The sequence below is a fragment of the Ptychodera flava genome, chromosome 10, assembly GCF_041260155.1.
Source record: "Ptychodera flava strain L36383 chromosome 10, AS_Pfla_20210202, whole genome shotgun sequence".
Taxonomy (NCBI): Eukaryota; Metazoa; Hemichordata; class Enteropneusta; family Ptychoderidae; genus Ptychodera; species Ptychodera flava.
In genome coordinates, this window is record NC_091937.1 from 21,346,970 (window position 1) to 21,491,148 (window position 144,179).

The following is a 144,179-nucleotide window of genomic DNA, read 5'->3' on the forward strand; positions in this document are numbered from 1 at the left end:
TACGTTGCTACGTGTGTAGCTGTGATTGTGGTGGCAGCTGTCGAGTATTATGTAAGGCTTAAGTAATAATAAAACCTAAATTAATGATTTTTGTATGACATTATTGTCTAATAACAACTATGGAAGTGCATTAAAATTTGACACCTGACTGGATCATAAAGATTGAATCGGAAAGACACATGTAAAGTGAGAAAGCAAAACAGGTGGTGCGGTATATCAGGTACTATTCACATATATCTTATATGGTGTGCAAATTTGCTTCCATATACTATCGTTGCTTAAACGACTATCACCGTCAAATTCCTTACATTGAAATCTGATTCACAAATGTGTGTTGAATATTGTTCAATATCTGATGCACGTTGAACCAACACCCTGAAAGATAGACATTCTGATACAGTATCAACTCTCATGAATTTGGTAGTCTTCAGTTGAAGAACAAATAGGCATAAATAGAAACATCATATGAAAACGTAACATAAATATTTATTTCTGCTCTGAAAGACATACAATGTAAACGCCATTTAAGACATGAAATCGGCCAGAAAAATAAAATCTCTTACCTGAGAATACATGAAATCATATAATTTTTTTATCAATACAGTTAGTGTATTTGGGGTTTTGAACATTTTAGGTATTGTGAATTTACTAATAGTGTAACTACACGATTGAGGTAAAAATCACTTCTACTTTTCAAAATTATTTGGATAATACCTTAATATAGCCAACACAATTCTGACTATCAAGACAACGGAAACTTAAATGTACTGCTGTCAATATTATCAAACTATTTTTCTGGTGATTTGAACAATGATTTACAACTTTTCTTTCAATGTACTCTGGACTAGGAAATAGCCACTGAGAATTTTATTGGCATTGTTTATTATAATAAATTATTTACAGACCATCTTTGGTTTACTTGGTAGTTATATCTACTTTTGCGGGTATCAGCTACAGAAAAATTCAACTATGATGACAAATTGACAAAGGTCATAAAGATTTCAACACTATTGTAACCAAATATCACAGGAAGGCTGAACTAGTCATTTTCACTATGATATGATGACTCTATTTACTTATTTTATAAAGGTCTACAGACACACAACCAGTCTTCTGTGTTATTTGCAAAAGATATATACTTTATGATAACCAGAACGCATGCTACTTTTATTAATTCAGAAACGTGTATTTTTCATGACAAAAATTGATAATAAATCTTTGTTTGCTTTGTGTCTTTTGGTAATCTTTCCGCTTGACGCTCAAGTGAAAATTCACTAAAAAGGCTGTATGCCCTCATAAATTTTAACCGTATGCTTGAACTGTAGAATTTGTAGCAGACCTAAGAAAAAGAAAATTTTAACATTCATGTAATTTAAGGTTTTATTTTTAATTTTAATTTTTAACATTTCAAAAAAGTGTAAAAAAGTGTACCTTTTTAAAAAGATGTATGCATATTGGACTTCAGAACAAAAAGATAGTTCATTTTATGAGTATATATAGCATCAGCTGTACCCTAAGAGTGTTTTTTTGGCCCCACTCCCTTTCGTACTTTATATCGATGACATGTCTAAATGTCTGAGCCACGCAAATTTAACTTTGTACTTCTACAATTCTTGGTTATTTGTGTCCATTAATGATATTTCTGATTGCATCAGACAGCAACGAGATATCAGTCAGGTTGTTAAGTGCACAAAAAATAGAAGTTGTCATTAAATGTTGAAAAGTGGTCCTGTATTTCTTTCACTATGAAAACAAATATCAATATATTTCCTTTCAGTTATGGTAAACAAACATTCTTGAATTGTATACACTTTTTGAAAGATCTAGATGTATGTATAACTCGTTAACTTAACTGGAGTATATACAATAATCATGTTGTTTCAAAGGCTTTTAAAATTCTTAGATTTATCCGGCTTACTTGTGAATATTTTTAAAGGTATCAAAGTTTTAAAAACATGTCTTCTTTGTCAGAAGCCACGTTGAATATTGTTCGCCAATCTGGTCCCCTTATCAATCAGATTTAATAACGAAACTATAACTAGTCCAAATGAAAATGTATCAAACATTTTTGCATCAGTTCATCTAAGGCTCATTCAAACGATCTGTATCGTAATCTTTTATAAATTTCGCCTCTCTACACTCGAGAACAGGCGAAATTTTTTAGACAAAATGTTTTTTAACCATGCACTCGTACTAATTTATAGTGTATCAGATGTTATTGTACAAATTAATTATACCGTTCGTCTTTTTACACTGCGTCGTGCACTCAGCAGGTATGGAAATCTTGAAAAACTATTTTAATCGAGATCTCAGACGTTTTAAACACCACCTGTCAAAAGCAAAATTTTGGTATATAATATTTAAAAACTGCAATGATTCAACACATGCATTCAACTATGCAAGATCTTTTTACTGATTCAGAATAATAATGGGTGTTTATGTCGGTTTGTCGTCGTTCTGCTTGTTTTTATTCCTTACGTAAAATTTGGTGTTTGCTTTTATTTCATTGTTTTATTTTGTATTAAATTTTATTTCAAACGAACCTTAACCTTGGTAAGTGATTAAATAAATAAAAATAAATAAATCATTAAAAGTGTCTCATAGATTGGCTGTACAAAGAAGAAAAACTTTCATGTGAGATGAGAAGGATGAAATATGTTCAATTAACTTGCATACCACAAACGCTGTCTATGAGGTTACAAATCTTTCATTCACATCTTCTTAACATATTTCACCTTTGCTGTGTTTATATGAGGCCGCACAAAACTGTCGTCGAAAAGGCATTGCTGAGCTTTATCATTTGTAGAGTGAATATTAAAACACTCATTACAGAAGTAGATGACACAACTATTAAACTTTAGACAATGTATTTTGACTCTTTACAAGAAAATGCCTTCCTCTATGATTCACCCGTAAGCTTGTCCATAAACGCATTTCAATGGACACTCAGAGAATGAGAAAAATACGCTCACACACTTGCAAACTAGTCTTTCGGATGTATCATTATATTAATACATAACAGACATAATAGTCTTCAAAAGTTTTAATATGCCCCTCAGCTTAAAAAACATGGAACCGTTTTCTCAGAAGAAGTCACTTCATTCATTAGTTTTCAGAAACAATGTTCCATATACGGTATTTTATCAACATCTTACTTAGTCAATTTATGTCCTCGTAACAACTGCTTCCATTGCAATAAAAAATGAATGGTGTGTTTATGTAAGGAGATGAAAAGACACACCAAGCACTAATGCAAGTAATTTCTCTAAGGAGCTATCACACTTCGATGCATTACACTATGTCAACAAAATATTGTAAATTGTGCGTCGTATGCTGCCTGGCGAGAACTGCGCCCTCTTGCAATGAAATAAGGACACAAAACACACAAGACTCGCCCTTTTTAATGGTTTTCGTGCCAATGTGCTCCAAATATAGGAAAATTATGCTAAAAGAATCTGTACAATAGGAAATCTTTATAGAAGGACAGGAAAAACACGAACTTTTACACAAAAAATAAATAAGAATATGTTATCACTCATTCATTCTTTCATTAATTCATTAAGAAATCAAAATATGAGGAACATTATTTACATATTCTGACATTAATCTTTGACAGTCCTTTATTCTTACTATGAAAACGTACTTGTTCTCATCTCCTGTCAGTAAGGCATATGTGATGAAAGAATGTCAGGCCAATGTCATTATATATATATATATATATATAATATATATATATATATATATATATATATATATATATATATATATATATATATATATATATATGAATTTTCAATATTCATTCTTCTGGACATTGATCTACAAGCAAAACAAACGCTATACACAACCAGGAGGAGCTGAGTTCAAAACTACAGCACTTGGGAAATGAGCCATAGAATTGAGGCAAGTTACATTTGCCACATTTGTAATATGTGAAAAATAAAACTACAGATTAAGTAGAGTGACCACATCTGTAACATGACTGTAAATATGTCCCCAGTTTTAATACTGCGCAGGCGACCCCCTATAATAGTGTCACATGGTATGCAAAGATTATCACACATTAAGCCAAAAAAAATAAAATGTGTGTTTCTCATCCTCGCGCACGTCAATTCAGACCCGCCGCGTCAACCTTTTTCAGCTCATGAGGAAATATTGAAAAAGAAAAATAACCTCTAAAATACGCGACGATAGTGCATAACACAGAGCTGTGTAAAACAGAACTGTAAACACAATAACTGGCACTAACATTCCATTCAGAACTTAACACATATGTCACTGTAAAAATTGTGCATTGCTGCAAAACTACTTGTCTGATAACTTTAAACATGTTTTGTAAACAGTTTTGTTGACTGAAACTACTTGCTGATTTTTGTTCTTGATTCTTTACTCAAACTTGATTCATAATGTTTGTGGACTTGAGACAATTACTGTCTTCAATTTGTTCCTACCATGCAGATTATAATGTTTTTGCATGTTTCTTGTGTACAAGTTTCTTTAAAAATGTTTGTCACCAATATAATTTTACAAGTAGGGGCTGTACCTTTTGATATTGAATATTTTGTATTTTTTCATACCATTGACATCTCAAAAGAGCAAGAACCTGTAACTGCTGCTGCTATTTATCGTTGTGTTGTTCTCTCCAACCTGAGTTTCATGTAGAATGACACTGGCCTGGTCGTTAGTAAACAAGCAGTTGGTACCAACAACAGACAACAAATAGCGTATCAACTTATATTGCATTAATTACATGTCAACATAAAATCGTTAGCTGTTATGACTTTGATATGACTTTGTTATAATTTCTGAAGACAAATAAAACTGTTTACTTTCTTAAAAATAACACACTGAACATATTCCTTCTTAGTTCAAAGTGAAAAGCGTCCTCGGAAATGGCTTGTGTGATAGCTTTGAGTTATGTTAACTGTGCATGTACACAGATGCTATTAGAGTGTAACCCATACTTCGGTTTGTTTGAGCCTCACCTGTACATTAATCACTACTTTGCTATTTCCATAATTAGGTTATTTCTCAAATGTACTCAAGCCGATATGATTATTTGATGCATATACTTTGATCTTCCTGTAAAATTTGACTACGTTGAGCGTTCGGTTGATTTGATTTTCTTTGCCACTGCACTGTCTCCCTTATACATACCGATTGGCCACGGTATTCACTCAAGTCTCACTTTGATCTTAGGTGTAAAAAGCGAGTGATGTGAATGATTTATCAGAATTAAAGCAGCAGGAAAACAAACTCAGTCAGCATTCATAATTCATCGGTTTATTGTGAAATCTCAAGTCGCTTCAACATAATCTTACTAACTTGGCCTGCTTACATCAAGGTTGCTCTTCCAAAACCTTGGGGTAAAGAAACTGTGCTTTAATAGTTTAAATTACACAGAAAGCTGATTCCCTTTGGCGGGACATTAAAAAAAAAGTAAAACTGTAACTCCATATATTTATCGATATCATTCATTTGACTTTGAAATTTCTTGTGCTAGTGAAGCAATATAAGATGTTGTATGTTATTGTATCTTCCCAGTTTGAAGATAGGTTTTTTGATCATTTGAATAAAAGTGACGACAGTGACGAGGAAGGTGAGCCATCCATTTTTTCTCTTCTTAGCATTTTACTCTACAATGCCATTTAAATAGTAAAAAAATCTACTTCTGCTGTTAGCATTCTTCGGTCAGTGAGCTTGAAAATGTCCATACATCACTACAACAAAAAATCATCAGCCTAAAAATTTCAGTAAGATTTCATTCGATTTTGTGACAATCTTACAAAGATTTAATTGAGATAAACTTGATGAAAACGTCTAACAGAGAAAACGTCCGAATTCATGGGAGAAAACGTGGCTTAGAAATACCTAGCATTTGTTCACATTATTACAAGAAGAAATTCATTGCACTATAAGCAATAAACTTGCCACGTTTTGAAACACACTGCACTTTTGCCATGTTTTGAAAACATCTTTGGAGAATCTGGACATCAATAACTAAAGATATGTACATAAAATTTTGAGCAAAACATCGTTGGTTCATGCATTAATTAGTTCCAGAGACCAGCTCTGGAACTGTTAGTTTTGCTCACTTTCCTTCTTTCTTTCTTTCTTTCTTTCTTTCTTTCTTTCTATCTTTCTTTCTTTCTTTCTTTCTCTATTTCCGGTTTTACTACCATAGAACATGCTATACACAAATTTTACCTCAATTACCCAGAATGCATTGCGACACGCTTATGACGTCATCGCTCAGTTCGGACGGGTTTTACGGGCTTTCTTGTTTGTTTATTTATTTATTTTTTATTTGGCATTGCTCAACTATCATATTGCGTTCAGTTATTAATAATTCTAGCTTTCTTTCGCTTTGTTTTTTGTTGCCTTTTGATTTTATTTTTCTCTAAATACTCGCCGTACGTGGCTATACTGTTTCGCCCGAATGCTCATGGGTTGAATGACATTAACAATGGCCGCGTATCTATCGCTTCGCTCGCACTGAGAGAGAAAATTAGCCTTTCCCTAAGTTTACAAGCGCGGCTGAGCACATCGTGTACCTAGGCGAGGTGGGTGTGCTCGAAAACGATGATCAATGCAAAATTTGGACTCAAAATCGGCTGTTTTGGCGGAGAAACTGCCCGACAGCCCTGCCATGCATAGCTAGGCATTCATAGTGAACGTACTGTCTGTCACGCACCGGCATGCGTTGGCTGCACGTAAAAGCCACTCAACTTTCCAAGATCAAACGGTCAGTATCTTGTGAAAACAGCGACATAACAATGAAAATTGTTTTAGTCTGTGCTTTTAATCAAATGCATGTGGCTCAATTTCAACGGCCTAGGTCCGATGTTTCCTCTCGTCTGATCATCGTCGTAAATCACACGCCTCTTTACGGCAACAACTCAGCGCTACCCGGCCCGTCAAGCGATTGATTTTTGCGTACGCGTAGGTCAGCTGAGCGAAAATTATTGCTCTGGCTCGCGAGAATGTCGTCTGATAAACATTTCCCTGCGTTGTCGCCCCCGTATATATCTGTTGCGTTTTTACCGTACATGTAGGCATTTGTAATCTGTGTACTGTAATTCCCCGGACTGCCTTGCTTTTAGTTGTATTATGGTGTTTACTTAGCCCTGCGCTGTGTGTTCCGCTACAGCTAATCACCCCGCTCTGTGGTGAGCGGGGCGATTAGCTGTAGCGGAACACTCAGCATCGTATGCAGGGCTAGGTGTTTACTGCTATTAGCCCTGAATATTAAAATCTAAGCACTCTTTCATTCTGCAGCTATCTTTGTCACACATTGTCTTGTTTCTTCCGCTGCTCTGGTCTCTGGAACTTCGCTTTTGCTTGCAAATGCTTTCTAGTTGTTACTTGTATCTTGACATTGATGAACTGTATGATAAATTCAATTTTTAGGCTCACCGAGTTTGCATTGTCTTATTTGTTCTATGTTTCGAAATATTGTAGACCTGGCCAGGGATTTTGATGAAAAGGCGAAACTTGGTCGATCCAAAAAACAGCGAAAGCCAGGAAAACTCACCCTGCAAGCTGAAACCACCCGCAGGAAGAAGAGGACGAAGGCAAGTGTCGAACCATTGTGAGACGGAACCAATGCGATTTTAATTCATCAAATTATGTGAGGGTTCACTTGTGCCGAATTCAGTAAATCTTGTCAGATAATCGAATACGGATAAAGCTATTGTTTAGACTACAGTTTAGTTGTGCATTAGTTGTGCTTAAACTTGGAGATCTCATTGTGATGAAGTCTTCAATCTATTTTAAATGTTTGTTCTTGACTTACAGGAGAGGACGGTAACCAGATTAAATGCGAATACTTCCAAGAATGTGCAGAGTTTGTTGAACTGTTGGAGCTAGGAGGTACGTGACGTGACTAAATTGACTTAGCAGATGTAGTCTTTAAAGTATTAAGAAAGATACGACGGGAACTAATTTGAGATAATTGGATCTTCACATTTTTCAAATTTCTTAAAGTGTTAGTACCCTATACCAGAATGTTGCAATATTGCAAATTACACATAAAAACAAGTGTATAACTTTTAAAAAAAGCAGATGAGCTTACATTTACAGATTAAACCGACATGACTTCACCATCCAATTATCCCAAATTAATTCCGATCGTGTTATTATAATCGCAAAGGCTATGAACAATTACGAGCTAGTAGGGTTTTGCGATACAGGTATCCTTATACAAAGTAAATTCGTTTTATGTACCACGCTGTATCATTCCGCTGCCGCGAGCATTGCCAACTTCTGTTACATAATACATGAATGCAGTATGTAAAATGCTTCATTTCACGTTGTTGGATGCTCATTCGCACTATTGAACTTTTTGAGAGAATTTGCTAGGTGACTCAGAGACATGGGTGTTATTTTGTTTTAAAACAAGATACTTTGCGCGACTTGTATAATACGTATTTGATATTGTTATTACATAGGTTTATACACGTTTTTCTGGAGCACAAAATCATGGCGACAACTATAGTAATTTTCATGATTTTGTACCATACTAATGACGTGTGAATTTTATTACGTGTTTTCTAAAGCAACGTCGGTATCATCGTCAAAGGCGACAGTAGCCAGGCTCTATGATTAAGCAAGCATTGTGCTCAGTTTAGGAATTTCGCCATCATTCTACAATCGCAGGGATATACATTTGCAAGAGGAAACAAATTGAAGACAATTACAAAGTTTTTTTGAGGTAGTATGATTTAGAACCTATCACAGATTCATTATCTGATATGTGCACTTTTGCCACTTTTTCAAATAGAGTGGCCGATTTCAGCCAAATATTATATAAGTGCGAATGTACTTGACAATGTAAAACTAGCTGATCGAGTTCTTGGTTACACTCGGCAGAACGCTTGCACATTTTGTCAGTAGCCCGAATAAATCCAAGCCGCTTGAAATCATATATGCTATGTTCCATTTCAGATTCGTGTTTCAGTGACAGAGGAGAGTTCGATCGGTGTTACTGCACGGATTGTCATTCCGAACGAGGCGACGATGATTTCTACACGCGCGGAAACCCGCCTTCTAAATACGCTATACCAATCGGATGGGCGCGTTTTGGATTAGAGTAAGTTGCAAACGAAACAATTTACCAGATATCAAATTATGTGAAGTAAATTATGATAATGGTTGTAACGTTTGATAATATTTTCAGTATTTTGCTCTATAGGGCAATACATTTTCTCATTTTTGTCCTAAAATATGTTGAAATATAGAATATTAGCCTCACCAACACTGCATTATTTAAGCAACAATGTACCCCTCGCCTGGCCCATAATGGACGAAATTGAACTTTGCACGCCATAATGTACAAGTGGCGAAACCGTGTACATTATTGAGTGTAACTTTTGCTTGAGTCCATTATAGGCCAGGAGGGGGTACATTATTTCTATTTTTTTAGTTTTGGCAATGCTGGTGAATTTGTAGATGTAGAAAACATCTGGGGGCGAAATACTGGATATTTTAGGATACATTATTAGTAATAATCAGGGATTGACGTCACAAATGACACTGGTATTGACAAAGCTGTAATATAATTTGCAATTTTTAATGTCGCTTTTAGAAATTCTAGTCTGGGCAAATATTCAGTTCATTAAAGTAATATCGCACATTACAAACAAACATACATTGTTAATATGTCCACAGTCCGATGAAGGAACTGTGATAGGTCAAACACTGTAAATTCAATTTTGAGTTGATCAAGATACTTTATTTCACAGCTAGAACAAAAATACCAGTTAAAACTTACGGCAGGGCTTTGCATTAAAGTTTTGAATATCACTCCTCTTCTAAGGACCAAGAAACATCACAAAATATTATTTCTCTTCTAAGAACCAAAAACGATCACTTCACTGCACTTCACTTCACATCACATCAAATTGATGAGCTGATCGGCAGTTATGCCTAATAGTGGTAATTTTCTTTTATAATTTTCAGTGACCATTTCAGTCGAATTTGTCATTGTATTAATCAGAGAGCAGCGCTGATCTGGCATAATGTTTGTTTGGCAAGTGGTAGCGCTATTGAGTTCTGTAAAACACTCACGCTTACTCATATAAGAAATCTGGCGAACTTGAACTATTGCCGTTCGTTTTAGCCACCTCATCCTATAAGAAAAGTAGAAATGACCTGTCATATTGTATGCAGGATATAGTGCGCCCTCAACCTTTGAAACCTGTCTTGTTATACAAAGGCACAAATACCGTTTATTTTCGTGTCTCTGTGTCTAATATCTCTTCTACAGCGTGCAGAAACACAAACTGAAGGGTTTGAAAATAGATGAGAACTGGCATGTAGCATTTCATGGAACTCGCATCGAGAGTATTGCAGATATCCTTGATAATGGTCATCTAGCTATACCAGGTAAGTGACAAAATTCGTAAACTCCATAGACGTTTTATATTATCACCAAATTTCCAAGTTTAAATGTTTAAAAATTAGCTGAAATGATTTTTGTTCCACCGTCCTCTGTTAGAATAACCTTCCACGTTATTCGAGAATGTATCTATATTATGCGTTTATAGGAAGTCAACATTTAAAAAAATGAATTATTACCAAAGTCGGTGAATGCCAAGCTTACAACATTCCATATTTACCACTATCATACGGTAATGATTTCACAATTTTAATTTCTCTGTTTGCTTTTGTTCAGATTTGTAAATTGCGAAAAGACATGCACACGTACAATACATGTTGACCGAGACTGCTTAGGAAAGTTATGTTTTTTCATCTTGTTAAGGTGACGTTGCACTCGGAGGAACGAAATTGTCAGAAAGAATAGGACACTTTACCGATGATTGGAAACCAAATGGCTTTGATACAAAACAGATTTTTGTATCACCGACAATTAGATATGCTGGTACCGATGCATACGCATGCCCTGTGAGGTAATGTTGAAACGTCACAGTTTGAGAATCATTGCTGTCTCCCGCGTTAACTTTGTCAAAGATGTTACCTGTTATTTTAAATTTTACACAATTTTAATCACGCAAGTTTAAATTCTCTGTACGGTAAAAGTTGTCATCGTTCATGTGTTGCATCGTCTTCTTTACCTGTAACGATGATGACAATTGTGATGATGATGATGACGATGATGATGATGATGATGATGATGATGATGATGATGATGATGATGATGATGGAGATGATGATGCAGATGATGATGGTGGTGATGGTGGTGGTGGTGGAGATGATGAAGATGGAGATGGGTGGAGAGGGAAAATGACCTCCGATGACTTAGGTCAATCGATCTGACAAGTTATCAAGATTTTGCATTCTTGTGACCAAGTCGCTGTTAGGGTAACTGACAAACTCAATGGTTGTCACAAAAAGCTCATTCACTCCCACTTTCCGACGTGAGTAATTGTTTATCCCTGATCTGTATTAGTAATGTTACTCTAAATGTTTATGATTGAATAAACAAGGTATTTTACTCAATAACATCATTTATCAGTTCAAATTGCCTTTCTTTTGTTTCAGAGTGACGAACTTGAAGAATGATGAAGTCTTGTACAACGCTCGGGTTGCTTTCCAGGTTTGGATAAGACCAAAATCTTACAAAGTACACAAGCAGACGATTGGAGCAAAGAATCGTATCGACCCAGTGTTCTCAAATGACGTTCTCGAATGGTCAACCAAGGAGCGAGCCGCTGTTGTTCCTTATGGGCTGCTGGTGAAGGTGAATGACCCGGATGATGATGATGTCACTCTGAACGTACAAAGACGCTGAAAGCAGAACTGAGACGCGTCCATTTTTAGCTCACGTGTGTAAACACGTGGGCTATTGTCATAGCGATGTCTGTCTGTCTGTCCGTGTGTGTGTGTGTGTGTGTGTGTGTGTTAGTGTGTGTGTGTGTCTGTCTGTCTGTCTGTCTGTTTACACAATAACTCAAAAACGCCTGAACGGATTCAAGTCAGATTTGGTACACAGGTACTATATGCTACTTGCAAGAACTGATTAGGTTTTGGTTAGTGTGGCTTGCATATTAATGAAGTTATGCAATATCGTTTTTTTCCGTACAATGGTTTCCCTATGGAGACGGTAATGACAGAGTAGACATATATCAAGAAATACTGCACAAAATTTCATGAAACATTTCACAGATGACAATCTCAGAACATTATGATGGTACTATGAGTGTCATGTCAATTACCTTCTCATTTGCATATTTAATGAACTTTTGTTATTAGTGAGATAACTCTGAAATTCCTGTACCAAACTTGATGGTACTTGCAACAAATATTGATCTGATATATATCTAATTATACTTTGAAGCATTTGGCAGTGTCAAGTTAATAAATAGGTCATTTGCATATTTTATGAAGTTTTGTAATTAGTTATATAACTCAAATATAACTTGACCAAATGTGATGAAATCTGCTGCAGATACTGATCCGACTGATATCTAACTGTAGTGTAAAGCATTAAGAAGTGTGAAATTAATTAAGGGTTCATTTGCATATTTAATGAAATTTGTAATTAAATATATAACTCTGAAATTACGGCACCCAAGTCTTTGAAATTGGGTACAGATATTGTTTTGATAAACATCTAATTGTACTGAGAAGCATTTGGCAGTGTCAAGTTAACATAAAGGTCATTTGCATATTTTATGAAGTTTTGTAATTAGTGATATAACTCCAAAATAATTGCACCAAATGTGATGAAATCTGCTGCAGATACTGATCCGACAGATATCTAATTGTGGTGTAGAGCATTTACTTGTGTAAAGTTAATTAAGGGTTTATTTGCATATTTAATGAACTTTGTAATTAGTGATATTACTCCAAAATTACAGCGTTAAATTTGATGAAACTTGCTACAGATGTTGATCTGATAAATATCCAATTGTACTGTGAAGCATTGAACAGTGTCAAGGTAATAAGTAGCTCATTTGCATATTTCATGAAGTTTTATAATTAGTCATATAACTCCGAAATAACTGCATCAAATGTGATGAAAACTGCTGCATATACTGATCTGACAGATATCTGTGTTGTAAAGCATTTAGTAGTGTAAAGTTAATTAAGGGTTCATTTGCATATTTAATAAACTTTGTAATTAGGTATATAACTCTGAAATTACGGCACCAAATTTTGTGAAACGTAATACAGATATTGATTTGATAAATATTCAATTGTGCTATGAATCATTGAATAGTGTCAAGTTAATTTAGGGATTATTTGCATATTTAATGAAGTTTGTAATTAGTGACATTACTCTAAAATTACAGCATTAAATTAAATGAAACGTGCTACAAATGTTGATCTGATGGATATCTAATTGTCCCATGAAGCATTGAGCAGTGTCAAGTTAATTAACAGCTCATTTGCATATTAAATCAAGTTTTGTAATTAGTGATTAGAATCTGAGAGTACTGTGCAATGTTGAAAAAAACCTGCTTCTTATAGTGATAACATATATTTTATTGTTCTGTGAAGCGAACTACTATTAATGAACCTGTTGTAAAACACGTGAGCATATTCAGTTCATATCTGGTATTCATACGATATACTAGGTAATCATACATATCATACAGGTCCTCCCCTGTCAGGCAATGGCAGAAGCGTATAGTTCTTGTTTTTAATATTCAAATAAAGCCATAGGCCCTACATAAATGAATCAATGCCTTTGTAGGGATGGTGTTAAACCCTTGAAGCTTTCTCTAGCCATATGTGATATTCAAATTTGAACCAGAGGGTAAAAGTTTTGAGAGCGATATCAATCTACTGAGAAAGATAAAATCGATAAAGTTGATGTAAAGTGATAACTACCGCTCGTCCTTGATCAAGGCTATAAAATCATCATGTGGTGATAATTAATTTGACAGCTATATACAGCCTTCAGGTATTCCTTAGACTCATGCTTGATAGTGTGCTTGTACTTTACTTGTCGTTAAACTAGTTAAACAAGGTGATTTGTTCTTGTTCTTATAAGCAAATTACGTGTACCACTTTATTGTATCTCCTTCTGTAAGATTATACTAAATCACTTCCTTTATTAAAATATCTCCGTTTCATGACAAAGCAAGCGCTGCTGCCTTCTAGTTCTTTCACAAACCATCCAATTTTTTCCAAAACATATATGCAGCAATAAATACTACTTAAGGTTCCAAGACAAGAAATTGACCCTTTTAATCTAACAATTCTCTGCTGGTTAATAAGCTCAGAACCTCCTTAAGTTGTACATTTATTAAAAACCTAGATAAAGGGAAACATTTTGGTAACAACAGTGTCACCATTGTTTACATAACTATCACGTGACAGGTAATTTGCGTAATCTATCAAAAATCGATTTTCCCTATATTTTGTCTCAATTCTTCAAAATATCTGACTCAAACTTTCTGGAACGCAAACTGTTACAACGCTCCTACAAACAGTGTCTCAGATGTTTTATATTTTGCTTAGTTTTTTTTGGAGCACAATTTTAAAGAAGTCAACTAGGGTTTAATTCACCGCTCTGGAAGTTTTTCTGGTATAAAAATTGTTTTAGAAGGTTTAAAAAAATTCTGAGGCCCACTTTGGAAGATCCTTAGGACAGCTTGCACTCTCACAAATTTCAGCCACATATCTCAAAGCATTGAAAGAAAACACAGGGAAAGCCGATTTTTGAAAGGTTATGCAAATTACCTGTCAAGTATGAGGCCGTGTCGAAATTAAAAAACACACTGATCCCCCTATTAGGCATTTCAGAAACATGGTGACCCCACCACCAAAGTATAGGATGACCCAAATTAATCCACCGCCCTACAGGCCAATTACGGATACCCTTTTGAATATTGAAGAAAATCTTAAATCCTACCAGAGTTATGAGATAAGTAGTTAATGACAATTCATTCTATAAAGGGTGCCTTTGTAATTTTCAGAGAGTTAATGTCACCTGAAAAGTTCCACCGACCGCTAGCATGGAAAAACTTATTTCATCATCAGTCTATGATGTGTAATTTTGTTATTGATTATGTACAAACGTTAATCGTACTTTGTAAGGCCAAGTATTCACATTAAGGCATTTAAACCTGAACACTGTAATGTGCATTTGTATGAACATGGTGAGTGTTTTCTCAATCGTCTTCTTGTAGGGATACAGGTAATGTAAATAAGCGACCCAGAAGAAATTACTGGTAGGCTGAGTTGCGCCCTCAATCAGTGAGTGTCCAACGTGTTTTCCTTTTTCTTCACTTCACAGTGGGCTATCATATCACCGCAGGCGTAGGTAACTGACCGTCGCCCCGTAGCAGTGCGATCACAACTCAATGCAACTCAGTATGACTAACAACCTGGACCGTGACGACCTTCAAGCAGCGGTCGTAATTTTAGCAAACCTCACAAACAGACTAGTACACTTCGAACATTTCCCCGCTCTTCGGTAATGTTTTAATTTACATTGAAATATTACTTCCAATAATGCCGGTATATTTTCCATTTATGAAACCAATAACACATTTAAAGCAAATACTAGACGACAACGGATGGTTCGATCGAAGGTCACCCTCGTCACCTTCAACTACAGCATGTGTGTGAGGGAAATCGAGGTAGTCGGCTATTGTACCTAATGCTGATTACACTGATGAAATGAAGACATATTCTTTAGCCCTGGTACTTCAGCTGATGGGTGAGTTTAATAAATGCATAGCACGGATATAAACCGGATGATTTTTATTTCTTTGAAACAGAAACTGTTTATGTTATCAAGAATGTCACCGGAAATTCCAAACAAAACTGCCATTTATTGTGAAAATCGAATTGTCTATGTTTTCGGCGTGCATATTGACGGAATTGTATCTTCCTATTTTTATAAAACACGAACATCGCAGTACATCCTTTGTTAATACCGCTTCAGAGCAGTGGGCGGGTGACCTGTTCAGGTCACAGGTCATGACACCCATGATGTTTACAAGATAAACAATTGCTATCTAAATATGAAAAAATTGCAGCCTGTTAGTGTACTATACGAAAATGGGATCTCCCCTCCAGGTATATAATCGCAACGTTGAGAATTCCTAAGACTTACTATACATGAAGTGGTGTACTGTGGACTTCATGTAGACATCACGGGAACAGCTTTTTTGCTCGATGTATGTAGCAAATGAGATTCCAGAATTGTGTTTTAAAAACAGTCCCTATCCACCCTTTGGTTTCGCCAGAGTTTGGCGAAATACGATCGATGATGAGGTATTTTACAATATCTGCCGATTTACTTTCCTTCCAAATCTGATGACTTGTCCAGCCTGAGAAAATCTAGCCTGGCAATTTATCGATAGTTTTTTAAGTATGATCTTATTTTTTTTAAACATCGGAGTATAGCATGAAGGAAGTAGACACAAATATTCTATGACTGAAAACTATTACAATGGTGTTTACTTTGTCAGCGACCCCGTTCCAGTTCAGCAGATAACTTAGTTGTCTGACAAACACGCTGTCAAGCACGTAAATGCGACTAGTTTTGGTCTAGTTGACAACAAAACTATTTCTTTGTAGTCAAAAAGAACCCTCGGCTGACCTCGGTAACATAGACATTTACAACACTGCGGATTACGTTGATCATTGACAGTTGTCTTCAATGAAATACGGATAGTTTTCAATCGGATTCGAACCCACAACATACGGCATCAGTCGCCTAGCTGAGAGGCCTGAGACAGAACCAGTCGGCTAAATCTCCACTCCCAAAAAAGAGTGGTTCAATAGCCGGCTAAGTTGTTACATTTTTCTAACGTTATTTTACTTTGTACATGGCGATATTCTATGTGGCGGTTCTAAATCACGGTACGGTGCTAGCAGTCTTGTCCTTAAAATATGAAGACCAAAATGTCAGCAGTTTTATAATGATTTGTTTGCTTCTTTGAATTTTAGCGTTGTATCCTCGTCCTTCGACTTGAACACACAATATATTATCACAGGTTGAGTGGCATATGTGTATAAACACTCAAAGTGGCTGAGTTAACAGTAGGAAATTAAAGAGCTCCATAAGTCGAGTGACGGACGGTCTAAGAATAGTTAGAAATTTCACCTCTAATTCGGCGAAATAACGACCAGAAGTGTGTAATTTGCTTTAAAAGAGACTCAACGCAAAGACTAACCAGTCCCGGACGCGTTAGACGATATCAGACCAACTATAATATCAGTTCCCCTTCCTCCAATTTTTTCAAGCTTTTTTCAGGTCTTGTTCCGTGTTTAGTGTACCACAACACGCCCATGCATCATGGGTTCCAGGACAAAGCTTTTGTTCTCCGTCCGAACGATACAGTCGGAACGACTCCCCCACCAAATCTACCTATAATCGTCGCATGATGCTCAGTCGAGTCTCTTTGGAAGTGAAAATAAAGTCCAAAGACACAGTTAATGAATAAATTCAAGGTTTTGATATATGTATATGGAAAGTCACTTCTCAGCTCACAAGAATAACCACTGTTGTGATGGCTTTCTATCCAAAGGCAGTCTAAAAGTTTGCATCACCAATATATATTCAGAGCTGTGGTCGAGAATGTGTTTATTATTTGTCAGACTCACACTCCTCAGATCTAACAGTACACCCCCTAAAGAGAAATACACGCCAGCCTTTGAAAATCATCATTTCGACGTTGACAGTTTCGTGATACCGAAGACAACAGCTGTCATGACGGGTCATACTGACAACTGGTCTCTTCACAGTGTCGTGTCTTTTTAGTAATAATGGAGGTCTATGGAAAACTTAACGTGTTTCAGAGAGTCTGGAACAAACTAGATTCCAGACCAACACACACCGGTAAAGCTGTCAGAAGATTCCTACTTACTAAATAAAATCAAGCAAAAGATGGAATCCGTACCGAATATCCTGTGTTTGTTTTATCTCAACACACTTCCTTTTCGTCCTTCTAATGATTCACATAGGTTTTAACCACCAACGTTGAAATTTTTATCGATACTTGTTCATAAAGATATATTTTCCTTATGAAAACACCAACCAATAAATAGTGCCTTTGTTGGGACAGCCAATCAAACAGAGGAGCAAAGTTCTCGTCGTTACAATAGTTTATTGGGTCTTGCCGGCAATGTCAGGTTGCCCCTGTTTGCCTTCAACACCGCCGACTTCCTCCAGACGTCCGCTGTCCCTGACAGGTAAGTCTTGCTGAATGGGAACCTCACTCATTTTAACACATTTCTAGGAAGACGAAGAGGTTAACAAAGATTTATTTTATCGCTGGTGTTGAAGGCGTACCAGCTTCTAAGGCCCGTTGTAAACATTCATACTCCATATTTCTAAAACAGTTTATATCCGCCAAGCCTATTAGTGGTATAGTGGTATTGTCTTCGGAATGCTAACGCATAAAGAGCACATCTAAAACACCGACAATATCGAAAACTGACAAACATTTCAAGCAATACCTGGAACATTCATTGCATAGGAAAGAATTAATATTAGACCACATGACAATGTATAGCACTTAATTGTGTCCTGTTTTTCGTTTTCTCAACTGTTTGTTTTAATAAGTTACAGCCTAACGTTGGTTATTATTGAGTAGGTACAAGCATGTGTTATCTCATGCCTATAGGAAAATTTCAGCTAGGAATGCAATGTGTACAGCCCGTATTAACTGAGAGCCTTAATGATAGCTGTTAAAATCGCTCAATGTAGTTGGTTAAGATATCGTGGTGTACATTTACTTCTCAAGAATTTGGGCGATGAGATTGTAAAAATCACGAGCTACAATATCCCTGCCAATGCGCGCCACAAGAGTGTACTATAAATCTGGACTCTCGCAGTTCGATCTTGGTTCGCCACAAAGATTCTAATCTTTTACCGACGCTGATTTGCCCATAACTGTTAAGCCAGGTCAGTCCAGAGGCATTTGCGTTGCTAACCAAGCTGGGTATGAGCTGTATGACACGGGCTACCTAGGGCTCAAAATCAGAAGGAGGGGGATAACGCTGCGTAGCCAACGAAGGTCTGTGAGCTATGAGGGGATCTAGTAATTAATAATGCCACACGACAGCCGTAATACACTTTGGAATGGTTTCATCTATATTTAATATTTTATTTTTCTTTCCATAAGTGTATGAAGCCCGACGTAGCGTATCGTGATTAGCAGCCATGGCAACCGAACAATCGGTAAGTGTAAAGAATCCCAATACTCCGTAGTCTTGACTTTGTTTCGGTCATAGGTGGCGCGCTTAGATATCTCCCTGAACAATTTTTGGTACAAATTGCTCTGCTATTATTTCTCCTGTGATGTCCTTAGAAAGTGGGTTATCAATGATTTAACATAAGTACAGCAGGAAACAATATCAGAAAATATACTCGGTCATCTCTCGTCATAATTCATCGATATATTACAAAATCTCAAGTCGCCTGACGACTCGACAAAATATAGTTATTAATTTGGCATTGCTTTAATCACGGTTACTCTACTCAGAACTTGGAGTGGAGTAACCACGCTTTAATAGTTTGAATTGCACAGACAGCTGATTCCCTCTGGTGGGACATAAAAAACTAAATATTTATCATTTATTTGACCTTGACATTTATTAAGCAATGTGAGTAGTTGTATTTCATTGTATCTTTTCAGTTTGAAGACAGGTTTTTTGATCATTTGAATAAAAGTGATGATAGTGACGAGGAAGGTAAGATAGCCGTTGTTTGTCTTCTTAGAATGTTACTGTACAATGTCACTGAAATAGTAGAAAAGACGTTTCTAATGTCGGCATTCTTCGGCTAGCAAAAATATGCCCATACACCACAACAACAACAGAATTATCAGCCTGCAAAATTTCATTAAAACTTCCTTCGATTTTGTGGCAATCTTATACAGAAGATTAAAGAGGAACTCTATCAAAAAGACTGAATTCAGAGAAAAACAGAGGGTTAGAAATACTTAGGATTTTACATTATTTAACTAGAGGAAACTCATTGCATAATAAGCAATATATAATAAACTTACGATATTTTAAACACACTTTTGCCATGTTTTGAAAACACCTTAGGAGAATAAGAACATCCGAAAAAATGTACACAAAATTTTCAGCAAGACATCAGTTCTTGCATAAATTGTTACTAGTATCTTAACTTTTATCAACTGTCTGATAAATAAAATTTGTCTGAATTATTCCATGTTCTGAAATATTGTAGACCTGGCCAGGGATTTTGATGAAAAGGTGAAACTTGGTCGGTCCAAAAACAGCGAAAGCCAGGAAAACTCACCGTGCAAGCTGGAACGACCCTGGAGGAACAAGAAGATGAAGGTAAGTGTCGAATCATTGTGAGACGCAACCAATGCGATTTAAATTCTTGAAATTGTTCGAGGGATCACTTGTCGTGCCGAATTCAGCAAAATTCTGTAAGATAATCAAATAAGGATAAAATTATTGTTTAGACAACAGTTTAAGTGGAAGTGCATAAGTTGTGATTGAACTTGGAATGCTCAGTCTAATGAAATCTTTGTTGGACCGCTTTAATTGTATTTCTTCTTGATTTCCAGAAGAGGACGGTTACAAGATTAACTGTGAATACTTCCAACGATGTAAGGAATTTGTTGACCTGTTGGAGCTAGGGGGTACGTGACGTCACTAACTGCAAGCAAGCATTGTACTCGGTCAAAGGATTCAAACATCATTCTAAAATCTCAGAGACAAAACATTTGTAAAAGGAAGCAAACTGAACGAAATTCCAAAGTATGATCTCCTTGTCTTTGGTCGAATGAGTTAGTGTGATTTAGAATCTATCACAGATTCACAGGCAGTTTGAATATATATTTAGAGTGACCATTTCAGCCAAAAATTATATGAGACTCAGGGCGAATGTACTCGTACAACTATAGCTAATCCACTTCTTTGCTACACTTTAGAAGTACGCTTGCACATGTGTCACTGGCCGGCCTGAGCAAATTGCGGAATGATCGGAATCATGTAATGCAACGCTGTGTTTCAGATTCGTATTTCACTGACAGAGGAAAGTTCAGCCAGTGTTACTGCACGGATTGTCATTCCAAACGAGGCGACAATGATTTCTACACGCGTGGAAATCCATCTTCGGAATATGCCATTCCGATTGGATGGGCGCGTTTTGGATTAGAGTAAGTTGTAAACGAAAAGTTTTACCAGCTTTCAAAAATATGAAGGAAATTTTGATGATGGCTGTAATGTTCGATTGTATTTTAGTATTTTGAGACAAGTACATTTTCCTTTTTATTGAAATGAACTTTAAGCTTCACCAACACTATGCATCATTTAAGTAATAATGACTCACTCCTTATAACTTGAGTCCATTATGATCAACGAGGGGGTACATTGATATTATATTAGTGAATTTGATGCAGAAAACATCTAGGGCAACAATGCTGGATAGTCGGATACATTTTATCGTAAAGGGATGACGTAACAAAATTCACATGTATTGACAAACGTGATATAATTTACAATATTATGTTGTTTTTAGAAATGCATTCTACTCTGAACAAATATTCAGTGTCAGAAGTAATATCGCGTATATATAATTAATTAAATACACAGACTGTGTTAATGTATCACAGTTCCATAAAGAACTGTGATAAGTCAAACACTTTGCAGTTAGACATGAATTTTGACAAGATCAGTATACTTCATTTCACACTTACAACAAAATGACTGTACAATGGAAAGGTTCTGAAGCTGTTGCACTAAAGTCCTCTTCTGAGAACCAAGAAACATAACTTCACATCATAGTATCGGTGATCTGATTGGTAATTTTCTCTTCTTACGGGGAATTTCACTGGTTTCGGTGATCGTTTCAGTCGAATTTCTAAAAGAAGAGCGCTGATTGGGCGAAATATTTGTGTGTCAAGTGGTAGCACTATTGAGTTCAGCAAAATATGTAAGCTTACTCATCAAAGAAGTCTGGCAAACGTGAACTATCACCATTCTCTATAAAGAAAATCATGGGAATGACCTGCCTATATTATACGTAGGATATAGGTCGCCCTCAATTTGGCACGAAGATTGATCCTGGATATGTCATGCAAATACACCCTTACACCTATTTTATGCAACTTTGGCTAATATCTCTTCTACAGCGTGCAGAAAAACAAACTGGAGGGTCGTCTGAAAATAGATGAGAACTGGCACGTAGCATTTCATGGAACTCGCATCGAGAGTATTGCTGATATCCTTGATAATGGTCATCTGTCTATTCCTGGTAAGAGACAGAATTCGTAAATTTCGACCAAATTTTAATATTCTCGACAATTTCGAATTTTATAAAATTAGTCTCATTTGAAAATTTTTCATGTCGATAGAGTAAAATATGATTTGGCTTGATCTGACCTTACAAGTAATTCGTAAAGGCATCGACGAGCCTTATACAGGAAGTCAATATTTACAACAAATGAATTATCACCAAGCTGGTGGATGCCATGCCCACAAAACTTCTTCTCTAAATTTATCATACGGTAGTGACGCCAGAATTACAATTTCTCTGTTTACCTGTGCTCAGATTTGTAAACTACGAAACACCCGTACAATCAACGTTGACAATTTTCATGAAAATGAAACTGTATTTTTGTCTTAATGAGGTGATGTTGCACTGGGAGGAACGAAATTGTCAGAAAGAATAGGACACTTTACCGATAATTGGAAACCAAATGGCTTTGATACAAAACAGATTTTTGTATCACCGACGATCAGATATGCTGGTACCGATGCATACGCATGCCCTGTGAGGTAATGTTGAAACATCAGCGTGTGGAAATCAAAGCTGACTGTCACCAACGTTGATCTGACTTTGTCACTTTTTTCAAAGATGTTATCTATTATTGTTTTGTTATTTTTGACACAATATTCACCATGCAAGTTTAAATTCTCTGTACAATTATGACACGAAATTCTGACAGTGAACGATGTCACCGTTCTGGTGATACATTGTCCTTTCACCTGAGACGACGACGACGACAATCATGCTTGTGGTGGTGGTGGTGGTGGTGGTGATGATGATGGTGATTTGGAGGAGAGGAGAGGAGAGAGAAATGACCTTCGATGACTTAAGATAGCCAATCTGATAAATTTTCAAGACATTCTTGTGACCAAGTCGTTGTAAGGGTAACCGGCAAATTCAATGGTTGTCACAACAATTTCAGTGACTCCCTCTGTCCGACTTGAGGAATTGTTCATACATACCTGATCTGTATGTATAATTGAATAAAAGAGGTATTTGACTCAATAACATCATTAATCATATAAACTCGCCCGTCTCTGTTTCAGAGTGACAGCCTCCGAGAGTGATGAAGTCTTGTACAAGGCACGCGTTGCTTTCCAGGTTTGGATAAGACCAAAATCTTACGAAATACACGAGCAAACGATTGGGGCCAAGAAACGTATCGACCCAGTGTTCAAAAATGACGTTCTTGAATGGTCAACCAAGGAACGAGCCGCTGTTGTTCCGTATGGATTACTGGTGAAAGTAAATGACCCCGATGATGACGACGCCACTCTGAACGTACAAAGACGCGGAAAGCGGAACTGAGTCTGACGCATCCATTTTATTCATACGATATATTACGTAATCGACTGTTATTGAAAAATGATGCGAAGAAAATGTATAAATTTACATATGTAGCCAAAACCTCCATGAATCAATGCAATATTATACAAGTCCTCCATATTAGGTTATGGTAGAAGCGTATAGTTATGGTTTTTTGAATATTCCAAAAAGCAATAGGCCCTACATGTATGAACAATGCAGTGCTTTTGTAGCGGTCGTGTTAGACAGTCTCGTGAAACTGTCTCTAGTAGTTTGTGATATCCAAATTTGAACCCGAGCATAAACTTTTGGAGAGCGACATGAATCTACTGAGAAAGATAAGATAGAATTCGACTCTCGGTGTAAACTGATACAGCTCGTCCTTGATCAATGCTATAAATCATTTCATAGTGATAATTAATCTGACAGCTCTATGTAGTCTTCAGGTATTAATGAGACGTGTACTTGATCATGTGCATGCACTTTATTCATAAGTTAACCTCAGACGTCGTACAATTAGTTAAACAAACGTGTACTGCTTTATCGCCCTCTGTAAAATTATACGAAATTACTTCGTTTTCTACAGCATCTCCGTTTCAGCAAGCGCTGCTGCCTTCCAATTCTTTCACAACCTATTCAAATGTCGCCAAAACTTGAGGGCAGCAATAATGATTACTAAAACCAGCTTACTTCACTCAGGCGTTTTCATTTCTTCTAACCTTAAGGATACGCGCATTTTATTTTTAAGGATAATTTGAACGGACGCACCGCCGAGGGACTCTTTTCCCAATGTTCGATATGGTAATCTAACGAAATCAAGCTTGCAAATGTTCATCTTACTGAACTATAGCTTTTGAAAAAAATAAAATATACAAATGTAAACTTACTGCACCCGTACCGCTCAAACTCCTATGATGTAACATACATATATTCTTTAATTTGTCCGGTACAACGCGCCTCGGGAACAGATAGTCGGACTCTCATATTTTTACAATTCTTTTCTGATCTACCACTTGTGGGGGCTCATTTTAAAGCTCTTGAAGGTCCCCGATTTTTATTGTTGATTTGGTAAGAGAATGGTTGAAAGTTTCGCTGAGGAAAGTTTGAGCAAAAGTTCAAGTCTTTCACTTCCGAGGCGCATACTACCTTAAGGAGGATGTTGAATGCAATTTGTTATCACATTTAATTTCGATCGTCATGAGTATCTTCATACAAACGCTGTTTGAAATTAGTCTAAAATAATCATTCCTGCTTCGGTTCGCCCTGTCTAAAGTTGGAAACAGACTAAGCCAAAAGTAAGAATATTATTTTGTTTCGCGCCCACTTACGTGTAGATTTTCTGAGTTTTTCGTAAAAAAAGAAGGGAAGAAAACCTTGTGATGTCGATATTGTCGCAAAAAAAAACATGACTTCAAAATTGCGACAAAATATTTCCTAACGCCAGCCATTCCATACCCATGGAAACGTGTGGTGGCGTAGAATTGAACCCTCTACAAGCATATAGTTATACACTCATAATGTTCATGCTTTATGAGACAACTTCAGAATAAAGGTAACTTAATTTTGCGTTGAAGTGTGTCTGTGTGTGCTCTGTCTCTCTGTATACTATGTGTGTAGGTGTGCGTGTACACGTGCTTGTGTGTGTCTGCGTGTTTGTCTCTCTGTCTGCCTTTCAGAATTTTGAGTTTGCACCAAAGAGAGAATTTACTTTCCGTGACTCATTACAACTTCGCCGATGCTAATTCGCCATGTGTGCAACCCTGAAATTTCGGAGTTAGCTAAACCAGTCGGAAGGTATGAATCACGTAAGCTTACACATCGATAATACCAAAATCAAACGACTCGAACAGCATTTGCATGCAAGGCAGTGTGTGGAAACGACGACTATTTCTCCTGTGAAGTTTGATTAAATATTATTTTCGTCACAGTCCCTTCACGAGGGATTATTGTTTCGTGGTACTTTCGAATTCTGACGCCACTAGGCAATTGCGATGACATCGGTACAATAGAACTAAAAGATGCTTCGTTGTACCAACACCTGGCACAAAAGCTGAAAATGGTCGAACGACGTAAGCACGGTCACTCTACAAACACGAGTGGAATGACCGTGGCGTACAGACTTCGCTCGACTTCTATAGCTTCTAGTATTGACTGCTACTAAAATTCATATTTTACCGCAAGTATAACAGTTACTCCTACTTTCTTTCGGCCAATACTTGCTGTATACCATACCTCACCCCACCTCACAAGAAAACAAAGACATTGTCTATGTATTCTACTCTAATGCATTGCATCCTGATGTAGCCTCGCCAGTCACCGTGACAACCGTATTGTCAAAAGTTTTTAATCAGATAAGGACTTCCGTCAGAAGAAAATCGTAATGAAAATTTGTACCATTCTTGAGGTTGCTAATTCAGCAAACAACACAGGCGATAATTGTGATTGTCTTCAAACGCTCCTAGCATAACATTAATATCAAGCAGTGGAGAACGAATTCAATTTTTAAATACCCAAAATTTTGGTAAAGCTACATCCGAATCAAAAAATATAAAAATACAAAATTGAAAGTCCCTTGATGACGCCGATTTTTTTATGCCGGTGATAATGAGGGGGCCGCGGGCATCGAACGGAATGATATTCAGTTTCAGTCGTAGATAAAGGTTTTTGATTCGGACTTTGATTTACTTGAATTTGTGGTGATTCGGACTCAGTATTTGCTGCACCAAAGGGTGTAAAGTGTAAGACGAACGCTCATGACTGCGGTATTTACTAACTGGGTCATTAAACCACGGTGACTTCACCATAATTTTGAATCCTATCTGCGGACGGCAGTGGATCACGTGGTCCATGCTGCTTATCTCTCGCCAAATGCCCTTGGCGAAAGGTGAGATCATGTTTTGTCTATATAATGCATCAAAACATTGCAAAATTTTTTTGAAACAACATTTGATGGACATTCATGATGGATTCATGGAGCATGAAAAGGTGTGGAAATTATTCCTCTGGTAGTGATTCGCATGCTTTTTACAGAACTCTCTTTTACCTTTTTAGCCTTGTCAAGTTGTACCTAGCGGACTGTACCATTATTTTTAGGGGCGGTCGATGGTCGTGAGGGACTGAATACGCATACTTATGTAAGTGGACCAGCAGTTGTTTTAATGGGTTTTAATGGTACATCACTTTTTGGAGGATTGAAATATAAGTCATAGGACAGTTTGTTTCTTTCCAATTACTGCAAGAATACCACTATAGTACTGAAGGCCAAGAGACCAGTGACCATCTTTTGAGAAATTGTGTTGAGAAACGTTAAAAATTATAGCTACGAATTCCTTGACAGTCAAGACAAATTGTCATCTCTTCAGTTCCTTCCAATATCCTGTGTTTACACATAGTTTTAATTCTTTCTGACGTGTGAGTCACCTCTAACCAATCAAAGTCAAAGACATTTCTTACTTTTCCGCCAAAATCGGCTATATCACAGCCTGAATCAGCCACTTTAATTTAGTATATGTATATGTACAGTAAAGTATATGTGTATGCGTATACTGAGAGCGCATCGCTCACCACTGGATATAGTCGTCACTTAATCCATACACTGATACATTATATTATTGTAGCAGTAGTTTAACGTAGCTGTAGTGATAAAGTTTGAAGAAATACAGCCGACGCCTCTGTCTCCATCACTTGAACTCAAAAGATCCTGCTTCATAAACAATCCCACACAAATTGTGCCATTTCTGAAGATGTGAAAGACATATTCACTCCATGCAAATTTTATTGTCCTGTTATGTCTTTTGCTGTTTGGCACCCCACTTCACACATTCTACAACAACTTTTGCAGTCTAGCAGAATTACTTTTTGCCGTTGATTATACCATGGATGTAAAAAATAGACATTTTTTACATCCATGATTATACCTATTCATTTTGGCACCTTTCTTCACGTCACACTTTCTATTACAGCACCTGTACAATATGCATGGACACAAAGTTTTAACGACTATAAATAACCCGTTCCCATCGTATCGTGTTGAGGGATTGAGGCTGAGCGTATTATGGTCCGCATTGCCATAATGCTGGCCAGAAAATTCATCGTCAATAATCCCCTCATTACCTCATACTGTGAGCAAACTAACTTCATTTACACTTGGCCGCGAAATGCATACAGGTGGCGCTTTTCACATCTGATTAACAGGCGTTGTTTGGCGAAGTTGTAATGTGAACAGATTTTTCAGACAATCTTACAGTACACTTTGTCACTGAAGAGTGTAGAAACCTATGGGCGACACACAGGTTTGTCAACTGTGGAGGTACTATGTCCACACGTGTCCACTTGACATAACATGCAGCAACCACAAAGCAAACGAGTACATGTATCTTTGGTGTTAAAGGGGCGAGCGGGATATATGTAGACACAAAATTTGGGGTATAAATGAGGTACACTGAAAGTATCCGTAGTGTATGTTCTTGCGTATACCTCACCGTGCGTCGTCACTTTTAATTACAATAAGTTCTTTCCTTGAACCCTTTGACAACCATGGTTTGACCCAAATCTATTGTTATCAATTGCGGTTGTGGACCTGTTAACGGGTACTAAGGGATGAACAGGTTACAAGTGTGTGCCTACCAGCTGAGTGTCTACAGAGTGTGAATTGTAACTTTAATACAATGGGGAATCACAGGACTACATATTTGCTCGCAGGTTTTCTTCATGCCTGTTCGGTGTTTAATTTGACGTAACGTAGTATAAACCATGCTTCAGTTGAGGCGCTAATTTTAAGGTAGAACGCACCTCGGGACAGACATTCGGACTCTCAAACTTTTACAGTTCTCTTCTGATATACCACATGTGGGGGTTCATTTTAAAGCTCTTGGTGAAAGAAAACTTTTCATCGGCTTAGTTTTTTGAAATTCGAAAATTTTTATTTTTCGCCATAGAGTTAACACAGGGATGGCGGCCATTTTGAATTTCTAATATCAGTAAATCTTGGGTTATTTGTTTCTCTAGTACCAAAATTTGCACGGTGACCCCCTATTTTTATTCTTGATTTTGAAAGAGAATAATTGAAAGATTCCTTGAGGAAAGTTAGAGCAAAAGTTTAAGTCTTTCACTTTCGAGGTGCATATTACCTTAATGACTCCACAAGGAATAATGATCGGAAATGTCGCGAGGAAATGATTTCTGACTTCAGAATAAATACTGTGATGACGATCGGCGATGCCCTTTGTGTCGTCTGCGTTACACTGGACCCATATGGACAGCGCCGCCAAGCGACAACTGTATAATCACATGCCTTTTGTCTTCCTGCGTGTGGATAAGCGAACAGCGTGACCTCTCGTAGTCCCTTTGTTCACAGCCATTATCGATTTCAGGTTCACGGACTGTAGGTGTGTACATACATGTGAGGTGTACACGTGACTTGGGACGCTCAGCTGGAGAAGTGAAAGCCAAGGATCACCGACCCTCATTTCACGAAACGTCGGCGCCACCTCAGCTCTCTGCAAAATGCCGCACGGCCACGAAGACCCGTACGTGTGCACACTCAGCGAGAAACTGCAGGAGAAGGCCGCCCGTGAGCTGAACGAAACGGCCGAATCTAGAGAGAGATGTTTCCGAGAGATAATCGAACGGACAAAATCTCGGCCGGACATTCGCTTTCGATGCGACGAAGCCTTTCTCCTCAGGTTCCTGCGCGCAAGGAAGTTTGATGTCGACAGGGCATTCAAGAACCTCGTCCGTTACTACGAGGTGCGCAAAGAATATCCGGCAGTTTTCGACGATTTGACGGTGTCGTCCGTAAGACATGTACTCGACATGAAAATGAACATTACGTTGCCGCCAGAATGCAGAGACAGGGACGGTAACCGTGTAGGCATACTACGATTCGGTAAGGTCCTCTCCTATATGAAGATATTTTCCATACATTGTAGTACTAGACAACATGCCGTGGAGGTAGCATACTTCCATGATATTACTAAGGCAAATCATAGATCGTACGGAAGGTTTTCCTCATGGAGCTAAAAAAAGGCGCCATGGTTTTCTGTAGGGTCTATGGACAAGTATATCTATTACAAACTGCATACCGCATACGCCCGCATTTGACAACACCAGCTGGCAGACGGCCATTGTGTTCGCGTTTGCATTGTCATTCGTAATACCCCAGCAAAGTCTCACTTTCGAATAGCGGTTCCTATCAGAAACGCGGTATGCAAGTCCACAGTTCCTCCACCCAGAGAAGACTGTAAAGCGAATATTTTCGTAGTGTTAATTACATGATAAAAGAGCAGGTTTCATGTTCGATGAATGCACAACCCTGTTCACAGAAACGTGTCTTTTCCACGTCGGAATCCAGCACCATATGTGCCGCCTTCCATTCGGATGCAATGAAAAGCCATTATGCACACACTGATCACTTCAACCGCGATCATCATCAGCCCATCGATTTTACCCATTTTTAGCCAGCGCTGAAATTGACGGTCGTCCGTCGTTGTCTACTACATGTCTACACTCTTAGCATGCCATGCTCATTTTTTCTGCTTGTCTGTGTGTCAAACAAGGTGGTTACGTCATATCTGATGTAAAGAAACGTGAGCGTTAATGTGTGGAGGGACTGTGGGCTGTATGGCTGTATCAACACTCTCGCACCGGCGTTATAGTATACGGCCTCCCACCACGTAACGGCGGTAACACACAGCCCTGCAACGCAAAGCTATATCAACACCGAACGTATGTGTCCTTTCCACATTTTTCCTTTTCTGTCCATCTTCTCCCAACTTCGTGATTGGAATATCCTTTTTCGAAAGAGTCGGGTAGGTGATTTACTGTTTGCCTAGACCCGTCGCTTACGCCCTCCGACCCCACTCGGAGGCACGGAGGCCGTAAACGACGTATAGGGTCTAGGCAAATTTACTGTGTACCCGTATTGCCTTCGTAATGAAGAATTTTGAGGTCTCTCCCCCCCCCTCTCTCTCTCTCTCTCTCTCTCCTCTCTCTCTCTCTCTCTCTCTCTCTCTCTCTCTCTCTCTCTCTCTCTCTCTCTCTCTCTCTCTCTCTCTCAAATTTCAATTTTGCGACTTCAAACACGAATAAACCAAACATGAATGTCAGTATGTATATTTATGGGCGACAAGTTGTTATCGAACGAAACCGGCAACATTTCTAAGGCTTTGAGAAACTATTGAATGTATTAATATATACACGGTGACAGTCCCCAATTCCCGCTTCTCTCATTATTACTTGCTTTACGTGGACTGTTAATTATATTGTAATCCCATGAAAGGAAAGGTAGAAAGTTGTTTTCAGTTATTCGATTTGTTCGGAGATAAAGCCTATAAAACCCCGCCCGCTTATTGATCATGTCGAGATGTACAATATAAGCAGAAAGGAATGACCTTCCTTAGATCTAAAATGTTGTGCTGAATTTTACGGCTCTCAATCCGTCGATAAATTGCGCTGTAGTTGTAATAGAAGAGTTCCTTATTGTTGTTGTCATGATGATATATACAAAAGGACAACATCGATCTAGACTCTGATGTTCAAGTGTGCACACGTATTGTAACCCATTGCCAAACATTGAACACGTACATAGGAGCCGTCAACCATTCAAACTAGCGCCGATGAAACTTCATTCTATTTCTTTGTTTCAGAGATCTCCCCTCTTCAAATTTGACTCCTTAATTTGACAACTTGTCACGAATATGATTCCTCTTGCTTCGGTGCAAAACAACTTCAATTTAATACTCTGATTTGATTTGACATAATATAATAATATTGCATATTGTGACCATTGTATTCAAGCATAGACGGGTACTGTCAATGATTCAAGCAGTCTTTTTGTGGGTTTCAACTAAGTGCAGTCTGATTATCCTGACCACGATTTTTATTCACGAAATTAGGTCTGACCGCATAAACAAAGGGATTGCAATCGACACGTGTTTGACTGTTTCTGTTGGTGTGCTTGTATGATTCTCCCTTACTAGTAATGAATGTTCTCCCAGTTTCCCACATTTCTCGCAAAATTGGCATCCTTGGACGTGAGAAATCCCGCGCAATTTAACTCTTATTAGTTGCACACAAAATACCAGCAGGGGATCAACAACATCGCGTGCCGTGGGTCTGCAACAATATAATTGTAGCATACCGCATAGGCACAAATGTAAAGTAACGCGGCATGTTTAAAGTCCTGCCATCGTAACCCTCGCCTTTGCGGCTACCCGTATCCACATAGCTACGTATAATATAAATAGCTGGATATTTTCAATATTTGACAATATTACTTTAATTATTACAACCACAACTGTTACCAGTAAGTTGCACGTCACGGCCGCCAGGCTGGAGAGTGCACAAACTAAGTCTGATCATGGAGCTAGAGGGGGACACTTCTTGCCCCTGGTCTGATGCACTAAAGTCACATTCCACTCTCTAAAACACAGAGATGGTCCAACGTGTTCATCATTGGTACCACACCACATCCAAACAGTTTCAAATCTATCTTTTATAACATTTGACGATGTTATCGTCAATGTTAATGCGACGGACCTGTTGGTTCGGTCAGTAATGTCAAAGCATAGATCATCATCATCGTCATCATCAGCATCGTCATCATCATCATCATCATCATCACCACTATTACAATTTACTCAGTATCTTCTGTTTACAGGAAGCTGGGAACCACGTGTTTGTAGCTATGGAGACACGGTGAAGCTTTCGGTGATTTCCTCAGAGAAGTTGCTCGAAGACGAGGAGATACAGATAAACGGGATCACGGCAATTTTAGATTTCGGAAACTTGGGCATGAGACACAGTGCATACATCCTGCCTTCCAATGCAAAAATGATGATGTCGATATTACAGGTGGGTGAATATCAATATCTGTGTTGGCCTCTTCATACAAATGTTCACGTAAATGTAAAGTGGTAATATGTTTCGGGATTGTTTTAACTCTAACAGTAGATCATCTAGACTTAGTTCAAGTCGGTGAATCATTTGTAAATAGTTTCTCGTCTGTCACTCGTTTTTCATGCAAACCTATTTGGAATTTGGCAGCCCAGAACAGGTTTTCTTAGCGCTTGAGCGCCTTACCTTTGAGTCTGCGCAGTAGTGAGTTGGTTTCTGCCGGATTGACCTTGGTTTCGGGAGAAACTCCCCTGTATACAGTGTATAGCGTGCACTCCACTCATCGCGTTCACTCCACTCCCCCATCCACCCACTCACGCGTTTCACATGGAAAAGAGAACACAAATCATCGCGTTCACCCAACTCAAACATTCACAAATCACAGACTTGAACCAACTCTAAGTATAGACTCTGCAATGCTGTGTTTCCCCCGGGTGTTCTGGTTATTACAAAAACAAATGAAAAAATAAAAAAACACACTGATAACATAAATAGTATGGTATGCAATTTTTACTGCAGAAACTGCTTGTTTACCAGCCCGAAATTAAAATAAATCGCTTGACAATACAATGCAAGCATGAACAACGCTTCAGAATGTAACTGAAAACTTGAGATAGGTGTGCGCTTGGTCACCAGTTTCCAACAAGCTTGAAAATTCTGCTTTCTATTCTATTACGCAATCAGTCTGGATAGTTTACTCATAGTCTTACACGACATACTTAACCTTTGTGTAATCCTTTCTTTGATTTATCCACAGAGCGTGTTGCCCACACGATACAACACGATGCACTATGTCAACTTACCGCCAGTGTTCGAACAAGGAATGGTTATCTATCGCCAATTTATGTCAGAGAAGATGAAGCAGCGGGTAAGAATATCACTTGCCGTTTCTCCTTCGGTCCAATCATGTCTTGGTAGCCCCTCAGGTTCAAAAGACCAATTGCCGTTCTGACAAGGCAACTGGATCATACAGAGGGATAACTAAACCTACAGACTGAACCTTCAACACACACAGTTAAGAAATCGTTCGGTTCAGTTTAATTGAATGATTTCACGTAAATTCATCATGAACCACGCTCTCTCTCTCTCTCTCTCTCTCCTCCTCTCTCTCTCTCTCTCTCTCTCTCTCTCTCCTCTTCTCTCTCTCTCTCATAGCATACATCACAATATAAATTTATATGTAGTGTGGCTACACAAACATATATATACATATTTGATATTATATATTTGAAATATTTCTATAATAACACAAATTGCTTCGAGTACAAAGTAATAATATTTGCTTCACACATCCTACACTTCAGATAGACAGATAGAGGTATGTCTGTCTGTCTGAAGATCTGAAGATTGCAGGGGCATAAAACTTAAGTAACAAATATTATTACTTTGTACTTGAAGTATTGTATATGGATGTCCTCGTGGGAAATTACAGTGCTCGATGCTGAACGCAGATCGTTATAAATAATAACAAAATATGCCCATGGCGCAGACTGCCCCCAGTCGCCTGACATTTCTCGTTACTGGCTGGCCAAGGCGTTCACCAGACGATCTGCGCAATAGCTTGGCAGTCAGTGCGACAGTCTGCTGAAGTTTAGTCCTTCAATTTATTCTGTTTTGGTATTTGACATACCCACAGACTTCAAGTAGCAAGTCTACCCATGGAGGTCTTGTTAACAGAATCCGAAGACAACGAATTTCCCTTATTGATGACAATAGTAACGTTGATGATAGTGATCGGCTGTTGTGAAGTCATCATTGCCAAAAATATAAATGAATCGTTTTTAACGTCTGTTTCCATCGACTGATAGTGCTTTTCAACGACATGGTGATTTCATAAAAGTTTTTATTTTTTACCTCCATGGTCTCTGATAATGATAAGAAAATCAATTGATTCGATCGAAGAGACAGATAATTTATCATTCGCAGATGTCCTCGAAAGAAAACAATACCAGTGGGTCTCGTAACGTTTGATGATCAGGTGGCGTTATAGCTTCAAAGCCTCCTTTCTTTTGTCGTCAGACCTTGCCCATTCGACTCCAAGCCAATTTGGCCAAAGTGCAAAACTTTAGCCTTTTCATATTAGGCTTCGGAGAATCAGCGCGTTGGGCTAAAGACATGCAAACTGTTTGACGTAATGGATGAGGCATAACCAAAATAGGCAGGTGGATAGTGTATCGAACTCTACATTTAACTGTAATCCATATTTTAAAAGAACAAATTCAACAATCAGTCCGTCAGAATGCCACCTCATTCTCTCGGAAAGTAGGGAACAGTATTGGCCCGGGAAAATTAGCTTGTCGCGCAAATTGATTCGAACTTTTAGTCAATAATTAAGAACCGAGATGGTTCACGGCGGGTCGAATTGATTTCGTGTAGCTTGAAATTGAGTGCCCCGGTCGTATGTTACGTTGTCGTGATATTGCCTCAGTTTCTAGAACATAACAAGACTTAGTTCAATAAATCAATATCTAGACATCTAACTCAACGCTCGATTGAAATCGAAAACTCCGATTATGGCTCGCTCGAGTACAAGCAAATGTGGGCAAAAATGCCATGAGTGTTGTTTTTGGAACCAGACCTGTTCAAGCACGAGTTCAACAGTACTGTTGATTTGCAAATGTCGTGATTTGCGAGAAGCTGCCTTTCAGTGGTGTAGCTTGATCGTATCGAATGATTGTTCTCATTTCCAAGAAAACCCCTCAAAACCATCATTACATTATTGTGAAAACAGCAGCTACGTAATACCGGTCTTCGCCATCCGTCACTGACAGCTGTTAACGCGAGGAGCTGGGCAGACACACGGTTTACCTTTGCTTTTGCCGAAACGTCTGATGTTAAATATTTATTTATCATGCTCCAGTGCGTTGCGACCGACAAATCACAGCGAGCAAGTGTTGCTCGAATCTCTGTCGCCCGAGCAATCCCAGCCCGCTTGTTTAGCTTCACCGCTGGTGGCGCACTTTGCTGGGAACGCATGTTCACCGCCGTCCCTCTTTTCACATAATAGCTTAGACTTGGTTCAAGTCTATAATTGTGATAATATACACAAATCTAACACTAGCTTTGTTCATGCATTATTTATTCGAAACGGGTGATGGGTGACGTCATTTAACCGCTTTAACCTGTTAAACTTGTACTTTTAATTTTATTCCCAGACAAAGCTTCACACTGGAAAAGCATGGAAAGACTCTATCAAGGACTTCTTCCCAGCATCCTGCTTGCCGAGCGATTATGGCGGTTCATGTCCATCCTTCGATGAAATGTGCAGCAGCTTTAACAATCAGCTGCTCGACTGGGAAGACGATTTCTTGCGTCAGCAGAAGAATTTCGGATTAGTGAAAAAGAAAGACATTCTTGGTTCCAAGAAATGTAGTGAGAATGATGGTGGACTTGCAGGAACATTCAAAAAATTGGAAATGTAGGCCGTCTCGTGCGATGGTAGTTACAGAAACAGGGTATTCATAGAGAAGACAACGGATTGTTGTATGAGTCACTTTAATCATCGAGAATCTTAAAAATATTTTCCATTATAGAGCATCGAATTTTAAAACGTTTCAGACTATCACAGCAGTTATCCAGGATTGTCCTTGCAAGTAAATCTTCATGCGAAGGAATTTACTCCTGAGACAGAGTCAACTTCAAATCACACTGGCTGCCAATAACTACCCGAGCGACTGATGTTCATGTACTGGATTACTACAAGCGATGTCTTGACCAGCTTTTGACTTCGATTCCTGATCGACTGCCCGTCGGATTCCGTAAAGTCGCTCTTTGCAGACAACTTGGAGACGCTGCTGTGTCGTTTCCATTACGTTGGATATTTCTGCGACCGAGAAAGCTTCGAATAAGACATATTTGCGATGATTAGAGGATGTCCATGATGTGAAATGCATTTGTGAAATCTTGTCCCGGTAAAAGGAACAAATTCTTTTAATTTACATCCAATAAGGCTGTGTCGCAACCACAAGAACTAAATGAACATATTAATTTGCTGGTGGTGATAAGCCTATACTTTTTACGACCAATTTTGATTTTATATACTAGTATAATGTAATGCTATTTTATCCTTGTCTAATGAACTCCTTTTACTCAATGTATAATGTTTTTATCAGCGATATTTAATGTCTAATAGACAATAGACTATTTCGCGGGCTGTTTTCATTTAATTTATGTTGACAAAATTTCAAATGACAATTTTATGTGAATGGTAATTGGTAGAGTGGGAAGTTGTCGTGTGGGATTGTGACCGCTGGTCTAACCATGGCGGCCTGATTGAAAATTGTCTAGAATTCAGTGAATGTTCTGTCGAATGGGGAGCAGTCCACAATTTTATAATTAGTGTTGACTGAAATATTGTCACATTTTAACTTAAAGGTTTATAAGCAAACTTGTTAGGACTACTTTTTAACATTTTGTGTCTTGTAAATTTCATTTGTCGGTATCGCGGTATGGCACTTTCTCGAAATTATTGTCACCTCTCCCTCGTAGATATTTTGCATGCCTTAGAGTCTTGCGTGGATTACTGAAAGTGCGCAGCTCGTTGCGCGTCACACACCTCTTTTGAACGAAGTCAAGCCGCCCTACTAATGGTACAAACAACTGTCAACATTTTACCTGAAAAAGGGAATCTTGTATGATTGTCACTTTATTTCAAAACTATTTCACCAGTACAGAATAGATGACGATAACAATCCCGCTGGCGATAGCAATTTTTTTGAGCGCCCATTGTTCAAATGACAGCAAAATAGTGCCCTCTTGTCATTCATTTTTGTCCGGCTAATTATTATGCATGTGTTCAAATGGCGGATGGTCTTGACAACTCAGTGAGTTTCCGAGGATCAATAACAAAATAACCAAACACGGAATGTGTCATTCTTCGCTTTACACCACTGATTGTATCATTAAATTGACAGAAAATGGACTCGAATACCTAAGTTGGACATGTGAAATAAATATTAAAGTATGATTTTAATATCACAAATTGTCTCCGTTTTATTGTCTCACGCATGTTGTTGATTGACTTTACTGCTTAAAGTGATTAAAGATGCTAGTTATAATGTAGTACCACTTTTGTAATGGTTTCATAATGGTATAGGAGGAAAAATTACAGTATCAATCCTCTCTGTGAAATGTGTCAGAAGCAGCGATTTTTTGCTAATATAATGACGCTCTGTGTGTTGCAGATCGATGTCAGTGCTAACTTTAAAAAAATGAGAAACATAACACAACATTCACAGTACAGGATGGAGGAGCTGATGTATGTCAGTGAACATGATTTTGGTCGTAGACCAAACTTTATTTGGCAAAGAAAAGAAAGTGCTATCGGAATTTTCCATAAAGTTGCAATGATGGAGAAACCAGCAGAAAAATTCAATCGCTTTGTGTGGTATTTTAGATTTTTCCTGTTACAGTTTACTTTTCAGCTAAGGGAATTCTTGTTCTGTTGCTTTTCACTGTTCTTCTCTGACACGGGTTTCATAGGTCAAGAAACCGCAACGTCTTGCCTCACACTCTACAGAAGTCAACATGAGCCTTATCTGATAAAGTAATGAACTCTGTTCAGTGACTTTCGCGTCATCCTGCAAGGTTATACGATCGTAAGGATCAGCATGGTCTATGTTGTTGGTCTGTGTTTGAGAAAGCTGTTAACAACTCAGGCGGACGGATCGACTACTGAATTCTTAGATTTGACACACGACGTCATCTGGTATTCGGCATTCGGTCACGTGACATGACAGTTGGGTTTGCATTGTATAGTACTGTACCGAATTGTTCATTACTGATTATGATGCTTGATAGAGTTTTGTTCTGTATTAGTGAAGTTTGATCGTGTGATTCTCTTTACAGATTCGTGCAGAATCCTGGCTCTTTGTAATTTTACATGCAACATTAAGTACAATCCGCCTCGAGGACAGATATTCGGGCTTTACAATTTTATCAATTCTTTTCTGATCTACCACTCGCAGTCAATCTTAGTTTTTCGAGAATCAAAATGTTTTTCTCCCATATGTAACATTGGAATGGCAACCATTTTGAATTTAGGTAATTTGTCCCTCTAGTACCAAATTTTGCACGGTGACTCCTAATTTTTATTGTAGATTTGGTAAGAGAATGGTTGAAAGTTTCGTTGAGGAAAAGTAGACCAAAAGTTTAAGTCTTTCACTTTCGAGACGCATACTAAGTTAAGGGAAGAAACCTCTGCAAAATAGTGTAGTAAGACTGTACGAGTGTCTCGTAACCAGATACGGTAGAATGTACATCTCTATTAGAAGTTTTAAGGTAGTGTGCACCTCCAAAAGAGCCTAATTTTAATCTTTGCTCATGTTTTGGCGACTTAAACTTTTATCTCATCTTTTCACAAACCAGGTAAAGTTCCAGGGTCAAGGTTCAAATGGATGCAGAGCTGAAACAAAGGGAAAAAGAGATTTTGTATTTTCACGAAAACAAGACCCTTGGTCACTCCACAGGCTTTGAAATGAGTCTGACCAAGGAACAGAACATAACTTGGAGCCAATTAACTATATCAATATGGTTCATCCTACCTAAACTACACTTTGCCTGAAACATGTTAGTTTGACTTTATCGCCAGACACATAATTGGAACGATTTTGGGGCTATAGTTGCATGGTGGCAAAACATGCGTGCAGTCACCCAGTAACTGCTGCAAGGAAAGCCAAGGATAATCGCTACACTTGGACTTACAAAGGTGCTGAACAGAATAATGACGTCACCACTACCAACCTGAATAGCTCCTTAGTCTTCCCAATGACTTGACAGAGTTGAAGATCTCATCATAATAATATAGGGACACATGTTCTCGAGATTTTCACAGCCAATGGAGTGATTTTTTATTAAAGCTAACATGTAAATGTAGTTGTGTTCCATGGAAAGCACAACAGATAAAGCAAGAGTTTCTATTTTATTCATTTTCTTCAGAGTTACTGACTGTGTTCACTTGTTAATAAGTGACGTCTGAGACGACATCTCCAATGCCGGAAACCAAACCATAATGTATCGTTCATTTAATCATAGGTTAAAATTTCAATGGCGGATAAACTGTGCCAACAGTTCCCATCAATGAGGGGAGATAAGTGGACCGAGATCCAATTTGAAGCAAGTTACTTCAAGGTGGTAATTATATTTTGCTAATTCTAGCTTTAACAGTGCGATGACAAAACGTGCCTGTTGATCGCATCTAGCTATAATCAAGAATAAGAATTCGAATCGTACGTCCTATTGTGCTATTGTCTCCATGTGCTAGTAACAGTCCCCCGAAACAACGGATATACTCTTTGTTTATTCTGTTTGGTTTCCATGACATTGCAAATGACAAACCTATTCATATGTCTAATTTCTTGAAGGTGCCAACGAGACCTCCACTCGGATCAGCGGCTACTTTCCCACCGCCGAGCGTGTCCTTCTTTTTAGGTATGCCATATTTGCTGTTCTCTGCCTTGAAACCGTCTTCCCAGGCAGCCAGTTCCTTCATCCATTGTTTTGTACATTCTGTAGCTTCAGGTTGAGTTCCGCCGTAGTCGCTTGGTAGATTAGCCGAGGATATGTGTTGATGTAAGGTAGTGAAGTCGTCCCCATGAATATTCATCTAAAATGTACAAATAGATTCCAGTAAAACTACTTTGAACAACCGCTCATGTATTTTGGGTTTCGCTCATTTAGGTTTTGCTGACCCGTTAAAGTTGATATAAAAATATGTTAAACAACATTTAAACGGTATACTTGCTTAACTTACTGGTAGGTGTACCCCGTGTTGCAATATATTTTTATTCTTTTCCTCTGATGGTCGAATTTTGACTACGATGACTCAGCAAAAACTAAATGCGCATAACCTAAAATACATGAGCGGTTGTTTTTGACCTATAAAAATACATGTGTTCCTGGTAACCGAACCTACTCTATTTTAACCCTTCAACTTAAACTTTTTTCCCTCATTTTCAAAAAATCACAAATACTTTTGCCGAATTTTCTTTTTTTTTCGTAATTTACAAAGAAATAAAAGTAAAAAAATAAACAAAAAAGTTCCCGACCGACCGACCTACCCTAAGTTCCCGAGGGTTTGTTAACGGCCCCAGTCAACATAATCACAAAGTTAATGGATGCTTTACGGAAGTTTTGTAATCTTCACGCCTTACTGAGTTTTTATCAAGATCAATCAAGGTAACTCTCAATTCCTAGGGCAGTCTGCTATAGAAACTAAAAGTTCCGTCGTTCGAGGGCGCTCGAAGGGGGGGGACGCAGAAAACGCCCTCGAACGACGGGTCTTTCAGTCAATCTGCTCACGGTCCCGCCAAAAAACTGCCATTGCACCCGGTAAATCGCTATATTAGAAAACCATCAAAGTATTAAGTTTATGAATCTTCTTATTGATAGACCCATCGTAGTTTCTTACCGATTGCTTGATTGATCATCAATCAATCAATCGGTGATTAATTGATTGATTACTGAGCAACTTTTCTCATACCAATATAATTTTAACGTTATCATAAGCTGACCTATAAGTCTAGCGGTTGATCCACTTTTTGGCAAAGCTATAGGTGGATTATTTTTCTCTTGATGAAGAACATAAATATTTATTCAGTAAACCTTCACTAATCTGTATACTTACTCTGCTCTTCATCTTTTCAGTCATAAAAGGGCGCCACACTGACATGAGTGTATCGAATATTGTAGGAGTGTTGACAAAATGTACTCCCTTGCTCCTGAGAGGCATTGCATTCTGGGAGAAAATATAATAACAAAGTTAATGGGTGTTTTACGGTGGTTTCTCACCACGGAGGTTATAAAATGATTTTACCTCCATGGTTTAATCATTTTAGACCGACTTGAAGGCCGTTCCAAGTCTCAGCCAGATTCAGCCTTCCCCCCGGACAAAGATAAGGTTCGGTGCAAAAGTCATGTCTCTCAAGCATGGCATGTAAGCTTATGGGTGGTTCAATCTGACAGACGATAATCAACCAAGAATAGCGTGACCTCTTGAGTCAACGCAAGAGTATTGACAGAACAAATAAAAACAAACAAATGGACAGAATTTTGCCTCACAACGAGAGCGTAAAAAGTGCGTTTTTGCCGAGAAAACTGGCAATTTTATTTAAAATGCATTTTGTGATTTGGGAATTTCTGTAAATGAATCGCACCTGTAGAAGTGACATGTTTAATTTGGCCATAGAGGGCCCTGAATGCACAGCCTGCTTCATGGAGTAATCGGCGAAGTCGCCAATAAACACCAGCCCGTTAATCTGCGTCTCCTCGTCTTCTAACATCTTCTCAATGGTAAGTATGCTCGCCTTGAACATGTCCTTCGAGCTGCAGATGTCAGGATCCCATTTACCTACAGACACAGAGAAGGATTTGCGTCAATGGAGAAAGACGAAATGCTAGTTTGAACTCACCACACGGTGGCGTGTTTGTTGAGGCCAAATAAATAAATGTATATATTTCCGGTAACCTTACCTACCCTAGGACCCTCCGATTCCGACTATTTTCTCATTTCAGAAAATCACACATGATTTTGCCGAATATTCCTGTTTTCTGATGGGGTCGCACTACGATAAAAATAAGAAATAAAAAAGAGTTCCCGACCGACCTATCCTTAGTCTTACGCTTTATCGTGATAAAATATGGTGTCAAACAGACAACCTTGCTCAAATCTTGTTCATATCAGTGTCTTGTATCTCACAAGATATTGTTGTCTTATATCATATTTACACCCATAAGGCGATACCTGCGTGAGTTACGTGCATTTTGGCATAATAACCTTCCACAGAAACCTACTCGCGTGATTTGTTGTGCAGACCTGGACGCTTAGAAAGATATGATATCTTCAGGGCACTGTTATGCATGAAATTGCATCCTCAAGGACAACATGCGTTCGTTTTGAGACTTCGACCATCGACAGGGAAAAATGCCTCATTTGCAAGTACGACGGTTGCATTTCAACATTAAACATTTAGAAAAATGACTGTAAGTCAGTAACATGACTTTTAATTTAGTATTTTCAGTATTTTAACATTGATAATGTCGAAATGACAACTATCGACGTCTTAATCCAATGTGAGTCGTCAGATGCCACGCATGCACTCGCCAACGTTTACTCACCTGGTCGAAATACCCCAACACGTCTTCCAAGCTTGTCTTTTCCCGGGAACATTCCCTCGAGTCCCGCCTCCCAAACATGCTTCAATTTTTCGACACTCAGGTCGTCGAATATGTCGGGATATTCCTGTCGAATATCGTAGTATCGGACCAGATTCTTGAACGCCCTGTCTACGTCAAACTTGCGAGCCCGCAGAAAACGCAGCAGAAATGCATCGTCTGTTCGGAATTTGATGTCTGGTCTGGTCTTGGTCTTTTCACGCAATGCATTGATGTGCTGTTGGCGGGTGTCAGATCTCTCGTTCAACTCGTCCTCCGCTTTCTTTTGAAGTTCATTGCTGAGAGTACAGACGTAGGGTTGGTGGGTGGTAGCCATGTTGAGTTGTTGTGAAACAGGGTCCAAAGGTCGCTCGTTTGCAACGTCGATACGCATGAGAAAACATGCCGCCAGGAATTGTCCGGTTTCGCAGGCTCGTTATGTATTCAAATATATGGCATAAAATCAGCATAATGAGGCGTTAGCTGATGACGTAGGACTATCAAGTACGGTTTCCCTGGATTAGTGGGAGGAGAACTTCGTTAATTGGGATTAGCTGATGAACAAAAGCGGGCTCCAGATCCATGACGCTCTTTTGTACTCTTTGTATAAACACCAACTGCTACTTCAGTCGACCAAACGACGGTAAAATTGTAGTTCTTATTCCATTATTCTCTGTGACAGCGAATTCTCGAGTTCAACGTTTATGCTGTATAAGAATTAACAAAAATCGTAAACACAACAAAAAAGAAATACAACATAAAAAAACAAAAAAAAACAAATGATAAACACCGTAACAGACAAAATGGCCGTGGAATAAATCAGCCATCTTCCAAAGAAAAGCCGACAACAACATGAAATTCATCAAGAACCTTCCATCGCTCAAACTAACAAACACCGAAATAATAGCACTAGGCAAAGGCCTAAAATTCATTCCGACACCAACAAAACCAAGCAGAATAAAACTGCTTCAGGATTTCAACAAATATGGTCGCAAAGTGAGACTGCGCTACATCATGAGACATAAACAATCGCAACAGCACCCATTCAAGAAAAAATCAAGCTGGACTCCCCGAACAACAAAAAACACAGAACTTGAAAGCTATCTGAAGCTGTTGAACTTGCACTTCTAGAGATATCCTTTCAAACAAGGAAACAAGAAATGTCGCGTGCCCAAAGAATCGCGATAAACAAGCTTGCTAACAATATACAAATTACAATAAAAAACCCTTCGACAAGGGTCGGGGTATCGTCATTGTCAGCACAAAAGATTACGTACACGAATGCGAAAAGCAATTACTCAACACTCAGTATTATACTCAACTAGACAGTGACGACACAGAACAAACAGTAAACAAAATACACGAACTGTTTAACAAAATGTACGACAAGAAACACATCGACTATGATACTTATAAGTATCTTGATCCAAAAAACATAAAAATCCGTACCCCGCAGTGGTACTTATTGCCTAAAAGTTCACAACCGCCCAAAAAATCTAAAAGACACACTAGTCTAAACAAAATTTACAAAAGTAAAGAAACATAGAACAAACAAACCGAACCATCGAACGGACTCACAACGAGACCCAAACCACAGGGCGTTGTCTACATGTCCGTCCCCAGAGGTGGGTAGGTGTTTCGTTGTATCGCTAATAAAGATATATTCTACCAACCTTTGGTATTTCGGTCATAACTTAGCACTGCCCTCGACAATCTTGCGTATACGTTTTATCAACATTCTGCGTCTATTATCTGATGAGTTTGAGTGCCTAATTAGCCAAAGTAATCAAGGTAAATTACTAATCTGTGGACGCTCTCACCAGATTATCACCGGATTAAATTTAACAAAGTCAACAACGAACGCACCAGCAAGGTATAACTGAAGATATACCTTGCTGGTGCGTTCGTTGTTGACTTTGTCATGCATGTCAATTAATCGGGTTACCCGTGATTTTCACGGGTTGAGGCGGTTTGAAACCGGACACTTCCTGGCGGCAGTACTTGGCATGGTAGACCAGAATATTGGGTATTAGAGTATGGAATGGAGAACAGCATTCATTCGACGCAAACTTGAGAAAGGAACTGGTGGCGAAATTAACAGAACATTTTGGTTCCTGGCTGAAGTCTAAGGTGTGCATTTACAGACTCAAACAGAAGAGAATATCATATTTCAAGTTAATAATTAACATTTAATGTTAATAATTAACATGCTTTGCTGCACAATGCAAGACTCAGGTGACACATAACGACAGCTAATTGGCTGTTATGATTAATATATCAATCTGACCCATTTCCGACCAATCCTATTCGACCCCTTGTGCGTCAATTTTCGTCACCTTTATACAATATAGCCTAGTCAATCTTTTCAGATATTTTGCCAAATTTTGATAAAAACCTGAAACAAATGAAATGTGATGTCCATGTGGTCCAAAATTATCAAAAAAAATTAAAGAAAAATTCATAAAAATTGGTTACATGTTGCGCTAAAATTTTGGCGGGCAAAATTACAGCAGTCAAAGGGTTAAGCAATCCTGTACTGCGCTTAACCTTATCAACTTTTCTGTCAAGTAGTTGGAAATGTTACAAGTTTCTCGTTCGAACTTCGTCTTTTTGCATGACATACTTTATCTTTCAGTCCATCGATGAAAGTTGAGTTCAACGGAACGGCCGCTGAGTGTGTACTTGAAATGTCCTGTCAGTCATCGGTTCTCGCGTTATTCAGGTCATTGGACATGTGAAGTGCTAGTAAACATTTTGCCTATCTTTTGACCTTTCTTTCAACAAAATATTTTTCTTTCGGGTAATCTGAAATACGATTGGGTCGTAACAGCATTTTCTCTTAATGTTCTTGCTTTTTCCTTTGTCGGGTTTCTACATGGTCGCACATAACTGCTTTCGTCCATGTTATGATTTTCGAATTCCATTTTCAATGATCTCTTCATTAACAAGTTTTATTGCTTCCATTTGTTTTTTTTTGCCATTAATTCTCTTCTAACCTATTTTTTGTTGATTGATTTTGTTGTTGATAATTAAGATTGGTACAAGACTGTACTAGTTATTTCCGATTTTCATCGTGTCAAAGGAGTTATTTATTTATTTATTTATTTATTTATTGAAAAAGATAAAAATATTCTGACACAATAGTAAGTAAATCAACAGGGATAAAGGATTTATAAGTGAAACTGCCCAGAGATTGCGCCCTCTATCTTATTATCTAGCAAAATAAATTAAAACACAACAGAAAGTCGTGTTGCTAATGAATGTGATTTGCGATTATGGGAAGTATTAAATTTATCATTTGAAAAGTCCCCCGAACCTTGAAATCTAAATTTCTTATTCTTTGCATATTCAAACGTTATTGCGCAAAAAAGACTGTCCTCTCACCCGTTGCTTGAGGTGCCTTACGTTCTCCACGTCGTGTGGGAAATGAATGGTGTCTTAATGAATGGTTTTACAATTCTTCAAAGAAAAGATGCCGGATTTTACAATATCAAACCATAATGTGCAGAATACCCTGCCTTCGTGCCGACATTTGATATCAAAATCTTATGGCAATCCGATTAAGAGATAGGTACGGTCCTTGTTGGTCCACTTATCATCTTTGAATTCAAATTTGTTAACATAATGAGTCATGTCGCCCTCTACGACATAAATCCTTAAACGTTTCTTGCAATGTTGGAGATTATGATAAGTTATAGGGGCAAGGACATCGTAATTTGATTGAAGCTCTCCACAAAAAGTTGTGTTTGTTTCCTTGGTATGACAGAGTACAACGTTTGGTTTGTAACCCTTCATCGTTATGAATTCTCACTCACTTCCGGCGAAAATCAAGAAAGTGCCCGTTTCTCGCTAATTTCTCGCAAATGTCTGTGCTAGTGATTGATAAAATGAAATCGCATTTTCTTCGTCCAGCATGAGTAACTATGTCATTGAGCGCTCGGTTTCACGACTAGTCTATTTTATAGATTTGTGACGATGCAAATCTTTTCATCACTAGGTACAGTTTAAAGCCATCTAAAGACAGGGAGATGTCTTGAACAACTCAGCGTACATTTAGTTATAAAACAGTTGTCTTGAATTTGTTGAGACATCATATAACTGATCGTATTTTAAGATATCGTTTATAGATATCGTTTAAGATATCGTTTCTCGCGGCTTACAAATTCCCACGTTTATGGGAATGTACTCGGAATAAACCATCAAAAGGTCTGTGAGCGAATCAATGTTATTTTTTATTTATTAGTACATTGATTTATTCACATAGAAGATCAATATATACATTATTCAATTTGTGTAAATATGGTATTTTCCTGAAGGGTGTTATTTTCAATTGGGATATTATTGAAAAGCATGTAATTCCAACCCTAAAAGCGAACAAACTTAACAAAAAATCCTCAAAATGTAAATAGTCTTTTTCGTCCAAAGATAATAAAGTGTCCGAGGTACTGAACTCCCAAAAATTCATCTCCAGCTTTTCACAAGTGGTATCACTGTTTATGGCATGGTTAGGGTATTTCACCTTGGATATCGGCAGCTTTAAGTTCATGAAGAGACCTAACGGATCTATATTTGGTCTTGTTTCATCGATTTCTACCCCTTTTTTCCACAAAGCTCTAACAATTAAAATAGCTTACAATTCAAACCTGAAAACTAATTTCACATGACAAATTGTTCAATGCCACAACATCAAGTTTTCACGTCCAATTTAATTCTGGATACGTTGCTTTGATTAACTTCTACGTGGTCTCTTACGTTCTGAAAGCTCAACTTAGTCTAATTATTATTATCATTGCGGTATCATTTCACCTGTATAAAATCGTCAGATCATGAGAAACGAATAAATACAGTCGTCTAGACGATCGTATCAGATTAACTTGGTTAAATAATTATTCTTTGATAGATAAACTGTAGATGTAATTGGTGGTCCAATGTAATAGCTGAGTTCGACTTAATTCGCGATTCGACTGCCTTGTGTAGGCTGGTGAAAGATTTAACATCATTTTCGATCCAGTTTTACTAATAATCCATACAACACAACTGCTGGCCTTTCCTTGGTGAACCACTCAAGCTTGTCGTTGTCGAACTCTGGATCTATCGGGTAAGACGCCCCCAGTGTCTGTGGTCCCACCTGGTATGACCCCGGACGAATCCATACTTGAAAAGCAACCCTTGCGTCGTAGAGGGTACCTGCATCCCTCCACCTTGAATAAATAATATGAATGCAGTGAATCTTTGATCATCTGTATGCAATGCGCATGCTCAGTAAATCTGACAAGAAACAAATTAATCTGAAGCATCTCATACTTTAAGGACAACACAATGAAACTTTGTAAGCCAAAGATGATAATGACAATTAGTTATGAATGCAAATCAGACGGCCTTGGTTTGCCATCAGGATATTATTCATAACAACATGCATTTTATTGAAAAAATTCGAATTGGTATGGTCATTAGCAACGACGACCAAGGAAGATAATTCCACTCTCGTGAGATACACGACTTTGTTGTCGTTACCTAAACTTTTCCTCAAACTTTCCTCGATGAACCTTTCAACGATACTCTTAAAAATCAGGGGTAACGTGCAAATTTTGGTACTAGAGAAACAAATTACCCAAGATTTACCGATATTTGAAATTCAAAATAGCGGCTAACCCCGTGTCGTCTCTTCGGAGAAAAATAAAATATTCAATTTTCAACAACAAAAAATAAGACGGCGAAAAATTTCCTTACACCAAGAGCTTTATAATGACCCCACAAGTGGTATATCAGAAAAGAATTGTAAAAGTTTGAGAGTCCGAATGTCTGTCCCGAGGTGCGTTCTACGGTATGACTCTACTCTACCAAAATACGGTCTGATGATCTCTTTAAATGCTTGAATGGGACTATGAGTAGTTGAAGTAATTTGTGTTTACATTGAGTCTCCTTTGTAATGTTTTACAGAGCGATTTACTCCACTGAAATAAACCAGCAAGTATGCATGTAAACAAACCTTGGCATGGTAGTTGTCAATCAGCGTGTAAACAAAAAAAGTGTGTTAGCTCAAAGTACATCTTACCGAATCGGTGAAGCATAAGCACGGCTTTCAACATATTTGATGCTGGGAGATACAAAGATCTGTAGAGTGTCGAAGTTGTCTGGCTTTCTGTGCTCGTCGAAATGTCCTTCTCTCTGTGATAATTCTTCTCCACCGAGAATGACATCTTCTATAACATGAAACAACACAATGGGGATGAGTCGTTCTATTTTATAACAACAGTTGCCATATATAGAACGCAATTAATTTTTATGTAATCCACAGCTAACTGAACCCCCACCCCCCAAAAATGTATAAAGTCAATTTCCTCCTATTATGTTGACATTATTACTACACGTGAAGGAATTTACGAAAAAAGAAAAAAAAAAAATTCTTTAACGGCACTCGATGAAATTGCAGCAAAATGTTATTCTGTGTACAAAAGAATAGCAATTAAAAAATTAAAAGCAAAAGCAATTGAAAACATGCATATACTTGAAGGACTGTTCTTCGACGGATAAGTGTGAACACGTAAACTAGTTATCTTAGTGGATCGCTCGACAAAGGCTTAACAGGCTATTTTGATGTATTCCAAAATAATTTGTCACTATTAACATAGTTCGCGCATCGAAATCGAAAGACTTAAGCTCTTATTCAAAATTTCGTCATGCAAATTTCAACTATGATTCTCTGTCAAAATCAAGAGGAAAATTCATGGGTCATCGTGCAAAATTTGGAAGTAGAAGCAAGTTACTCAATATTTACCGATATTTTAAATTCAAATGGCCGTCATCCCTGATTTATCTCTATTCGAGCGAGGGAGGATAAAATTTCCTATTTTCACAAACTAAATTAGGCGAAAACGTATTTTGCTCTATAAGCCTCTAAATGAGCCCCCAAAGAGCGGTGGCAGGCCAAAAGATATTCTAAAAGTTTGAGAGTCCGAATATCGGCCCCAGAGGAGCGTCCTACTTGAACAAATTATTTGATCAGACCGAATGAAGATACACTCGCCTGGGCAGAGAAGCATTCCAGCATCCAGTATAGGCATTACATTTTCTACCAGCGTTCCGTGGAAGGCAACGTGCCAATTTTTGGCAAGGCTGTCAAGTTTGTGTTTTAATATTCTGGAATGAAAGAAAAAGTGTAAACTTTTATTCTGGTCTGACCACAAGTATATGTTTCAAGCTTAAACATGTGTTTCGTACGATGTATCAATGCCTGCGACTTTCTCATGTGAACTCTAAGAGAAAAGATGCATATAAGATGGAGTAATAAAGTTCTATGCACAAGTTTACTGCAATAAAGCTGATTACGTCTTACAAAACTCTATTCTAGTATGTAAGGTTTAGAAAGAGTGTGTTCGAAAAAATAAAAATACTGCCGAAAGTTCGTGATGCAACATTTCTGATTATTACAGCTCGTCAGATTATAGATCAAAAAGCTTTATTTTTCACAATGACATAAGCAACTTTTGTGATTGAAATCTCGCTAAACTGTAGTTTTAAAATGTAAAGTCTGATAAAAATCCAAAACCTATCCAAGACGAATATTGTGTGGCTCTATTTTCATGCCCAAGCCGAGAGGGATGGCGAATGTTTAAAAGCCCATGTCCAAAATAAATATCACTTTTAATTACCGAAGACTAAATCTTGCCCAGCCCAGCGGTAGAACATACTTGGTAGGAGGTATACCACGCGGGTAAACTTCTTTGTCACCACGATGTTCATGACATTGTTTACAGTAGCACCAGTCATATATAAAGTCGTCACGAAGAGCAGCATCTTATACAATATAGAATGATGAAAATTACCAGTTGAAGTCAATGTACTGTCGACGTATTCTCGCTAAAAATCAAACGGTCACGTTATTGTACAGATGTAATGATGTGCCTTTTCAATTGACATTTGAGAGAGATAGCAACAAATATATTTATCTTACAGAAACAACATTTCGACCAAATAGTTTATGTGATGATGGCGATGATGATGGTAGGGATAATAATAATTAAATAAGGAACTATATTAAAAAAACAATAGAGGAACATTTCTCTACTGTCTATGATTAAAATCACAATCCGATAAAATAGCTTCGATTTTCACAAATGTGAGTTGAAACGGACAAAATGTGATATTCGATTTGATGCCTCAAGTTTCTATGGCAACCATTTAAGGGTCAAAAGTACACTTTCCCCAAATCTCATTGGATTGTTACGAAAATTTCCCGAGGTGGGCTTTTCTGGGGATCCAAAAACAATTAGAGCCCATTTTCGAGCCACATGTTTCAATGGCAACTATTTAGAGCTAATGATATCAGGTTTTCTCAATTACTCCCTAAAGGGGTTTACATTTCTATGAAAATTTCAAGATTTGGTATCTTAGGGGAAAGGACGAAAAAGCTACGTGACCGTAGTTCAATACGCTTGTTCCATTTAACTACCGTGACGTGCAATCACTAAAAATTGTCCAAGGTCATCTGAATTTGGCCTTTTTACTGATGTTTAAAGTGTTGTAAGTCCCGAGTCTTACATGTAAATTAAAGAGTCGAGCGAGATATTATCTTACCTGGAACACAAGGTCCTTCTTTTGACTTTAAAAATCGTCGGCATATCTTGTGGTAGGGACAATTAGCATTTGTCTGAGCCATCTACACAATAGAAAATGAAAGGCAACGTATCATGAGATACAGAATACTTCACTTAGGAAACATTGTCATGTTAATACCTGCAGAACGTACCGATCAAACCCGATGTATCATGGCAAATAATACTCTTCGTAATTAATTTTAAAACATGTCTGATTATTTACAGATCAATACGGATTTGAAAAAGCAGACGTAACTAAAACGAAAACAGGTAGGGCAATAAGTCTCGATATCGTAGGAATAAGCTATTCACATTTGCCTAGATGAACGTCCTAATCAACTTCAAAGTATGGAAGTCTACTTATATTGATAAAACAGATAGAAATATTGTCTAAGGTATGAACATTGTGGAAAAATGTAATATTGCAAGACTTGTGTCTAAAATAGTAGACCAGATGGTGGTGTTTGATCGCGTGTACATAGAATGTCCTGCAGACGCTCAATTGCGCGTATGAAAAAATGCGTACTCTGATAGTCATGTCAGTTTCATTATCACGTTCAGGAACTTTTGGAGAATCTCCAAAACTTTTCTCCATAGAATAACATACTAGAAATTCGTGAGAGACGCCCAGATCATTTACGTTAAAACCAAAAACAGGGGCTGAGCGGATCAATTATAGCTCCTTGGAGAACTCCTGTTGATATTTTACGAATTTCAAAAATAAATTCCATTAGCAACCTGGGTTCTGTTATTCAAGTATGATCGAAACCAGCAGCAAACGCTGTCATCAAGACCATTGATGCAGTTTATTCAGGAGGATGACATGGTTCACGGTATCAAATGCTTTGCGTAAATCAAGAGTGACCATGCCGACCATCTTACCCAAGTCTAGAATATGAAAGCTATCTTAATCTTGAATGTTTGAATTGATACACTGATTTATTGCATATTTCTATTTTCACATGTCCCCAGTTAACTTGTGTCCGCGCTTGATTGCTAGCGCCACGAGCGGCAAAGCCGCGAACTGCGAGCAAACCGCAGGTTGGGCGGCGGGTATATTGTGGCGCACTTCAAGCATAGACGTAGGGTGAAGGTCTGGTATGCCAGACTAGTTAGGAGAGAATCATTTGCTTTACGGGAGTGGATGATTTTTCGGAAAAATTGTGGGCAGGTGAAGGAGAAAAAAAACAATTCGATCCTGTAATGGCTTGAGAAGAAAATTTTCCGACATAACAGAAATAAAATGTAATTTGTCTCCGGTATGCTGAAATTATCAAGCTGGGAAAACTGATTCAGTACATGTTAGCAAGCCATACATTTTACCAGCAATTGCTCACTGCATGTCTTCAGTACTAGTGCACATGTTGAGTCGCATAGCTAGCGAATCTCCACGTCCAGTACGAAAATGTCAACGTAGGATTATTCTGCAATCATTTTTAAATCGCAATGGCCACAACAAATGTTCGACTTACTCTTTTCCGTTGAAAACTGAAAGTTTAATAGCTCATTCAGGCACTAAATTCAAATCCTCTACGGGCCCGGGGGATACTACCGCTATATTGGTGAACCTCGTCTTCGATGACGTCACACTCGTTCGAAATATTGAGAGATTACTGTTGCATAAATTTGAGACTGCAGAATGCGAAATATTTTCTTTCCAGTCCCTGTAAAATTATGTCAGCCTGAAGTAAAGATACTCAGAGGGGATCAAGAATACCGTGAGCACTTTCCAGATCTGTTAGCTCAGAATGGACTTTTTACCGGTTGTCTCTTGTACACATCAGAAGTATGTATAATAAAATGCTGTTTATTGCTATTATACTACGAGCTACTTTTACATGTAGGTACAAGATAACCAGTGATACAGGTAGAATTACGGACTGTATTTCTAAAAATGGTCACAAGGTGAAAAAATTGCATTTCCTCTGCATACGGAAAAAACAATTTGATACAGGACCGACGATAGAAAAAAACTAATTTCACAGTGAAGGGGGGGGATGCTCACGTACTCACTTCTACACTCCCCACACATGGTTCTCTGTGCACTTTGTTGGCTTCTCAACCATCGCGAATACAATGCACGCAGCTATTTACTTGGCAAACAAGCGATAGCGAATGTTGTCTTAAAGAATAAAATTATGGGTTCACATCTAGGCCCAGGGCCGGCCAGAACTAATCCGGCAGAATGTGAGAAGATAAGCTAATCTTTTGTCCGCGTTCACATTACGTTCAACGCTGTCCTAGCCTAGATCATTTGGTAGCGTCTGCTATCCACTTTCTCGCAATCCTTCGGTCAAAATGAACTACTTGCTGGATTTGTGTGGCGTACCAGTGGCTTGTATGGTATGGCGTTGATACCTCATCAATGGCTGATTTACAGATAGTCAGATCAGGGTCGTTCAAAGGTTATAGTTGTTATATTTTCTGTTTATCTTGAAGGCTATTTCATTCACAAAAAGTCGGCGTATTGATATACTGGCATTTTTTCAGCTCGTATAATGACGGGTTGCGAGTATTACGAGCGATGTCGCCACTTTTGTCAAGCAAGATTAAATCTCCTAGGTGGGTATTCTATTATTTATGATTACATCGGTAGTCTGCAATGTTTGCAGTTCATATTTGTCAGGAAATTTCTAACTGTAAACATCCAACGCCATAAAATAAATTTTATAAAATAAATTTTGCTAATGTGATGATCGAATCGAGTGGGTGAATCGAAGAAGTCACATATAGCTACATGGTCAGAACACAAATGCCATATCTGGATTCTTGAAGAAACTGATCTATCTGCGATGTTTTAATTAGTTGTGAGAAACAAGCTGTATCAGATAACTGACGCTCAAACAAGTTGTATTTCGTTAAAAGCTATGTGAATTTAAACAGTTATTATAATTTAGATGAAACAAACTTATATGCCTGGGAGATTGGGTGATTCTCCTGATATTTTAATGCAGGGTTGTGCGGTCAAGCTGAAAACAGCCCATGCTTCAAAGATTGGCCCATTGCATGGGATTTCTAGTGAAAATCAAACTCAGGACTACAACTGCGCCAATTCTGTTGGGTCGCCCAGGGTCATTAGAGGTGTACGACGTCGTGCAAATCACGACCGACCGAGGGTCTTTGCAAATTTGGCGTTACAGGTCATCTACAGTTATTTTATCACATGAAAAGGTTCTCCTAAAGCATGAGGACATGCCCTATGTTATCAGCATATGTTTAGGGTGACGTCGGGTGAAAATTCGATCCATGTGTATGTTGTTGTATTTTTCGTGAAAAATGAATTATTTTTGTGGCAAATACCCGAATTTCGAAAACAGTTAACTCTTCCCCTTATATATAAGTATACATTGCCTGAGAAAAATAAGGATTGTTAAAAGAAAAACAATCTTGACGATGTCGAAGAAATCCAAATTATGTGGATCATATTTTCGAATAAACTACAATACTGATATTAAGAGACCGTTAATTGTTTCTATCCCTGGTTTTTTTTACTATGGAAATCACATATTATTGTTACATATTGTCACTTTCAATTTCAGGGAAATCACCCCACAGTACATATTACATAGTCACAGTAGCGATTGTTTTTGAGCTATGAATATGAAGTTGTGCTGTGTTCACAACAATACGTCATTTAGTGACAAATCGGCAAATAAAATTAATTGCGTTCCGACAACGGTTGTGTCGATGACAAAATATTTTGCTTGCATATATTTTCAAAGTCTTTTCTGTAGTCAACGCCATGTCCAATTTCTGTCAATTAAAATGACAAAGTTTCCTTGAACATCAAGTATGTGCAAGTATACTATTTCCATACAATCACAATACTTTTCCATTCTTTGTCTTTCAGATACTGTATTCTCTGACGGGGAAAGATATGATGAGTGTTTTTGTAAAGACTGTCATGAACGAAGTGGTCGTCCCAATGATTTTAGTACAGGCATACCCAGAAACTTGCCGTCCATCCGATCGGATGGGCTCGATTTGGTCTGGAGTATGTAATTAACGCATTACGAGTTCACAATGCAAAATGTCACGTGCACGGTTGCATGTATAAAAATACCTTAACCCACCAATCCTCTTATATGATATTTGGTTCCCAAACTGCACTCAAAACAGCAATGCAGCGGGCAGATCCCAATGTTATGCTGTTATAATACGACGTCGTCCGAGTAACATTTTTATTACGCAAATAGTAAAATTTCATGGTTTTATCTATACCATATAGATAAAAGTGAAAGCAGTGAAATATTTACACAGACCATACCATTCGGCAATATCTCAGCAAAAGTAAACGCTAAAAAAGCTAAATTGATCAATATGTCATTGTGATCAGGCCAAAAGAAACGTATGGGTATTTCCAGAAACTCGACCTGCCCTATTGGAAACCCTCTGACCCTACACTTTTTTATCATTTTCAAAATCGCTCAGGGTCTAGACGAAATTTGCTAGTGTTTTTTATGGATCACACTGAAATAAGAATAACAAAATTTTCCCGACCAACTACCTTTTTGCCACTGTTTATTAACGAAAATATGCATAGTTTTTTCTTTACGCCTAAGTTGCAGACGGTATAAAGAACATTGTTGTGTCATGATCAGGGTCTGACGTTAAAAGATATAGTACCTAATCAAAGTTAAAAAAAGGTTCAAGAAAACGAAAGGCATAGAGAAAAAAACTGTGGCAAGGAACTTAACTTCTGACTTGACTACAAACTTCAAAATATAAAAAATTGGACAACTTCTTGCAGACACCAATCAGTTTGACCGCTTTCATAATCGCTTAATATTTTGTTTCAGTGTTCACCATCATAAAATCGTGGACATGAAGATACACCAAAAGTGGCACGTCGCTTACCACGGTACAGAAGCTGACACAGTCAAACCAATACTTGATGCAAACATGTTTCTTCTTCCGGGTGAGTATAGTTTGAGAGAATATTGACTGAGGTTTATTAAGCAGTCGCCATAACTTGGTGATAAAATATTTTACTTTTCTGGCCTGTTTTCCTTTCTCTATGCTTCTCCGTTTACTTGTAAAGTACATTGTCTTCGTGAACAATTTAATCTATGCCAGGGCGCGAATTCAATAAAAAAAAATGATATTATATGCCTCATGAATCGAATGACGCGCGCCAACAGGACTCTATTTGTTGATAAAGTAGTGCGCCAAATAGTCATCATTTAAATGAAATCTGCCTGGAACTTTTTTTGAAACTCCGGGATTTAACAATTATCAAATTACATTTTTTAATAATCTGACGACGCATTGATGTATTGAAACCGCTGTTATGCGGAAATATAGTTATTGCCACTCTGAATAAAAATTCGATCAACCCATAACAGTTATTTTGACATGTCAATGCACCATTCGGTAATTGAAATTATTCTTCTTTTAACTTATTTTTTTTTGCATCCTAGAAAGAAAGCATTAGATTGTCTTTTGCGAGACAGCCTAAAATATGGCGTATAAACAGTGTAAGAAAGGAATGATAACCCAAAGAAGGGACCATGTACCCTCGAGCTCGAGGGAGGAGTCTCTTTGCCCTCCTGACGTCGAGCAAATGATCAATTGTCCTCTCGCTCGCAGAGCCTCGCTCGGGCCATATTAAATGCTGACTACACTTCGAGGCTGTCTACATTCAGTCGAATATTTATAATTTCAAAACATACTTTTTAAATTCAATTTGAATAGAGAAACAATTTCAAGAAACTGTGTGACTGACACATAGAACAAGAATAAAGTAGAGAAATTTGATCCATCAGAGTAACCGATCCATGTTTAGCTCGATATTATTTTCATGCGTCTATTTTGAAATTCATATTTATTTGGAATATTATGTAACTTTCAATAAGGTTACCTTGTATATGAATACGCTCACTGAACGGTCGATTGCAAAACGCGCTGATATGAATAAAATGACAGTTGATAGCAATGATAGATAGAATATGTCAAAATAATTTCAACATCAAAGCATGGTTCTGACTAGAAAGTACGTTTCTGTCTAGAATATCAAAAGTGTGAATTATGTTCGCTCTTTAGGTCCAACAAAGTTAATAGTGAGCTATAACCCACGACTAAGAATTACATCAGAGTGTTAACGGCTCCTGCACTCAGTAACTTGAGTGTTGATTTTCCCTCAGGTGACGTTATACTTGGAGGAAAGAAATTGGAACAAAGGGAAGAACACACGGGAGAACACGACGACGAGTTTGACACTAAAAAAATATTTGTATCACCAAGCATCAAGTATGTTGAACAAAAGTCGTACGCTAAAAGTGTTAGGTAAGCATTTCAACAAAGGCTGTGAGAGTATTTAATGTCGGGATTACTCAGATCGTTAGAGAAAATTGTCATTCATTTCAATCATTGCATTTAACTGCAGGGAATAAATGGTGTAGTCAACTGGTGCAAAGAGAAGGTAAATATCAAGTGGCGTGATTAATGATATGACTTGTAGACCTTTAAATTTCGATGATATGACTTGAAAGGGTAAATATTTAAAAAGTTTGACATCAACGCCGTGTCACCTTGCTATGCGGCTAAGCCCTTGGTGTCGCTCAAGTGGTTACAAACTAGAAACTCTATTTCCGTCCGATATGCACAGTCGACGCTTATGTCAATAACAGTATTGAACAGATTCATGATAATACAGACTAAAATAGAAGTTATTGTTATTTGTTATATACATTTGTAGTACCACTACGCGTTGCGTAAGCAATAAATTCAAACACCCTCAGAACTTGTTTACCCAGTAAAGCGTACAGTGTGACATACGCTTTGTCAGACCCAGGCAGGTATTATATTCTGTTTAATTTGTCAAACAATTGGACATAAACGGCAATTTAGATACATAACATTTGCATTTACCATGATAACAATCCACTGTATTCTATAGGGGACGTATCATGCCGTCATTAGCGTTGCCATAACAACTGTGTTGCCCAACGTCCAGTATTGCACGCTGAAACTTTTCTATCTGCATTTGCAGTTAGTTATTGACATAAAGGGCGCTTTTCTAAATGTGAGTTCAATCCCAGCATTTTTGGTGTGAGTCCTCGTTTATGCACGACAGTTTTCTTTCTTTTTTTCTATTTTAAGGCGTGATAGTAACGATATCTTTTATCAATTACGAGATAGAGAATAATATTTACTGGCTAATGGCAGCTAGACATTTAATAAATGGGGGTTTAAAAATTAACGCTCTCTTATTAGTTTCTTTACAAGCACTCAGAAAACATGCCGGCGTCCATTAATTTAGAATTTAGTCGGGTACACTGCCAGTGACTCGCATAATATATTGAACCGACGCATGCGTAGTCAGTTAGTCGCTGGCGCGACTAATATTTATTCAGAATATCAGATAATGACGTGTCTTCTCTTGAAAAAAAAAAAAAAAATCATGCCTTTCAAAAAAGTGGCATGTCGTCGTCAACTATGTATTAGTTTATCTAATGATTGTCCTTTTTGTCCAGCTGGAAAGACGACCGCACATCCAAGAATTACGATGCAAAAGTGGCTTTTCAATTGTGGATACGACCAGGCTCCTACGAGGTTCACGGCCAAACTCTCGTAGAAGGCTCCAAAAGAATTGACAAATACTTCCGCAACGATTCTCTGGAATGGTTCACCAAAGAAAGGCCAGCCACGGTACTTTATGGCCTCCTGATAAAACTGGATAGAAAATAGCAACACCAGTCTTAGAGGATAACGTATGAAATATTTAACAGACCTTTAACTGCCATGAATATGTTACACAAGCAAAATATGTTATTGAATTACATTTATATGGCATTTCCGCAGAATAACCGATTCAAATTTTTTTGACATTTCACATAACTTCTCAGAGGGGAGAGAGAGAGAGAGAGAGAGAGAGAGAGAGAGAGAGAGAGAGAGAGAGAGAGAGAGAGAGAGAGAGAGAGAGATGTAAATAATTAGTAGCCTATAATTTTCTATAGAAAGTTTTACAACTGTGCGCCTGCTAAAGTCATTTTATATCCGAATGAAGGCAGCCATGTAGTACACAGGGGACCTAGTAATTAGATTCTTGTTGTTTGTATTGTTGTTGTTTTTATATCAGTCGTGTTTTGTTGTTGTTGTTGACCAATAAATTCAACGAACATCACTATTGTGTTTTTGTTGTTTCAAACGTAATGTAGATGTCATAAGAAACTGTATTAGGACGCTAATAATGACAATGGATGCGTCTTGCTGGGGTATGCGTATAGGTGTTAACGAGTAAGAAATGAAAGATGTGGTTAATGGATTTAAAGGTCATCTGAATAATGTGCAATACCTGGAAACCGTGTCACTGACCTACCCCATAGTATCCTATCTCATACTATCCTGACTTGGCAAATGTGAAAGCTGTTGTTTTAATCCAGTATGAATCAGCGTCATATAAGAAATGTCTTGAAATATTCTGTTGCATCGCTGACCGGAGATTGTCATTGGTACGCTTGCTATTGCTGATAGTCGTTGCTACCGCATGAACAAACATGCAGGTCAATGTACGGTTGAATAGAAATGACTGATTCTTTTGAACTCAGCATGACTTAATCTTGATGGTTCTACATGATCGTGATCTAAGTGGACTAGGCTTTTAACGGAAGTCAATGGCTTATCAACTAGTACACATCAGCGATTATGTATTAATAAACAAATACTGTACACTGACACAAAGATGGCGGTGAGCGCGTTTCGGTCGGTATGACTGTAAACAAGTACAAAGTGAAAGTAAAAGTGTTTCGGGTAGTAAGCAGTGAAGGATAAAGAGGACGTACTTTGCAGTACCGGGAAGTCTTACAATGTTCCAGATGCTTGTGTCACTAGCATTTTACTTCTTTGAACACCTATTCAGGGGCCCGGATACAAATCAGTCGAACTTGCAACCAGACGTGCTCGTAGTAACCAAAGTTATTTTGTATGTAAAGTTTGGACGGAAAAGTGAGATCGCACTGCTACTCCTCGAATGTCTCTTTCTTTAAGTTTTCTGATTATCTCTCCTAAACTGTACATCAAGCAAACTCTCTGTGGACCTTTCATTTCTCACAAAAAATTCAAAAGCATGACTTTAGTAAGACACTTAAAATAATATCAATATTGAAAGTCATTTCGCATTTTCATGTAAGTTAATTTATAATTTGCGTATCTAATGAGCTTTCACAGTTTCGCAATATAGCTTGAAGGAGTTGACTAAAGGCAGTTACACTTGCTATATAAACAGGTGATTCAATGACAGCAGTCAAAAAATTAATTATTTTTATTTCAACTAATTGCATATTTGAATACTTAATGACCCTTAGAGTTAAAGGCCCAATAGCTGCATCTTTTAGCATTATTTTTGTGATTTTACTTCCAAACTAAATCAAGTTCGTCAAAATGTACTCATTGAGGGGTGTTTATACAAGTATAATAAACTGTCCACTATGACAGCATGTGCAATTTTGAGCAAGATAAATTATAATCGTTTGCCCAAACGTAAAATGGCGCCCTCATGCAAATAAAGCTAAAAACACTGTACGTCATGCATATGTGCACTGGAATCTCAACAGAAACAACGAAGTAGTCCAATATAATGCATAGTGCTGAATGTTTCCCACTGGGACATCATATGCTTTGTTTTCTTTGTAATATTACCAGTTTTGAAAAATGGCGGGAAATCAAAATAACAGTTAAAATTAAAATTTACTTGTCCAATTTTTCAGCAGCAAATGACTACATCCTTTAAATTTGTAGAATTTAAAGAAAACCAGAGAAAATAAAAAGCCTTTTTCAGGTCAACAAATTTCAAGAGCTACAGCTACAGGGCTTTAATCTTGTTCTTTACGTTGATCATAACACTATTAATGAAGTTGTAAACATGTGGCAAAGGTTCAAATTTAAAAAAAAAACTGCAATACATAATGAAACACCTGAGCATTTTCAGTTCATATCTGGTTGAGTTTATGAATATGATCTCCAAGAAGCTACAGAAGAGTTGAATGTAAATGAACGGAAGATGAAAACCATTGATAATGAACAATTCAAACCACAAAAGCTCATAAACGTAAAGTAAACACCAGTATTGTAAACATTACAAAAGCTACAAGGTTTTACACACTACAGTCGTTAGTCTTGTTGCCCTTCACGCTACAACGCTTAATACAACTAGCTCAAAGTTTAAATTCTGTCATCACAAGATGAGCAATTTCACCTAGTAAGAGTAAATGGTTTGTTCAATATGCAAGGGTAGCCTATAAAGAATGTTTTTCGTGACCATGATTCACGAGCATGATCCTCGACATTGTCAGCTAGCCGCTCTATGTCAGGATTGTTCCCCTGCATTTTAACAATGGCAACGTGGAACCAACCAATTGCTTGCATCAGATTGTTTGGTATGTAAATTTATGGAGAGAAAGATCCATTAACCTTTCGGGTTAATGTTGAACATTGATGGTTCCTAAGGTGATTGTCTTATTTCTGTGGACTGTCGATATAACTGTGATGCGAAAGACACAAGACATCTATGCTCGGAAAAGAAGCATCCGAAAGACGAGAGCGGACAGGTTGGCAAATTTTTAATTGCTCATCTTTTCCGTAATATCCAAAATTTAAAGAATGTGACCTACTAATTAACAGTCCATTCGCGTATTTTTCATCTTTAAGGAGAGTTTTGGCTCATTTGAAAATTTAACTGAAGGAAAAATGCAGGAGCACACCATAGATATTGGCCGTAAAGAGTAATATATTATGAAAATCGAATATGCCTATGTTCATTAATTTACATTAAATATAGGGATTGCTGGTTCGAGTAATGATATGAAATGAAAGGATAGTCAGACTTTTTAATTTCTGAATCTATTAATGTTTACAATGACTCATCTATGTTTCTCAAAGCGAAAGTGAAACTATCATTTTGCAATGAAGTAATCAATAGATCCATTCATCACGCACTGTTGTTCTCGAAGCAGGGTTATAACTCATAATGTTGATAATCCTCTTTAATTCAATGATTTTCAAAGTAAAGCGACATTTGTACTCTTCCTTACTGCTCAAAAGTGACCATTGCTATAACGTGTTTTGTTGTGATGACGTCAAACGTTTATTGTTAACTGGGTTACTACTCACAATGGCTAATCAACACTTTACATAAAATAGCCAAACATAATATACACCTACAATATACACAATATCAATACGCAAACAACTAAGATATGAACGTTGTGTGGAGTTGCCTTCCCTTTAGTACATTCGCCATGGCTAATTGACATTTTACATAAAACAGCCAAACATAATAAACACTCACAATATACACAATATCATACACAAAACACAAACAACTAAGATATCAACGATGTGAGGAGGGAGTCCTTTATTACATACCAATAAATAAGATAAAATGAAATATGGTGCCTTTCATCAACGTTTGCCACATAACTGAATTGAAACGTTCGATGTTACACAACAGCCAAACATAAAATACACTTACGATATACACAGTGTCATACACAAAATGTAAACAGCTAATAGGCGAGCGGCAGGCTCACCTATTTTTCACACTTAATGTACCCACCTTACATACAGCCATATCATACATCATTTGAAAGCTTATTATCTCTACTTCAAGAAAATTGACGATGTGGAGCTGCCAAGTAGGGCCATAACCCCCTAATTTGCATAATTCACATGGGTACCCAATTTGCATAAATGTGATATAAAATTAGGAAATTCATTGTTAACTACTCTAAACATACTTTTAAACTATTGAGTGATATATCAAATGAAAGGTATTTGCATGTAGAATACAAAATTGATATCCAAAAAGATATTTAAAATGGTTTTACTGAAATTTTCATATTAATACTGAAAAAATATTCTACCCTTTTGAAAAACAATATCTTAAAAATTTGAACACATACAGCCCATCATACAGCCACATTATACATCATTTGAAAGCTTACTATCTCTACTTGAAGAAAATAGACAACATTTAGCTGTCAAGTACGGCCGTAGCCCTAATTTGCACAAGTCCCACGGGTACCCAATTTGCATAAATGCGATTAATATTAGATATTTATTATTCACTACTCGAAAAATACTTTTAAACTATCGAGTGATATATCAAATGAAAGGTATTTGCATGTAGAATACTGAAAAGACATCCACGAATATATTTAAATTCATTTTACTGAAATATTGTCATATTGATATTGAAAAAATATTTTCCCCTTTCAATAACAATATTTAAAAAAATTTAATGCAAAAAGCAAATCTTACAGCATCATCATACGTTATTTGAAAGCTTACTATCTCTACTTCAAGAAATTGACAATGTGGAGCTGTCAAGTACGGACGTGGCCCTTAATTTGCATAATTTACGTGGGCACCCTATTTGCATAAATGCGATATAAAATTAGAATTTATTAGCTACTATAAACATACTTTAAACTATCGAGTGATATATCAAATGAAAGGTATTTGCACGGAAAATACAAAAAGGATATCCAAAGAGATATTAAAATGATTTTACTAAAATGTTTCTTACTAATGTAGAACAATATACTTTCCCCTTTTTAATAACGATATTATAATAATTTTAACACATTGAACCGCATCACACAACCACATCAAACATTATTTGAAAGCCTATTATCTCTGCCTCATGAAAAATGACGATATGCAGCTGACAAATAGGGCTGTAATGATTTAATTTGCATAATGCAAACGGGTACCTAATTTTCATGAAGACAATATAGATTACAAAAATCAATTGTAAAGTACTCTAAACTTACTTTTCAACTATCAAGTGATATATCAAATGATAGGTATTTGCATGTAGAATAGAATCATGAACTCCAAACGTGTATTCAAAATATTCTTCTTGAATATTTCCAATTAAATCGTAAACGTTTTGACTAGTTTTTAATATTCAAAATATTGTGTAATAATAACGAATAATGCTAAAGTTTTGGGGATAAATATCTGAATTTGTTTTGCAATTGATTTTTGTTTATTAAGGGTACGAAAACTGGAACATTTTCCTGTCTAATTCCCATATAGCTGAACAACAAGAATACATAAAACCAATCGGAACTAATTTGGGATAATTGGGTCTTCATATTTTGCAAATTTTCTAAAGCGTGTTTTGTGCTCTATAGTTGAGTGTTGAAATATAATAAGTTACTCTTAAAAACAAGTAAAAGGAAAAGCAGATGAGCTTAAATTTGCAAATTAAACCGACATTAATTCACCATCCAATTATCCCAAATTAGTTCCAATCTTGGTATAAATAGCTGTGTGTTGAATGACCCTTTTGTATGATGTCATTTTTGTTTCAATTCTCTAGAAATCTTGTTTGATGGAGACATCATTGGTTACTACATCTGTGTTACATCTGTATTTTCAGTTCAGTTATGTGGAATATGTAGACGGAAGGCACCATATTTCATTTATCGTCTTTATTGTCATATAATGAAGGAAAAGCAACTCAACACAACACCTTCATATCTTCGTTGTTTGCATTTTGTGTATGATATTGTGTATATTGTCAGTGTATATTATGTTTGGCTGTTTTATATAAAGTGTTAATTAGCCATGGCGATTATTCTAGTTAAGAGTAAAACACTAGCACCACTTACAAGTTGGTACCTTACACTAAAAATACAAGTGAACAAAATGACGCCCACGAGGAAAGTTCGTGGGCCGCCCAATTATAAGTGGATGATGCAGTCCAACCTTTCAAAGATCAGAATTCATTGACTGTTTTCTCAAACAAATCGTGAAGAAATAAACAACATACATCAAAGATACGACTGATTTTACACGGAAAATTGAGACAATAAAAGTTCCGGCCAATGCGACATTGGTAACACTAGACATTGTTTCAATGTACACTAATACAACGCACAATGAAGCAATGTAATCAGTCGACAGAGCAATAAATCAGGAAAGATCATCAAATGATTGCATAATCAAACAACCAACAACAAAATACATGATAGCTATGCTGAAAATAATCTTGAAAAACAACACTTTCAAATCAACAGTGAATTTTACCGTCATGTATTTTGGTGCGGTACGAGATTTCCAGTTTTACCAGAAATTCCCGACATTACATTTCACAAGACAAAATGAGATAATTCAGCAACACACTGAACAAATATCGCTCTGACTGAGATTCAGAAACGATGTATGATTCTCATTGGAACTCAACACGAGCTTAATGAATTCATATCAAACATGAACAAATGCATCATACTTTCAAATTTTCGAAAGCTCTTCTCAAGAAATCATATCGTTAGACCTCATTATCTATAAAGGTCATCGGTGGAACAAAGAGAACATTCTCGACTGCAAAACACACACAAAACCAACAGATACATTGCGGTTCACGAAACCAAACGGCAACATTCAAGGGCCTTGTTAAACGCGAAACATTACGATACATTAGAACAATCATGCAACAACAAGGCAATAGAGAATACAAGATATTTTCGAGATAAAAGTAATGAAATGCGACCAAACGATTCTAAATCTTGTTTAATTATTATTATTATTATTATTATTATTATCCTTATTTCAGGTCGATGACCCATACAATAAAATATAACACTAAAAAAAACTACATTAAAAAATTTAAGAAGATATACACTCAAAAAACTACATTAAAATATTTAAAAAGATCAAAAAATTGTGAATAAAAATCCCTAATAGAGAATACTCCGACTGTGTTTCCAAAAGGTGGAATGAAAATAAGAGTCGGAGTGTACACAACTGTAAATAACAGTATTTCTGCTGGCCAACAGACGTTGACAAAATGCAAATAACATCCTACGATGCAATGATGTAAAATTCAGAATATTCTAATAGCAAAATTATGACTCATACTAACATCACGTTTAAGATCAAACCTAACCGCATTATTGTAGGCCACCTTCAATTTTGACATTTGTTTAACACTATATTTACACCAAACATTTAAACAGTAAACACTGTATAAAAAACTTTTAAAAAGAGTGCACTTCACTTTCTGAGAACATCTGCCAAATTACGAACAATGAAGTTGGCTCTGACGTACAAACATCGGAGCTGCCTTTGCATATCCACATCATCGTCAACGGAGGAAGACATAACATATCCTAAATATTTTTTGCTGTTTACAAAATTTAAAGGTTTCCCATACAAATATACACAAGGGATTCTAGCTGGTTTCCAAGACTTTGGAAAACTTGCCATACACTCTGTTTTTTCAGTGTGGAAAAGAATATCATGTTCATCTCCATAATGCTCACAGATGTTTATCAATTTCTGTAATGCTTTAGTTGAAGGACATATCAGAACTAAATCATCTGCATAAATAAATGATTAATAATACAGTTAGCCAAGCAGCATCCAACACCAGCCAGCTGAAGCTTCCGACTTAAGTCGTCAACATAAACAGCAAATAAATTGGGTGAAAGGACGCTACCTTTCATAATGTTATTACTAACATTACATTTAACTTCACAAAACCTACAACAGTCCGATCTCCGATTCAAATGAGAGTACACAAATACAGCCTGAACGAACAATAGACATTCTAGCTTCCGTACTTGAACAAACTGAACTTCAGTGGAACAACTCGATTGGTAACACCTACAATCATTCAATCAGTGCACGTTTCACCAAAAAAATGAAGGACTGATGAAGACAACTCTATTCTCGAAAGGTAGCATCAAAGGATATCTCAGTGTCACATTAGTCTTGCTACCCCATAGGGCTAGGGCAGAACACGTAGATTAGGGTTACGTCTCGCCATGGCAAATCAACACTATACATAAAACGGCCAAACATAACATAATATACACTTACAATATACACATGTACCATACACAAAATTCAAACAACTAAGATATGAACGATTTGCGGAGCTGCTTTCTCTTATTACATGTCACCAATTGTGTCTGCTGTCGAATTAATCTTCCCTGCACAGACCTTTGTTCCTGCCAAGGCAGCGATAACTGTGGCAACCCTTTTACTCATGACAATGCTGAATGATGATGAATTCCTACAATTTCTAGATTTCTGGAATGACATGAATGATTTGGATCATGAATCATGCCATTACTTTGACAGCAGCTTACTCTGACACATTGTTTCAGCTACAGAGCTACATTTCAACAACTACAATAGTGTCGTTCGTGTGGACCTTTTTGTTGAATTGATACTTAAATATTTTTTTAAAATACCATTATTAAAAGAGGAAATATTTATTTCGACAGAAATATGAAAATATTTCCGTTAATTAATTTAAATATCACTTTTGATATCAATTTTGTGTTTTACATGCAAATACCATCACCACAGACCGTATATCACTCGATAGTGTAAAAGTGTGTTTAGAATAGTTAACAATGAATTTTCTAATTTCATATCTCATTTCTGCAAATTGCTTACCAGTGTAATTTATGGACATAAAGGGGTACGGCCTTCCTTGATAGCTCCACGCTTTCAAATGACGTATGATGTGGCTGTATGATAGGACTCTATGTGTTAACATTTTTAAAATATTGTTATTCTATTAAAAGGGGAAAATATTTTTTCCATATAATATGAAAATATTTCAGTGAAATCCATTTCAATATCTCTTTGAATATTCATTTTGTATTCTACATGTAACTACCTTTCATTTGATATATCACTCGATAGTTTAAACGTATGTTTAGAAAAGTTAACTATAAATTTATAATGATATCGCATTTATACAAATTGGGTATGCGTGTTTATTATGCAAATTAGGGGTTATGGCCCAATTTGGTAGCTCCAAATTGTCAATTTTCGTAAAGTAGAGATAATAAGCTTTCAAATGACGTATGGTGTGGCTGTGTGTTGTGGCTGTATGTGTTAAAATTTTTAAAATATCGTTATTCAAAAGGGGAAAATATTGTTTTCCATATAAACATGAAATATTTCAGTATAATCAATTTCAATGTCTCTTTGAATATCCATTTTGTATTCTACATGGAAAGACCTTTCATTTGATATATCACCCGATAGTTTAAACGTATCGTTAGAGAAGTTAACAATAAATTTCAAATATTATATCGCATTTATGCAAATTGGGTACCCTTGTTAATTATGCAAATTAGGAGGTTATGGCCCTACTTGGCAGCTCCACTTCGTCAATTTTCTTAAAGTAGAAATAATAAGCTTTCAAATGACGTATGATGTGGCCGTATGTAAGGTGAGTACATTAAATTCCTAAAATAAGGCCCTTTTTGTGGATTCGCCGCTCGCCTATAAGATATAAACGGTGTGTGGAGTTGCAATCCCTAATTTCATACCAATAAATAGTTGAAATATGGTGCCTTCCATCTACATTTTCCGCATATCTGAACTGAAAAGTTCGATGTAACACAAATGTGGTAACAAGTGATTATCCATCAAATCAAAGATTTCTCCATAAATTCAAACTAAAATGACATCAATAATGCATAAAGAGCCAGGTTATCCAACACACAGCTAATTATATGTCTGTTTATTCTGTTTTATGAAAGACGCGGAAAGGCCCCAGTGTGCGTATCCTCAACAAACAAAAAATCAATTGCAAAACTAAGTTCTGATATTTATTTTTCATAATGTGGGTAACACAACATTCAGTGTCTGGTGAATGAAATGAAAATTAATTCAGGTCAGAATAATACCACGCACTGTCTCTCAACCCTACCAGAGTAGGAAATGTTTCAGAATCATTCATCGGTATTTAACGGTTTTGGCATCAAATTGACGAATGATTACAAGGTTTTCGCTCGACTATAATTGATTCTAAAATACTCAAGAATGCCTATAAACAACATTTCACAGCTGGTTCCAGCAGATGTACAACCTAGCGCTTGTTACAACTCTTGACCATAATTTTGTCCACTATAAAATCTAATCTCGTACGCTATTGTGAGACGGTTTATGAAACAAGTGGGATTAATCGGCTGTGGATATTGGAAAATTCTACGAATTATTGCATGCTTTAGAAACCAACGACAGCAATGCCACGTGCAAATAAACTGACGCGATAGTCTGTAAGAAAAGGTACAAAATTAAAAACAAAGTGACAGCACTCTTTTCAGGAGGAATTGTACTTGTTTTATTGATTTCAAATCAGTTTGACAATCAGAAGTCTTTGTTTTCAAAAGCTCAAAGAGAGAACAAGGCCCAGAGAAAATGTTAGTGCTTCTGAACCAATATCCCATCGCTTGAAATCAAGAAAAAACATAATGGGCGCTGTGATCACTTTTCCATGTGAGTTAGTTTTTTTTTTTTTTTATTTAATTTTTTTATTGGCTTTCAGAAAAAGAAAGATAAAACAAAAAATAACAACAACAGAAAGGAAAAACCAAACAAAGAAAAAAAAAACAAACAAAAAAACAAAAAAGCAGGACAGTGCTTCGGTTTAAAATCTCAAAATTCTACTGGCAAAATAGACTTAAATTTGACCATTTTGAATCCGTGTCATCTTTATCAAAGAAACTTAATTTATGTTTATGTTTTTCTACTGTTATTCTTTCTTGTACCCATATTGTAAATTCTTGAATCTTTGGTATTCTGTGCAATCTGCTGCAATCATATATGTATTTCTTACCTAAAATTACTAAAACATTAACAGTGAAAGTATCATCTTTCGTTATAATTCCCATATAACGTTCTCTGGAATCAGTGTTATTGGAATATTACAATTTTTCAGCAAAAGCGATTCTACATCACTCCAAAATTGAAGAATATGTTTGCACTCAAAAAAAAGATGGACTATGTCTTCCACCCATTTGTCATTTGTGATTACATTTTTATTTTTAAAAATTTATTGGTAGCTATTGTACGTGTAAGAATCTTGTACTGAAAGCTTTGCAGGGCAGTATCGTCTGTAATTTTGAAGGTCAATGGAAAGAATTTTTTTAGGTCACCGACATGAAATCTTTCTATCCACTTGGTCGTACTGACTTGTGTTTTAACTTTGTTCATAACTGTACTTTGAAAAAGACTTAAATATACTTTCCTACATATTTTTTCTGAAAAACGCTGGTTTATTAATCGATTATGTGTTTTATTTCTTATTTTTGCTTTCAATTGCTTAGGAATAGCATCAATAATACTTATGAACTTCAACCTTTCTGATTGTGGTATATTGTATTTATGACTAAATTGATTAAATGTCATGACACAGTGATTTTCATCTAGTAAATCTTCCAAATTGCAGATACCATGTCTGTGCCACTTAACATAATGCACTGATTTATTATCGATTTGAATGTTTGGATTGGACCAAATGCACTGTGTGACTGGATCACTATCCTCGTCATCTTGATTCAATTGTTTCAGTTGGTCAGACCATGTCATCAAAGTATCTTTCCAGAACTTATTTTGACTAAAATATGTTGATGCTACATTCCTTGCAATTGGTGGAGTAAAATAGTGGAGACACTGACCACTAAATCCACTAACAGCCTTAAACCATTCCTTCCATTGACTTTCTTTATCACACATTAATCTATGAATCCAAGTAATATGTAAAGAACTAGCTAATGTTGACAAGTCTAACATGTTCAGACCGCCATTTTGCACATCACAGCATAATCTTAGTCTGTTTATTTTTGGCTGTCTGTTGTTCCATATAAAGTTAAAGAGAACGTCATTCACTTTTTTTACGAGAGTTGTGGACATAATTGGTAGGACTGACATAATATGTATGAGCTTCGGTATTGCCAATGTTTTAAACCACACATATTTTCCCACATAGAGTCAGAGATCTTGTCGCCCATATACTTAACAAGCGTTCAATTGAACTGACAACAACGGCAAGTAGTTTAGTTCTTCAATTATTTCAAGCTTTACATCAAAGGTGATTCCAAGTAGAGTGAAAGGTTCGTCAGACCATCGAATATTTTGTTTTGTTTCCAGCCGTTGCCCACAGCAGGCTTTTGAACCAAACCAAATCGCTTTAGTTTTATCAAAGTTTGGACAGAGACCAGATTAAAGAAAACTTTTCCAATATATTAAGGGCCTCCTGCAATGACCTTTGTGAACCATCTAAGAGTAAAAACGAATCATCAGCATACTGACCTAGTAGGAATTCTTTCTGACTTATGTAAAAACCTTTAACGTGGGGAGACCTTCTTATTGAGGCTGCCAAAAGCTCGACTGCTGTAATGAACAAGTAAGGCGACAATGGGTCACCCTGTCGAACTCCTCTATGAAGATCGAAAAATTGTGAAAAGTTCCCATTATTTATTACACAACTGTTTATATTTCTATAACAAATTTCTACCCATTTACAGAAACTTTCACCAAACTTGAAATATTTCAGTACTTTTAACATATAGTCCCATTCTATTGAGTCGAAAGCTTTTTCGAAGTCGATCAACAACATTAAACCTGGCAAATTCTTTTCTTTGGCGGTGGATAAAACATCGTAGACGAGTCTGGTATTTTCCCCAATAAATCGCCCTTTCAAAAAACCCCTTTTGATTTTCATGGATAATATCGGGTAACACACCTTTCATTCTATTGGCTAACACTGTTGATGCAATCTTATAATCTGTGTTCAATAGAGTTATTGGTCGCCAGTTCTTAAAAGTTGCCTGTCTTTATTTTGTTTTGGCAAACATGTAATTATACCTTGTTTTTGTGTTATTGAGAATTCACCAGAATGGAGAGCTTGATTTAATGACCTCGTGACGAATTTTCCAATTGTCACCCAGAACATCTTATAAAACTCTGGTGGAAAGCCGTCTGAACCTGGACTTTTATTATTTGACATACCTTTCAATGCTTTTGTACATTCTTCAATTGTCAATGCACCCTCTAATTTTTGACTCTGCTCTACATTAAGTTTAGGGATATCTTCATGGTCTGTCAGAAACACACTGTCAGTTATGTTCTCACGACCTCGTTTACTAGTATACAGTGCTTCATAATATGATTTTTGTGTATTTAAAATTTGTTGTTGTTCTGTTACAACTTTATCTTTTTCGATCAGTTTATATATGGTTTTATTAACATACTGTCTTTTTTCAAGCGAACAAAAATATTTTGATGGTTTTTCGCCTTCAGCTGACCACCGTGCTTTTGAGCGCAAAATTGCTCCTTCTACTTTAATTTGCCTTAATTTCTCGACTGATAGCTTTTTTGATTCTATTTGTCTAGATTTTGTGCAGTGGGGGAATCTGTAAACTCTCGCTCAAGATCTTCTATTTCTCTTTCTAATTCTCTTTCTTTTGCTTCTCTTTCTCGTTTTTTTCTACTGGCATATGATATGGAGGCACCTCTAATTTTCAACTTTATCATTTCCCATAACAACTGGTCAGGTATTGTGTATTTTTCATCTTCCTGGGTCGATGAATTGTGATCACGGTAATCGTTGAGAACTTCCCTAATAGTTTCATTGACTAAATTGATGTAATTTTTATCATTTAAAAGGGAGGTGTTCAGCTTCCAGAAACCATCCCTCTGCTATGATTGATAATAGAAACACTAAGCAGTATAGCTGCATGATCTGTTCTATACCCTGGGGAAATTTGACATTTCTCTGTCATTGAGGCAAAATCTGGAGAGGTTAAGAAATTATTATTATTATTTTATTATTATTTTATTTCGGACAACATTCGTCCATATAAATTACACAAAGAAAATACAGATACTATGATACAAAAAAAAATGGTGTTGGATATACTATCCATATATAAATTCATTCACTAACCATGAAAGATCGACTTTCTCCACAGGTTACGCAAGTCAGAACTGTAAAACAGTACATCATTAACCATTCTTACAATTGTATTTTCACTGCAAGATATTCTTTTCATCAGACTATACATTGCTTTCGTAAAAGAGCATCAAAACTATCAATCCTATTAGAAACAAACATAGAGCTTGCACTACTGCGTCTCTCATAGCCAAGAAAAATGCGAGCTGCATTATTGTAACCAACTTTCACTTGTTTCAAGACACCAGCAGTATAATTAACCCACAGATTACCACCATATAATTGGTAGCAATATGCTTTGAAAAGATTACACTTTACATTCAAAGAACATAATGAAAATTTTCTCAAGAGCATATTTGCAGATACATATAATGCTCTCTTTTGACGCTCAATGTCTTCATTATCACTAAACTGGTCCGTCACCAAATACCCAAGATGCTTTTTCTTTGCTACAAATGTAATTTCCATACCATTAAGATAAACAGATGGAGTGTGTACAATCTGAGTGCGTTTTGAAATGACACACATGCATTGTGTTTTCTTCGTATTAAAAGTAATGTCATGCAGGTCGCCATAGTGGCTACATATGTCAACCAGTTTTTGAGTTCCCTTGACAGAAGGGCTGATCAAACAGATATCATCAGCGTACATTAAGTGATTTATGAAAACACCACCTATGTTACATCCCACTTTTGAATTAACTAGTCTTGTACTCAGATGATCAACATAGACATTAAAAAGCTTCGGAGATAAAACTCCTCCCTGCTTGACACCATTGACTACTGTAAAACTGTCAGATAGGCAATTGGCCCAACGAATGAAAATATTCTGAGTTCTGTACCAGATAAGGAGAAACCTTACGAAAAGAATTGGTACATTTCTAGAGATCAGCTTTTTAAAGAGTGTCCAGTGATTAACTCGATCGAATGCCTTAGAAGCATCCATAAACGTAATAATAACATTGCTACCTCGTTTCCTATAATAGCTAATGATTTCTAATGAGAGGGCTTAAAACCAAATTGGTAGTGTGATGAATCAAGATAGCAATCAATCTTGCCCAGAATAACAAATTCCATGACTTTCGAAGCAATTGTTGACAGTGCGATTGGCCGATAATTTTTGCTGGCAAAAATAAAATGCTCAGGCGAGAGGAAATCAGGCCCTGCCGATTTCCCTAATTGTAAATTACTAATAGCATTTTTAACATCAGTGGGAGATATATGAATAGTATCATCCATTTTGCAACCATCAATACTATCAAGAACAGATGCCTTTTCTCTTGTTGAATGGACCACATTAAACAGATCACTGAAGTGTTTACTCCACATTTCAGCAATATTGGCATCGCCACTACAACCATGAATAGTATTAGGCCTGAGTGGAGATTTTGCATTTATTTTCTGAACGGAATGCCAAAATTTATTATAATTCCCTGTATTCAGATTTTTCGCAGTTGCATCAGCTTTGACTTGCTCAACATTACGCCTACAGATTCTCAAGGCATATTTAAAACGCGCATGCGTCAAGCGTTTGAAGTCAAATAACGGACCATGCCTGGGTTTGCCACTTTCACGCCATAATTTAAAAGCGTCTCTTGCAATAGAATGAATTTCTTTGAGATGGTCATTCCATCCAGGAACCGTATACTTGGTACTGTTACAGTGACTAGAAGATATCTCCATACCAGCAGAATAAAGACAATCTATAATATTGTCGTAAAAATTGGATATGCTCTGAGCATGATCAGTATTACTACAGTGCACATTAGCACAGCAAAGAGCATCAGTTGGAATAAATACATCAGATAAAAGTTTATCAGAAATGTCAAAATATCTATTACGTTGATTACAGTTCACCTTTGACCAGTTTATGTCTCTTCTATCATTATATCCATTGGTAGGTTCACATGAAGGTAGTATACTAGTTACACAAACTATACTCAGAGGAAAATGGTCAGAAAGTATATAGTCATATAAAACAGACATGGATTTAATACATTGATGAGCGCTATAAGTTGTGATACAGTGATCCAACCAAGACGTAGTGCCATGAACGTCGCTAACATAGGTAAATGAGCTTTTATTGAGAAGGATCTCATCCGAAATACGATAACTATATTCATTGCAAAAATTGTGTAAAGATGAACCAAAAATGGAATTTGCATCTGCATTCCAATCTCCGATTACCATATAGCTAAAACAATCACTAGATTGGACAATGGAATGTATTTTACCTAAATAGGCCATAAAATCATCATGATTTTCACTGCTACAGGTTGGCATATAAACACACAGAATTAACATCTTACGATTAGTAATATCAACCTCAATGCCTAATATCCTGTCGTCTTGAAATGAGCGAACTTTGACAGCATGACTGATGGATTTACGCCACAAAAATGCCAGACCACCATATGGTCTACCAATTAATAATTTTTCACTTGTATCAATTGGTGACTCACCATAGTAATCAAAGTCTGAATGAATCTCTGAGAGCAGAGAAATGTTGTCGTTGGTCAACCAGTGCTCTTGAAGCAAACAAATAATCTAACCGACTTTGTATTAGAATTGGATTTTTCCTTCGCCATGTGTATTTTCGCTTGTTTTCATTCCGTGCACGCCAAACATCTATTAAATTAAAATCTGAACACATCAAATCTACTGCTCCCTTGCACCAGGATTTACGTAAGTTCTGTAGCCAAATGTATCTAGTTCATGATTTCTAACAACATTCCAGTCACCTACTGCGATGATGGAATTATTTTCAAACATTTCTATATCTGCATGTAATGTTGAAAAGAAAACTGGTTCGTCGCTGTTTGGGCCATAAAGACATGATAACGTGAAACGTTTCTCCATGATTGTGATATCCAATAGAATATATCTCCCCCCGGGGTCACATTTAATTTTGTTCATTTTAAACTCAACATTTCTTGCAAACAAGATAGCAACTCCTCTACTTGTACTCGACCCTGAACTGAAATAACATGGTGCACCCCATTCATTACGCCATCTATTTACGTCATCATCCACAGAATGTGTTTCTTGTAAACAACAAATAGAAAACCGTTTTTGTTTCAGCCAAAGAAAGAGGTCTTTACGCTTCTTATATTTTTTAAACCAGGACATTCATAGAAATGATCTCTAACTTATCAGACATGAGAGTCAGGAAAACAGACGAAACAAAGCACTAGCCCTCGGGAAGAGCGGGAGAACAAAGGAAAACAAGGAGAAAAAATGCGAAAAAAGAGGGAAAAAAACAAAAAAACAAAAAGGAAAACAAAAAAGCGAAAAGCATCGCAACAAAGACGCTAACGACAGAGCCGTACTCATTTTGTCAAAGAACCCACAAAAATTGACATAAAAGAGGCTCCGTCCTGAAACTTGGTTTTGCTTGTCTACCAAAAATTTAACGCACTTCAAAGTTTTGTTGCCAAGTATTTCTGCCAAAAATAGACGCACTTCAAAATTATGTAACCACTCCATGTTGAAAATTACCATTTCAATATTACTGCTCATTAACATATTCTGAACAAAGAAGAAACCATTAGCACATTCACATTTTTGAATTTACAAATGTTTTGAGAGGCACAAAAACCATGGCGGACAAAGACTTCAAGAAAAGTTTTGGGATTGGACAATATAAAGATATAAACATGGAGGGGGAAAAATGAAAAGACCGCTTACATGGCTTAAATAATGATGTTTTGACGGGGCCGGTACTGGCACCCGTCAATATAAAGCTTGCCATTTCTAAAAGAAATCTTCTTTTTCTCTTTTCTGGCAGCATCCATGACAGGCTTCAGTTGTTTTCTTCTTTCTAAGTCTTCTCTAGGAAGGTCATTGGTTATAAAAATGCCTGTCCCTTCCAAAACGGTTCTTGCTCTTCTGAGAATGTGAGTTAGTATGTTGGAGCTGGATTGTAATGTTACTTGCACTAAAAAATTGTTGCAGCTCAACGGCCATACAAAATACACAACGAAGTAACTGCTTTCCATAGTGCATCACTTTTAACTGGAAAGGGTACATTAAAATACGAACATGTTTTTTTCTGATGATCTTTTCCTAACAAGTACACTTACTTCGATACAGCTGTTGCAACTTCTGTATATGATGTGACAGATTATCTGTACAATAGTTGTGATCATCTCTGTGTCTGTTTTTCTGTGTCAGAGATATATAGTCCTCTTGTAAAAAGCAAAAGTGAAATTCAACGGTCTTGAAATTTTATAGCAAAGACGTGGACAATTGTTTTTTTGCACATACTAATATCCATACATACAAGTCTGTTTTGCAAAGTGAATTGATCATTATGATATCTACAATTCATATGAAAAGCATGACAAGTTCCTGATACTTTTCTGTTTCCTCTATGAGAATTCAGTGTTAGAAAGCAACATGCACTAATATTTCACAATCACATTTTTCTTACAACAGTTCTGGACATCTTCTTTATGCATAAAAAGAGTGGAGTACATTCACAGCTCATTCAAAATACTGTATTCAAACTTTAGAATTGACAACAATTTCATTAAAACAGAGAATGACTGAATGATTAAATATATATATATATATATATATATATATATATATATATATATATATATATATATATATATATATACACTGAATTATTCAATTTATATTCCACCTTTTGTTTTACCTTTGTCGCAGGGGGTCAGCCTGTTTTCGGAAGCTGGAATAGCGTGGTCAGCCTGTTTTCGAAAGTTGGAATAGGGGGTTCCAGCCACTTTTTGACGTCAGCAAAAAATAATCCACCGGCCGAAGAAACTGACCAGTCCCTAAGATACCTAAAGACAGGTGTCCCCACTTTTCTTTATTTATTTGACACATTGATCGTTGCGATGTCTTTTGAATATGAGCCCTATTTTCTATTGAGGAGTCTAGCCGAGCCTGGGTTTGAAATAGTTGAGATAACATATCACGTGGATATATTTATTGCATCTGATGATCATACTTTTCGTCGGAAAAGTTCAGAATGAGGCTTCATTGTTCGGATACTCGGACGCTGATACGTTTCTCGTTTACACCATATGTATGTCTGGGAGGGTGCACTTATCCATTTATCTAAAGTTATTTATGGTAATTTCCCAAATCATTTTAATGACACAGGAAATGACAGGCATTTATGATCCACCTAGTGGCTAACGAAATATTGGAACTGTGTGAATGTGTTAGTTGTTGTGATAATGTATGCGAAAACATAGAGTAAATAAATTGTAGCCCCGAGCACCTTAAGTTATAAGATAATCATGTGCATGAACAGGTGACTTCATGACATCAGAAACTACAAGTTACACGACCACAATAATTGACAGAGGTGGAGCAAAGCCAACGGCAAGTAATCTGATCGATACATCTATGCGCTTTATTATTCCCGAAGTTAAATGTTATATATAGACAATGGCAAACGCATTTGTGGACCTTTCCCAGAATGATTCAAATACTATAATTTACTCTCATAGAATGTCTAAATGGACATTCATCGCTCGGTTAGAGGCCCCATTTAAAGTTATGTCGAACAAAACGAAGACGCTTTCGAGTTTGGGGTTAGAGTCTTGCTATGGGTCAATTTAGCGGTTGTGTTATAAATCATGGGTCAGTTTCAGTAGTGCTGTTGTATGCCGAGAGGATTATTCAAAGCTGATTTTAAAACATCAGTTTTGAAACAAGTGAGCTCTCTTTGAAGTAGACGGTAGAGAGTTTTCGATGATCCATTACTGTATCAAAGCCGTAGAAATTCAAAATTCCCATGGACATGGAAGAAGTGCATGCACATTCTGATTATACGATCTGCCAAGCATGCACATTGAGCAATTGTTCGAGAAAAATAGAGGGACACTCGCTATGACCTATTATTTGCACTGGATTCTTGTTAAACGTTATGACTGAGGCAAACAAATATATACATCGCTCCGAAACTACATGTTTATTAAGCTGCCTATCGGCAAGTTTCTACTTATATGTGCTATTGCCCCATTAACGCAAAGAAACGACACGGAGGCAAGTGTTTGGCCGAAATCCGGGGTTATGTATGTACCGTCACGGCGGGGGCGTCAAATCATCATGGCGGCCTGGACGGCGGTACCAGACTCCTGGCACCGTGCGTCAGGCAACGTGCTACCGGGCGCCCGCTACAGGCCCATGACAGTACCCCCCTGGAACTTTATTGTGAAAAAGCCATCAAAATAGTGAGATACAATATTCTTTTATTGTGAGCTGCTACCCTGCAGCGAGGCGAGGCAAGGTCTAAACCCTTCCCCCCGTGTCCCTCCAGACGTTAACAATGATTATAGCAAGCCATTAAATCACCCATAATAAATGGCATATTCATATGTTCCGTGCGATTGCGGGAATGTCTTGAACCTGCAGCTATTATATAGTAGAGTAAGTAGGGAGCATAATGTAGCAACGAATTAATGTTGACTTCACCGCTGCATTTCTGAGTCGGCGTACTAATATATACTGTTGGCATTTATTTTGTTTTTTAAGCTCATATAATGACCTCGGGATGTGGCCCTACTAGAACAGCCCCCTGCTCAAAGAATAGACATATTGAAGAAGACTTCTAGTGAAAATCAAATGCGTAGTTAATTTTCAACTGAGGCCATTAAGCGGGGTCACCCTGGGCCATAAGGGTCACACATAAGCTAGAGGTGATTGACGTTATGCTTATCACGACTGTTTGGGTTCTTAACAACTCTCTGGAATATTTACAGCCATCTGTTATTATTATTTTACATTGGAAGGACATTTTCTATGTTATCAACACATTTTTAGGTTGAAAATAAGGGTGAGAATGCGATCCATGTTTATTTTTATGGTGAAAATGTACTTATTTTTGTAGAGGCAGGTAGCCGAATGTCTAAGAGAGTAAACTCTTTCTCGGTGTTGATATGTAAGTATACAGTGTATGAGAAATATAAGGACTGTTAAAAGAAAAAATAACGTTGACGAAATAAAAAATGTACGTTTTTCCTTTTACATTAATTTTGTATTCGTCCCACTTGAGAGTGTGCTACTCCTTCATTGAATATGTCCTTCCTCGAATTCGACAGAAAAATTTTGCTCAATTTGAGAACATATTATCTGGTCATCGACAACTTTAGTACGTCAGGTGTTCGTTCCCATTGCTATCCTGATGTCAGGTAACGATTAACTTTTTTTGTTTGAATACTAGGTCATTGACGTAAATGAGTCGTTGTTAATCATACCCAATAGATTACTGTAAACAGCATACTGTATGGTTGGAGAGAAGTTTGCCTAACCACTGTAAACTGAAGCGGAATTTACAAGGTAGCACATAAAACCTTATCATAATCATTTTTCATAGATCGCGAACCCATACCTTTACTGACATATGGAAGGTCAGAGTATACCGAAAGTGATAGATACCCGTACCCATTGCTGTCCTAATGTGGCAAGTATTATTACGTTTCAGTCACCTAAATTGCAGTATCCTGACACTGCAGGTTAGATTTTACCTCTCGGTAAACACGGCATTTCATAAGAGTAAAGTTTTCCACCTTAAGAGGTCAATTTAAAATAACCGCCATGATCGAATGCTTCGTTTCACGACAGAACAGTGTGACCTCATTACTTTGATAACATATTTAGACGTCAACACTATGCAATGAACTGAGTTTCTCAGGGTTTCCGTGTGACGATCCTGATGTTAGGCTGCTGTTGGGGTTTAACTAACATTTTATTACGCAAATAATTGTTACATTGTAGTAAATTTTCATGATTTTATCTACGGAGGATTGAAGAAAAAACGATGATATATTTACAACCAGAAAAATTAAACGCGGTAGAGAATATCAATACACAGGCAACCCAAACACTATTTATAAGCCTATTGTTGAGTTTTTCTCACTTTTCAATATCAGTTCCTCTCCTTTTCTTCATGGTCTTACTGCTCGTAGTAAATAAAATAAATGACTATACAGCCTAACCTAGCCTCTTGACTCTTTACTCATTTTACACCCCATTACATGGACAATTGTCTCTCATATACACACATCCTTCAATTAATTAGTCAACACAACTAATTATGCTAATCCGTGGACTTATCAGTTTTATGGGTTGGTCAACATGGCGAAAGATAGGTTACTAAAATTTACATATCAATCTTTCCAATGTTGACTAACCCTTGAACTAGTTGTGTTGACTAATTAATTACAATATGTGTATATGAGAGATAAACGTCCTTTTAATGGGGTGTAAAATGAATGAAGAGTCAAGAGGCTACGTTTGGTTATATATCAATTTATTTTATTTACTCAGAACAGTCAGAGCATGAAGACACAGTCCCTTTATCCATAGAGGGACTGTGATCAAGAAAAAGGTGAGGAACTGATAGAGAAAACAGTGAGAAAAACTCAATAATAAGCTTATTTATAGTGTCTGGGCCGCCGGTGATCAATATAGCATTTTTGATAAAGCGAAAAACATCTGTGTTTCCGGAAACCCGAATTGCACTATTGAAAACCCTCTTACCCTATACACTATTTTCACATTCTACAAAATCACTCATGACGTAGTTAAATTTGCTGTCTTTTGATAGGTCATACTGAAATGAAAATAGAAAGTAAGGGAAGTTACCGACCCACTCTATCTCAATGTCAAGGTCTTGCGAATATCGATAATTTTGTTCTCGCTTAAAGTAGCTAGAATATTTTCTTTCAATGTTCATCATCATAAAATCGTTGATAGGAAGATATACAGAAATTAGCACGTTGCTTACCATGGAACTGACGCAGACACAGTCAAACAAATATTTGATGCAAACATGTTTGTTCTTCTGGGTGAGTATTCGGTTGATCATGAGAGAGCGCTAACTGTGGCTTTTGGAGCTTTGGTATTATTAACAACAATGACTCCTATGCGTCCATGACCTAATATTCAAACCGAAAAAAAGATGTTCTAAAAGTGAGCACTTTTTTTCTGTCATATTCTTCGAAGGACATATTAAATCAAAGAGTTGCAGACTCTCATTTGGGGAAATGCAAAATTAATATAAAGGGCAATCATGTGAAAGCGACAGGGTAGTTTTTGTGTGTTATGCGGAAATTCGGCTTTTATAATTGTGTATAAAAATTTGACAAACCGAATAACAGTCATTCTACCGATTTTCGTCCATCATGGCAAGAAACCGCACGATTGTCCTTTACAAGTGAATCCAAAATTTGGAGTGAAAACTATGTAAGAGAGGCATGTGATAAAATCATTTTAGAAAACGAACATATACCCTAAGAGGCAGGATACTATTTGCCCTCCTAACTCTGAGCAAATTGTCATTGACAACTGCTCTCAGGCACATATTCCGTTGTTTGGAGAATATATATTGCTGTTTACACATTCAGGTAATCTACATCCAGTCGAATATTTAGTATTTCACATTGTACTCTTTGGCGTACATAATGAAAACATGTGGCTGACACATGACAAGCATAAAACACAGAATTTTGATCCGTGACAGTAACTGAGACCATTTTACTTTGATTGTATTTTGACATATATTTGAAATATTTTGCAACTTTCTATTGGGTTACTTGTAGATAAATATGCTCACTTAACAGGTATGAAGAAAACGACACTTTACAACAATGATTGAATAAGGTCAAAATTATTTAAATATAAAGGCGTGGTTCTTTCTACAATGAACAGAGTTTCCGTCTGTATTGGATTTCGCTGTTTGGCATTCCACGAGACAGTTATTAAACGTGTGAATTATGGTCCTTACTGGGGTACAACAAAGTTAATAACGAACTATAACTGCCAACGAGGAAGACATATATATATCTTATGGGTAACTAACTCTTTTCTTTTACGAATCTATGCAAATCTTTTAGGAGTATATTTTATATATAATCCCATTGTATTTTTATGTTTGACGTCATCGTATACTGGTACATATACATCGTATACAACTTCGAGCCGAAGACAAGACGTTGTGCGGCTCCGCGAAAAATACGAGTATAGGATGACATTAAACAGAGTAAAAAATACCACGGGATTATATAATATTATTTATCACATGAACAGTCTTCTTTTTTTTCTTTTGACGTAGATGGACTAAAATTATTGTAACATATTGCATGAATTTCGTCGCGATTTGTGATTTACTTACGCGCATTACTTCCATTTAATGGGTAAAGCGGCCAGTCACCCAGGAGATACTTTCATTAATAAATCATATTAAGCTGAAATTTTGATACATCGAATGGTATCTCTACCAACCAGGCGTACGGATTCGGTCACGTGAACGTGTCAATCATTGTCTCGCGCTGTACCGATGCCAAGGCAAGTTGGCAATTGGCCGATATAGCTTTCACCGTGCTAGCGAGGGATAGCCATAGTATTCAGAGTTATTCAGAATATTTACAAATAGATTTAGAAGTAAACACGCGACTCGATTTTTGGCAGTGCTCTCACGCAAAATATTCAAATTACAATTTCGTACACCTTAAATAGTTTCATCACAAATTTAACCGTCTTCTCGAAAATCGCGGTCAGTCGCATTGTCTTGAAGATATCGACCGTGTTTTGAGGCAAAATGTGCAAGCATACTACCATTCAGCGCACGAGGGCAAAGCAATGAGTACGCGATCGATAGATCCAACAGACGATCTATCTATCAAGCACGTGTACATCCTTTGCAGCATATTCGGCAATAACTTCATATGGTCCGTCCTGTAGTTGCCACGGTGTGGGATAAATATCAATGACCTATTTAATTGATGACGAGTTCAACTATTCTGTAGAGGCTGACCCGTATTGACTTGGACTAGTGTAGACTGGTGAAAATACGAATTGAAAGATTTTGTGGTTGGTAGATTTAAAGTCATCTGATCAATTTACTGTGCCATACCTGGAAACTACAATACCACAGATGATTATACCACAAAGATCGGATTCCCAAGATATACCCAATTCACGGGAATTACTAAGAAGCCAAATTGAGAGCAGAGTTGTTTGCATAGACTAATTAAAGTTATTTTGGACAAAAGTGGAACGTGATGATAAAAGAAACTTGCTCCGCACTGCTCTCCCGCCTCAATATAAAAGCTTTTGATATCCGTTTTCAAGTGTTTTTTTTTTGCTTTTCCGTCATGCCTTCCAGCGATCTCCATATGCCACTACCTCTTCCCTTGATGCAACACCCTCAAACTACCCTGTCTCTGTCACACGATTGCCTTTATATAATTTTGTTTTCATCCGAATTGGTCGTCTGCTACCCCTTGTTTTGAATTTGCCCTTTGTCGAATAAGAGAGAAAAATAGTGTTCACGTCCTCTTTGAGAACATGTTTTGGTCATCAACAACTTTGTCCGTTGTTCGTGCATATTTCTCTCCTACGGTTGTATGGTAGGCTAGAATTAATTAAACTTTCGGTTTGAATACAAGGTCATCGACGCCAAAGACTAGTTGTTGTTCGTCACACTCAACAGGTTAATTGTTAACCAGTGTGATATGAGAACAGTTTGTCGAAGTTACCTTGCTGTACCTGGAACCTTATCTGTTTCATCGACGTCGTAAATATTAGAGGTCACAGTTTGTTAAAAGTGATTAATACCCGTGCCTGCTTCTGTCCTAATATTGCATGATTTATCTTTCAGTAAACTAAATTTCAGTGTCTTGATGTGGCAGGTCACGATGTACTTTCTGATAAGGATAATTTACCTCTGGGAAAATATTCGTCGCCAATGCGACGCTCGCACACACCAATTAAAGCTGTGGCTTTGGTGAGATAGTATTTGGCAGATATCTGGAGGAAAACTGACCAATTACCGTTCTCTTTACTTTTCTCGCATTGATGGCAGGCTAAGATGATTGGCTTGTGGCCTATGACGTCCGATAAAATAATATATCAGAGGAACTTCTCGTCATTACAAGAATAGCTCCATCTTAGAAAAAGAAGTATGATGAAAGAAGAGAACAGTCAGGTTGGTATTTTACTCTGTATTTATCTTCTCAATACAATTATCGTCGGGATTTTTTTGTTAAATGATGTCAGCCTCCAATTCAAAGTAAAATTGACTTTAAAATAATAATAGTTACTGAGCGATCTGAGTTAAGAGACCCCCAATCTGAAGTAGTTTCGATTCATTCCCATTTGCTCATGTAACTGTACTTGATTGACAATACTAAAGTATGTTACAGTCAGACAAGGTCTGGCTTCCATTTCTGAATTTAAAAGACCTTGTGCCATGGTTTAAAGTTTGCTGTGCGTAACTAATACGAATGTTGGTGCGAATTTTCAAAGTGAAATCAAATTTTGCAAGGGGAGCGCCGGCATTGAGTCAGTACTTTACTTGGATAAAAATTGAAATAAAATGTTAATTAATGATAATATGTTTCGAGAATTAGCGTCCATCGATGTCTTTCAAACACGAATGTTACTAATACTGAATATTGTTCCGATATGGCAGGTCAGCTGTTGTTAACATTACTGACGACTGGGCTGGTCTGATTAAGCTGACAACAACTGACATACCGTGTGAAAGCTACAGCTAATCCAACAGGTGTGCACAAACAAGTAGCACCTGAAAGATAGTTTGACAGGTTGGAGGTTATTTTGGCTTATCTCTCCTGTAAATGTGTTTACCGTCTGTCTGTATGTATATATATATATTATATATATATATATATATATATATATATATATATATATATATATATATATATATATATATATATATATATATATATATATATTATATATATAATATATATATATATATATATATATTATATATATATATATATATATATATATATATATGACATATATATATATATCGAAGTATACAGATTTCCTCGTTTCCACTTCTTCTGTCTGATGATTGCAGGATGCATGGAACTGAAGTAACAGATATAATTATTTTGTACATGAAGTAATTTTGCCTGTTTATATATATATATATATATATATATATATATATATATATATATATATATATATATATATATATATATATATATATAATATATTTAATACAATATAATATAATATAATATAATATAATATAATATAATATAACATAACATAACATAACATAACATAACATAACATAACATAACATAACATAATATAATATATATAATATAATATAATATAATATAATATAATATAATATAATATAATATAATATAATATAATATAATATAATATAATATAATATAATATAATATAATATAATATAATATAACCCTTGTTGTGCGTCATCAACCGGAACTTTTTTCCTGCATGGTACCGTTCATACTAGTCTGGCATATATATATATAATATAACTAATATAATATAATAACATAACATAATAACATAATATAATATAATATAAATATAATATATAATATAATATAATATAATATAATATAATATAATATAATATAATATAATATAATATAATATAATATAATATAATAATATAATATATATAATATAATATAATTATAATATATATAATATAATATAATAAATAATATAATATAATATAATTTGATATTATATAAATATAATATAATATAATATAAAATAATAGAATATAATATAATATAATATAATATAATATAATATATAAATATAATATAATATAATATAATTTAATATAATATAATTAATATAATATAATATAATATAATATAACCCTTGTTGTGCGTCATCAACCGGAACTTTTTTCCTGCATGGTACCGTTCATACTAGTCTGGCAGAGACCCTTCGATTCGCGCTCTTCCCTGTTGGAACACGCGCACCCTTCAGAGATGCGACGCAAAACCCAGGGTTGGGACGCTCTTGCAAGCGACCGGTCGGATTTCTGACTGATCCAGGTACTTTATAGAACTCCACACATCCGTTAATCAAAAATATGACGAATACCATAGCCAAATAAATTTTTTTAGAAACACAGATATATATTAAAAATGATTACACACTATTTGATGAGATTTGCTACAAATGTTGATCAGACCAAGATATATCAGCAGTGGGAATCATTAAGGGGTGACATGTAAGATAGTTGCTAATTTGCGTATTTAATGAACTTTCCTAATAAGAGATATATCTGAATTGACTTGACCAAAATTGACAAACTTGGTACATATATTGCAGATACCATGATACAACATTATTGACAATCAGTAAGCATTTTTACTAAAGCCAATTCCTAATTTACATATTTAATGAACTTGGCTTATTTGCTTATTTGCTTATTAGTAACTTTCAAATTCTTGTCCCATCGTGGGAGGGAAACCTAGGTGTCCCTTTCATCAATATTGTGCAAGCTGCCTCATTTTTTTAAAAATTGCTGCCTACTTAGCTCTTGACATGGATCGTAATCATTGCTTGGGAATTTCTGCTGTTATATTCTGCTCGTTTGCCTCTTCTAGGCAGACACACCTCTTTGTTGGTACGAGAAAATCCAACTGCTTCCTTTCGCAGTATATTATGTACATAGTCCAACCACATACCTCCGTAAGCTAAAGCTATTAATGTCAACATAATGTAATGAAAAACAACCAACGTATATAAATTAAAGAAATGATAAAATAGTCAAAGAGAGACAAAAATATTTCTCAAAACAACTTGCAGCTCGAAAAATGTCAGGCTCTGCATTATGTATCACAACAAAGTATAAAGTAAACCAGTATATTTATTGATTGATTGGATTCTTAATTATTGTTGGTACCTGTATCAATTTCCTTAAGCTGTCAAATTGCGATAAATGCGATTGTGTATAAAATGTGTATTTTATCTTTATATTGTGCTAAGAAATATGACAGAACATCTGGTTTTATAAAGCACCAATACAGTATTCATACCATTTGATAATTAACCTTTTCTTCAGTGTCTGAACGCGCATAGTATACTGCTAACTTCAGAATCTGCATCAGCTAAAAGCACCTACATGTACACGAATAACATGAAATTATTGTTACTCATGATATTTGTCGACCTGTTTACAAGTAAGTTTTGGTGTAACATGCCATACGGGTAAAGGGAGATTTTGCATATCTCCCAGCATGTGACATATATGGTTAATAAATAGCCTTCTTTGGTCTAGTACGTCTACTGCTTAGGCGGGTGCACGATAGTTTTGTGGCTAGCTCAGTCTGGCGCGTTTACATTTCTGCAAATACCTTTATTCATGTAATTCGACGGTTTTACATCAATTATTACATTGGTCAAGCACATACTACTATTTTAACATGCAAAAGTGATTGAGAAAAATTGAGAAAAAGTTGAGAGATTGATAATTATTGAGTAAAAGACCATTTTCTGAAATAAAATAAGTTCTCTTCTTTCACAATTGATTGAAGATTGCATTTTCTTGACTTTCTTATTCAGCTCGCTCATAAAACACTTGTTTTAGAATTCACGAAGAACATAGACTTTCTCTTAGGTAAGTCTTATCTTTCCGATGTATTTCTTTGGTGTTTTCATAAATATTACATTCACAATGTTAACAACCAGGAAATTCCAATATTATATATATATGAGAGAGAGAGAGAGAGAGAGAGAGAGAGAGAGAGAGAGAGAGAGAGAGAGAGAGAGAGTGTGTGTGTGTGTTGTGTTGCAGTTTTGTGAATATATCCAGATGCCCAGAACTGTTCTACACATAGATTGATTTGAATCAAAAATATAAAGGAAAGAACAGCAGTAAATCAAAACTTCCGTAAGTATTTAGACCGTTACCAGCCATTATGGTACATGATAAATAGCCCTTGGTTTTCTACTTTAAATCTGCTCTTATATTCTGGCCAATGTTTCATACTCAAGGGACAATAGACGTATCTTTTGACAATTTTAACTATTCTAATTCAGCGTATAAAAGAAAAAAATGCCCAGACTTTACTTTGACAAAATAACATACATATGTGTAACGTGCTACATGATATTGCGCATGCACGAATTTTCGTCGGGACTGAAACTTCACTTTTGGCTATACTAAAAAGAGCTAAAAGACACCAGTTTATTTCTATCTGAACATGATAATCTCGGTACAAAAACTTATTTCAGTGACTATGCATTATTTCACTTTCCCGAAACTACACTTTAAAAGTTGCCCGTTTACTACAGGTAGTTTCAAAGGTATAGAATATGAATTTTTCGATCTTAGTCTCCACTGTTACCTTTTTTACGGCAGGTTCTGAAACCTTATAAACAAAATTATTAGTCTGCCAAAAGTATCAACAAAGTAGATCACGTTCTTAGCAAAACAATGGACTGAAGCGGGTTCAGCTTCATATTCTGATTATAACATAAATTATGTGTGAACTTGCAGTTACCTTGAGCTCATTTTTGTTTGTGTTAAGGAACAAGATGCCAGAACCAGCAGCAGTGGCAGCATCAACAGCAGCAGCAGTAACAGCTGCTGCCGTTAAAGGAGGCTCCGTTGTGCTGATTATACCCTGCCCTGTTATTTGTGTTGCATTGATTGTAGGCGCTGCTGTCATACTTTTCAAATAAATGCAATAGGTGTCAACGATAATCAGCGATCATATTAAAGGGAAGCAGTCGTCGGAACTGCGTCTGTGTGAGTTTCTTGTTTACAAACGATGCATTTCGTGTACGATATCTCGAAGCACCTATTCATAGCTGCAACATTTAAATTGTAAGATGTAGATTGTGACAGAAAGTTTTTCTTTTTATCAATCACCATCTTACCCAAATATAGTGTTTACATCGGTTGTATGGTCCAATGCGACCTTGAGCTCATTCTGACGACTGTATCCCTTTCAGATTAGATATGAGCGTCTCAACATCTTGACAGAGAAGCTATGGAAATTGCTTGGTCATTATTCAATTAACTGTGTCATGAAATTCATACAAATATGTGAATGTGTCAGATTAGCACGTTTTCGTGTTTAAATATGTATACTAGATAGACCGTTAAGCTTAACCCTTGCTTGCAAAGTATGGAAATGTTATAACTTTGGTATCTCAAAGATTTTCAAGTCCTTGACGGGGAATATACCAATATTAATTATCCTCCTTGCTGTTGCTTTACAGATATCTACCCTTGTGTTAAATTGCGACCTCGATAAATATTACACTGTTTTTCACGTTATTAATGATTGATAATGAAATTAATAAACTAGCCTTTCATGTTGCTATCAATAGTCATGTATATTATGTTGAATATTTTATATTATTTCTTGGCATATAAAAACAGTAATGTTTCTGTTTTTCCACACAATTGAGTAAAAAATAAACTTTACAATTCAAGCTAGTCGAAGTCAGAGCTGAAAACACATCAGTCTTTCGAATTATTTTCTATATTGTGATTAAATTTACATCTGTATTTGTAATTGTACTTATTACCAGTTTTAATGCGGCACATCAATGTAGAAGATAAATTAACCCATAATTATATCGATGGCCAAGTGTAAGAGGGGAGTAACTGAATTTTTCAACAAACTGACTTAGAGGGGAATAAAGGTATTAAAAGCCGCTAACTCTAAAATTCACTTTGCTTGTAGTTAATGGTTTTACGGGTAAAGGGTTATGTCATAGATATATAAAATCTCATATATGAATTATTTATCATGATTTTATGTCAATTGAAAAAATGTGGAGTTTCGTCCATCTTGCACTAGAATTTTTAGCAAAAGGGACGTAACGCATCATGAGTTACGTTGCTTATGCACAGGTCGATTTTCTGTTTTTGATGAAATATTCATGAAAGCATCCTCATTATATAAGATGTGTTTACATTTTGATGTTTTCACATTTTGCCCGTGTGAAACAGACGTAGCTACTGAGTTACGTCCTTAGTGCGATGACTTTCAATTGTAAAGGTCGTACCTCAAGTTACGTTCCTATTGCAATATCAATTACTTTCACTTTTTTACTCAAACGTTTCACAAATGACACTCACTCAAAAACTCAATTTTGACCAAAACATCACTCTTGCACTGTCATATTATGTATGGTTTTATATGCTTCAATTTAGACCTATTTAGAATGAGAAGTTACAAAAACAGTGTAATATTTATAGTACTAAACTGAGCTTGAACAGCACAGTAACTCCTCTGAATTGGATCTTTTATTATCTTAAGGGACTGGACATAAATTACAGGGGGGTGGGCCGGTGTTTTTTGAAACACCGCTGCATCAAAAATAGTGACCCTTCAAAAGTTCATGCACAAAAATTAGTGACCCTCCCCCCTTTCCGTGCATGAAACTAAGTGACCCCCCTGTTACTCAATACCCCCCCAACAATATGTGCTCAAGACCCCCTTCCGACTTACTATATACTTTTGAAGTCCCCCTCCCAAAAGAAAGGCAAAATGTGGCCGATATAACGCTTTGTCCAAAAATATCAAATCATATGTGTGTGATAATTCATGTAAATGTACTTTGCTTGAAGTGGCAGGTAAAACGTGCAGGCGTTTACAAAAAGTGTAATTTTTAGATTTAATCGATATTGTTGATTCACTTTACATGGTAGTCGACTATAAGAAAACTATGAACATTTATTTTTCAATATAAAACTAGCAAGATTTTGGAATTTCGCTCAAAATGTTGATCCACTATACATGGAAGTCTATGACAAAACTGTAAAATTGTTTTTCTCAATTATAAATATGCACTATTTCTGCATATTTGGACCCTAAATAATTGACATAATTGTACTTGATTAGAAGAGGGTGGTAACATGTGCATCTGTGTAGTCTGTGCAGTCTATGAAGAAACTATGAATAATTTTTTTTTCCAATACAAAAGTAGGTAAATCTGTGCATTTATGTACACTTGATTATTTGTATTAATGTTCATGATTAGAATAGAATGGTTTCAAGTCAATGGTTGTGCAAGAAATTTGATTTTGGAATTTCACTTAAATGTCGATTCACTGTACATGGCAGTCTATGATGAAACTATGAATAGTTTTCTTCCAATTTAAAACTAGATAAATCTGTGCATTATGTACTCTTAATTATTAGTATTAATGATCATGATTAGACTAGAGTGGTTTCAAGTCAATGGCTGTACAAGAAATTTGATTTAGGAATTTCACCAAAATGTTGATTCATTATACATTGTAGGCAATGTCGAAACTACAAATAACTCATAGGTTATCTGATCCTTAATTGTTATTCAAAGTTGTTCGACCTGAAGTTTCCAATTGTTATTGATGACACTATACACTATTCTGAATAGTTTCTATTCTGTCAATGTCCTCAAAAAGTAGTAATCATGACAATTTAGATCAATGTGGCTGCTTGGATCATCAGTACATTGTTTATTATACCCTTAAACTTGCGCCCGAAGGGCGCGCTGAAAATGGAAATGGCAGAAAATGAAAGTGCCTGGATTTTTTTTTCTTTTTCAGTATTCCTTGATGCATCAACGAAGATGACTCTCCCCAATAGGCTTGTACAAAATTTTATGACCCTTCATAAATGCTTGGGCGAAAAATGGCGACCACCCCCAAAAAACACCGGCCCACCCCATCCCCTGTAATTTGTGTCCAGTCCCTAATCAGGCTTTTTGAGATTACTTGTTTAGCTACTGTTAGCGTACTTGTAAACTTTATTGACATCGAGGTATTCTCATTGCCCTTCATTTACTGAAGCTTACTGTACCAGCTGAGACAGCTCTGATAAATGTATTTTCTGCTAGCACAGAAATCAACGACACAAACTTTAGAAATTCGCCGACAAATGTCGAAGTTGCTGTATTTGTTATTTTACCTGTGATTATTTTATATTGAATGTATAAGATCAGGCGAATCTGTTGTTGGAAATGCTGTTACTTCCGCCGTTGTTTCAAGTACTGGCGCGTTAATTGATGTAATGAGAAAGCCGCTACTTTGAGATATCGGTGATGATTCGAATGATGATATGAATAATAATTCCGATACCACTAATGACCCTGACCACCTAGACAGAGAAACATGGTTGGCCAATCATACCGGAATGTGATGCAGATGATGCCTGTCCTGTATATGTACTTATGGTTTCTTAATTTATATAGTGATACTAAAGTTTTATCATTTCCACAAACACTCTGAATGATTATGATCCTTTGAAACAATAATGTTACGATAATTTTTATTTTCTCATTCGTTTTCATTATTAGGTGTTATACGAATTTTACTCACGTGTTATTTGCCGCTTTTAGCACACGGTTACGTTATCAACATGAATGCGCACCATACAGTTATTTCAGTTATGTAAATGCTAACAATATTAACAGACTTTAAACATGCAAATTTAAGAATTACTGGACTATATATTCTGTATCTTCATTGTATTAATTGCTTTTAATAATTTCACTATCAACTTTTACTGATTTAATTATTTTCAATTTACCACAATCTAAGTTTAGTATTTTTATCATTCATTTCTGTTCAATTTTCGAGCATCTAAAATGGGTATCTACTGCAGTTTTCACTGATTTTGTTCAGCGTGGATGCTGATTTTAAAAGTGAAGGAGAGTGTCACAATCTAAAATCTCTTATATCTAACGACGAGATGATAAATCACGGTTTGAAAAATAACAACAATGTTTTCCACCTGGTACCAAGTGACATTAACAGACATTTTATGATGTTTATTTGCTAATGTTTTAACGTCAATATTTTACATGTCAGCATCTTTCATTTTAGAACGTGACGTGATGGTGCTCATGTAAGGAAAATATAAATATCCAGAATTTTAAGCATTTAGCAGGAGAGATCGGACTGTAGTTAGAACATTGGAGGAAGAGTAATAAAATTTGATCTTTGATACCCGACAACTTGTTGTCTATTTCTATTTTTTTGCAAAAGTTCCCTCATGGGTGATCCCGTACAGAGGTTTGATGTTTACTTTATCCCAAAGTCACTACTTGCTGCTAATTCCCTACTGTACCACGCTCTATCCTGCGACTAAGTTACGACGGACGTAACAATACGAAAATTAGTATTAAGATTACGGTGCTAGAAGTAATTTTGACCTTCCACGTGACTTTCCAGATTCTTCTACATCTTCTGATAAACCTTTTCCCGGTTATCCCACAATGCGTTGCTATGACTGTATCAAACACCGTATACACACTTAAAACAACAAAAACATTCTGAATTTGTTTGGTGCAAACGTTACGGATTATTAAACATGAATGACACAATTTGACAATGCCAAAATGAGCCTTGTTTATTTTGTATCCATCGGCAATGAAAATATAGGTCAGCGCGTAACCTACTAGAGTGTTCTATGAGTAAAATACCCTGCATACGCCCTACTGCTGTTACGACTCACTCTTCGTAACGTGTAGATATCAACAGGACTTCACTAATTCAAGTCACTCAACTGATACGGAAATCGTAATACTTTTAGTAACTGGAACGCACACCAAGAAGTCAGTTTAACCCACCACTTCAGATCTTTATTACTAAGGCAGAGCGGCACCAAGTCCGTACCCAGGATACAATCGTTGGTCAGCAAAACCTATCGAATCGTCTCGTCAAAATCGTCTCCGAAATCGTCCCAGAATCATTAAAATCATCGGCTTTTATACATTTCATCAAAATTATAACACGTGTTGACTTCATGTGACAAACGTTCATACATGTGAGGTCACGTGTGTACTTTCAACGTGAAAGAGTAATAAAACCATAAAGTTGTACAAGTTATGAAAGTCGGTAAAAGGTCAAGGTAGTAAAATCCTAAATATCGATAAAAGGTCAAAATGTCATCATTTTAAGGCGTTACACTGCTAAAAAGTTCTACGAGTAACGTATGCTTTCTACAACCAAGAGCGCCATGCATCGAAGTACAACGACCTCATCACACATCCGCTCTTTTAAAAGAGAAAGGTTTCAAGGCGTTTTTTCTTTGTACTCATTCAGGTAACACAGAAGGTGCAGGCAGTAATATCAATTGCAAAGACAGACATATTCAGCGGTGTTTTGATCGGTCTTTAAAAGAACTGCCCTATGAGTTAAGTGTGTAATGTTCTGTTGCTGTGTATGACTTACATGTATGTCACTCAACGTATATTTTGCACCCGTCCGGTCCAATAGTCGCTTGTACTTCGGTACACACAAGACAGTTTCTGTAACTCAGCTCAGTCCGGATATCATGAAATGTTGCAGGCTGTATCTTCATTCTTCTTTGCATTACCTTTTGCTGGAACGATCCTTTAGCCTTTTTGGGAGAGTTCACCTTTTTATTATCAGGACACATACGGTGACTTCTATCAAGTTTTGGGACAAGTGTGCATGGTGAAACACAGTTTCTTTTAATTGGCTCGATAAAGTTATTGATTGGCAGGTATTTGATTTCTTCCTTATGGTATTCTGCTTAGTTTGAATTAGTCTATATGGGTGAGGTTTTACTGGCTTAGAATCAACGACAGTAACATTGTGATATATGATGTCCGCGTCAGAACATCTCATAATCAGTGTGGATCAGTTCTTCCACCTATTGTTGTTAAGAAGGCAGAAAGTGCGCCAATTTTGACACTAGGTTTTTGGGTATATATTAATTTTTAAGCTTGGCTGGGCTTAGTTTTCACAAAAGTCAATTTCTTTTTTACCATCACCAAAATAATTCGTTATGTATATTCCTTAGGATAACTTGTTTCACATTTAATAGAATCATAATTCACTGTATTTGTGTTCTGGTTGAAATCGAAATGAAGTGATATCGTAATTTTGAGAACATATTTGTCGTATAAATATTTTGTCAGGAACCATTAACCATATTGCTGTGACTTGCATTATTATTCCTCTGAATGATTGCAGTGAACGTTTCCAAATCTTGTTGTTTAAAGCTGTACTATACATAAATTCACTACAATTTCTTATCGATGGAGATATTCTTACCCCAACGGCTTTGAGTCAATGATCTGAAGATTACAAGAGAATTTAATACTGTATGGAATATTCGGTTTTCGACTTTCTTGGTAAATGTTTCATTATAACACTTTACACCTTTAAATTGCTGATGAAATGGTTCGCAACACACAAAGTAAATGGTTGGTTGTGCACATTCACACTTTAAGCACTGACAGGGCTATGAATCACACTTGAAACAATGTTAACAATTTTTTATTGACAACGACTGTGCCATCGTATTGTTAAAAAATCATGTTGAGTCGATTTATTTGATCAAATAGGAACATACTATCATCGGCATCATATTTTATAAAGTCTTTTAAATTACAAATGCACTTCGAGCCATATCAAGATTTCTTGATATCAAGATATCAAGATTTCTTGTTTGATGTACTGCATCTCGAATTAACTACTCCATTCTGATCTTTGCTCAAAAATCGTATCCTAAAGTTCTGTACAGGAACAAAGTCTCTTCATGATAGTGTTTCAAAATTAAGAAATTTTTTTGTCTGTTTATACTAATCCAAATTCGACATTCTGAACGTTAACTGCACAATTCACACATCCGTATCAAATATCCTGAAAGTGAATCTTCAAGGCTATCACGAGTTTAATGACCAAATTGATAAAAAGCATTACTCCTGTGATTGTTAATTCATATTTTGGCAAGCATGAACATGTGCCCCAGATTTTCATAAACGAAAATACCAAAACGATTTCATGATATTGGTATAAAGATGAAGAAGTAACCTCGACAATAACAGTAACTGTGACAGGATAATTTTAAGAAATGACAATAGGTCACTACTTTACCAGACCACATCAAATACAATCACAAAGGTTACAGGTGTTCACAGCGTAATATTGTGATATAGCCCGACGATTGCTTAGAGTTTTACCCTTGAATTCAGTTTGTATAACTGACAATGAATGACTGACAGTCACCCCTTCTACACGTGGCGCATGGTGAGAATTATTTACCTAGTTTATTTTCGTGATCTTTTGAAGCAACCGTAAATCCTCTTTTTATAGCGAATGTATTGTTTTGACAACTGAATAACATAAGTAATTAGCATTGACCAGACGGTATGTTGTCAAGTTATTGTCACATCAATACGCAGATCCTCACTCAATATAAACTTAATATTTTCAATATAAACTGTGCATTTTAATGAGTTGAAGTAGAACCTTTTAGATTAGTGTAAGTCGTAGAAGTTTACCGTGTAACTTGTACGTTACTCAGCTAATTAAGTACGCAAGACTTAGAGTATATTACTGTCTCTGCTACTCCAACGTTCTACACCAGAGTGTGCATATTAAAAGCCAACCATAACTACCCGCATCGCAACAACGCTACGTGACATTGCAATATGCTGACCACAAGTCACAAGTGGCACATTTTTATAGCAAGGCTGAGTACATGTGTTTAGAGCCAGTTCGCTGACCACAAGCTAGCATGGGTACATTTTCATGACCTGGACAACTTTTAGACTGAACCATGTCAAAATCTGCCATAAAACTGTCCTAGTTTCCAAACATATGCACAGCCAGCTGTCACACACGATTATTGCTGACCACAAGCTTGGAAAGTTTCTTGGATTGTATTTTTCAAAGACATGAAATAACAGTGTACTACTTGTAGTGCTAGACATCAGGTTGCCATCATGTACATCTGAAATGGTCCTCAATTCTGCTCCAATAGAGTTCCCACCTTGATCAATGCCTTCATTAATTATCATGCAAGTTACAGATCAAGTATTTATTTGAGCTTTCCGTAATGGCAAATGTATGTCATAGTTCATTCCCATCTTATCAATTTTCTCATAATGTTCTTGCTTTTTCATCACTTGTCGGGTTTTCTACATGGTCGCTCATAACGACTTGCATCTATGTGATGATTGTCGGGTTCCATCTTCAATGGTCTCTTCATTAACAAGTTTTATTTTTTCATTTTGGTATTTTTGCCATTGGTTCTTTTCTAAGCTATATTTTTGTGGAATTGTTGATTGTTAAGATTGGTACAAGACTGGACTAGTTTTTCAGATTTTCATCGTGTCAAAGGAGATATTTATTTATTTTTAAAAACAAATAATTCCAACAAAATGGTAAGTAAATAAATGAGAAAGGATTTCTTTTTGAAAAAGATAAATTTATTTCAACATTGTCGCAAATAAAACAAATCTACATAACTGTGAATGCATTAAAATTACAATGCAACTTGACTAATAAACAAATAATTAGCTGTTTAATTACAAAGATCATCAGATGAATGCATTCAGGATGCATCCGCCTCCTTTAAGTCTTACAAGACTTGAAAACCTTGCGATAAAATCCTCAGCTTTGCTCATCATCTTATAAGTGAAATATAATGTATTCATCCATGAGAAAAGATAACAATTTAATTGCATAACATAGGATTGAAAGGAAACTTTAATCCCATCAAGAATAACCGAATTTCGAATTTATAACTATCCAGAGTGCATTATGATAAATCATATCATCAAAGACATCGTAAGTTGGTTGGAGCCCTCCACAAAAGGTTGTGCTTGTTTCCTTGGCATGACCATGGACGTATCAAAGACGCCCATGGCATGACAAGAGTACAACGTTTGTTTTGTAAATATTGCAAGAAACGTTGAACGGTTTAGGTCGTAGAGGGCGGCAAGACTCTAACATCAGTAAATATAAGCGTTCGGTTTAAAGTCCATGCAAAGAAAAGTCTCCATACTACAGATTTGTCACAATTCCAATTTGTTTCATTATCGGCCACAGTTTATACATTGACGTATAAAACGGTTTTCTTGAATTCGTTGCGACATCATATATAGATCGTACTTTAAGAAATCATTAATCGTTATCTCTCACTACTAAAATATTCCCAGTCTTGTCGGAATGTACTCAGAATAAACCAGCAAAAGTTCTGTGAGTGAATCAAAGTTACTTTTTATTTATTTATCCATTGGTTATAAGTTCACAGATGAGTTTATACAGATTCAACTTGTGTAAATACGACATTCCCAAGCAGGATGGTTTTTTTCAAGGGGATCCTAATGAAATTATGTAAACCCAACCCAAAAATTGAACAAAAATGATAAATATTTTGAAAATACGTAGACTAATAATAAACTAAGAAAATGTAAAAAATAATTATTTTGGTCAAAAGGTAATAAACTGTTCTATGCAACTCCAAAAAATTCATCTCAAAGTTTTCACGAGAAGTAACACTCTTTACGTGGTTGAGGTAATTCATATGTTTTAGAACTTCATGGACATATATTTGGTCGTGTTTCATCGATTACTATGCCATTGCTTTGTACCAATATTAGTAACGGTTATGACGTCTACCTCGAATCATCAACATAAGAAGTTAAATTCTCGGGGAGTGATAACCGACCGAATCTAGGAGAGATTACGTGTCGAGAAATGAGAAGATGACTGAGAGTAATAAAAAAGCAGACGACTAGGTATTAATCCTCGTGGTACATCATCAAACTTTTCTATTGAAAATTTAAGATTATTCCAGTGAAAGACATGATTTTTGAATAATATAAGAACAGCACGATTTGAACCGGGGTAACTATTTCCTTAGTCGTCCACGCAACGAGTCTTTAGCGGGAAGAATACAATGTCAATGCGATGAAATGCCTCAGACGATTTTGAAAAGGCGCCAAAACGACACCAATCAACATTCTCTAAAATGTCATCACATTTATACGCGATAAGGCAGTTTTTACAAGAATTGTTCTTTCTTGAAACTTGACTGTCTATTATGAAGTCTACCCTTACCTGACAAAACATCGTAAAATCACGACGGTGATGGTTTTATAGCACCTTAGTAATACTAAACAAAATTGAAACTGTAATTCGTCATTCCTGTAGCACTTCCATAATCCTTAAACTTTATAAAATGGCAGAAAATGTTTTGAAAAGTTTAGTCATCGACTTTTCAAGTTTTCAAGTTTTTATTGTTTTGACATTCTATTTACTTTCGGTGTAAAAATCCATAGCAATCAAAATAGCTTACACGTCAAAATTGAAAACTAATTTTTTTTGAACAAATCTTTCAATGCCGCAACAACAAGTTTTTTATGGTCAATTCTGAACATACTGTTTTGAAAAGATGAACTTTTACTTCGTCTTGGTTGATACTATAGTTAGTTTTGCAGTTTATTTTTTTGCAGTAAACTTATACTTCAAATATATAATAATCATGAGATCACGAGAAATAAAATGAAAACAGTCATCTGGACAATGTAATTCATTCGGCTTATAATTCTTCTTTGATAGATACACTGTCAGTGTAACTGGTGAACCTCTAGCTGCGTGCAGCTCCGTGAGTGACTGCCTTGTGTATGCTGGCAAAAGATTACACATTACTGTCGATCCAATTTTACCAACAATCCATACAACACCACTGCTGGCCTTTCTTTTGTGAACCACTCCAGCTTGTCGTTGTCGAACTCTGGATCTATAGGGTCAGTCGCCCCTATTGTCTGTGGCCCAACGTCGTATGACCCTGGTCGAACCCATACTTGAAAAGCAACTCTTCCCTGGTAACGCGTACCGCCATCATTCCACCTTCAATAGAACAACATGAAAGCAGTGAGGCAGAGATCATCTGTATGCGGTGCGCATGCTCAGGAAATCTGACCTGTAACAACTCACCCTGAAGCATCTCACACGTGAAATACGACATAATGAAATTATGTATGCAAAGCATGATAATGATAATTGGTCTTGAATGCAAACTGGAGGGCCGTTTATTATTATTAGTTGTGGATATTCATAACAGCATACAATTTATTTGTAAAATCTGAATTGATACGGTCATTGGCACGAAGATCAGGAACGATGATTCAAGTCTCTTGAGATTACACGACTTTGTTGTCGTTATTTATAAAAATTAGAAATGCATGTTTTTGTTTGCTATTTTGGATTATGACATAATACAAATGAATGTAAAATATTATTTCAAGGTGTAAATGATGACGAGTCCTTATTAAAGTAACTTTGATTCACCAGGTTGGCAACAACACCATAAGATTATCTTTTTAATGCGTGAATTGGTCAATGAATATCGTTACTTTATATTTGATGTACAAGTAATATATGTTTACATTGAGTCTCCTCCAAAGAGCATCTCCCCTAAACAAACCTTCAAGTATATACACATGCATGGACTTGGTAGTTTTACATCCCTCCGCGATACACACACACGCACACATATATATATATATATATATATATATATATATATATATATATATATATATATATATATATATATATATATATATATATATATATATATATATATATATATATATATATATATATATGAGTGTGTCTGTGTATGTGTGTCTGCGTGTGTGCCAGCGCAAACTGCATCTTACGAAATAGGTGAGGCATATGCGCGACTTTCGACATATTTGATGCTGGGAGATACAAAAATTTGCAGAGTGTCGAAGTTGCTTGGTTTTCTGTGCTCGTCGAAGTGCCCAGGTCTCTGTGATAATTCTTCCCCTCCGAGAATGACATCTTCTAAAAGATTAAACAACAATATGACAATGAATTGTGCTGTTTTAGCATAGCATTTGGCATGGAATGCTATTAAATTCGAGGTGATCTTTAACTGAACCAAAAAGATTTTGTACAACCGTTACGTCAGTTTTCCCCTATTTTGTTGTCAATTTTACTGCACGCGAAGGAATTTAGAAAAAGAAGAAAAAATCCTTGTGAAACGGTACTCTGAAAATCGCATTCAAATGTAATTATCTACACATAAGCAATTAAAAACATATCTATATTCAGGATTATCCTCTGATGGATTATCGTGATCAACTAAACGTCATCTCGAAAAATAGCTAAACAGGCTGTTTCTATGTATTCCAACATAATTTGTACAGTTAGCGCCTCGAAAATGAAAGACTTAAACCTTTTTTTATCATAATGTCGACATGCAAAATTTCAACCATGGTTCTCTGTTAAAATCAAAAATATTATTATGGATGACAGAGCAAAATCTTGGTACTTGGAAAACAAGCTACTCAATATTTACCGATATTTGGAATTCAAAATGGCCGCCATCCGTCACTCTCCAGATTTCATATTTTCACAAAACAAAACTTGAGAAAACTATTTACTCCATAAGCTTCTAAATGAGCCCCTACAAGTGCAGCGGTAGGCCAAAAGAACTAATTTGTCTATATTTTAAAAGTTTGAGAGTTCAAACATCTGTCCCCTGGGCACATTATACCTTTTACAAATTATTTGATGAGAACAAATGAAGATACACTCGCCTGGGCAGAGAAGCATTCCAGCATCCAGTATAGGCACTACTTTTTCTACAAGCGTTCCGTGGAAGGCAACGTGCCAATCTTTTGCAAGGCTATAAAGTTTGTGTTTCAAAATTCTGGCAAAAAAAGAAAAAAGTGTCAACCTTTATTTTTTGTCAGACCAAACATGTGTTTCATTCGATATCGATGTATCAGCGCCTGCGACTTTCCAATGAAAACTCTAAGCGAAGAGATACATGTATGCTGGAGCAAAGATTGAAATGAACCTCATAAACTTCTGTAAAGTTACAAGTAACAAGATTTGAACTAATTTCGGATCTTTTACTCTTTTTAAAATTAATCAAACGATTAAGATGCCCGATAGCTGAAAGTTGCAATTTTACAAATTACCCATAAAAACAAGTGTTTTGCAAAAAAGGAAAGGCAGATGAACTGACATTTGCAGATTAAACTAACACTACTACACTATCCAACAATCCCAAATTAGTCACCGACTTCCAATGGTGTTAATTAAAGTAGCTTACGTCTTACGAAAATCTATTCTAGTATGCAAAGTTTAGAAAGAGTGGGTTGGCTCAAGAAAAATTGAAAAGCGCGTATCTACACATAAATTTGCGCTGCAACATTTTTTTTATTGTGGACAGCTCATCAGATAATAGAGCGAAATACCTTATTTTTCACAATGAAATAGGCAAATTTTGTGATTAAAATTTCGCTGCAGTGTAGTTTTAAAATGTCAAGCCACATAAATATCCTAAAGACGGAGATTATTTTCATGGCCAGGCTGGCAGGGATGATGAATGTTTAACTTAAAGTGTTATTCAATAAAAAGATCGCTTCTACTTACCGGAGACTAAAACGTGCCCAGCCCAGCGGTAGAACATACTTGGTAGGAGGTATACCACGCGGGTAAACTTCCCTATCACCACGATGGTTGTGACATTTTTCACAGTAGCACATGTCATATCTAAGGTCTTCACGAAGTGCACCATCTTAAGCAATATAGAAAGATGAAAAGAATCTCAGTAAAAGTAATTGATCGGTTGGTTGATGTTCGTTAAAGATTATACTGTTTCGTTTAGTATTGTACACATGTAATGATATGTCTTTTCAATTGACTCATTGACGAGAGAGAGAGAGGCAAAAAATACATTTTACAAAAAGAAACAGCGTTTCGACTGAAATTCGTGACACTCGTATTCATGATGATGATTATAATAATCCGAAAAATTACAGCTTCGATTTTCGCAAATATTAATTTTGTGAATATATTTTTTCGAAACGAACGAAAATGTAGTCCGCGCCTCGCGTTTCCATGGCAACCATTTTGTCGTCGAAAACACAATTTTTCCCATTTCGATTAAAAAGAGATTGAATTGTTACGAAAATTTTACAAGATTAGCTTCTTTGGTCACAAAATCAATCAGTGTCCATATTCAAGCCACATGTAAATTGCCCGCTGCTGTCTGAATTTGGCCTTCTTTTGATATTTTAAATGAAAGTGTTGTAAGTCCCGTGTATTTAGTTTTAAAATTGAGCAAGATATGTGTCTCACCTGGAACACCTACTTTCTCTGACTTCAAAAATCGTCTGCATATCTTGTGGTAGGGACAATTAGCATTTGTCTGAGCCATCAAGACAATAGAAATGATGGTCAACCTATCATGAGAAACAGAATGGTTCGCTTAGCCCTAGGTATATTGTCATGTTAATTAGTTCAAACTGCACAGCGTACAGATCATACCCTATGCATTACGAATACTAACACAATATTTATTTGTAGTATAAATATGTATGATTATTACAGATTAAATATATATGATTATTACAGATCAACCCAGATATGAAAAGGAAATATCTCCCAATGTTTTCTACGAAAAATACCCTACGAGCAATGGTATTTGTTTAATTTTTTACTTCATTTGAGCACTGTTATAACTCAGTGGTAGCCGAACTCCAAAACCACATTTCCCTTTTGGCTCTAAAAATTGAAACATCGAAAATAAATACACTTGAAAAAGAAAACGCAACAACCAAATGTTTATAAAGGTAAAAACTATCCCCCTATTACAATATAAACAGGTCATTGTCAATGACATAGCCCCCGCCAAATACAAGTCTTTCAATGTTCAACATAGTCTGGCAGAGACCCTGCGATTCGCGTTCTTCCCTGTTGGAACACGCGCGCGCCCTTCAGAGACGAGACGCGAATCCCAGGGTCTGGACGTTCTTGCAAGCGACCGGTCGGATTTCTGCATGATCCGGGTACTTTATAGAACTCCACACATCCGTTAATCAAAACAAAAATGACAAGTACCATAACCAAATAAAATAAAAATGAAAAATAAAAACATACAGCGTATATAGGTCTAACCGGCTACTAGTATATATTCTCTCCGCTCAGTTAGATAGGTTTTTCTTTCGGACGTCACTACCCTTATGAATATTCATATTCTTGCAAGACCGGACAGTCGCTGTGTCTGGCAGCGCGTGCTCACAGCTGCAGAGCGTAGCCTTCGAATGCAGGCCCAACGTGCACCGTGGGCGTGCATAAAACAAGGCACAGCGACTGTGGAGAGTCTATGTTCAACACTGAATGTGTACAAAAGTCATTGTAACTGCAGCTTCAAAGTCAAGAGGTGCAGAAATTAGACAAAAGAATGTTTTCTTTTCCTCTTTGAAAAGAAATGGTGACATATTCTGAAGGTGAAATGGGATCAGAACGTGGAAAATACACAAATGGTTGTAGAGGGCGCCCTCACATACAATCTCTCTAGACTACTTGATCATATTCGAATCATACTGAATGTGGTACTCTTGAATGAGCCTGTGGTATGATGGCAAGAGCATTGTTTTGGCAAGGTCAGATTTTGTAGAGTATGACAATGGTTGCAGTAAAATAGTCCCAGGAGAGAAATTGAGGCAGATATCTTGCAAGTTATGGGGGACATATTTCAAGTAAAGTGATCGTGGAGAGAGCTATCAAATGTAATCTTGCAAGAGTAACTGGTGCTATGTTTCGAGTGAACTGGATGGAGTTCAATTGAATGTACCTGTACAATGATTCAACGTGAATACTTTTGGCAAGATTCCTAGGCGTTGTATAGGACAATAGAATTGCAGTAAAATACTTCTTTCGCAGAAATCGAGATAAACAGTACTCATTGCTGTAGCGGAGAACATTTAAGGTACAAACTTGCATGACAAATTCAGAACAAAATGGCGGCCATATTTGGTCGTATCACGAAGACATTTGACATGGGTATCTAAATCATAGTTTGTTGTCCTTGTTCCAAGTTAAAAAGAAATCTGTCAAGGCATGTCTTAGTAATGGATTTGGACATTAATAGATCGGAAAACACGATTGGAACTAATTTGAGATAATTGGATGGTGAAGTGATGTCGATTTCATATGCAAATGTAACCTCCCCTGAATTTCTTTTTAAGTCGCACACTTGTTTTTATGAGTAATTTGTAGTATTACAACATTCAGCTAAAGGGCACCTAACACTTTTGAGAATTTGAAAAATATAAAGATCCAATTATCCCAAATTAGTTCCAATCGTGTTGAAAGGAAATGGCCATCTGAAGGACATATTGGATCGTGATTTGAAGACATGTGACATGCATATGTAAGTCACAGTGTGTTTTCCTTGTGCCCAGTTTTAAAGGAATCTGTCATTAAGGCATGCCTTAGTAATGGCTCCTGACATTAAAACAATCACACGAAAATGGCCTTCTGGCGACCATATTGGATCGTATGATGAAGACATTTGACATGCGTATTTAAATCATTGTGTGTTGTCATTGTTCCAAGTTGGAAAGAAACCTGTCAAGGCATTATTTTGGACATTAAAACTCGCAAAGACATGGCCTTCTGGCGACCATATTGGATCGTATGATGAAGACATTTGACATGCGTATGTAACTCATAGCGTGTTGTCCATGTGCCAAGTCTGAAAGAAATCTCTCTCAAGGCATGTTGTAGTAAAGGCTCTGGGTATGAAAAAATGGCTAGAAAATGGTCATCTTGCCGCCGTACTAGATCGTGTCATGAAGACATTTAACATTCTTATGCAAGCCTCGAGTGTTGTGCATGTGCCAAGTTTTAAAGAAATTTGACAAAGCACATCTTATTAATGGCTTTGGATATTAAAAAATAATTGTGCAAATCTTGAAAAAATTGGGCTAGGCATGTCTGACATATCTGTGTGGACGGACAGACGGACAGAGCTCAATCTATAAGTCCCCAGGACTTCGTCAGCGGAAACTAAGAAGACATTTAAAAGAGACAAGTGTCTCAGAAGATTAAATTTCTGTGTAGCTTATTCCATTCCATAACACTTTGTATTGACTATGTATTTTTATAAACACAAGCTTGGGGATCTAGGACTTCTAGCTTATTTTAGAGCAAGTTCTAGTCACACGGCTGTGACGCTGATTTATTATAGTGAAACATTTCTGTTTTATTGTATGTTTAATGTTACCAGACATTTCAATTAAATAATAAACATATTTTTACTATAATTCTACCGTGTAAAGTCATAATATGCAAGATCTAAAAGGTTTCTTTGTTGTATTATTGTAATTAATGTCCCTTTTCTTATATTTAGATAGTGCATTGCGCACTTCAGATCTCAGTGAACATGTACGGTCGCATTGCCAGCGAGTCTCCACTTCGGGCACGCAAAATTCCAACGTAGGAATACTCTGCTAAATTTTGATGGCTACATCATATGGACAACTTCACTCTTTTCGACAAGAAAATGAAAGTTTAATAACTTGATAATGCAGTAAATTCAAAATGGGTCCTTATCCAACAGCTCAGAAATATACTGCCGCTATGTTTGGGGAACCTCGTCTTCGATGACGTCACACTCGTTAGGAATACTGGAAGGTTACCCATGGTTATATAAATATCAGACTGCACATGCAAGATATGTTGTTTTCCACTTCTGGTACTACTTTTACGGCCTGAGGGAAAGGAACTTAAGACGTATCAAGTGTTCAGCAACCCCAGCCCCGACCAGTCACCTGAGCGAGCTCAGAATGGATTTGTTACCAGTTGTCCCATTAACACAAAATTGAATCACAGAACATATGTATTGTATCATTACAGTAAACTGCCCTTTACTGCAACGTATACAGAACACGAGTTATTTACAGGTTTACATTTGAACCAGCCATATATAGGTAAAATTATGAAAAGCATGTGGCTAGGCCTATACGTAGTACAAACAAGAAACATCGTATCTGCAGACTTCAGTATGAAGTACATGAGGAGCGTGTTCAAGGAAACTCATATTATCCTCTTCGGAGAAGTTTATTCTATTATGACGTTAGATTACTTAGAAATGGGATCGTATTGTGTCGTTGAGTCAGCAGCTGTGACGACATAGGTTATCCCGAGTCATGTAGTCTTGTACGTGTTACCTAGGTTCAGCACTGCCTCAGTTCTATTAACCCGGTGATAACTTCCAGTACCCTGACCATTCTGGGTGTGGCACAAACAGAGTTGTTTACATATCAGTTTGAGCCATACATCTATGCCTTAGATTCTGTGGTGCAAATATTCAAGGCGTAAAGAACAGATGCCATTCAGTCGTTCACGAAAATATAGATTCCAAACATCGGTCGAAAGAAGCACCGAGGACGCAGTGAACATTTCATAGAGACTGGCTTGACAAATTAGACATAGTGCAAGATGTGATTCGCGAAGTAAATACAATTTAAAACTTGTTAACAAGTATTACCGTGAATACAGATGAATCATGTTTGCATTATAATACATATGAATAGCCGTAGTGAACAGAAAGATGGTGAAGTGGGTAACAACCTAAGTTAGATGCGGGACAGACGGATCTGAAACCTTCCCAAAAGGCACCTCTGACACGCCTGTTCAGTGCCTTTGCTAAAGCACGGCTTGAGCGCACGCACATGAAATCTACGTAATATAATAAATAGGCGAATATATACTAACCGAAATAGCTGAATCTGGTCTTCCCGTCAGGCGTTGATCGGTTTTGATGTCTTTTGAGATTGAGCCCTATTTCCTTGTAAGGAGTCTAGCCGAGCATTTGTTTGAAATATTTGTTATGGATATTTACTAAATCTGATGATCACGATTTTCACACAGGAAAAGATCAGAATGAGGCTTCATTGTTCAGATACCCGGAGAGCCATTGTTGATACGTTTCTCGTTTACACCATGTATGTATAGTAGGTGGGGTGCATATATTCATTTATCTACAAGCCTCTAATGGTATTTTTCCCCGAATCCTTTAAATGTTACATGAAATGACGAGCATACGCAATCCATTTAATCACATGTTCGAACACGTATGTGAATTTATGAATTGGTGTTATCATGCACGCGAAAACAAAAAGTGAATAAACCGTGGCCCCTTCAGCTCCCTAGGTCACATAAGATAATAAGGTGCATGAACACGTGATTTGATGACATCATAATTCTACAGAAACTGCAAGTCGACCACAACATTGAACAGAAGTGGAGTAAAATCTAAGGTGAGTGAACTGATCGATACAATGTATGCGCTTTTTAGTTCCCGAAGTCAAATTTTGTATGTGGACAATGGCCGACTTAAATAGTACCGTAATGATAATGCATGAGGCCTAACAATCACAGGATGATCCGAGAACCAGGATGTACTCTCGTAGAATATCAATATGGACATTCATCGCTTGGCTAGGCCTCGTTGAATGTTATCCCTGATAACACGAAGGCATTCTCGATTGGTCAGTTTTTATTGCCGTTCTGTGAATGGGCGAGTTTCGAGAATGTTGTTGTTCGCCTATAGAAGATTGTTAAAAACTGATTGAATACAATACTTTCGAATCTAGTGAGCTGTACTTGAAAGGGACGGTAGACCTTTCCCGATGTTATAATGTATCAAATACTGTAGAATATTTTTGTTTGTCTTGAAAGCTATTTCATACACGAAAAAGTCGGCGTATTGATACACTGTTGGCATTTATTTTGTTTTCAGCTCGTGTAATGGCGGGCTGCAAATATCACGATCTCTGTCGCCGCTTTATCAAGGCAAAATTAAATCTCCTTGGTGGGTACTCAACAATTTATGTACACATCAGTAGTCAGCAATTTTGGCAGTTCATATTTGTCAGGAAATTTCTAACTGTAAGACGTGCAAAGCTATCAATCACTCTTTCAAATTTGTAAAAGACGGTGGCAAAGGCCACTTTTTATTCAGCTATCACAAAAAATAGAGTTTCTCCGACGAACTAATCAGTAACATGTTATAAATGAAACTTTGCTGACGTGATGGGGTTTTCATAAATAACTATGAATCGATGGATCATAGCTAAACATAAAATTTCTGTAATAGTGAAGACAGTGTTCTTTCTGTGCTTTATTTGTTGTGACAAAGAATTTAATTAAAAGCTTTGTGACTTTAGATATGCTGATTTAATGGTAACTTTTTGATATCCCTAGCGGAAGGGGATGGTACTCCTAATATTTTCATACAGGGGTGTGCGGCCTAGCTGAAAACAGCTCGCCATGCTCCAAAAATATATTGACCCTTTCAGGGATTCCTCTGGTGAAAATCAAACCTGTAGTTCAGGACTTCATCCGGTAGAGTCACCCCAGATCATCATGGTCACGGATTAGGTGGGGTGAATAAAGTCATGCCTATCACGACCGACCAGGGGTCTTGAAAAATTTCGGTAATATTTACAGGTCATCGACCATTATCATATGGTGGGAAGGTTCTCCTAAAGCATTAATACATTTTCCTACGTTAACACATATTAACACATTATGAAAATTCGATCGATGTTTATAGTGTTTTTTTGTTAAATTGACAATCTTTTTGGCCACATACCCGAATTTCTATGGTAGTAAACTACCCCCTGCTGTTAATTGGTGAGTATAAATTTTCGGAGGAAAATAAAGATTGTAAAAAAAGGATCTTGACGAAATCGAAGAAACCAAAAACGTTTCCTCGTCATCTGGATTATCATTTCACTTAAACTATCATATTGAGATGATTAAGCATATAATCGTTTATCCTCCTGGTGTTTTTCTGTGGCAATCTTAGATTATTGTCACTTTCACTTCCAGGGAAATTACCCATACAGTACATATTACATTGTAGCGATTTTTGTGAACTTATGGGTGTGTAGTTGTGCTGTGTTCACAACAATACATAATTGTGTCACAAATCAGCGATTAAAGTTAATACCGTTCCGACAAACCGGTCGTATCTATGACAAAATAGTTGCTTGCACATTGTCTTTTTAATCCCATGTCCATAATCTGCCGATAATTACTTTTGCTAAAACATCGAGCATTATGTGACGGTGACTTCTTTCTACTCAATCACAATTGCTCTTCTTTTCTTTCAGATACTGTATTCTCTGACGGGGACAGATACGATGAGTGTTTTTGTAAAGACTGTCATGAACGAAGTGGTCGTCCCAATGATTTTAGTACAGGCATACCCAAGAAACTTGCCGTCCATCCGATCGGATGGGCCCGCTTTGGTCTGGAGTATGTAAACTTCTTACGATTTCACAATACAAAATTCCATATGTACGGTTTTATGTATAGGAATACTTTTTCGCATCAATCGTCATATATGATATTTGTTTCTCAAACTGCACTCATAACAGTGATGTAGAAAATGTTTGAAGCCTATAATTGTGGATCAAAGTGACGAGCTCTTCAGGTACGGTCATATAAAGATTACCGACCTGTTGAAAATTGCTATATCTTGCAAAAAATGCAATCTCGGGTCAAAATAGCACAGAGACAAGCCTATGTGTTATTCTTGTCTGCCTCATCAAGAAAAACTGACTGAGCTGCATATTTAAAGGTACAAACTATATGTGTTTTGTTTAATATTTGCTCCCAAAATACCATCCAATTTTCCTCGAACATTCTATCAATTTCCCGTGTTAGGTAATGGCATTAATGTCAGTGCAGTAAAGTTTTCCCGTTTAAGAGGTAAATTTAAGATAACCGCCATGATCGAATGCTTCGAGTCATAACGCAACAGCGTGACCCCATTAATTATGCAGGCGACAACATTATGCGCAGAACTGATGTTTCTCAGTCTTTCAATGTGCAGAGCCCGATGTTATGCTATGTAGTCTAACTAACATTTTATTACGCAAATACTTAAATTTCACGATTTTATCAACGATGGATAAAAGTGAAAGCAATAAAACATTTACACAATCAGTACTATCTGGCAATATTTAAACAGAAGTAAATTTTAAAGAACAAACTATATGCATATGGCATTTTTGATAAGGCCAAATAAAACGATATGTGTGTTTCTGAACCCGACCTATTCTGTAGAAAACCTTCTGATCTTCACCTTTTCCCATTTTCAAAAATCGCTTTTCATTTTGACGAAATTTGCTGATTTTTTTTGATGGATAACACTGAAATAACAAAAAGTTCCCTACCAATCTACCCTATTTTCCGAATGTTTGTTACCGAAACACACATAGTTTTTTATCTTTTACGCCTAAGTTGCAGACTGAAAGTAAGTACTATTAAATGCTGTGTCATCATCAGGGTTTTACATCCAAGATATAGTATTCCTACTACATGTTATCAGAGTAAAAAAAAGATTCAAGACAACGAAGGGTACCTAGAGAAAATACAGTGATATGGATCTTCTGACCTGGCTACACACTCAAAAATATAAAAAGAAGGGACAACTTCTTGCGGACATCAATCAGTTTTTCGCTCTTTATATTCGCTGAAACTTTTATTTTCTTTCAGTGTTCACCATCATAAAATTATGGATATGAAGATACACCAAAAGTGGCACGTTGCTTACCATGGTACAGAAGCCGACACAGTCAAACCAATACTTGATGCTAACATGTTTCTTCTTCCGGGTAAGTAGTTTAAGAAAGCATGAGGCTTATCTAGCAGTCGCCATTACTTGGTGAAAAAAATATTTTACTTTTCTTCCCCTATTTTCCTTTACCACTGCTTCCCCATTCTATTGTAAAAAAACAATGTTATCGTCAACAATTAAATTCATGCCTTGGCGTTAATTCAATATTAAAAAACTAAATATTATTACATGCTTCATATATCGGACGTTGCGCGACCCAGGAGATTCTAGGATAACTTGTTGATGACTGTGGACCACATAGTCACCATTTAATAGAATTGGATCTGAAACTATTTTCATATTGAATGCTCCGGGATTTAAAAATGATCAAATTATATAGTTTACTATTTTCAATAATCAGACGGCACATTTATGTATTTAACCACTAGTATGTGGAAATACGATTTTTACAATCATGCACAAAAATTCGATAAACCGCATAACAGTGATTTAAATATATAAATGCGCCCTATTCTACTTTTGACTTGTTTTCGTCTATCATGGCAAGAAAGCAACAAATTGCCTTTTGCAAGTGAACCAAAACATTTGGAGTGAAAACTGTGTAAGAGAAGCATCTGATATAAACGTTTTAACCAAAACAAGAAACCACGTACTCTCGAGGGAGGAGACTACTTTTACCCTCCTGATGTCGAACAAGTGGTCACATTCCCTCGGACACATTGTCCCTTGTTTTTCGCAATAATACATGTATATTTAGATATTATTCGGTATTATATTATATCAGTATATTGATGGCGTAAATACAGCGATCTGATTGGTCGAGACGCGAAAGGAACCGTGGTATATTGGCGATATACCACGGCTGGCACACGCGCGAGCTCTCAACTTGAGCATAAAGCCGTTTTTGACGTTCCACGCCAGACTTTCAATATACTGTTATGATATAATAGCAATAAATCACACCTAGCGACGGTATACCACTCGATTTTGACCAGTTCACTTCATATATGTACGAGCGATAGCGAGTGCATTTATGTCGTGAACTGGTCAACATCTTGTGGTATACCATCGCTGGGTGTGATTTATTGCTTAAATATCTTCTTCATTCAGCGGAGGACAATACGAAGACGTATGACCGTTTCACCACGAGTCGAGGACGAGTGGTGACACGGTTATTGCGTCACGAGTATTTTCCGAGCTGAGCGGAGAAAAATATTATGGAATATTCACATGCACAAGCCAAGAATTCATTATATTTTTAAAGTAAAAGGAGTTGCCCTCGACAATTCTGTGTTTAAACTTCTGAACTACATTCGAAAATATATTAACACGCCGTTGGCGATCAATCACTTCTAGTCGCGTGAGCAATAACGAGCGGCGTTACAGCGGCGTTACTGAGGAAATGCCAGATGACTTCACAAAAATGCGTTATATTTCGAGAATAAAAATCGACTGAATCTCGGCGTGAAAAACGCCGTGCTCAATCAACAGTACCGAACCTTGGTTGCAATGAGAAACCTATGGTAATGCGACCAGCTGCGAGTTCGTTGTTTCCGAAAATTGTTAACGTAATTCCTCAGCAATATACAAGCAGATACTCTTATGTTTCCATAGTTCGCATTATTATTGTCGTAGACAATGGAAATATTGATATCATCACGCGACATTTTTAGGCGCTGCGTGCAGCCTGGATGAGCACTTGAAGTTGACTCCCCTTGTTGCAGTAGGCTAGTGTGCGTCGAAAGTTCAGGCGGTGGTTGGTCTTTCCGGATAAGAACCCCCATATTGACTACAAAACTAAAACAGAAGGACTCACAATTTGCGAAGTGGGTGTATTCGGTCACACTCTAAAAATTGTGATTGATTTTTTACAAATTTTCACGTCAGACGAATTTTGACCACGGAGATATACAGGCCGCCATTTCGTTTGTTTACATTGATCGTCTGCGACGAGCACATCGAAGATCGAGGCAAAAATAGTTCCGACGCACCAGAATTGGTGTCACAGGCGCAGGCTGTTGTGTATGGTGTCCAATCCATGCCAAAATTACTACTTTGATTTTACAAGTTGACATGCAACTCTGTTTTCCATTCCACTATTCCACATGCTAGAAACAGTGATTGTTTGTGATCGATCTCCCATTTTGAGCACGCTCAACTTGTCTAGATACAGGATTTGCTAAGCTGTGCTTTTAAACTTACACAATGCGCACTTTTCTCTCTCTATGCGATGAGAATATATCCGTATCAGACGCCATTGTGAATCTTGGTCTTTCCCATGAGCCTCGCATACGATAAGCCTCCCACCGTGCACCATAGACAAAACCGCTGATTACAGCGCGCAGTTTCTTTTCCGAAAACAGCCGATTTTTAATTCAAAATCGTGATCGATCCCAGTTTTCGAGGACGCTCATGTTGTTTAGATACACAATGTGCTACGCTGCGTTTTTAGACTTATGCAAAGCTCGCATTTCTCTTTCTGTGCGAGGGGACCATTTCGCGTCCGCCATTGTGAATCTCGTTCGATAGCCAGTAACACTGCCCTGCTCCGCAGACCTAGGTCTAGAATTGGATGTGGAGTTGTGAAATGGAAATCGGAATAGAATGTGGAGTTGTGAAATGAAAGTCAGAATCGAATGCGGACTTGTCAAATGAACTTCAGAATTGTGGAATAGAAAACAGAATAACATACAGAGTTGTGGAATAGGATACGGAGTAGTGGAATAGCATGTTGAGTAGTGGAATAGAAATCGGAGTTGCTTGTCAAGTTGTAAAATCAAAGTAGTAATTTTGGCATGGATTGGACACCATATATGGTGACATAGAACGACCAGAGAATAAATCGCCGGATTTTCTATTCAGATACGACAAACTTGGCTTGTGCATGTGATAACGCTGATTACACATCGAGGCTCTGTACGACATGTCGAATATTTTGCATTTAACAACACGCTATTGGAGGTAAATACAGAAAGTGTGTGGCTGACACACGAAATAAGCAAAAAGAAGAGAATTTTGATCCGTTACTGTAACTGATCCATTTTCAGTTTGATATTATTTTGATGTAATTGTTTAAAATTTATTTTGAAATATCATGTAACTATCAATTAGGTTACCTTGTATATAAATATGCTCACTTAACAGTCGATAGCAAAGCGCACTGCTATGAATTGATAGTTGACAGCAATTATAGAATGTCAAAATTATTTCAAAAAGAAAGCATGATTGTGGCTACGAACTACGTTTCCTTCAGCTGTTAGGCATGCCGCCAGCATAGCTATCAAAAATGTGAATTATATTTGCTCTTTAGGTCCAAAAAAGTTAATAGTGAATTATAATGGCCCGCGAGGAAGAATTGCAGCAGAGCGATTTGCAGAATGCGTTAAAGGCGCCTTTAATCTCATTAAGCAATGTGTTTTTCCCCCAGGTGACGTTATACTCGGAGGAAAGAAATTGGAACAAAGGGAAGAACACACTGAAGAACACGACGACGACGAGTTTGACCCCAAAAAAATATTTGTATCGCCAAGCATTAAGTATGTTGAACAAAGGTCGTACGCTAAAAGCGTAAGGTAAATATTTCAACAAGGACTGTGAAGTATTCAATGCTGAGGCATTACAGTGTCAGATCGTGATAGAGAAAGGTCGTTTCAATTCGCAATAAACTGCCGGAAATGAATGCTGACAGTGGTAAACAGGCGCAAAGAGAAAGGAAATGTCAGCTTACGCAAAGCAAAAGATAATTGCTTTCCCCGTTTAATTGCGGCGTTAGGTTTACAAAGATAAATCAGTGAGATACGTATTTAAAACAAAAATGCAACAGTTTGTTTGAACGTGATTTTACAAGCATGCGGCGTGACCTCATTATGGAAGGTGATTCTCTTCTATAAAAATAAGAAAGTAGTTTTATAGTTGAGTAATTTTGATCACAAATTTGTTTTTACTTTATGACATGCAGACCTTTTAAGTTTTAACGATATGACTTGAAAGGGTAGATATTGAAAGGTTAGACTTCATCGCCGTGTCACCGTGCTTATAGTATTTTAAGATTATCAGATAATGACTTTGCCTTCACTTGAAAAGAATAACTCATGCCTTTCCCAAAATTACTGTGGCATCTCGTCGTCTATTATGTATCAGTAAATTAAGTTGTACTTAAGTTCAATCATGAGAAGCAACACAATGCCTATAAGGGAGCCGTTATTATTTACGGCCTGGGGGGGGGGGGTTTGAGGAATTTCATCGGAAACTCCGAAATTTCGGGTAACCTTTGCCACCTACGATGAATTTAAGTAACCCCTCTCTAACACAGAAATTTTGACTGAACTCCTGTTAGAAAAGTTAAATATCAATACAGTTAGGCCTATTTGTAAAATTTATAAATTTAAAATACAGCAATAGTAAAGAGCTTTCAAATCCTGTGTACCCTACTAGATTATCATTGGTTATCTCATGACGGTTGAAAGAGGTGAAAGAAACGTAATGAAATTAAAAGTCACAAAATTATAGAAGCTCACGTTATAATCAGTGTCCTATCATATAGTATTGTTTAATTTGGATGGGTATTGTGACAGTTTTCACTAGGATATCTGACTGGGCAGAATTTGAAAATACATGGGGGGAGAGAAACACCCAACAGGCTGAGGGGGAAAGTGTCAGTTGGTTGTTTTGGAAAGTTTTTGAAATCTAAGTGTGCAATGTGCAGTTTGGTGCAATCTGAGAGGTCTTTTAATTTGTTGTTTACTAAGTAAAACCCTTAGAACACGCCAAGGGGGAGAGCACGAGAGGGGAGTCCCCCTCTCGCATCGAAAGGTTTGAGCAATTGGTTGTGTAATGGTGCAATCTCAGAGGTGTTTCAATTTATTTTGCACTGGACTGATACTTTTATCACATTTTTGTATGATCAGTGTTTGAGTCACAATATTCAACAACCAAACAATGATAATACATTTTGTAAAAAAATAGTCCTCAGTCCGGCAGAGATTGAAGACCAAAGAATATGTAGGAATGGAAATTCTTCTGTAAACAACATTAGAGGACCAACAGCCAGAGTTATTATTTTTTAATCCATTCATCGTTTGTTTGCAACCTCGCCAGCCGTGAAATTTCCCCTACTGCCAGCTTCTAATGGAAAACCTGAATACGTTATGGTTTAATGTCAAAATGATTATGAGCCGAAGTCAATCAAAGATGTATGTTTCTGTGATTATAAAGGATGAATTCACAACAGTTCAGTTTTGTCCCAGATCCTGTGAAAAAATCTTAGAAATTAATGTGTGTAATAATGCAGTCAGGTGCAATCTGATAGGCGTTTTCAATGTGTTTTTTACTAGTAACACCCTACGGGTGAGAGTCGCATCGAAAATTTTGAGAAATTGATGTGTGCAATAGTGCAATCTGAGAGATGTTTCAATTTATTTCGCACCAAACATTGAGTATTTCCCCTTCTTTCTCTTCACATTTTGAGCAACCTCCCTTGTAGCTTTCATATTTTTGAGTGACCCCCCCTTATATTCCTGCGACCCCCTGGCCATGATAATGACGGCTACCTAAGTATATTGCAATCATCTTACACATAGGTATATTAATTTATTTCGTCCAGTTGGAAAGACAAGCGTACATCAAAGGAGTACGATGCAAAGGTGGCTTTTCAATTGTGGATACGACCAGGCTCCTATCAGGTTCAAGGCCAAACTCTCCAGCAAGGCTCCAAGAGAATAGACGACTACTTCCGCAACGAAACTCTTGAATGGTTCACCAAAGAAAGGCCAGCCACAGTGCTTTATGGCCTCCTAATCAAACTGGATCGTAAAAAACAACACCAGTCTTAGTTGACAATGTATGATTTATTTACGAGACCAACTGTGTAATAACTAGTACTGCCATGTAATGTTGCACAAGCAAAATATGTGATTCAATTACATCCATGTGGCTTTCCCCAGAATAGACGATTCAGAATTTTTTCGAAATTTTACATAGTGACTTTCGGCAAAGATTGCTTGCAACGGTGAACATCCATCTGTGTGAGAGAGAGAGAGAGAGAGAGAGAGAGAGAGAGAGAGAGAGAGAGAGAGAGAGAGAGAGAGAGAGAGAGAGAGAGAGAGAGAGAGAGAGAGAGCGGGGGCAGATATAAACAGATAATGCCGGAACGTAGCGGATAGCCGGATGGAGAAACAAAGAGAAAATAAGGAACACAAAAAATACAAAATGGGAGGCAGAGAGACAGTATTGCTGTCTGTAATAGAAACAAACACAAAGAACACGGAAATTTAGACAGATAAGTATAGCTTACAAAATATAAATGTATCTTATGCAGAAATGAGCACTCACGGAAACCCTGACCCCTACTCCAAATTTCTAAAAAAGGGTGACTCCGGCGCGACAAGGTAAACAAAAAGTGGAGAATATATATATATATATAATTATATATATATATATATATATATATATATATATATATATATATATATATATATATTTGTATATTTAAAACATTCAGTCATTTTGTGTTTTAAATGAAATTGTTGACATGTCAGTTGAATTTCAAAGTGTCAATTTGAAGTTTGAATGCAGTATTTTGAATGAACTGTGAAAGTGAATGTATTTCACACTTTCCATGCATATTAAGTAGATGTCCTCAACTGTTTTACATATAGATGTCGATCATTATTATCAAAGAGAGAAAATAAAAAAAACTTTGATGACTGTTTAGACTTGCCAGCCATCCAATTACATCTCCTGAGAAGCCATTGAGTTATTTATGTTGTAACCAAATCTGATGTGCACAGTGTCTGAGAGTACCTTTTCTTTGAACAATTTTTGAACTATTCAAGACCATGGTGACCCCCATCACCAAAGTCAAAACCAGGTTGACCTCCATGAATCCACCCCCACCCGCCGAAGAAATTGACCGGTCCCTTACTCGAGGGCAAGGCTGTCAACAAATTAATAAACAATGCTGACAAATCACGTTAAAGGAGGAACACACGTTTCTGTGACCAAATTGTACTTTAATCAGTCTCCGAGTTGACCAAGCCTTTGCAGAGGTAGATTAGACCATGGGCGCCATAGCACTTTACAGTCCCAGTGAATTTTTCAGCGTGAAGATCGAATGTGACGCCCTCAACGAGAAAAGAGTCCAGAATAAAATACTCTGTTTATGTCTTTCATGCATGATCCGAGGTGCAAACTTTTTATAGACTACCCCCTCGCTACGTATTTAAGTGTTGCTAGTGTAGCGAAGGCTAGGAAAAGAAGTCTAATTACAGTGAAATATATCAATGCGTAGTGTGTTTAAGATGGAACTATTTTCACATAGTGTCTGGTGTGCAACAGTGCGATCTTTCCATCGATTGACATAATGAATACTTATTCTATTCATAAGAGAAAGAAAGTTGAGAGTAGTAAAAGAGAGAGGGTGCCCGGAATCTTGTTTAAAGGTTGCCAGGGACGTCTACGAATTCGAATAATATAAAATCTATACTAGGGTATGTTGGCGATGGATGAAAGTTAAAACATGATAATTTTCAAGATATGTAGAGGTGAGGCATCTAGATATTCTGCATGGATTACATTATTTGCAAGCAGTAAAGTTGTACAACAACAGTCTTGTCGACCCCTTCCTTTTCATGAAATATATCGAAAGTAAAATATAAATGAGTTAAATTGGTCACCATTAACTCTTACTCGCCGAAGAGACAACAATCTTGTAGCGTAGTTAACAACGTGTAGCGAAGTGCGACCAAGTGCGGAAAAATTTTGTGAAAATTGGAGAACGGGGTGTAGCGAGGTGTTGTAGGCTGTAAGATGGTCCCTTTTTACTCGCCAGAGAGACACCAATCATGTAGCGTAGTTAACAACGTGGGGTTTGCCTATTACTGGTATGATGAGGGCTATAGCGCCCGATTATAACCCCGAGGGGCCGTGCGTTACCAGACACACGTCGCCGTAGGCCGAGGGGTATAGCGATGTGTTTCTGGTAACACACGGCCACGAGGGGTAACAAACGAGCGATATAGACCGAATAACTGTGGGTCCATAGCTGTGGTGTTTTCGGACGGGATTTCAGACTTTTACGTGCTGGTTTTGACTTTTACGTTATTAACGCCGGTGTTTTCGGACGGGATTTCTGACTGTCACGTGCTGGTTTTGACTTTTACGTCAAAAGCAGCATGTAAAAGTCAAAAATCCCGCCCGAAAACACCACAGCTATGGCCTAACAGCTATAGACCGAATAAAGACCAGGTTATAGGTGTTTTATAACGCACCACGCGCTCATGTTGTGTTATGTTATAGTTTTTATTGTGTTTTGATATTTTGCACCGCAACAATCAATTGTGACAAGTTTACATGACATTTTACAACGGCGATTACAGTAGTACATGTTACCATTTTCTTCCGAAAAGTACTGTAAGTTGCATACCTAGCAACATCCTTGGTTGCACTTGAATCTTTTTCGTCGATGAGTTGTTCAAGTTCCTACGCTGTTGGAATGGAAAATCTTCTGTTTTAGAGAAAGGTTTGTCGCTCATCCTGGGCGCACATCACGTTCTAGTCACCCGTTATTGTTTCAAAGCTGTAGACGACACTATGGTCAAGTGAAAGGTCACTTTTCCATATTTGGTCAAAACTATTTTCCAAGGGAAATAGTTTTTCAAAAAATACCCTCTGACGTCACTTTTGTCGATTCAGTCGGGACTAGACGTATCTATTTTCTCGCCATGTGAAGTATTCTGGCGAATCGCGACACGGAATGAGCATGCGGCGCTTTATAATAGGTTTGTATCAAAGGACGTCATGCTCGTATTTCGAATTTTAAGCTGACAGGCAACGTGCCCGTTCCGCATGGTGTATGCAGTGTTACAGTTCATACAACAATGCCATGCCTGACTCATGTTACGTGTATTGCTATAATAATTGATCAAATAGAAAGGTTGGAAAGACATTTTTATGATGCCAAGGGAAGTTGTTCACAAGAGTGTAAATCTAGAAAGTTGAGTAGACGTCGACGTGAAAAAATGCCTGTCAACCTGCCAGCATTTGGTACCATGTAGTTTTGCCCGTCACTTGGTAACAACAATGTCGTGGATTGCTAGGGCCAAGGAGTACTCGCACCATAATTTTAGCATTTTCGAACGTTGATGGCGTCACTGTTACAAACGTGATTTGCGCAAATATATACAATGACTCGGCTTCATTGTGCTATGACGCCCGTGATTAGACAGTCAGGTGTAGGGAAATCCCCTTACATATCGACACCCTTCTACAGTATACAAGGTTTTCAATTTCTATGAAATGATGAAGGGCTTATTTACATTGTTCTCGAAAGAGCCGTTTCCTTGGTACGTAATGAATAAAAATCAACCGCCACGTCTAAGGTTGGAAAATAAATTCTGGAAATAATATTTATATTTGTGAAAATATGTATTCCGTCGGGACACTATTCAAAAAGGTTCGGCCACACATCGATCATTTAGGCCAGATCCCTCTCACGATATCAAATGTTCCGTATCTCCAAACGATACCCGGCAGCATGTCTTACTGATTAAAAATCATTCTACCGATTTTCGTCCATCATGGAAAGAAAGCATACCATTGTCCTTAGCAAGTGAACCCAAAATTTTGGAGTGAAAAATATGTAAGAGAGGCATGTGATGAAAACATTTTAAACAGGACTATGTACCTTCTAGGCAGGATAATATTTGCCCTCCTGACGTCGAGTAAATTGTCAACTGCTCTCGGCCACACAGTCCCTTGTTAGCAGAAAATGTATTGCAGATAACACATGCAGATTGTCTACATCCAGTCGAATATTTGTTATTTCACAACATACTCTTTGGAGTACATGAAGAAAACGCGCGGCTGACACACGGAACAAGCGTAAAGTACAGAATTTGGATCAGTTACCGTAGCTGATCAATTTTTAGTTTGATTTATTTCTGACATATTTATTCAGAAATTTATAATTATTTAGTTTGAAATATTTTGTAACTTTCAATGTGGTTACCTGTAGATGGATATGCTACATTGAATGTCTATGGCAAAATTGCATTGCGCTATAAAGTGACAGCAATTATAGTTATCAACAGTTTAAATTAGGGTGCTTCAAAGTTAATAGTGAGCTATAACTGCCTAAGAGGAAGAACTACATCAAAGGAATTTGTAAAATGTGCTGAAGGCTCCTTTAATCTCGTTAAGTAATGTGGTTGTTGAATGTGGTTAGAAGGTGACCATAACTTCCGGCAAAAGAGTGATTGCAAACGTAACGTAAACATCCATGTCGTGTGTGTGTGTGAGTGTGTGAGAGAGAGAGAGAGAGAGAGAGAGAGAGAGAGAGAGAGAGAGAGAGAGAGAGAGAGAGAGAGAGAGGGAGAGAGGGAGAGAGAATTTGAGGCGGAGACACAGTACTAGAGACAGAAGATGTCATAGAGATTTAGATAGACATTACTTACAAAATATAGAGTTATCATATGCAGACATGAACAACCTTGACATGTTTATAGAAATTTCTTCTGTTGCGCATCTATTCCTATAAAAGCAGCCATGTATAGTCGAATGCCAAATATGGTAATTCCTGCTTCTTTTTTCTGGCGAGAACGTTAGCCTACTTTAATATCGGTGGGTTAAAATTCCCAATAACCCAAAGTGTGAACTGAAGCTAAAACATAATTTGATAATAGAAAGACGTAGGCTCCTCTGTAACTGCAATTTAATTTGAATTATGGCAAAATTGCTTATGGAAAAATTGACAGCCATCTAATAAAAATACTATCAACTTGATATTTTGATTATTAAAATGCCTCTACAAATTGTTTGAAATGATTGTGATTGGTCTATTTTATCACTGTAATGGCATTTCGTAGCAAAATTGAATGTTCCCAATATTATTTACAGTGTCTTAATACTCTGATTGTTGTGGTACAGGGACTATGTTGTCGATCAGGGGATTTGGCGCCCTCACAGAGATCTCTATCCCTTTCAAGAGCATTCTGACCTTTCCGACAACTATGCTTCTGGGTCAAAGGACAGAAGAAGAAAAGAGATGCAGTCGTATATTGTTGCTGATTCACATCACCAATGAGCAAAGCTTTGTAGCATATATTTTCAACTTACTCGAGGGCAAGGTTGTCAAACTCCTAAAAAGACTATGCTTACAAATCACGTTAAAGGAGTAGTGCATGTTTCTACTATATAATTGCCTCAAAAAATATCAGGGTCGACCAAGCCTTTGCAGAGGCAGATTAGTAGGCCAAGTGTAAGGGAAGTTGATATTACCCACAATCCACCCTGTCGTTGCTACGATGTGATACAAACAGCAATACCTATTCAACGATGACGTATTTAGTACCTTCCCACCCATAATATGCAATGAATGTGTCTCGCTCGGGTTAATGTAGGTGTAAACAAGTTCGAAGTGAAATATGTTGTGGTTGGTAATTTCGAAGGTAAACTTAATGATTTATTTGCAATACCTGAAAACTCTTCAATACCCAGGGCTTGCGTACCACACAGGTACCAAGGAATACCTAATTCAGAAGAAATTGCCAAAATTGAAAGCGCAGCTGTTTGCGTACACCATTTGAGTTATTTCACGCTAAAGTTGAACTTGACGAAAAAGAAAGTTGCTCTCCACTGCCTTCCCCTGCAAGTGCTAAAAATTTTCAATTACTTTCCGTTCTCGGTGTTTTTCTTTTCCCGTCACCCCTGCAAACACACTCTTTATGCCCCATTTCTTCTTCCCCTACAACACCCCAAAACTGTCCTGTCCCTGTCACACGATCGCCTTTTACATTGATTTTACATTTGTCCCAATTGATCGTCTGCTACTCTTTGATTGAATATGCCCTTTCTTGAATTCGACAGAAAAATTGTGCTCAATTTGAGAACATCTTTTCTGACCATCGATAATTTTGTCTGCTGTTCGTTCCTGTCCTGATATGGTAGGTTTCGATTAACCTTTCGGTTTGAATACTAGGTCATCGACATATACCAGTCATTGTTGTTATATATAGCAGATAGATTATTGTAAACATACTGTGTGGTAGAGAAGTTTGCCTGACTACTTTAAACTGAGGCGGAATTTACATTGTCACACCTGAAACCTTATCATTATCCTTACTTTGGCCCCGGCATCGCTGCTTGCAGCTATATTATTGATTTTCCATTCACCCGAATTGGTCGTCTGCCACTCCTTATTGTGAATATGCCCTTTGTTCGAATATGAGAGAAAAATAGTGTTCACGTCCTGTTTGAGAAAATATTTTCAGTTATCAACAACTTTGTCTGTTGTTCGTGCGTATTTCTCTCGTTACTCGTTACGGTTGTATGGTAGGTTAGAATAAATTAAACTTTCGTTTTGAATATAAAGTCATCGACGCTAAAGACTTTGCTGTTCATCATACTCAATAGATTAATTGTTAACCAGTGTGGTCTGAGATAAGTTTGTTGAACTACTTTAAACTGAAGCGGAATTTACCTTGCAGTACCCGGAACCTTATCTGTCTCATCGACCTCAAAAATATGGGCGGTCACAGTTAGTTTACAGTGATGAATACTCGTGCCTACTGCTGTCCTAATATTGTAGGATATGACCTACCTTTCAGTGACCTAAATTTTAGTGTTCTGATGTGGCAGGTCACGATTTACCTTTCTGATAAGGATTATTTACCTCTGGGAAAGCAATCGTCGCCAATGCGACGCAGGCACACGCCAATTGGAGCTTTGGCTTTAGTGAGATAGTATTTTGCACATATCTGGAGGAAAACTGTCCAATTACCGTTCGCTTTACTACTATTCTCGCATTGATTGCAGGCTAAGATGATTGGCTTGTGACCTAGGACGGTCGATGAAATAATATGTCAGAGGAACTTCTCGTCATTACAAGAACAACTCGACCTACGAACAAGTTAAGAAGCATGATGAATTTTATATTAGGAATGTATTTTACTCTGTATTTCTCTTCTGAATACAATTGTCGTCAGTTTTTTGTAACTGATGTCTGCCTCCAGTAAACTTAACATTATAAAATATTTACTAAGCGATCTGAGCTATAAGACGCCCAGTTTGCCATAGTTACGTTCCAATTTGCTCTTGTAAATGTACTTGATTAACGATAAAGTAACAGTTAGACAATGTCTGACTTCCGTTTCTGAATTAAAAGACGTGTGGTTTAAAGTTTGCTCTGCGTCACTAATACGAATGTTCATATGAATTAATTTTTCAAAGTGAAACACAAAATTGTGCAAAAGGAGCGCCGGAATTCAGTTAGTAACGCAGTACTTTCCTGCTCGCTCGTCACTCCCCAAAGTTATCGGACCCCTTTCGTCAGGTACCTGTACAATATACGCGCTAAAATGGGCTCGTATCTCAACAAGCATTTTCGAATATTGCCCAGTCGGCGCATTTGATCGTGCACTTTGCTTGATTCAGCGGGAGTCAAGACGCGACACATTATGTACTTTTATATTACCGATTTTTTAAAATGTAGCAAGTATTCGCTCATACACAAATAAGTTGACACTTCCTAAAAGTAACGGTATGTCAGATGTTCTTTCTCAAAGTGTTGGCTATAACAGACGAGGGTGTTTCAAAGATGTAGACCAGGAAGTTCAAAATAATAGTATGACTCCTAGCCCCGGAAACTGCGACGAAAGTTTATCAGATGCAACTCTGCACACACACACTGCACATGTTACAGTCATCCCACTTCTGTTCGCCTCTCTCCTCTCGCTCGCCACTATGTAAAGGCTTTGCATACTTTCCGTTTTCGAGTATTTTTCTTTTCCGTCATCCCTGCAAGCAAACTCCATATGCCCCAACCTCGTTCCTCCTTACAGCGCCTAACTACAACGTCTCTGTCATATAATTGCCTTTTATATTATTTGCATTTGCCCCAATTGATCGTCTGCTACTCCTTGATAGAACATGCCCTTTCTCGAATTCGAGAGAAAAATTGTGCTCACTTTGAGATCATCTTTTCTCGTCATCGACAACTTTGTCTGCTGTGCGTTTCTATTCCTGTCTTGGTATAGCAGGTTGCAATTAACCTTTTTGTTTGAATACTAGGTCATGGACGCAATCATTGTTGTTCATCATACTAAATAGGTTATTGTAAACATGCAGTGTGGTGTGAGATAAGTTTGCCTAACTACTTTAAACTGAAGCGGAATTTACCTTGCAGTACCTGGAACCTGATTGTTATGTTTCATTGTCTTCGTACTTGTTACTGTCACGACATGGCAAGTCGCGATTTACATTCCGTGTTTTCCTAAAGTCTCAATCATTCAAATTCAGAGATGGTGTATTTTTAAAGCAACATGACCTACTCTGGACGTCTCAACATGATTGCAACGGGTTAAGTATCTGCTACACGACGTCAACTGCAATCTAAGTTGACTGGACTTCAAACGAAAAGTCTGTAAACATGCCCGTTCAACAACGAAATAAAACTTGCCTGTCCCCTAATACAAACAAAATAATACCAACTCAGCCACAACTTCGCTGGCCAAGGATGTTTACTCGGGTAGAGACCCTCCCTGCTGACCGACCTAACCAAGCCTTGCGGACCGAATGATGACTCAGTAGCTATTTTTCTCGCAAGCGGCATTGTTTCCTGCTCCTGTGTATATTGCTATCTTGAATTATTGGTTGCGCTTTATACTTTAACCACGGTAAGTAGAGTAACACTGCTTTGAACAAGATCAAAGTGTTTTAAACAAATCTAATGCAAAAGAGGCTCGAATAATTGCTCTTAAACAAGGCGGAATCTACCTTCCAGTCATTTAACATATTTTCAATTTGTTTCATCGACTTCTCAATTTCTAGACCTAATCTAATTTCCCTGTATGGCTACTTATGATTTATCTTTTTTTTTTTTTGCTGAAAACTCTGCTTTTCAAATCCTGTACGAGTCAAAGTCAAATACGATATTTATGTGTTCTGTGATGTCGCCAAACGGTGGTCGTCATTGGTACCTAGCCGTCGAATTGTCATTGCTACCTCAGGTTAATGTTAAGTTCGATATTAACGGACAATCTGAGAAGCACTTCTAATTTAGCATGATTTCAATAAGACACTTTCAATAAAATATACGCTAATTATATTTATCATTCATGCCGAAGACATCAAAATCTTGATAGTTCAAGTACCGAACTAACAGACGGCAGGACATGCAGACATACAAGCACACACACGCACACGAAGACCGGTATGACAATGTATCCCGTTAATGAATGCTGGAACAAACGTTAATTTCTTCAAATATGTTTTCATTGATCAGTCAGTATATGCACTACTAAAGAAGTACAATCAAATTAATTCCTTATTTTGTCCCGTTCTCTCTATAGGTCGAAGAAGGGTGTCATTTTGGGCTCCATGTTTTTTACGATTTTAAGAATATGCTGGTATAGAAAATTTTGTGATAAAATCTCGAAATTTGACTAAAACTGCGATTTTTAAAATCTCGCTTCAGTCTCGCGAGACAGATGAAAGTCTAAATTCCAATATTCAGTCGTCTTTACCCCTTTTCGAGGTACCTGAGGTGAATGGTTTGTTACAGTGATTTTTGAAAAACAAAATTGAAGTTGGTAACCCCTAACTAGAATGTCATTAAAATTTAACATTTTATCTCGTCCACAAGCAAAGTTTGTCGTCTCTGAACAGAAAATACCTGGTCGCTGTACGTCACGAGAACCCGCGTCTATTTCATCAGTTATGGTGTGTCAGACCTCTTTTGTGTCGATTCTCGATAAGCTCGTCAATGAAAACAAACAACATGGCTGTCGGTATTTCTCCGGCGATCAAAATGGGCCTGACATGAAAATATCATTAAAAATTGTCATGATTATTAGAGTCTGACAAAATACATCCACTTTGCAAATTTTAAGTCCTTGTGTTTTAGTGATTTCATGGGAAAAATATAAACTTTCCTTTCGATTTTCGCTGTTGATGGCGCTATTTGTCGCAAAACAAGTCGTGACTGTTAACTTTGCAACTAAACACTCCTTTACGGCAGTCGATTTTACTAATGATTCATGGTTATGTAAAACGGTACCCTCTACACATTTTCCTCAGTCGATACTCGCTTCCTCACGTTCTCGCTGTCAGTTATGGCTTTGCCTTCACGATTAAAAATGGATGAAATAATATAAGGTTTTTCACAAAATACCGGGATTTATGTTCGAGTACATCGTGTAGCGGAGGTATTGTCCTCGACGCTACGCGTCTCGCACAATACTGTAGCGTACGATATACACCTTTTTTAGTCCAACTTTACCTGAAAAAAGTCGAAATTTAAGCGGTTGTTTTTGGATGCTTCTCACACACTGCACTGAGCGATCGCGAGCACACTGGGAGCGCGTTCATCGCGTCCGCTAAGCGCTAAGAACGAAATTTCAACCCGCGCTGCACAGTGCACGTGGTAGAAATTTTACGTCAGCAGCATAATTTCACTCAAATTCTCCGGTTTTGGACAGACCATGATTTACTTTGTGAAGTACTGAATGTTAAGAATTATATATTTTAATTTGTTAAAAATGTAAAATATTCTCTTTTTTCCTCGTGTTGACGCAAAGGTGTTTTGAGGTCGAAGGTCAAATAGCGTCCAATAACACCTAAAGTTATTGTATTCCGCGTCAAAGTTGTTGGACTCCGCGTCCTCTGATACCGAAACTTACTGTACGACGAAACTCCATAGGTTACAGCCGTAGGTGTATAATAATCGAAGTTACAATACCGGAAACCTTTGCACGGCTACTTGAAGGCATGGTAAATGTGAGCAGTCGGGATTTGAACAGACAGATATTTAAGTCGCCCGGTTGAAATCAACTTGGGTGCCACGATAGTAAAGGCATAAGGTGACTCGGAGAGTATGGCAGACGGAAAAATCGGAAGGTATTGAAACCAATTCTAGTTTATCGGTCTTTCCGTTTTGCCAAAAATTTGGTATATTTGTCCATTTTAACTTGAAACAACAACAAACCGGTGATCAGTCCTGTAAACGAAACGCCTTGACTTGCTGTTTGGAAGTACAAGCAATAAAAGAAAAGAGACTGGCAATTGTGAAATGATTTCATTGATTTGATGGGAAGGAAAGGTGCTGGTTATACGGATGGTCAGGAGGAAACTACAGGGAAGACTTTTGTCAATGTTACCAGGATCTTGTTTTCTCTGATGCACCATCTTTCTAAAATTAAATGCAGAGGCCTTAGGTTACACGAGTGTATGGTGTTTTCTTTCAGAACTTGAGCATAAAGACAGGTACTGCACACAGTAGTGTACTTATTCATCAAACTGCCCTTATTTAAGGAATTTGATGAGGTCGTCAAGGTGCTGAGCAATAGCATTGACATGTGGACGCAAACGCACAAGAAATAAATGTAAACTAGTAAGAGAAAAGCAAAACCGTGACGAATGACTGTTTATTTTGATCTTTTTTGTCATGAAAATTCAAACAGCGATCATAAAATGTGTCACACTATGGCAGGAGTTTTCATATTCTTTGTGATAAATTGTCTAATAAAGGCAAACTGGTTTTGTGTTAAATTTCCTGTGTGTGTTTTTTACCGCTTACCTGCGTACCTTTTAGTATTTTAAGTGGACGCAAAGCAAAGATTTTTTTATTTTGGCCTAATAATCCGAACAATATGAACATAAGAGTGTGCCGCCTTTATATTCTTAAGGAATTACGTGAATAATTTGCGGATACAACGAACTCGAAGCTGGTCCCGTTACCATGAGTTCCGTAAGCATTGTAACCGGGGTCAGACGCAGTTACAGTCTTCGCGCCGTTGAAATTCATTCGATTTTTGTTCTCGAAAAATAGCGTAACTTTGTCTGAGGTGAATTTCTAGGCCCATTTGAAATTGCTATTTGAAATAATGTATAATTTTGAGGAAGGCACGTGTAGACCGAGAGGTCGTCTGCCATCTGCTCCATACACGAACGTGAATGCCGTGTTTCTCACACGCGACGGACGACCAGAAATCATTGACAACTTGCCCATGGTGTATTGACGTTATTCCTAAAGTAGTTCAAAAGTTTAAACGCGGAATCGTAACGGAAAACTTCTTGTTCTTTGCAAAAAATAACGAATTCTTGGCATGTGATAAGTATATTATTCCCTAATATTTTTCTCCGTTCAGCTCGGAAAATACTCGTGACTTAATGACCGTGTCACCACTCGTCTTCGACTGGTGGTGTCACGGTCATTACGTCACTCGTATTTTCCTTCGCTGAACAAAGAAAAATATTCGGCAATAATCTGGAGTCATCGAACTCTCAGTAGAGTTTTCGCTCGCAAAATGTATGAATTTGCAGACGGACGAGCGCGACCGGGACGTTTTTGTACTTTGCGCGCCAATATCACTTGAAGTGTGGTGTTCAGCAGGGCCGTGCATGGCAAGCGAAAGGGCCGCGGCGGGCCGTCGCCCGGGGGATACGTACGCATATAGTTCTGCCGTCGTATAGGCCGTTCTTCCCTTCACTAGTCGGCTTTTATACAACTACAGGAGTTGTAAAATTGTGAGACAAAATGTATTATTATCCACTGTCGATTATTTCGTAATCTTTGTATTTTGCACAAAGGTATTTTCCAACTCTTGCTGACTGTTCAGGTACAGTAAGCTTACACGTGTACAGTAGAATGTACGCGTTGCTAGTATTTTCATGCATGTGAAGTGAACTGACATCGATCCTTTGAGTTCCGATAACGTTTGATGGACATCTTTCTTTGTCAATGAAACGAGTCTTCAGAATTGGCCGCCGATATCCTTTTATAAAGCTTTGATACGATACATCAATCTTGCTTCCTAATTTGTTTACCAATACAAAGTGCTCATCATAAAACATTGCATTTTACCATACCATGGCCATGTTTGTCCCCATTTGAGATGGAGGAAGTCCGCATAGACTATCCATAGTTCTCAGAGGTGTTTGCAGCGCGACGTTGCCTGGCTGGATAGTCGATCAAAGGCTTGGATTGTGTGGCCAAGGCCGATAATTTGCATCCGTTGCTGCCCAAACGCTTTCGAACGATGATGTGGACGACGGTTTTCTATTCAAAAATATTCCAAGACATATGTGAGGCAACACTTTACTGACACTTTAATCTCAACAGTAGAAACATGAATCTGTTTTTAACAACAGGGACACTTGTGAGTGGTAGGCTATCAAAATCCATTTATCGATTTATTTCCTCTATTTTAGCGGACTTTATTGTATCAGGACATCTAAATAAGAGAAGTAAAACATACAAGTTTCAGGTTTTAATGCATACATCTCACAAAATATGGTGATTTTTATGTAGAGCATAGAGCAGAACCTGTAAAATGAGTGACAAATCAAGGATAAGGGTGTGGAAAATTGGTATGTCGGATTACCTGCTTAGTATACACTGTCATGTAGATTTTTTACCATCAGTTTTCATGACAGGACACATCAACAAAAATCTATACAGAAACTCAATGTTAGGTTTTAATGAATTAATCATTTTTCAGCTCATCAAATGTTACAAATATAAGTCACAACCAACAACAAACGATGATGAAGCAAGATTGAATGAGAGAAAGATCTAAAACATTTCCCCGAAGGTATCCAGGAATGACCTTTGTACTGACCTTTGTACGGTCGTTTGTTGATATTTATCGATCGATCTCACTCGGGTCAAGGGTCATTGCAACACAACTGTAGCGATAACCCTGGACCTGAGCGCGATCGTATCGATCGCCTTGCATAGTACCGCTGCGTAATCACAGCTAACACATGTCTTTTAGTGGAGACAATCGCATGTAAAAAATCAATTAAACATTGTAGAGTATACAATGTATTGTTTCAGCATATGAGAGTTTAGCTTTTTTATTTTAACCAGTTGATGACAAGAAGAAGCCAATATTTTGTAACAGTATTGAAAAGAGGCACTGTATATGAAAGTCTCCCTTTTCCTTAACCTAATCAGCTCCTTGTCTTTCATTTAAAGTCTCATCTCGCCATATTACCTATTGTTGCATTATTTTCAGAATGTAAAAAGTTGGATTTAACTGAAAATCGAAGAGATGTTACAGAAGCTGGTGGCACAGATAATGAAGAAGATGAGTGTACAGGCAGCTGTCTGGAAACAAGCTTGAGAACCTCAGTTCATCTCTAATGTAGATGTAATCTTCCGAGGGTCAGTAACTGGATTTGTGATAAATTTCTGTATTTTTTCGGAATTAATCTAAGCTTTGGTAGCATGCTATGATCAACTAAATGTTGCCGGAGAATAAGCTTTCAGAGACGTGTTGTCACCCTTATCAGATGCGAGGGTGGAATGAAAAATTAAAAGCTGAAAGCGACGGAAAATTCAGAGTAAAAATGTCCACTCTGAATACTGAATTTTCTGAAATTTTCACTCTGAATTTGCTGTCCCTTTCTGCTTCAATTTTTCATTCCCACTTGCATCTGATAAAGGAGACTTCAAGTCTTTAGAGGCTTATGCCCTTCTAACATTTAGTTGATCATAGCATGCTACCAAACCTAAGAGAATTTTGTATTGTAGCTCAACACGTCTCTTGTTCTTAGCAACTGGTTTTTAGCTTTGCCGTCAGCTAAATAGGTGGATGTGTAGCATTGCCCTCAAACTTGTACATCCCAAGGTTTTTCTTCAAAACAGCCTGTACGAATCCTTTAATATTTGGATTACAGGTCCCCAGGGATTACCCTAATCACATATGTTCAAATTATGATGAACTATGCAAATTTATATTTTTGAGGCTAATTTGCTTTTTTTTGGCAAAAATCTTCATCTCTTTTACTGACGTCACAGTCTTCAATATTTGGTAAACATGTCCCTAAGAATGACCCCAGTCACATTTGTGCTAGTTGTGATGAAATATTCAAATTTTTATGTTGAATGGCAATTTCGTCATTTTTGGTCAAAAAATCTTTAAAAATCTTCTTCAAAACTGCTAATTGAACAGCTTTAATATTTAGGACATAGATCTCTACTGATAGCCTTTTTCAGATTGTTCAAATTATGCAGAAATTTGGAACTTTGTATTTTTAAGACATTAAAGACATTTCAGACATTTTTAAGATATGAGGGATTACCAGAATGTGATATATATACGTTATGATGAAATCTACATTTTTTTTATTTTAAGGGTGATTTTTACCATTTTTGGTAAAAGCATTTAATTTCTGAGTAGATTTTTCAAATGTCACCGATTTATTTTATTGTTTATTTAAAGATATTACAAACAAACAAACCTTTTTGTTTATGAAGGACTTTGTTGGACAAGGAAATAGGTTTTACCCTGCCAAGGACCAACTTTCCCCACTTTCTGCATGTTTTGCCTTACTGTGACACTTTGACAACTTGACATGTTGTGTTTACTTTAATGTGGACAACTATATACCATGTGCACTAGAGAAGCCTTGACTAACTTTTTTCTTCAAAATTTACAATTGTCTATACAAGAGGAAATGTCTTTAAGAAACCATCTTACAACAATAAAGTATGCATTCCATACATATACGTGTTTTCAACACAATAAGTAAGCCAAATTTTGAGCTTTTTCAGATGATTTTTTGTACATTTTAAACAAGTATGAACCTTAAAACGTAATCCACAATATTTAAGTAAAACCTGTTTTGTCATTCATATTTTTTAAAACGATCTACAGTGTTCATGGGGATTTTTATTGCTTATGTTATTGATAGGAGGGTGTTAACACCGTTGTTATGTTCCTCTGACTAACTTTACATACAAATTGGCAATGTTTTATTTGCCCTTTTTACAGTAAATTATTGTATTTTACTCTAGAAATGCTTTGTGTATTTTTAGAATAAAATAATTTTACTGAATATCAGTGGTCTGTAATGTATTTCAAGGCTTGAACACCCCCTGAACGCCCAAAATTACTGGTGTTCAACAAGCGCGCATTATGTGTTCTAGCCTTTAAAGGTATACAGGCACCTGTAATCTAAATATGCCCATATATGGTCAAAGGGGCATTCCTGGTATTCAAAATGCCCACGTGAGGCGCTGTTTTAAAAAGCGGCCACCCGTTTAAAATCTGAGATTGGTTAGATTTTCTCTTTCCATAGTATAACGTAACTGTGGCAAAATTGGAACAGGTGACAGTATACCTTTAATAGACTTATCGTTGAACGGCGTCCATGCGTTAAAAGTGTTACAGCCCTTTGAACGCGTAAATGCGTTCAATTTTTTGAACACATTTCATGTGCAACGTGTGTTCAGATATGGAACACCATGTTGTTCAATATAATGTCTGATGAACATGTAGCATTCAAAATCTGCACACGTGTGTTAAAAAAATGAACGTTGGTTGAACACGTAGTGTTAAATTTCTGAACGTCTAGACGCGTTCAAAAAGTGTTACAAAAAGGCGTTTAATTGGTGTTCTATCCTTGAACACTTAACTTTACAGTGTAGCCACGAGCTATCTGAGCTCCACCAATGACCGCAGAGACACATTCGACACAAGATGCTGGGGAACAAGAATTTGATTTAATTGTCATGATAATTTTTTTCCAACCTTCCTTATTTTCATTTTCGGACAAATAATTGAAGATCCCCATGGAAGGGATTGAGAGATAATTCTAAAATCCTAACTCTTTCAGTATATCAAAAACAAACTGTTACAGCCGAGGAGAGCTTAATTATTCATGGTCTCATAACCATTCTGTAAAAAACTGTTTACCCTAATTGATTTTTGGGAATGTGCAACTTTGTAGTCAACTTGCTATATATTTCAGGTGAGATAACCACTTGCGAGTGTAAAATTAGCGTCATCCTCATTACTCCCTTCGGCTTCACCAGTCCGGGTCATTTCCAAAATTGGCGACTTATTATGATAATGTTATCCGACTATAAGCCAATCATCGACCAGATTACATCATTAATAAAGTAGAGGTCACGCCAGGGTCACAAATTGACCGCCAAGAGTGATCACAGGCGACCCAAGTATTACTGAGTTTTTCACACTGTTTTTTCTATCATTTTCTCTTCTTTCTTCATGCTCTGAATGATCGGAATAAATAAAATAAATGGTTTATATAACCTAACCTAACCTAACCTGTGACTCTTTATTTATTTTACACTCCATTACAAGGACGTATATCTCTCATACACACATGCTGTAATTAATTAGTCAACACAACTAATTATGCTAATCCGTGGACTTATCAGAGGTTGGTCAACATCGGAAAGATAGTGATGTTAATGAACCATTCCTATCTTTCGCGATGTTGACCAACCCGTAAAATCCCTGATAAGTCCACGGATTAGCATAATTAGTTGTGTTGACTAATTAATTACAAGATGTGCGTATGAGAGATAAACGTCCTTGCAATGGGTGTAAAATGAGTGAAGGGTTAAGAGGCTAGGTTAGATTATATAACCGTTTATTTTATTTACTCCGATCAGTCAGAGCATGAAGACACAGTCCCTTCATCCATACAGGGACTGTGATTAAGAAAAGGAGAGGAACTGATAGAAAAAACAGTGAGAAAAACTCAATAATGAGCTTATTAATACTGTCTGGGTAGCCTGTGGAGTGATCGGGAATTTCGGCCGCTTATTAAGCGTATGTCTCATGAAGTTCGACAAATTTCGATTGTTAACATGATCCACATGTTCTGCACAAGAATCATTGCCATCAACGAGTCCGATAATGGACAAAATAGTCGAGATATTTTCGATTCATTTCTACCGCCAGTTTAGGATTTCTCTCAAGTACTGAGAATCATTTTGTATATGATCTTTATCTCTATTAGAAATACTGTTTCAAGGTTATTTGTGTAAGTACGCGTATGGCATTTCGCTAAAAGTAAGAGCGATGCCAGAGCTTTAAAATGATACCTAAGTTGTGGTTGCCCGACGCAGACTAAAGATAGTATGCAATTTTGAAAATGTGTGTTGACAGACTGGCCACACAACTGTTCGAGATTATGACAGAATATGGCGCGATTAATTGTTATTTCACAAACTTACATCAGTGTTCCTATCATACATATGGAAAGAAGCTGGATTTGACGACGAGGGCTGATGTATAACTGGAACTTATTTATTGAATACGGAACCATGACTGGGCCTACAGGCACAGCCGCTGATACAAGAGTCACTATAGAGAAAAGTGCGTGACTAGAGCGAGAAACTGACGCTTTCTCGCAATCGGTGAGAATCTGTTCTTATTCTCACCGCTGTCGGTGAGAAAATTTTAATCTCCACTGGAGATTGGTGAGAAATGCACTCCTTGGCGAGAATCAAGTGTGAGAACAAATTCTCACCGGTGAGAATGGAAATTCTCATTAAGTACAGCGAGCATTGAAATTCACTGGCGAGAATCATCAAGACTCGCCGTTCGAAATCTTTATTGAACGCCGAGTCTTGATGATTCTCGCCAGTGAATTTCAATTCTCGCTGTACTTGATGAGAATTTCCATTCTCACCGGTGAGAATTTGTTCTCACACTTGATTCTCGCCAAGGAGTGCATTTCTCACCAATCTCCAGTGGAGATTAAAATTTTCTCACCAACAGCGGTGAGAATAAGAACAGATTCTCACCGATCGCGAGAAAGCGTCAGTTTCTCGCTCTAGTCACGCCCTTTTTCCCTATAGTGAGTCTTATTGGTCCTAGTTCCTGGTTTCGGTCACTCCACTAGAGAGTGACCGTGGTTATCGGTCCTTGAGTTCTCCTTTTCCTCTGAGTTAGTGTGTCTATTTATACAATATCTTGGCTATGTCGGATGCCGACGCCATAAAGAATATAATAAGAAAATGCTTTGATTTACCGACATTAGAAAAGATTACAAAAGTAGAAATTATCACTTGCCCGTGCGTGGCTTGCTACAATTCTTTTGTTTCAAACCCACGCTATGAATAAATTAAAATGATAACAACGGCTCAATATTACGATTGGTTGAAACACATTAGAACATGGGGGTAGTACGCAGAATACCTCCATGAGAAAATAAGTTACTGGGTAATTCTTGTAAATGTGTAAATGAGTGAGATCATGTCGTCGATACTGTAATGGTATTTCGTGGCGCCAGCATTGTTAGAGTCCAAACAAAGAAACGTCAGCTTGATCACTCGCGTCCAAGAACGCTAATGTATTGTGAGCGTGAAATTTTACTATTCTGTGCGCCAATTTGGAAGATTATGACATTCCCATGAAATGTGCAACGCCAAGTGTTTTGGCAAAACCCTCTTTCACAACTGACAATAATTTTGACACAGATCTACGACAATACACCAAAAGTACTGAGAATGGTGCAGCGGGGGAGTTTTAGCAAGATTGAGTTCAACACACTATGGCGTACGTAACCATGGACGCATGTTGACGTTGCCAGGAAATACAATTGTTACTGATGGCGCGCTGGCCGCTGATTGTCTAATGATAGGAAAAACACATAATAGTATAGCGTCGCCAATTTTGGAAATGACCCGGACTGTTCACAGTCCAGGTATGGAATCAGAGTGTGTGACGCTGCGGTGTCATAGCTTCACTGACGGTCAGATCTGACTATTCGCGACAGTACACATACTGTTGCGCTCGTAGTTAGGGGAATTACGAGTTGAGAGGTACCAGCCCGGATCGTAATGCTTTCAGTAACTGAAGCCGACACACCAAGATGTAGATTGTAACACAACCTTGTACTTTATTGCAAGATGGCGACCGTAACGTTCACTGTCAACGGTCTGATCTCAAGTCTTCGTCTCTCTCTAGTCTAAGCTCTCTACAAAGTTAAATACATCTCTAAACTTACATAATTATTAAAGTTATCACGTGGTAATTTTCCCGCCAGTCTTTGATTGATTCTTAAGATTAAATAAGATCACACCATGGAATATCCCATTCTCGATTGTTCTCAATGAAATCTTAACCAATAATTAATTAAACTATCACACTATCTTTTATCTGCTTCTCGTACGATCTGAGTCAATAACCTTCACACGTCTTGGCCACGTGAGGGACGCTTCGAGATAAAATCTCTACAGGGAGGGGCGTTACACTCTCCCACCTTTTTTATAACCAGCGTCCTCGCTGGTCAAAACGAGTGACGAAGCATGGCGATAGCGGACAATTGCAATCTACTTAAAATAAAAAAATACATTAATCGTAAGGCAGTGTGGTTAAAATACGCATAAATCACATATTTTACAAGTTAGCATAAAGTCATTATTCGTGCACCTACAAAATTACAGACTAACATAAACGCATCTAAATACAGAAATACTAATAAAATCACTAAAATACATTCAACTACAAACTCAAAGTTCAACTATTCTACATAAAATACAGAAAATCGACGAAAATCATTCGAAAATCGTAACATGTATCAATGATTTATTTTAATTTGTGTGAAAGGGTGGGTTAACTGGAAGGGGGTGGACATTGAGAAGGATGACGTAATTTTGCTTGGTGTATTCTGATATCACGGTCAAAGGTTCAGGGTAACCATAGTAACGACCGTTAGGCATCACTAGACTGCAGCAAATAGCAACTCCTGTGCCAATATTCGGGGCTCTTTCTATCTCCAAAAATCTTCATAAAACATAAAACAACAAAAACATCAACACAAAACATCATCAACAACTTCAAAAACTCCAAAAATAAACGCGATAAACCTCAACATCGCCTCATCTCCAAAACTCAATTCCTCAGGCCATCGGTCAAAACTAAGGACCATTGTATCACTTACGGATCACTAGCACTGGCATTCCTAGCCAACTGAGGGGAGATACACAACAAAACATCCAAAACTCCTTACACTTACTTCTTCAACAACAACATAACTTCAACTTCATCAAAACAAAACAAAACAACACTTCAAAAAGAAAGACGCCTCGTTTGCATACAAGTCCAGAGTATTATCCTAATAAAAGAGTGGTTTCCAAAATACCAGAAAATACAATCAACAAAACTGAAAAGTCATGCATCTTATTCTTTGTCGTCGCACTTTATGGGTGGGTGCATTCCGAAATTCTGCTTCTTATCATTGTCAGTTCATTCGTCACGTAATCAGTCCGTTTATTACAAAGCCGACTGGAAGGTGAACCACAAGCATCGCTGACGTTGGCTGGTCGTTCTTGTTCTAAACTCACACACATTTCAAACTTCTTGAGCCATTTCTGTAGACAACCACTCTCTCGTCCGGTGTATCTTCGAGGCATGACGTTAGCACCAACATGTCACATTGCCTACCTCGGACGTCCGGCACGCGTCCATGTCTGCAAGCCGCCTTCGTCTCTCCGGTCATAGTTCACCTCCATCCGCTGCGGTGCATCTTCGATGAGCCGCTACATATCACCATACATTCGCTCGTGCTGCTGGTTCAGTGGTCCTTCGTCGGGGTCTGCCATCTCTCTTGCACGCCCCTCGTTGACACTACCACCAGATCTCAGAAACCTACAGCCGTGCTGCTTCAGTATACTCCGGATTCTCACACCAAATTGTTGCGCTCGTAGTTAGGGGAATTACGAGTTGAGAGGTACCAGCCTGGATCGTAATGCTTTCAGTAACTGAAGCCGACACACCAAGATGTAGATTGTAACACAACCTTGTACTTTATTGCAAGATGGCGACCGTAACGTTCACTGTCAACGGTCTGATCTCAAGTCTCCGTCTCTCTCTAGTCTAAGCTCTCTACAAAGTTAAATACATCTCTAAACTTACATAATTATTAAAGTTATCACGTGGTAATTTTCCCGCCAGTCTTTGATTGATTCTTAGATTAAATAAGATCACACCATGGAATATCCCATTCTCGATTGTTCACAATGAAATCTTAACCAATAATTAATTAAACTATCACACTATCTTTTATCTGCTTCTCGTACGATCTGAGTCAATGACCTTCACACGTCTTGGACGCTTCGAGATAAAATCTCTACAGGGAGGGGCGTTACAATACCATATCATGCATTTCAGTTATCTCTTACACAAACACTGCTGCTACATAATCAGGAACTAGTTCATTCAATAGGGTTCTGCGAAGCATCTTGTTACTCCTGTAAAACCTTTGCTATATGCACGATTTTGATCTCGTAATAATAATAAAAGAAGATTATGCTGTTCTGATAGTACACTGTAATAATACAGAACTTTAGTATACCGCTTAAAGCGTCCGTCGTAAAAACCATAGACCTTAAAAACGGAGGTCTATGTAAAAACGCAAATGTTATTTTTCGTGCGCAGTGCTCTTAAAGCTTGAAATTCAATTGTTTACAGAGTGTGTTTCTGTTGCCGGATGTTTCGACGGTTGATGACTTCAGCTAGGGAATTAACTCGCTGAGAGGTAACACAGGATGCTACTACACAGAAACGTCGTAAGTTGATGTGGATGATGTTTATTGATACCCTGTCAGCTTGACCGAGAGAGAGAGAGAGAGAGAGAGAGAGAGAGAGAGAGAGAGAGAGAGAGAGAGAGAAAGGGGGAGAGAGAGAGAGCAAATATACGCTGGTAGTCAGGAAGGTATCGGGGGGACGGAGGGAGAAACGAAGAGAAAACGGGCACAAAGAGACAGAGAGATAATTGTAGGCGGAGACACAGTACTGCTGTGTCTGTAACAGAGACATACAAGAAGAAAAGTACATGGAGATGTAGACAGATATGTACAACTTACGAAATATCGATGTATTGTATTCAGACATGAACAACCTATACCTATTCATCATTTTACATTTTATAATTTCGTCATAGAATAACAAAGGCTACCTCTGTAGCTGCAATTTAAATTGGATTATTGCAAAATTACTTATAGATGAATTGACAGCCATCTAAATGAAACACTATATATTTTGATCATTAAAATGCCTCTAGAAATTGTTTGAAATGATTGTGGACAGTCTATTTTACCACAGAAATGAATGTTCCAAAAAGTTTTTACAGCGTCTTTCTGCCCTTATTGTTGTGGTAAAAGACAATGTTGTCGATCAAGCTATTTCAAGAGCATTCTGATCTTTCCGACAACTATGATTCTGGGACATAGCCCAGAAGAAGAAAAGAGATGACGTCGTATATTGTTTATGATTCACATCGCAAAAGGTCCAAGCTATGTTATAGTAGCATATATTTTCAAACTTACTCGAGGGCAAGGTTGTCAAACACCTTAATAGATTATGCTCACAAATCACATTAAAGGAGCATGTGTCTGCGACCAGATTCAACCAAATAACAAGATACCTCAAACAGTCTCCGAGTCGACCAAGCCTTTGCAGAGGCAGATTAGTCAGCCGATTGTAAGGAAATCCCCTTACAGATCGACGCCCTACTACAGTGCATGAGTTTTTATAATATGGTCAAGTTCTATGAAATGATTAAGGGCTTAGTTTTGTGACTTATTTCCTTGGATCTCAGGGGGAGTGAAAAGAACAATTTTCTTGTTACCTAATAAATAAAAATCAACCGCCATATGTCGAGGGCTGGAAAGTGAATTCGGGAAATATTTCGCTGGTTGAAAATGCGGACTTCGTCGGGACACTGATCAAAAAAGGTCGGCAACAAATGCATGGTCAGATCCCCTCACGATATCAAATGGTCCGGCAACATGCCTTACGTATAGAGACCGGTCAGTATTTCATGCCCTTGAAATGGGTAACTAATTCTTTCCTTTTACGAATCTGCATTTTTAAAGGAAGTACATCATATTCGTCACATTCAAATGCAAGCGAATCAATTTTAAGGGGTATCTGCAAGCAGCCATGAATACGACAAACATCAGGAATGTCCCCTACAGTAGTTGTCGTCAGGATAGACTGTTTTATTGCAGCAATATGACGTGTAAAGCCTATGCTTGAAGTTTATATTACCCATGATTATATATCTACCATCGAGAACAATTGAATTTTGACTTACTGTTTCCTGGCACCCCCTCCCTACGGCTGGATCTGTGTGTTTATTTTTGAACGGTTTCGAGGGACCCATCGGACGAGTGCCAGAATGTGTCTCGCGGTCTTTATATCTAGTTCGCTTCGCACAGACTATCCAGTGCAGAAGAGCATCTTAGATAGCGTTTCCAACTTGCGGTATAAATTGGGAAAAAATTGTTGACATTGCAAGAAAGCGATTAATTTTTGGCCTATTTTTGATGCCTCAGTCTCGATGTACAAAATGTCATAAACGTTGCACTCGCACAGTGGCGCCGCGCATCGCCACAAGCGCTCATTGGCTGGGTGGTCTGCTTGATCGATTGATCGCAACGACTCTAAGCCCTCCTCCACAACGAAAATACACAAGGTATAAAACTTAAAAATCTTCTTCTTCAAAACTACCGGTTAGATAGCTTTGATATTTGGTACATAGGTCCCTAGGGATGATCTATTTCAGATTTGTTCAAATTGTGCAGAAATATGCAAATTTGCATTTTTTGGCCAATTTTTGCTATTTTTGGTAAAAAAATGTTTCTCAAAACGTACTGGTCTGATAGCTTTGAAATTTGGTATACAGGTTTCTATAGATGAACTAAGTAATATTTATTGAATTTCTGATGAAATCTGTAATTTTGTATTTTGGGGCAATTTTTGCCATTTTGATCAAAAAAATGTGTTTTTCCAAAACTACTCATCCGATAGCTTTTGAAATTTGGTACACAGGTTTCAACAGCTGAACTAAATGATATTTATTGAAATTACGATGAAATCTTCAATTTTGTATTTTAGGGGCAATTTTTTCAATTTTTGGTCAAAAAATGTATTTCTTAAAAAGTACTTATCTGATAGCTTTGAAATTTGGTATACAGGTTCCTATAGATGATCTAATGATATCTATTGAAATTATCATGAAATCTGCAATTTTGAATTTTTTGGGCAATTTTTGCCTTTTTGGTCAAAAAATGTTTTTCTCAAAAAGTACTGGTCTGATAGCTTTGAAATTTGGTATACAGGTTTCTACAGATCAACTCAGTAATATATATTCAATTTATGATGAAATCTGTAATATTGTATTTTTGGAGCAATTTTTGCCATTTTTGGTCAAAATATGTATATTTCCAAAACTACTCATCTGATAGCTTTGAAATTTGATACACAGGTTGCTACAGATGAACTAAATGATATTTATTGAAATTATGATGAAATCTTCAATTTTGTATTTTTGGCGCATTTTTGCCATTTTTGGTCAGAAAATTTCATTCTCAAAATACTACTGATCAGATAGGTTTGGTTGACATGTTCTAGGGATGATCCAATGTGATATATTCAAATTATGATGAAATCTTCAATTGTGTATTTTTGCAGCTATTTTAGCCACTTTTTTCTGGCCATTGAAATGAGCTATCAGAGATTTCCACCTTCTTCATCAACATGTGTCAAAAATAGTTATTCTCTACATAAACACAGCGGAGCTATATCGGCCGTAGGTCGCTTGTATTAATTTTGCATTCGCCCATATTGCTCGTCTGGCACTCTCTGTTTAGCATATGCCCTTTGTCGAATAAGAGAGAAAAAAGCGTTCACGTCCTCTTTGAGAATATCTAATTTGGTCATCAACAACTTTGTCTGCTGTTCCTGTGTATTTCTCTCGGTTAATTAAATTTTCGGTTTGAATACAAGGTCATCAATGCTAAAGGACTCGTTGTACGTCATATTGCCTAATTGTTAAGCAGTATGGTGTGAGAGATGTTTGCCTAACTAATTTAAACTAAAGCGGAATTACCTTGCAGTACCTGGAACCTTATTGTACTGTTTCGTCGACCTTGAAGATATGAGAGGTCACAGTTTGCATCAAAGTGATGAATACTCGTGCCTACTGCTGTCCTAATATTGAAACACAGAAACACTCAATATACGCACTACCCGAATTTTCAAATGACAGTGCCATCAAATAAAACATTCCAAATTACACTTTCGTAAACCTTGTTGGATCACAAAGTTAACCACACCCTCGAAAATCACGGTTACTCGCGTCATTTTGAATAAATCGATCGTCCTTTGAGGACAAATGTGCAAACAGACTATCAAGCCTACGAGGATGCATGTTAGTTGCGGTGGAGGGCAAAACAACGAGCGTGAGTGCGCGATCGATAGATCCAGCAGACGATCTATCTATCAAGCACACTACCAAGCCCACAACCGCGCCCGTGCGCATCGCCCTATGCAAACACTGGGCCAATGTCATCGTGCATCCTTTGCAGCATTTTCGGTAATAACTTCATCTGATCCGTCCTGCAGTTGCCATGGTGTGGGATAAACATCAATTACCTATTTTATCGATGACGAGTTCAACTATTCTTTACAGGCCGACCCGTATTGACTGGGACTAGTGTAGACTATAGGCGTAAACAAGTTAGAAGTGAAAGATTTTGTGGTTGGTAGATTTAAAGGTCATCTGAACAATTTACTG

The 144,179-nt window shown here is 37.1% G+C and overlaps 7 protein-coding genes and 2 long non-coding RNA genes across 12 annotated transcripts in view; 7 read left to right on the plus strand and 2 right to left on the minus strand.

Annotated features, from left to right (window-relative positions):
- Window positions 1-2,593, plus strand: part of LOC139142227 (uncharacterized) — a 24,842-nt gene extending 22,249 nt beyond the window's left edge. The window contains exon 4 of the long non-coding RNA XR_011554323.1: window positions 1-2,593. This exon is cut by the window's left edge and continues 162 nt beyond it. This is a non-coding gene — a long non-coding RNA (uncharacterized lncRNA).
- A 2,924-nt stretch (window positions 2,594-5,517) lies between these two features.
- Window positions 5,518-14,053, plus strand: LOC139141545 (neuralized-like protein 4). The gene is made up of 6 exons (XM_070711138.1): window positions 5,518-5,599; window positions 7,798-7,872; window positions 8,947-9,091; window positions 10,268-10,386; window positions 10,763-10,910; window positions 11,503-14,053. Exons 1-6 carry the CDS (start codon window positions 5,518-5,520, stop codon window positions 11,750-11,752), a joined length of 819 nt encoding a protein of 272 aa, XP_070567239.1. The 3' UTR covers window positions 11,753-14,053.
- A 5,037-nt stretch (window positions 14,054-19,090) lies between these two features.
- On the plus strand, window positions 19,091-25,051 carry LOC139141546 (neuralized-like protein 4). Its single transcript, XM_070711139.1, has 8 exons — window positions 19,091-19,108; window positions 19,566-19,620; window positions 20,152-20,238; window positions 20,475-20,549; window positions 20,924-21,068; window positions 22,044-22,165; window positions 22,542-22,689; window positions 23,227-25,051. The coding sequence occupies exons 1-8, from the start codon at window positions 19,091-19,093 to the stop codon at window positions 23,486-23,488; spliced, it is 912 nt and encodes a 303-aa protein (XP_070567240.1). The 3' UTR covers window positions 23,489-25,051.
- A 3,715-nt stretch (window positions 25,052-28,766) lies between these two features.
- On the plus strand, window positions 28,767-36,347 carry LOC139142228 (alpha-tocopherol transfer protein-like). The gene is made up of 4 exons (XM_070712107.1): window positions 28,767-29,372; window positions 32,145-32,338; window positions 33,138-33,248; window positions 35,536-36,347. The coding sequence occupies exons 1-4, from the start codon at window positions 28,991-28,993 to the stop codon at window positions 35,800-35,802; spliced, it is 954 nt and encodes a 317-aa protein (XP_070568208.1). The 5' UTR covers window positions 28,767-28,990; the 3' UTR covers window positions 35,803-36,347.
- Window positions 36,348-39,194: 2,847 nt separating this feature from the next.
- On the minus strand, window positions 39,195-42,946 carry LOC139142229 (alpha-tocopherol transfer protein-like). The gene is made up of 4 exons (XM_070712108.1): window positions 42,494-42,946; window positions 41,533-41,726; window positions 41,004-41,114; window positions 39,195-39,983 (listed from the first exon to the last, which is right to left on the minus strand). Exons 1-4 carry the CDS (start codon window positions 42,921-42,923, stop codon window positions 39,720-39,722), a joined length of 999 nt encoding a protein of 332 aa, XP_070568209.1. The 5' UTR covers window positions 42,924-42,946; the 3' UTR covers window positions 39,195-39,719.
- Window positions 42,947-46,748: 3,802 nt separating this feature from the next.
- On the minus strand, window positions 46,749-108,096 carry LOC139142231 (neuralized-like protein 4). Of its 3 annotated transcripts, XM_070712110.1 has the most exons (6): window positions 107,960-108,096; window positions 103,535-103,638; window positions 102,827-102,971; window positions 101,983-102,095; window positions 101,077-101,224; window positions 97,821-100,261 (listed from the first exon to the last, which is right to left on the minus strand). In XM_070712110.1, exons 2-6 carry the CDS (start codon window positions 103,611-103,613, stop codon window positions 100,057-100,059), a joined length of 690 nt encoding a protein of 229 aa, XP_070568211.1. In that variant the 5' UTR covers window positions 103,614-103,638; window positions 107,960-108,096; the 3' UTR covers window positions 97,821-100,056. The 3 variants fall into 3 exon arrangements, with proteins under 3 accessions (XP_070568213.1, XP_070568212.1, XP_070568211.1); XM_070712111.1 differs by lacking the exons at window positions 97,821-100,261; window positions 101,077-101,224; window positions 101,983-102,095; window positions 107,960-108,096 and adding exons at window positions 47,397-47,730; window positions 48,585-48,732 and having other exon boundaries at window positions 103,535-103,618; XM_070712112.1 differs by lacking the exons at window positions 97,821-100,261; window positions 101,077-101,224; window positions 101,983-102,095; ... (1 more) ...; window positions 103,535-103,638; window positions 107,960-108,096 and adding exons at window positions 46,749-47,730; window positions 48,585-48,732; window positions 49,557-49,669.
- LOC139142230 (neuralized-like protein 4) lies at window positions 55,900-59,251 on the plus strand. The gene is made up of 3 exons (XM_070712109.1): window positions 55,900-56,044; window positions 57,270-57,411; window positions 58,602-59,251. Exons 1-3 carry the CDS (start codon window positions 55,951-55,953, stop codon window positions 58,813-58,815), a joined length of 450 nt encoding a protein of 149 aa, XP_070568210.1. The 5' UTR covers window positions 55,900-55,950; the 3' UTR covers window positions 58,816-59,251.
- On the plus strand, window positions 84,683-93,603 carry LOC139142232 (uncharacterized). Of its 2 annotated transcripts, XR_011554325.1 has the most exons (4): window positions 84,683-84,809; window positions 85,297-85,424; window positions 88,207-88,261; window positions 89,175-93,603. It is a non-coding gene; the product is annotated as an uncharacterized lncRNA (long non-coding RNA). The 2 variants fall into 2 exon arrangements; XR_011554324.1 differs by lacking the exon at window positions 84,683-84,809 and having other exon boundaries at window positions 85,289-85,384; window positions 89,175-89,306.
- Window positions 108,097-108,986: 890 nt separating the features above from the next.
- On the plus strand, window positions 108,987-117,872 carry LOC139141446 (neuralized-like protein 4). Its single transcript, XM_070711061.1, has 5 exons — window positions 108,987-109,058; window positions 110,365-110,509; window positions 111,755-111,873; window positions 115,264-115,408; window positions 117,439-117,872. The coding sequence occupies exons 1-5, from the start codon at window positions 108,995-108,997 to the stop codon at window positions 117,665-117,667; spliced, it is 702 nt and encodes a 233-aa protein (XP_070567162.1). The 5' UTR covers window positions 108,987-108,994; the 3' UTR covers window positions 117,668-117,872.
- The last annotated feature ends 26,307 nt before the right edge of the window (window positions 117,873-144,179 follow it).

Excerpts from the sequence above, each read along its gene's own strand:
- LOC139141545 (XM_070711138.1), top strand. The coding sequence starts at position 5,518 with ATGTTGTATGTTATTGTATCTTCCCAGTTTGAAGATAGGTTTTTTGAT. Across the intron at positions 5,600-7,797 it reads TGACGACAGTGACGAGGAAG|GAGAGGACGGTAACCAGATT; the intron begins GTGAGCCATCCA and ends CTTGACTTACAG. Across the intron at positions 10,911-11,502 it reads GCATACGCATGCCCTGTGAG|AGTGACGAACTTGAAGAATG; the intron begins GTAATGTTGAAA and ends CTTTTGTTTCAG.
- LOC139141546 (XM_070711139.1), top strand. Across the intron at positions 21,069-22,043 it reads TGGGCGCGTTTTGGATTAGA|CGTGCAGAAAAACAAACTGG; the intron begins GTAAGTTGTAAA and ends TCTCTTCTACAG. Across the intron at positions 22,690-23,226 it reads GCATACGCATGCCCTGTGAG|AGTGACAGCCTCCGAGAGTG; the intron begins GTAATGTTGAAA and ends TCTCTGTTTCAG.
- LOC139142228 (XM_070712107.1), top strand. The coding sequence starts at position 28,991 with ATGCCGCACGGCCACGAAGACCCGTACGTGTGCACACTCAGCGAGAAA. Across the intron at positions 29,373-32,144 it reads TGTAGGCATACTACGATTCG|GAAGCTGGGAACCACGTGTT; the intron begins GTAAGGTCCTCT and ends TTCTGTTTACAG. Across the intron at positions 33,249-35,535 it reads CAGAGAAGATGAAGCAGCGG|ACAAAGCTTCACACTGGAAA; the intron begins GTAAGAATATCA and ends TTTTATTCCCAG.
- LOC139142229 (XM_070712108.1), bottom strand. The coding sequence starts at position 42,923 with ATGCGTATCGACGTTGCAAACGAGCGACCTTTGGACCCTGTTTCACAA. Across the intron at positions 41,727-42,493 it reads TGTTGGGGTATTTCGACCAG|GTAAATGGGATCCTGACATC; the intron begins GTGAGTAAACGT and ends CTGTGTCTGTAG. Across the intron at positions 39,984-41,003 it reads CTGAAAAGATGAAGAGCAGA|ATGAATATTCATGGGGACGA; the intron begins GTAAGTATACAG and ends TGTACATTTTAG.
- LOC139142230 (XM_070712109.1), top strand. The coding sequence starts at position 55,951 with ATGAAGATACACCAAAAGTGGCACGTCGCTTACCACGGTACAGAAGCT. Across the intron at positions 56,045-57,269 it reads AAACATGTTTCTTCTTCCGG|GTGACGTTATACTTGGAGGA; the intron begins GTGAGTATAGTT and ends ATTTTCCCTCAG. Across the intron at positions 57,412-58,601 it reads TCGTACGCTAAAAGTGTTAG|CTGGAAAGACGACCGCACAT; the intron begins GTAAGCATTTCA and ends CTTTTTGTCCAG.
- LOC139142231 (XM_070712110.1), bottom strand. The coding sequence starts at position 103,613 with ATGGCTCAGACAAATGCTAATTGTCCCTACCACAAGATATGCAGACGA. Across the intron at positions 102,096-102,826 it reads TGGGCACGTTTTAGTCTCCG|AATTTTGAAACACAAACTTT; the intron begins GTAAGTAGAAGC and ends TTTTTTTGCCAG. Across the intron at positions 100,262-101,076 it reads GCATATGCCTCACCTATTTC|GTGGAATGATGGCGGTACGC; the intron begins GTAAGATGCAGT and ends GTTCTATTGAAG.
- LOC139141446 (XM_070711061.1), top strand. The coding sequence starts at position 108,995 with ATGGCGGGCTGCAAATATCACGATCTCTGTCGCCGCTTTATCAAGGCA. Across the intron at positions 109,059-110,364 it reads GGCAAAATTAAATCTCCTTG|ATACTGTATTCTCTGACGGG; the intron begins GTGGGTACTCAA and ends CTTTTCTTTCAG. Across the intron at positions 115,409-117,438 it reads TCGTACGCTAAAAGCGTAAG|TTGGAAAGACAAGCGTACAT; the intron begins GTAAATATTTCA and ends TATTTCGTCCAG.